Raw genomic sequence first — 121,061 nt, 5'->3', positions numbered from 1 at the left:
TGAGTCAGCATTCGATCACATGAGTTATTGCCCTTGTCGTACTGGTTCCGATTACACATGTATATAATATTGTGTGTTGTCGGTTTTTTGTTTTTTGGTGTTTTTAGGGTCTTCCGTTTCCAACGGAAGACCCTCTTGTTTTTCTTCGGTTTCTTTTTATTATTATTTTATTTTTTATTTTTTTTCTGACTCCTTCTTGGCTTTATATCTCAAAAAGTTTTCATCCGATTTCAATGAAATTTTCAGAGCTTTTGTAAAGTTACCGTGCCTCAAAGATGGTAAAGTTTCAGCATTTACGTCACTTCCGTTCAAATTTGGCGGCCATATTTAAATTTAAAAAAAGTGATTTTGTCCGGAAGAAATCTCTGTTAACTTTAAAGATATCGCTTTGAAATTTTTACTGATGATAGATGTATCAATTCTATAATGTACTGAGGGGTTTAAAAATTTCTTTATTAATTTTGCTCAAAACTGGAAGCAGTTCCAATTTTTGGAAATTTTCATTTTTTTGAACAAAATAAGACAATACTACAGTCTTATAGAACTTGCCATGGTGAATTCAAATCTGAAATCCGTCTGAAAATCGAACGACGCATTACAGAGATATCGGGGTTTAAAAATTGATTTTTCCGGAAATTTTGATTCCGCGTCCTTGGTTTAAAAAATAATGTAATGTTCAAAGTAAAATTAACTCCTACCAAAAATAATTGTTAAGTCGTACTTGAACACATTCGGATTTTTTTTAATTAAGTCGTTCTTGAAATCGGAAAGGTTTTGTTAATTCGTACTCAAAATCATTCGGATTTTGTTAAGTCGTACCAGGAATAATTCGATTTTTTCATCTTTTTATTTTAGTTACTCTTGTTATTGGTTTTAGAGCTCTGCTTCTTACAGGAACTTCCAGCTTTAATTCCGACATTAACGGAAGACCCACTCGTTGCTTTGCAACGAGCTTTGCTCTAGTTTTATTATTATTATTTTTACAGTGGTATTTGACTTATTTGTGCCCTGTTTATTACGGGCCGCCGGAAGGCGGTCCGTTATTTGATACACATTTAAATATTGTTACTGCGTTTCTGCGGGATAGTTCATTTTTAGTAGAATTAATACTATGCTTTTTTTTTATGAATTAAAAGTAAATTTGTATGTAGAAAAATGTTTTATGCCTTTTAGAAAATATCACATATTTTTTGTCTTACTCGTAAATGAAAAGTAGGTCATACTTAGTAGATTGTCGTATTTGGCGCGTTTTTATCGAGACTATAATCTATTCGGAAAATTTCGGAGTTCTTCATTCTTTTCAAAACGGTATGCGGGACATACTTAAGACCTGAAATACTACAGACCTGAATGTCATTAAATTTTATATAAATGATATATTTTAATTTCTATGTGTCGTGTCAAATAAAATGACTTTTGTATTTATTATATTTCCATGTAAAATGTGGTAGAAAATATCATGAAATGACATCATATTAATTATTAACGCAAGAATAAGACAGAAATGAAAATTTGAATTCACTGGAAAATTTGAACTAATCCATTTTTATTTTATTATGAGGTCCCTTGAAATCATATATTAAGCTAATGCATTAAGTTTTCATTCAATACAATGCAACAACAAAAAACCCAAAATGGTTTGAAATACATAATCTCCAAGAGAAATTTTAAATGATGAGTTGAACTTTGTATTAGAGTAATGTACAAATCATTGTGTTCTCCACTACTTCATACTATGGCAATGATCATACAATTTCCGTTAGAAATGCTTACAGTAACGAAATCGATTCTTTGTGATAATAGTAAAATGTTAAACTTCAAAACAAGTTGCTGAAAGTATATTAAAATTTACCATAAAAATTAGTACAACCAATTCTTATTTTCCTCTATGTGGTGTGTTTTTCTGTAAACAACCAATGATTCATACAACAATTATATATTTTGCGGCCCATTTGACGCTTGCGTCAATATGATTTCTTGTATAATATGTTTTACATTTCTTATTTTTCCGGATTTCAATTCCGGAAGACTTTAATTTTAATAGGCAAAAATTGTTTCCTACTTGCGTACATCAGTGAAACGAAAACGTAAATTCATAGTATTAGTAAGTTAACTGGTAGTAGTAAACTATTTCAGAGCTTAATTAACCCTTTTTGGTACAGGGTCCTGTACCCTTTCAATTGGGAATTTTTTGTCGAAATATTGCTCTTTTGGGAAAAAAGTTTAACATATATGGCTCAATGCAATTTAGCAAAAAACAAAAATCCTATACAGTTTTCTTGATTTTCATTTGCATATTACGCGTTTACTAATTAAATTAATGCTTTAATCATAGTAAACCATAAGTAACCGAACACTTGATATTTTAATTGACATATATAAGGATGTGTCACTCAGTTTAGCATCAAAAACAGCATCCTTTCTTTTATAAAACAATACTAAACATATTTTGGGAATTTTTAAATTAGATTTTGGAATAAAAACAGTCAATTTTCAATTGGTAGTGGGTTCTTTTACAGGACACGCATGCAAGGGATATTATGCCCTGTATTCTCTCTATAATTTATGATATCAAATATTTTAATGCATCACTGTTTAGGAAAGTGTAACTGCAAAATTCCTTACCACATGTTAATATACTATTTTTAGAGAAAAATATTACCCAACTCTAACTCATTTACCCCCTTTGATCTTATACCAATCAATGGGAAAAAATTAAAATATATCTATTAATTTGCTCTTCTCTATGACATTATTCGTGGATCAGGAATTTTTCACAGGGGGTCCAATGGATATTTTTTGTTTGAGCAGAGACATAAATATTAACAGAGATTGGCAACTCCGCCATTAGCGTGTTTTGTTGTTAAAATTATGGTACGGGACCAACCTTACTTTGAGAACTACATTTTAATAAACTGAGATAATGCATGATCTTATTAATAAACCAAAAGTAAATTGTTTTTAATGAAAAATGTGCATAGGTTTTAGACATTTTTGAAACAAAAAATTGATATTAATATCAATATTGTTTATATGACATAAAATCATGAAAATATAATATTTTGAATGTTTTGGTAATAGGTTTTAGCTGTTTATATTTCGATATAATTGTTTCTTAGAAAGATTTACTGATTTAAACTGGGAACACTTTACAATAGGGACCGCGGGATTTCATGAGATTTTGATCAATTGCCAATCTCTGTTATTTCTGTCTCTGATTTGAGGCATCTTTTGTTAACTTTACTTCATGAATCAAAGGGGCGTTTGTCAAGACCATACGTCAACAATTAGAAGTAAAATTCATAACTCTTTTATCTACAGGGGCCCTAGTGGTGCATATTTAGAAAGATCTTGAATTTAAGCTCAAAATTTTAGACTTCATAGTCCTCATTGCCAGATCTAAGACAAGGTAGTAGGGAGATCCCTATCAAATTATATAAATGTATAGTTTTGGCCTTTGAGTTTTGACTTCAGAATGAAGCTTTAAAAATGCATTTACGAGATTCCCTGATAACTGTACAGCCTGTGGGACTCTTGAGCAGATTTCATTTTGTTCCAGGTTACTTACCTGTGTCTGTTAACTTAATGGATTTCTTACAGACTCAGATTAAAAAAATCTTTAATAGTTTTACTTTTGAGATTTACTATCTTACTTTGAGACTGCCCCCCATAACATGCACAACCTTGTCTTACTCTCACAATCAGATTTAATGTAAACATGTTGATGTTTACACAATTGAACACACTCAGTGTTATCTGAATTCTTCTATTCTCAATGTTGAAGAAATTGAGAGGTTTTAAAAATTAATAAGAGTTTTCAATATTTAATTTCTTATTTATGAATTACTTATCATGCATGCAAAATTATTTTTATTAGATATACCTGTAAGCCTTTTACACACATTATGGGAAGGTACAGTTCCAGTCCAGATGACAGTAGAAGAAGAAGAAAACCTTCAAATTCCTCCGACTCATCAGATGATTCAGACAGTAGCTCTCCTGACAGAAAAAAGACAAGGCGGTCAAGATCTGACGAAAGACAACAGAAAAGCAAATCAAAAAGTCAGAAAAATACCTCCGCCAGATCAAGATCAAGGTCGTATGATAGAGGCAGGCATAATCACTCACGGTCGTCTGATTCCCGCTCAGGGTCGAGTTCAGATAGCCGAAGCAGGTCAAGATCGTTTGACAAACGACGCTCGAGATCAAGATCTCCCTTCAGAGACAGAAAATCTAATGGCAGGATGCACTCGGACAGGAAGTCAGCTAATTTACCCAAACGATACAGATCACGGTCTCCCCTGCCTGATTCGTCGTCCTACAGGCGTGATAGAGGAGGCGACACCTATGGCCATGATGACAGAGTCACATCGATGAGGTTTGGTGACAGGGATGATGGTAACAGTGGCAGGGGTGGTGGCAGGTCTGGTCACTTCCAGGGTCATGGAGGAGGGGGGCGCTACAACAGGGGGAACAACGGCATGCTCCCAGACTTCTTTGACAGGTGGGTTACAGTGATAACACTTCGTAATATAATGGAATAATCTTATTATGCTTATCACTTGTCCTTTGAAATTTGGGGAGATAATGCATGAATGAATTCTGCAGATAGAAAAATACTTTGATAGCTTTCCAAAGGCAAGTAAAAGTGCAAAAAATAAAAACAGCTTGAGGTAAGCTGTCAGACTATTGTTTTCAAACTTTGATCAGGTAACCCGAGTTGATTGCTAATTCCCTTCACCTTTTAAACTATTCTTTTTAACGTATTTGATTTTATTTGAATAAGTTTTAATGATTTTGATGTGCATGTACACTATTCCATGAAAGACATAGATTATTTAATTCACTAGTTCTAAGATTTTATATACATTTTGATATTAAAGAATATGTACATGTAATAAAAATAAGATCTTGCATATTGCATCTATTAGATTTGCATACATCATACATGATGTATATTTTAAAGTGAAATAATATTGTCATAGATGAATGAATATATATATATAATCATTAAAGTGTTCTGACAATGAAACTTGTATTTCTGTTTAGACGTAGAGAGGAGAGGGAGAGGATAGGGGAGATGGGTATACCAGAGTGCTGGGGACACTCCCCCTCACACGCCACCCTCACAGAGTAAGTCAACACCAAAAACTGCTGTGACACTAAGTTCCCTAGCTAGCTGGTATTTTACCCGTTTGCATATATTATTACAGGTGGATTCTCCTTACCACCAAGTTTCATGGCAATCACGTAAAATTCTGGGTGAAAGCTTACTCCCAGATCATAATTATGAGAAAATTTTCTAATTATTTGTATGTTGGTTTCAATAGATGAGTCAATTACCGTGTATAATAGATAATATCTTTAATTTGTTTATATCAAACATTCAAATACACTTATATAGGACAATTTCTTATATATATGGGAAGTGATTTATGTGTTGTTTTCTCTCTAAAAAAATTATTAAGTGCTCATGCTATAAATACAATGTACATGTATACCTATGTTTGTGTTATCTATGTCCGCCTTACCTATGCTTTGTTTGTTTCTCCTTACAGTTCAGAGTCAGACAGTGGGAACTCAGCAGAGAATAGCGACTCCTCTTCTGGTATAAACTTTTAAGTTCTTTTACTAGGACTTCAAAACTATGCATGCATTATTAACGGATAGTTTTTGTTTTGAACTGTAAAATTATTCATTTAGTGTAACATTGTTTCACATTTTGTTGGTTGGTTAGTAAATAATATACTAATATTTCTTTCTATTTTGTGAAGATAAAAAATCAACATTAATTGGTTTCTATATTGACAGGGGCAAAAAGAAAAAGAAGCAAGAAGAAAAAGAAAAAGGAGAGAAAGCACAAGAAGAAAAGCTCTAAAAGGTGGGACAATTTTGTTGTTGGGTTTCTACTTTTATTGTTAATGTGTGATGTGAAAGATTGACTTTTGTTTACCAAATATATTGTACATTTTTCAACTATTTACAGCAAAAAGAACAAGAAAAAGAAATCCAAGAAAAAGAAGAAGAAGGAGACAGAGTCCAGTGCGAGCGAATCGGAGAAGGAGGAGGAGCCAATGTGGTTAGAGAAGACAGGTAAGGAGAGAGAGATAAACAGAGGGGAGAGGGAGGAGGAGGAGAAGGAGCCAATGTGGCTAGAGAAGACAGGTAAGGAGAGAGAGATAAACAGAGGGGAAGGGGAGCCAATGTGGCTAGAGAAGACAGGTAAGGAGAGAGATAAACAGAGGAAAAGGAGGAGGAGCCAATGTGGCTAGAGAAGATAGGTAAGGAGGAGCCAATGTGGCTAGAGACAGGTAAGGAGAGAGAGAGATAAAAAGAGAAGGAGGAGCCAATGTGGCTAGAGAAGACAGGTAAGGAGGAGCCAATGTGGCTAGAGAAAACAGGTAAGGAGAGAGAGATAAACAGAGGGGAAGGGGAGCCAATGTGGCTAGAGAAGACAGGTAAGGAGAGAGATAAACAGAGGAAAAGGAGGAGGAGCCAATGTGGCTAGAGAAAACAGGTAAAGAGAGAGAGATAAAAAAAGAAGGAGGAGCCAATGTGGCTAGAGAAAACAGGTAAGGAGAGAGAGATAAACAGAGGGGAAGGGGAGCCAATGTGGCTAGAGAAGACAGGTAAGGAGAGAGATAAACAGAGGAAAAGGAGGAGGAGCTAATGTGGCTAGAGAAAACAGGTAAAGAGAGAGAGATAAAAAAAGAAGGAGGAGCCAATGTGGCTAGAGAAAACAGGTAAGGAGAGAGAGATAAACAGAGGGGAAGGGGAGCCAATGTGGCTAGAGAAGACAGGTAAGGAGAGAGATAAACAGAGGAAAAGGAGGAGGAGCTAATGTGGCTAGAGAAAACAGGTAAGGAGAGAGAGATAAACAGAAGGGAAGGGGAGCCAATGTGGCTAGAGAAGACAGGTAAAGAGAGAGATAAACAGAGGAAAAGGAGGAGGAGCCAATGTGGCTAGAGAAAACAGGTAAGGAGAGAGAGATAAACAGAGGGGAAGGGGAGAGGGAGAGAAAATGTGACCTGGGATTTAAGAGAGAGAGAGGGAGAGCGAAAGAGAAAATGTGACATGGGATTTAAGAGAGAGAGAGGATAGAAAAAATGTGACTTGGGATTTCAGAGAGAGAGGGGGGGAGAGAGAAAATGTGACTTGGGATTTCAGAGAGAGAGAGAGAGTCACGAGATTTTGTTATGGGTTGTGAAGAACTGTTACATTGTAGAGATATTTAATGTAATGAGATGCCCTGTATTTCCTGTAGTTCACAGATCAGAGGATGAGGATGAAGAAGTTGGTCCTCAGCCATATCAACCCGAGAACACGGTCAACAGGATGGAGTGAGTACTGCATATATACATGCATTAACAACGATCATTCTCTTCAAATTGTATTGTTTACAGAGATAAAAGCTATTTATTCTTTTGAATTTCTCTCACACACAAACATTATGTAAAACATGAGAATCTAATTTTAAAAAACTTCTAAGAAAGTTTTGTTTTATTTTACGTGTACATTTCTCACGCACATATGTGTATATTAAGTCATTTAATGTCTACTTTCTCTTTACAAATATGTCCAGTATTTTCATTCTGTTGACAACAGTACTGTGTTAAATATTTACTTTCTCTTTACAGCTATGGTAAAGCATTGTTGCCTGGTGAAGGTGCAGCTATGGCTGCCTACATCGCAGAGGGTAAGAGAATCCCACGAAGAGGAGAAATCGGTCTGACCAGTGAGGAAATCGATGGATTTGAGCAATCGGGCTACGTCATGAGTGGAAGCAGGTATGTTGATAAACATTTCTGTCTCTCTCTCTCTCTCTTAAAACATGTACATGTATACTGTATTACAATGAAATGGATTTTATAAACTAATAAACATATGCTTCTCTCACCACACATTGTTAATATACCAGATATTTTGTTTGACTCAAAGACACAAAAAAAACACAATTGACCCCACAAATTAAGAATAGGCCAAATTATGTTTGGCTATTTTCAGTTCAGTTTCTCAAGATTTCCATTTTGTAATAATTTCATGAATTAACACACTTGCTTTCATTGACTTATTTCAGACATCGTCGAATGGAAGCCGTTCGTTTGAGAAAAGAGAACCAAATTTATAGTGCTGATGAAAAGCGAGCCCTGGCTAACTTCAACCATGAGGAGAGGTCCAAGAGAGAGAAGAAGATCCTCACACAGATGAAGGAGATGATTCGGAAGAAGACCGAAAATAAACACTAGATATCAGCAGATATCCACAGATATCAAGAGAGAGAAGAAGATCCTTATGCAGAATATCCTTATGCAGAAGAAGACGATTCAGAAGAAGACAGAAAATAAACAGTCTAGATAAATATCATAAAATGTCTGTAGATATCACCAGATATCCCAAGATAACAATGCTGAGTGTGGTTCATGAAATAGGTGCATTTAAATCTGATCTTTATTTTTTTTAAATTGGAAGTTTTAGCGAAAAATTTCACCAAACTCTGTTCCACGTTGTTAACTTGAAAGGAAAATTACACAAATAATTTTGAATCTGCCAATAGACCTTAGAACTACAATGTAAGCACTGTATTAAAGAAAAAATATACTTCTTGGAAAACATCATTTGTATGTAAATATGAAAATAAAGATATTAAAATAATATTATTACAAGAACACTGTTGATAATTCTTTTATTTGGGACTCACAAAAATTAGTGTCTTTGTAATCATTCTATTAAAATACAGCAGCTTGAGATTCATGTATCACGTGTGTTGTGTGGATCCATGATCAAAGAAACCATATACACCAGTAGTAAAAAACCATTGGATTTTGAGGATGTTATTTTATTTGTAACGTTTTTTGGTTGTTAGAAGAATCTCTTCTTTGTATAGACACTTGTTGGTTAGTGCTAATGGTTTATTTACAATCTATGAACAAACAGTGAACATGATTCAAGTTATGTACATGAAATGAATTTAAAAATCTATTGCAGTAGCTTCACAAATAATTATGTATAGCACTTCGTGCGTTCAATCCCATTTCCTTTTCAGAATTGTGTTTCCGCTATGCTTCATTCGCTTGCGTAACTAACCTTCTTGCAAGAGAATGGTTCCAATGTATCCATTGTTCATAAATTTTCCGAGTTATTTCCCTTTGAGAATTTACCTCACGGACAAACCTTACCTAATTTAAACGCAGATAAAGAGCGTTTCAGTAAATATCAAATGATGCTCTAACAAGAGCTTGTAAAATAGCCCAGTGTGCCTGAAGGTAACTATTAGTACATCTATAAAACATTTTACTAAATGTATTCTCATCAAAATAATTCCTATCAAGAAATTTGAAATGCTTGCACTTGTTTGTTGTCGTACCCTATAGACACTAGTCCTCTTGCCAAGACGATTTAGAAAGGACATTCTTATAGAACATGCCTTCACACCATAATGGAATTGTAAAAGACTTGTACATGTCTAGAAAACGTCGTTTTCATTATTGGATATCAAAATATTCACACATGTTGTATAATTATGATAATTGTGCATGACAAAGTCTTGCACTACACAAGAAAGAACAGGTACTGCTTGTTAAATGTTAGTCTTCTAGCCAATCATTGGTAGTCCTTCGGAGAAATTGTAACTGGGGGTTTTTCATTAGCGTGTAGACCAGATGCCAGCGGTGTCTAGCTAAGGCCTTCTTTGACATTTGGTTGTCCTTCCAGAATGCATTTCCTGAAAAAAAAGATCTTTGAATTTTTTGATGGGGATCAATAATTTATTTTTCCAGGGTAAATGATCTTGGAGATAATTTGAATAACATTCTCTGATTCAGCAAATTAGGGTTGTTGCAGTATACTCTGTAAACATTGTAAAATGCATTTGTAATATATGAGCCTTTCTCACCAAGTTCTGCAATATGAACTTCTCCCTGAGCAACGGATGCTTTTAAGCTCAATTTCATTTTTCTCCATTTTGGTTCGAATCCACTGGGTCTGGCAAGGAGCAGACGCACAAAAGTTAACAGAACCGGATGTGACGTCACATTTTCAAAATGAAGAAATCCCACATAAGCTCGAAAACCTTTTTAAAGCAAAAAAAATAAAACAAAAACAAAAGAAAACCTACTAGTTATTAACAGATTATCAAATAACTATGTATTTAATGACCTTTGAGCTTCAAGAAGTTTGCTGGCATTGATAACAGGGGACGTTCATTCAAAGTTAAGATATATTGTATACTTTGGTTGAAGAGTAAAAATGGATCAACAACTTGATATAATTCCTGCTATTTGTTATCAATGTTTCTTTTTGCATGTCAACTGATTTTAAAAAAGTTAAAGAAGAAATTATGTCAAAATGTTTAAAAACAAGGCTGCATGTTAATTGATTTCTCTGTCGAAGTGTATTTATTGTTGGTTCTGTTGTTTATACCTGTATCCAGAGTCTCGAACTCCCGGGACAGAGAGCTGTGGTCCAGTCTGGCCAGGGTCAGTGCCCCCAGGGTGACGGCCTTCAGGAGGCGGTAGGGACATCGCATGGACCCGATAATGATGTCCAGGATAAACGTAAAGTACAGGAACAAATGGTAGCCTTGTCTGTTATAATGAAGAGTCAACTTAGAAATAGATGGTAAGCTCGCTCTACATAGTAAACTACATAGAAATAGGTGATAACTAGCCTTTTCTGATAAAATGCACATTAAGGAGTAGATTGTAGTCTTGTTTGAATTGAAAAAAAAAAATATAAAAAAAACAAAATAGACTAGGGAACATTAATTTATTATGAATGTCGCATAAAAAAGAACTGACTTGTTTTGTATGGCCATAACTCTGCCCCTATTCTGCAGGAAGACGAATCTGGCTGTCAGGATCTGTAGAATCCAGACCAGGAACGAGAATACGATCATAGGCCTGAAAACCGAAAGTGTTCCGTTAACATACTGTATACGTGGAAATATTCGCTCCGTTTTATTTTCGCCCCATTTGCCCTCACAGTCGTCGGGCGAATTTAAGACTGATCGAATTCCTTGGTTTCAATTTAATTATTTCTTTTATAACAAAATTGTGTCTGGGCGATTTCAAGGCAGGAAGAAACTGTGTAAGGGTATAAAAGGGCGAAAATTATACTGTGCACAAATTACCCTGTATACAGTAACAAAATTACTATGTAACAGCAGGGTGTTATTTATTCAGAGAGTACTATTAGGATTGACGGCCAAAGTTTTGATACAATTTATATAATTTTTTTTTATTAACTAGTGTTTAACTTAATACGAGTAAGTCATGATACATATGTACTTGTAATGTACTAACGTACATGTATGACCTTTGACAAAATAAAGCTTTGTTTATAGTTAAATATGAACATAAACCAATCCCTGGTTTTGTAGTTACTCCGTAACCTCTAACATAATCCTAGTCGGACTGATTGGACTGTTACCTTGTCCCGAAATATAAAAGAAATATCCTTGAATTATAGTAACGTGACCTTGACCTACACATACGAACTTTATCCTTTGCCCTTGATGACCTCTCCTTTAGGTTTTTAAACATTACAAATAAAATATCAACCTTTAAATATGCATACAAGAAAAAATAGAAAATTCAATCTTTTTAATCAAATTCTTATTCGTTTTCAACAGAGATGGATTTAAGAAATGAAAGTCGATGAGACATCCATCAAAAAAACTGTCAGCGGGTTTGAGCATACTTACCATATCTTTTTGAAGATGGCTATAAATGGGCCCTCACGTTTGTACTTTATTATGATGAACACCAAGGATATTCCGAAGGAAGAGAGAAACAAAAGCGTAATCTGCATCATGTACGCTGAAATTTTCAAAGTTCAGTATTACAGAGCATCAAATTTGATATATAGATGTTTCTTATTTTTTTGACCGTTTCGTCTAGGATTTGTTTAATTAAGCTTTGAGAATAATACTAAATTACCAAAAATTATGAATCCTATCTGGTACCCTGCAAACCGCATGCTACCAACCTAAAAATATATACAGTTTTATAAGATATCAATGAAATGCCGTTATGCATTATGATAAACCGATCCATGTATATCTAAGATAATAATTATTATGAACTCAATAGAAGTAAAACTCCTTTAATATTTTTGTTTTTACCAAAATGTCTGTGTTGTTTTGATCTTTGCGTTTGGGAATGTGCGAATTGTCACCCCGGTATAGCTCCATCAAATACTGTCTGTAATCAAGATATGTATCATAAGTAATATATTGCTACAAAGAATAACCTACTTGTATCAACGCATCGATGGAGTACTATCCGCATGTGAAGATATGTGTTACATCGAACAAAAAGAGAATAGATTTAAACATGAAAACAGTCAAAAACCTTCACTTGAAATGTCGAAAATTCAAATACAATTCAATATCAGAACGAAATTTTAAACCTCTATAGACAGTTTTTGCTAAACTGAAGTCGGACAACGAATTGTAATAATGAACAAAACCGTACCACGAAATCACACTGATTTAGAAGGAATTTTTTTTTCTTTTGTACTACCTGTATGAGGTCAAAGTGTGGATGATGTTCATAAGTCCTATACAAAAGCCTAGAGAGACGGACAGGATGGAACAGACTGAGAAAAGAATAGAACAAAATGTTTATACAATCGCAAACTTTCCTATGTTTCCGGTAGAGTTTCGATAAAAAAAGAAGTTATTACTAGTGGTCAAGATATATATTATATCATTTAATTGCATGGTATCATTGATTTCATTAATTGAATACACAGTAAGTAATGGTTAATTTTGGTACAAGATATCGCAGTTATACCAGTCTATGATAATTTTGGTACAAGATATCGCAGTTATACCAGTATATAGTAATTTTGGTACCGGATATCACAGTTGTATCACTATGTGATAATTTTGGTACCAGATATCACAGTTAATCAGTATATGATAATTTTGGTACCAGATATATATTACAGTTATATCACTATATGATAAATTTGGTACCAGATATCACAGTTATATCAGTATATGATAATTTTGGTACCAGATATCACAGTTATATCAGTACATGATAATTTTGGTACCAGATATCACAGTTATATCAGTATATGATATTAACCCGCATGGTGGTAAGCTACTTTTCAGTATAACAAAAGTAGATTTATACCTGCAGTACACAGGCATTGATATTAAAATATACAGCCACCTAATGCTTTTTATCATTGAATTTGAAACCAAACAATACGGACTTTACAACATATATAACAACTGATTTGATATCACAGATATCGTTTGATATCTACCCTGAATGGCTGTCGCGACGTCCCAGGTTACAAACAGAACGGCGACGGTGAAGTTTGTGCTGATGCTCTCAGCTTCCTTGATTTCGTCAATTAGTGCGATCGTCTTCCAGATCTGGGATAATATGTTAGAGAGGAGTGGAACCAGTACTAAAAGAACTTCGGCCGATATCTGAAAATAAAATCACGGTATATAGTTCCGTTTACAATAGCTTACACTGCAAAACATAAAAAAAAAAACAACTAGGAAAATTACGGCTTCATACTGTTTAAAATTGAAAACAATTAAAACAAAATGAGCTGTGTTTTTTAGAATGTTATTTTGCTGAAAAAACCTGCTAGTATGATAAGTATGCATATAACTTAAACTCTTATGATAAATAAAATTTAAAAGAATCATTAATTTCGTCAGAATTTCGATATTTTTGTCAATTTAGTAGGAAATAACATTTTCGTAAAAAAAAATTCAGCATGAAAATTGCAGCTTATATTGCTTTAACTAAAAGTTACATAATGTATTCAAAATAATATATTACAATTCTTTATAAAACAAAATCAAAAATACGCCTCTAAATTTAATTCATAATTCGTTTATTTATAAAATGTTTAAATCGAGTTAAAAAAAAATAGTTGTCCCCGGCGGTTTGAATCTCTATTCACAGTACAACTTTGAAATGAACAGAACAACTTTGATATGAACGGTACAACTTTGAAATGAACAGTACGACTTTGATATGAACAGTACGACTTTGATATGAACAGAACAACTTTGATATGAACAGTAAAGCTTTAATATGAACAGTACAACTTTGATATGAACAGTACAACTTTGAACAGTACGACTTTGATATGAACGGTAAAACTTTGATATGAACAGTACGACTTTGATATGAACAGTACAACTTTGATATGAACAGAACAACTTTGATATGAACAGAACAACTTTGATATGAACAGTACAACTCTAGGAACATTACAACTTTGATATGAACAGAACAACTATGATATGAACAGAACGACTTTGATATGAACAGTAAAGCTTTGATATGAACAGTAAAACTTTGATATGAACAGTACAACTTTGATATGAACAGTACAACTTTGATATGAACAGTACAACTTTGATATGAACAGTACAACTTTGATATGACAAAATATTATAGAACTAGTATTCGCTCGTTTCCGCATTTCCAGAAAGGCTAGCTTACTTTGATAAAGCTTTGGTTAGCTACTAACCAAGTGGACGGCCTTACTATCTATATAGATCGGTAAAGCATAATTATACTCCGTCCCAAAATATTTATGCAACACATTTTTTAATCATTTAATCTTCATTAATACAATTAATCTCGGAGTTCAAAAGAATGAAAAAATTCCAACATGTATTCTTTGAAATGCTTCCTCTAGCTTGTCATGATCAGGATTCAATAAACGGTAAAAATTAAAAGTCTATACGGGGATTCTGCTTATTGCAAGCGGCAAGAAAGTACACGAATGATAACGTTGAAAAACTATGCGAGGTGTTTCTACTGACCTCCGTATGAAATATATGTCAGGTTTCCCACTATAAATCTCCGTATAGAAAAGGACTGTATACGTTTGTTAGAAAATGGTTAAAAACTTAAGAAAATCAGAACTTGAGACAGACTATATACAAATTAATTTAAAAATATATACTAGTATCTATTGATGACCTTGTGGGCGACCTTACCATGTAGATGAGAAGAATCCCGACGACCACCACGCACATCATTCGGAGAGAGTACCGGAAGTCTTGCAGTAGGATAATAAGATAGTTCATTAGCATGTATATAATTGTATATGTATAGTATACTGTGAAAACTTCAAATAGTTATGTTGATGGATCAAGAGTAAGACAATTCTTAACTATAACTAGTTTACGAACCTCAACTTGAAGATATTTACTCTGATATATATTGATCACATTGACATACTTTAATAATTATTATTTATCATCCAGCGGTATCAGTCTATGGTATGACGTAACCAAAACTGGTTGAATTTGACTAGTCAAGGGGTTAACCGCAGCTTTTTTTTTTTCAAGTGAGCATAAAGTCAATTTATATATTTGATCATTGGTGAAAGTAGTTTTAATATTGTAGCGAAAAGGGGTCAAATTCAGTGTCCTAGCTAGATGCTCATTTTCCATACCTGGAAGTTTTTTGTAAGTGAGTTGAACCTTAACTTTCTGAAGATATTCTTTCAGGAATTCCTGAAAAACGTTGTCAGGCTCGCTCTTGCTGCAAAATGAAGCATACGATTGTTGTAATCTAATTTTAAAAGACTACTGGTATTTTGTCAAATTTAAATCAATTTTGAAATATACAACTGTAGATAGAAGTATAGAAAAGGTATTCTTGATAATTTTAGCTGTCTTAATATTTTTGCGCAAGTAATTTTAACATTGTCGCAGTTTGAATAACTTACTGAGAAAAATTGTGAATGAATAACTTAAATATTTTGGAATGTTTTTCCCAAAAGACATTTTATAGAAATTAATAGTTATTCTACTTCTTTGATAGATATTTAAAGTAAAAAAAAAATTCAAATTTTAATTTAAATTTAACATACAATTTTTATCAAACAGACTTGATTTTTTTTTCCAGATTAACTCTCATTCTTAAATGAGAGTTTTTAAACCTAAAAAATCACGACACACGTCTTTAACAGATTTGATCTGAAAACTATATAAGTTGAGTACATGAAATTTTAAAATGTTGGGGCCTTTTTTGGCTAGTGTTAGTTTTAAATATCCTTTTTTATTACGATTGGTTCCTTGAGGACAATTTCTTCCTAAGCAGACCCTGTACGTATCGACCCTGGGGCGTCTCTTTGATTCTGTCGATCTCCTGGGCCGAGAATTCCACAAATGACCCGACAACTCGCGCCATCAGCTTACGAACTGACCGGATCAGCCTGGCGGGAAAACTCACGCACAAAAACACCATACACATGAAGATGGGGATATTTTGTATGAATAACCCCATCCGCTTTCCCTGATGAAAATTAAAACAAAAAATATTTTAAAAAAACGTCTGCATGTAAAATTTCTATTTTTAGATTGTGAACAAACTGCTCTAGTTTAAAACGATCAATTATATACATCCATGACCTTCAACTCCACAAGTCGTTATCGTTGACCTTGACATTAAGGGTTACTAAGTACAACAACCTTACAATCAGGGTCACTAAACCTTGCAATCAACTCAACAGCAGTCAATGTTTTCGTATTATTGGCAAAGATCAAGTTTATTAATCATTCGATTTTTTTTAATAAGAGTTTTTATCTTCCTTGTTTTTAATCCTGTCGTACAAGGTTTTGCTGGCATAAATATGTCTATTTATAGCTCGAGAGAACATTAAAAAACGACCCCTTCTCATCTTTAGACCCCTTACTCCTTGAAGTTTAAAAAATGAATACATGGTACAAACACTCAACATTAACATTTGACGAAACGAATCAGTAAAAAGAGGGTTTACCTCATCACCGTAACACCCAAGTCTTTGAATGATGTACAGTGACGTCATTGTCCAAATGTAAAGTGTCCCTAATAAATCCCCCACCGATGTTTTGTCCGCCAGAGCGACCAGTAAAGGGAAATAATCCATGGAGTAAACGATGATAGAAACAACGGCTCCCAGTACTGTAAAAATAAACCTAGAAATTATGTATCTCTCTCTCTCTCTCTCTCTCTCTCTCTCTCTCTCTCTCTCTCTCCCTCTTTCTCTCTCTCTCTTTCTTTCTCTCTCTCTCTCTCTCCCTCTTCGGTCCTACATTTTCTCACTCGTTCTATGTTAAAATAATCAACTTATTTAACAGGGGTACATAACGTGTGCATATATATATATATATATATATATATATATATATATATATATATATATATATATATATATATATATATATATATATATGGCCAGACTTTTATAAAATAGAAGTTCAATGTTTACTTAAATAATTACAAGTTTTAGATAAAACCAATGATTTTACTTTGAACGCTGAATGGGCCGTTGTTAGCGGTACGTATAACATAGCGCCTTTTGACGGCTATCTCAAAACACAGAAAAGTCAGTGCACCGAATGTAGCGGCAAACGAAAAGCGGTCCGAACCGAACGCTTCCTTAGGTCTGTAAGTAACAAAACGTGAACCATCAATAAAATCCGCATACTCTTAAACACATCTCTATTGATATTTTCTTTGCCAAACAATTTTGATTTATTATATAAATTGCATGTATATGTTATAATTTCTATACAGGTTGATAGATAGAGTGGTGAATGGATAGACAGATAGTTAGACATGCTAATTGAATGTAACCCCTCCTAATCTCGTATATTATAGTCCTATTTGGATATTTGAATTGCTGTACACGTAGTCTAAAAAGTTGGGAAAACTGTTTTGAAAATTTTTTTCCCGTCCTGCATGATATGAAAATATGAAAAAAGCAAGTGTATATTTTATGATATGAAAAAAGCAAGTGCATATTTTAAATCAGAGATATGGAGATGTACTATTTTGTTGTACTGGTTCTGACAAAAACATATCTTCAGACAGAGAGACACTCAGACGCACAGACAGACGGACGGACGGGCACGGTGATTACAATTTACCACCCCCAACAAAACAGAAAGAAAACAAGTCGTTTGAGGAGTATAAGGCAAATATCTTTAACCTACTTCCTCGTTACATTTTTTCCGTGTAATATCCTTTGAATGATTTCTAGTTTTGATAGGAATAAAACAGCGACCACCAAAACCTGTAAGAAGAGAGGACAGTGGGTTAATTTCGTATTTGTAAGCTTGTACATAGTGTTTAGCTACATTTGCTATCGCATATTATCTGTTTCGTCTCTATAGAAATAACATTTTTATGTCTTGCTTATCGAGTTTATGTTTCTTTTGATATCATAATGAAGGACAATGACGTCACGAGGACTTACAGCAGGAACCAGCAGAAAGACGTACATATTCTGTCGATCGATGGGCTCCTCGCAGTCTTTTCTGAAGTTATATACAAATGCAGATAAGTGAAATAATCTTAGTTGATTACATGTAATATATCGAATCCATACATATTTGTAGCTTCATGCATGTAGAAAGGTAAAATAGTCTTAGTTGATTGACATCGATAACATCCATGATATTTATTTACTATTAGCATCATAAACATAGATACAAATGCAGGTAGAATGACCCCTGGCTGCTTAATATTGAATCCATACATTATATCATTATGCATATTTAAGCATTTAGATTTAGTGAAGAAACATTTTCTGACACTTAGTTTAGCCAATGGCATGCAACTTCGATTAATATATATATAATTATATTGAATTTCGAATATTAACCATAATAAAAGGTGTATATGAATTTAAAAAAACCATATATATATATATATATACACATAAAAAATACAACAAAATTACGCTAACTTTTTGGTAAATTCATCTTTCCACGCTTTCAGGAAAGCCTTGCGAAGGTTCCTGGCCACTTCTGAGGCGTAGTAATACCTGGTGTCCACACTGCTGTTTGTGATACTTGTATTCATTTCCAGAAAAGACTGTTTTCAAACTCGGTCTGAAACTATTTAATTTTGTTATTCACACTGGACTTTGCAGACGAAATTACTTACATGTACTTACTTACTTACATGTACTTGCTCACCCTGTGTCTGTTTGTCTGTCTCTCTCCCTCTAGTTCTCTCTCTCTCTCTCTTTAGTTTTTCTTTCATAAATATTAATTATAGATGCATTAGAATATAACTATAATATGTATATGTTAACTACAAAAATTGCATATATTTTCAGGTTCCATTATCAGATTAATATATGAAGTGATAAACAATTTATGTATAATAAAACACCACTTACATGTATCGGACAGTATATATTGATGGGCATTGCTAAGTTGTAAACAATAAATTTACTCCTGGGCCGGTTTTCCGACTAAGATACGGTGACGAATTCTGATCACTTCAAAAGATCATCCGCTCTCATCACAATAGGAAACCGTGGGTGCTTTAATTCACTGGAGGTACTTGTACTTTGATAAGTATGAACCAGTGCATGGGGGCTCTTTATTAATACCTCTTAAGAGGTTGATTTTTGTTATACATGTACATTCAAAAAGAAGTCATCTAAGTACACGCTGTGATCTATATGAAAACGGATAGAGAGATGGAAAAGGGATCGAACAATTAAATGAATCAAAATCGCGACACCATATATGACTCGAGCCCTTACACTGCCCTTGATAATGAGGGGCATACATATAAATATCCATTGCTTTTCCTCTCCTGGATATATACAAATCCTGGATCCACGCATTACGATATAAGTTTCTTTATCATATACTCGTTTTAATTTTAGATTGAACAAAATTATTTTGTTAATTGTCAATTTTCTTGAAAAAAAAACCCCAAGCAAACGTAGATACGATTCTTCGTGGACATATTGATATGTTGTCAATTACCACTACAGTCAGTAATGATTAAGGTTGCTGTGCATGAAAGTATAGCTAGATTCGATCAGTAGCTTACATATTTTTCAACGTACCTATATATATATATATATATATATATATATATATATATATATATATATATATATATATATATATATATATACAGTCCCTCAAAATTATCAAATGTGACAGTCAACGATCTTTCAATAACTCAAATTTTGAAGAAAAGAATTTCTCGACCACTTGAAATTTTATAATAAGAAAATACGATTAGTGCATAGATACTGTTTATGCTTTTCTTTGGTTTTTTTTTTTCAATTTCAGAACCTGGGGCCAAATAACCAGGGAACGAGATAATTTAGTACCGTTTTTTCCGAAACGCGAGATTTCATCTTATCGCGAGATCTCGTTCGAGATTGCATTCTGTATTTGTTTACCATGTTAACAAGGTGCTAGGACTTGCTCACACCAAAATAACTGCTGTTTTGGTCCAGATTAAGTAAGAATTATTTTTTAAAAATGTTTAAGTTATGAATTAGACTTTTATGTTCAACAGGAATAATGAAATAAGTAGCAGAAAACACCCGGGAAAGCAGAATTCCTTCAGCTCGAATTTACTTAAATGCCGACTTAACTATATTTCAGTGAAAAATTTAATTAAGGTGTGATATGTTCATATGTAACGTCGACTTATTTAGTTAAGTTAACCTGAAGTCAGGTGATGATAATCATAAATTTCTCTGGATATTCATTTTACTTTATTTTTTATTTTTTGCCTATTACAGCAGAACTTCCATTCCATCATGTCATTCGGATTTAACACTAACACCCGATCTAAAGAAGATATTTCTTTCCGACTTAAACAACAGTAAGTAAAATATGATGCTTCAAACTAAATCAGATAATAAGTTCACCTTAATTTATTTTTGTAAATGAATTTCTTTTGTTATAGAATGAACATTCCAATTTTGTAAAATCAATGATTTACGGATCATATTTAAATACAATTTAATAAAGGAATTCTTAGTTTTATTATACTTTAAAGAATAATCAATGTAAATTAATAAAATGATTATAATCAAATCATACTGAGACCTTTCCTTTGACTGCCATTCTATTCTCTTATACCTTAATAAGTTTTGTTACCTGATGCCAGTAGCTTTAGAAAAATTCCTTCATATTTGATTGAAAAAAAAATAATTTTTATGGTCAATAATTGTATATATAGGTCACGGTTTCAGTAAGTATCTGGAGAAAATGTGTATTATGTGTCCTAGTGGTAATAAAGAAATTATTCAAGAAAATCTTCTGTTTAGCAAAACACTCATTGCTATTCAAAAACATTTGCATGGACAAGTCTTCATATTCCACAGCTATGTGTAGCATATGCAAAGTTCAAGAAGTAGTGTTATAGTTAGGGTTGGATACCGTTAAGGATGAAACGGTACGATACCATACCGGTATTTTTGAAACGATACGGTATTTTTAACGATACGGTACTAGACCTTAACAAATGAGAATGATGATTTTTTCTTCTTCAATAAATGTGTTTTTGATCTTTCAGTGTTATAATTTGTAAAGATAGTATCATATATCTACAATAACATACGAGTTTACAAATTATGTTTATGCTTCAATCTTTTAATAAAAGATTAACAAACAAATAAATTGAATCTGATTCTCAAATGTTTAGTAAAGTTACTGGTGTTTCCCCCTTTTCCCAGGCAAAATAACTGACAATGGTTGCAAACACCACCATCTGATTTCCTACTGAAATGAGACTAGACAGCCGAGAGCTTTACCCGGTTGCCAGCCATTGTTTGGTCGCACTAATTGACGAAACATTAGAAAATAGAACGAAAATAAATAAAAAAAAACGTTTGCTCTATATTGTCTTTAATTTACATTTATTGTCAGAATAAAATTAAACACTATTATTGTAAATGTATTTTACTTTTTTTTTAAAATTATGTATTGATTTATTAAAGTATTGGCAGTCGAATCAAGTATTGTACTAAGAATGATAAAGCACATATTTCGTTAATTAGCCTATCTGTTAAATACGCGGAGAATTCGATTTTAGCGAGTCTTAAATCGTTTTTTAAAATCATTTTAAATGTATAAAAAGGTTTCAAAGATACAGAAATACCGTTATTAGTACCGGTATTAAATGAAACGGTATTTTACCGGTATTTTTAAAGCAACTATTCGGTACGGTATTGGTACCGTGTACCGGTATCCAACCCTAGTTATAGTACATGTACTCTTTGTACTTTGAAGTTTGTGTTGGTATAACATCACTACAAGCATGGCTTCAGGAAGTTTGTGCTGCTGGTGTATAGTTCATACAGAGCATGCTGTGTTGTATAAAAAGTAATTCACGACTTGTAGATTATCATAATTTAATTCAGTTATTGATTTCATTTAATTGAAATCCTACGTACATGCAGATGGTCATGCATTCTTCACTATATGGACTTTTATAGTGTATGCTATAGAATCTTAAATCTGCAATTGCACAATATACATGTATATACGCGGTATATGTACAGTACCAATCAGACCCAACTTAACAGAAAGTAGACCCCAACTAAACCATGGATTTACTTTCGGGGTCTGCTTGGGGTTTACTAGTGCAGACCCAGAGTAAACCCAAAGTAAACCTAGAGTGGACACATAGAGTACCGGGTAAACCCCGATCAGAAGTACATGTAGACCCCTGAAAGCAGACGCTACATGTGTTTTTGGAATACTGTAGAATCATTTTTGTTCGTGGGGGTCAGTGTTCAAGGGTATAATAGCCAAAAGATTTTCTGGTTTCTAGGGATGTAATTTCTTTGGTAGCAAGTTCTATTTCATAAATAAATATTAAACAAATGCTTGTATCATATATATATATATACATTCATGGGGATGAATTCGTGGGCAAGGGTTACCGAGGAAAGCCATGAACATTTGGTAACCCACAATCAATGATGATTCCACAGTATACAAGGGGCAGGAATTACAGACGGTATAAGACGGTGATATGAAAAACTTGTCTGCTTTAGTCACTTTCATGCATAAGGTGAACCCCAAAGGCAAACCTTAAGTAAACCCAGAGTAAACCCCAAGTGGACACAAATTTTCAAAAAGCAGACCCAGAGTAAACCCTGAGTAAAACCTGAAAGTAAACCAAGGGCAGCGCCGGTTTATTTGGGGTCTGCTCTGGTGTTAGATTTGGTCTGGTCAGTACTGTATATCTAAACTATTTTTAAACTGTTCTCTTCTACATTTCTGAGTCAATGTTAAATTAGTACCTTTCTGTAACAGTCTTATAGTTATTATAATTGTATCAGTCAAACTTTATATTCCTAGATTCCTTTTGAAAAATAAGCAAAAGACATTATTATGGCAAATGCGTGTTGTTTTTATTTGAGGCAATGATAAGAATTTTAAATCTATAAATGAGGCTATTTTTAAAACAATCTATATAAATCCTTATAACATGTTGAATTACTGTCAGAGTAATATTCAAAGAAAATTCACGATACTATACTTTCAATATTTTATTAGCTAGTGGAAGTAAACTCAAGATAATCTCTATTATGTACATGTATATAGTTACATGTACTATGGAGATAATCCCTTATTACATATGAGCTATCATGTACATATGTTTGAATTTTTCTATAGAATAAAAGTCATATATAGGCTTTGCCTAGTAGCTTGATTTATCTATTATAATAGTACAGTAAAACACGGTTATAGCGAACACGCTTATAATAAATTGACGCCTACAGCGAAGTGAATTTCATTCCCCAAGACTCTATTTCATGTTGTAAACTTGACGGATATAACAAATTACGCTTATAACAAAGCTAAATTGCCCGTCCTTGGGACTTCGTTATAAGCGTGTTTTACTGTATATGCTCTTAATATACAAAAACAAATAAATATCAAAGTACAGAAAGAAATGAGATTCATTGATTTACACCACTTTAGAATTTCAGAATTTTTAAAATTATATTAACAGCAATGTCAAACGAGCTCGAGATGAGACTCGTAAGCTTGAGACTGAGAGCAGAAAGATGGAGGAGAGACTGGCTGAGCTTAGACTGGCGATGAACAAAGAAAAGGAAGAAAGAGAGTAAGACTTACTTGAATCAGTCTTAACAGTAAAATCATTATTTTATTACAGTATATACATTGTCAATAATTATAAACATTCAAACTACACATATAAATGTTAAAATGATATAACATCACTCTTACATATTTATACTGAATGCTTATGTTGCACACAGTATTTAATCATCAAGTTTTTTATGGTAAAGATCCAGCCAAATTAAGAAGAACTCATTTTAAATGTTCTAACATATTTTATCTAACAAGTGTGATATTTGGCAGAAAATGAATTTTGAAGAAGTTAGCATGGATTTGAATTAGCATATTTCTGATTGTTCCTATTCTAACACATATATTAATGGCATATACATAACAACCTGCTTGATTTAGCATATTAAGTGGTTTTCCACCAAAAACCCTAAAATGATTTATACACAGCCAAATGAAAAACATATATAGTGCATTATACCCTTTGAGATCTTCTGTGTTGGAGATCGATCTGGTTGCATTGTGACAGCCAAACAATGTAGATAACTTGAGTAAAATATGAGTTGTTTTATTGTGTCTCCAGGAGACAGGGAGGAGGGTACTGGTCTCGGGGTCAGACAGGGAACCTGAACTCGTACGCGACCGACGTATTAAACAAGCCTTCATCCTCGTCATCATCAAAGGTAAACATGGCACGTACTTAATAAGGCTGTCACACAGTGGAAAGTTCAACTTGAATATCTTTTATATATAGTATATATAGTGTGTTTTCAAGCTTGTTTTTACAGATTTTTATTTTCTTTTTATTTCAGAGTTCTGGCAAAAAGAAAGTGAAAATTCTAAAAGACACACCTCTTGGTATCAATTTTATAATTCTTTTTATGTTAAAAACTTACTTATATCAAATTTCACCTTCTTCTGACTTTTATGACAATTAAAACACAATATTACAACCTCCTGTTTGTTATTTAGATATTCCAGAGAGACCAAGTCAGCCAGGAACAATGGCCTACATTGCCAAACAGGAAGTGTCCTTGACCCCTAGACAAAAGGTCAAGGGTCCCAAATGTGGTCAATGCGAGGAGAAAAAGGCAGCAGTGGTAAGATCTCAATAAAACAATTGATGTATTATTCTCAAATTGAAGTATTTTATACAGTGAAATAAACATTTGAAATTACACTAGATATATTCCAAACTGGTTGAGGGAAACAGTGACTTAGAATTTTTAAGTTAGAACAATCAATCTTTAGTAAAGAAGTCAAACAATATTTATTTTACTCAATAAATTGAGATATTGATAAAATATATCAAATTGATTTCTTTACAGTCGTGTGTTCAGTGCTCAGAGCTGTATTGTCCTGGATGTTTCACCGCGTTCCATCTGAAAGGTGCCCTGAAGAAACACCGGTCCCTCCCTGTATCTGTGAGTAAATTGAAATTCATGGGATCGGTAACAATGGTACACCATGTTTGTAAGCCGTTTGTCTAAAATCACTATATCAATAACATAAATTATTTAAACTCTTTCAAACCTTAAATTTTGCTTAAAACTCAATGGGTTCAAGAAAAAAACTTTGATTAATGCAAAATTAAAATGACTCTACAAATTATATATATATTTATCACATTATTCTGAGCCTAATTGCTCTATATTGATTTTAACCTTGTTTAATTGTCACTTAATTACATGGAGTTTTAGGGAAGTAGTGGTATCCGATATTCTTAGTTACATGCGTTAACACAATTTTTAACAATATTAATTATTCTTAGTCTAACTGACTGATTTCAACCTTGTCTAAGTTTTCATGAACATGTACTGGGTGTAGTTCCAATTGCGATGGTTTAATACTGTAGATTCCTAATTAAATGTAAAGAATTAATATCTGTGTAGATCAAATTGTAAGAAGCACCCCTAGTGGGTTTTGAAATATTGCTTTTATTTTTCTGACAGTTGTGGACTACATTAAATAATAGCAAAGCTTGGTGCTCGATTGATCACAATTTTATATTCCTGCAATTAGATATTAAATGGCAGATTTGTGTGAAAGGAATTTATAGTTACATGCAAAGTTTTCTTTTCTTATCACAAAATTCTCTTTCTCCAGGCGACCGGCCCCAGACAGTGTATGTCGCCCCGCCCTGCTCCTCCTGTCTCTAATGGCAATGGGTAATTACTGTAATTCCAGATATATATATATTTTTATGTCTATTTCAATCAGACCGGTTATGAAATTTTAATATTTTGAATTGTTCAATTTTTTCAAAATAAATTCAATTGCATGTACTAGTAATGGTACAAAATAACCAAAGGATTTTTTTTTAACCCTCAAAAATTTAAACAGTGGAATATTTCTCAATTTTTCAGGGACTTTGACACTCATTCCTCAGAAAACTTTGATAGTTACCCCTCTGAAGGTGCGATCCACCCCACAAACTCTGCAATCAACAGAGTCCGTGTAAGTATTTCAAATGAATGAATTTTTTTAAATCAAAATATTTGTTCTTTTTTAACCACTGGCAATTTTTTTTTTTGGCTGTAAAACTATGCTCATTTTTCAAATGTTTGTAGCATTGATCTCTGCAATTCTTCCCTGTCCCCATCTTTTATATAGAAAGAAAACTCAATTTGAGATTATCCAGTTTTAATACAATGTAATGGATTCTTTTTTAGTTTGATGATCACGGCAGAAACAGTCCTGAGGGTGCCAGCGGTTCGTTTGATGGACCGTCCTTGTTCACAGGGAATTATAACGAGGCGGAGAGTGCTGCCTCATTTCAGCAGGCCTTGGCCGCCTGGAGAACTGGGAAATCGGAGGGAGGGGAACCAGCCAGCGAGACCCCGCGACAACCACAGGTCCTCAAAGTAGAAACACCTCGTAAGTTTATTTGTTTGTCCAAAGTAACCATACACACACCAGAATTATCTGTTGCGTTTGCTGGTAAAGGTTTCAATAACTGGTTGGTGGAGAGTCTGGCTTGATGAATTATTACCAGTTATCTTTTCAATGACACATTCAGTGAGATTTAGTGGTTATAATACTTCCACTTTCTTAATGTTGTAGGTCAGACAGCTCCTGTAGGCATTGACAGTGGAACAGAAACCAAGAAACCTCCCCCTGTGGAGATCAAGTTCTCCTCCAACCTCAGTTACGCTGAGCGCCTCCTCATCAAGAAGCACCGGAGGACCGACGTGGACAAGTCTGACACCCCCAGACTGAGCCTGCCCCCTACCCCAAGGCTTAACTTCCAGTCCATGCCTGAGGACAGCCACAGTGAGGTAGAGATGCCCTTTACACCTCGAAGTCAGCAAACTCCTCGTATTGAGGCTTATCCTCAGGGAGACAATGAGGAGCAAGATGAGGAAATGGAAGGTGAGAATTTATTAACTGGTCTGTCTTCCTCAAAGTTACTTGTTTTTGACATTATGAGATAACATAATCAATAGGAAACTTGGATAGTAGATACATGATGATTTATTTGTCAGAAAAATATCCTCAGTGGATAGGGGAGGGGGATACATGTTGATTAACATTTTAGAAAATTTCCTAAAATTGATAAAAGATTAGCATTTGCAATATAAGATCAAGTCCTTGAAACTCTCTCTGTTTCAAGACAGATTGAACACATTGAGATTTTGTTTTTCTGATCTTGACCATAAAAATATGCATGCCTTTCAAATTTTGGAATGCACACTACAGAAACTTGAAATTGAAAAAAAGTAGACTAAAACCATATAAATTTGATATCATTTTCCAATGTTTTTTTTTAAGATGAAGAGAGAGTAAATTTCAATGCCCTTTATGAACTGTCAAAGATGGCTGCCAACACAAATGGGGGAAAACCTCGCCACGACGAGGATAATATTTCCATCATTGAACTTGACTCTGTGACAGTAAGTTTAAAACATGGTTTTCTGAAGAAGAAAAAAATCAGTCAATCATTTAGAAAAATATTACTTTAAACACTAGTTCTGGTGCAATTCTGCATTATATATGTATATTATGTTACCATATTATAAGAAATATTCAAATGAGTTATTTCTTCTAAATACAGTTCTGCTGGTACTTGGGTTAAGTGTTGAATTTGACCCCTTAGGGATGTGGTGGATATGTTGGCCAGAAATCTAGCTTTAAACCTTTTTAATGACAATATAAATCTCTGATAGATAAATGACCATTATCCATTGTTTTTCAGACAAATCCGACCATTGAAGAGACCACTCAGTTTATGGTCCAAGAATCCAGTGATCTCGAGGCATGGACTGCAAAAGAAAGGTCAGAAACAGATATTAAAAATAAAAGAGCTTAGTATGAAACATATTAATTTCAGTAAAGTCACACATGTGCTGAGTATTATTTAATTGGACTCAATTTTACCAAATGATGGAGGGAATTTTTTTTTACAGTGTAAAATATTTTTCATTTACAGTGCAAGAGATACTGCCAGAAATAGTGCTAGGGAGAGATTTATAGAGAGTGATAGAGATGACATGAGAGAGAAAACTAGAGACAGCATTAGAGAAATGAGTAGAGAAAAAACTAGAGAAAGCATTACCAATAGAGAGAGTGAGAGAGAAAACCAAAGAAACAGTAAACCACCAAAGTCTTCAACTCGCCGCACGGCACCCAACATGGAGGACAACATCAATACCTCTCCAGAAAACAGGTCAAGCAAACCACCAACCAGGATGGAGGATAGACTGGGGTCAGGAAAGGTCAAGGACAGGAGTCAGGACCAAACAGAGGCAAGGGTCAAGTCAGGCAAGGTTCGACCCGTCTCTGGGAAATCCCGACCGCCGTCAAGCAGAGCCAAGAGTCGCCAAGAGTCTCAGAGACCTGGATCAGGGACAAGGAGTCGCGCAGGAAGTCGGGCCGGTAGTAGGGCCGGCTCATGGATGGAAGGGTATGATATATTTGTTAATATGTTGTTTGATAAATCTTATATGGAAAGCCCCTGGTCTGTAAATGATTATAGGTACTGAGTGAATTGATTTATGTTTTGTTGTCAAATCTTATGTTTGAAATGTATAAGCTTTGTAGATGCTTATTCGTGAGGATGTAATTTTGTGGATGTGTCAGTTTTCAGTTTAAGTAAAAAATATTTTTTTCAAAATTTGTTTTTGTCAAGGAGGTACCATATAACAGGTAATTTTTACTGCTGTGATTTTTACAAATTTTACTTAAAATAGGGCGATTCGAATTTTTACGCGTTATTTTTTTTACGAATTGGACATGTCCGTAAAATTTGAAATCATCTGTGGTAAAAAGGGGGGGGGGGGGGGGATATAACACACATACAAATCAGGAAATCGTTTTTCTGTTAGCTTTGTATCCCCGTCATAGTTATTGACTGAGTGATTAAATTCTAGCTACTAAAGTGGCATTATACGTAGTTTAATAAAATACTAAAGACTGAATAGAAAGATCTAAACTGTTATCACCATGTGACCAAAAACGCTCAAATATACCTACATGTACAGCTGTCAGGGACTGAGCTGAAGGTCATGAACATTACTCTCATACGTACGATGTAGAAAATTTACGTACAGTGTTTCTTTTAATTCTGTGAAAATTTACGCGTTTAATTTTTACGGATTTATAAAACTTGTAAAAATCAGTAAAAATTAGCAGCATGTAAAAAATACCCGTTATACGGTAAATTTGTGGAGGAGGGCTACCCACAAATACCACAAATATTAAGCCACCACAAATTCTAATGATTCCATAGTTTCTAAAAATGATTTAAAGCACTTGGATTCAGCCTGCCAAATGCTAGTCAATTAATATGTAAAAAGAAGGAAGTACATGTATTAATAAAGAGATGTCTTGATATCTGTACAGGGAAGGTGTTCTGACTAAGGCTCCCAGTGAAGCTCTCAGTATGGTGGCCCAGATGTCAGCCGACGTTCAAGTTCAACGAAGTGTTCCCTTGGAAGAGCTGTTCATGATCGGAGTGACCCCTGTTCAACAAGACAGGGTCATGACCCCGTCCAGAGCAAAAAGTGCCAAGGGAGACAAGCTAAAAGTCAGCAATCAGTGTAAGTTATCTGAGGCTTGCTTAGTGTGGGTGTTTATGACAGAGGGGGTAGGTTGAGTGTTTCCCTATTTTATGCTAGAACTTTTAAAATTGTGCAATTATGCCGTTATATGTATCAAATTGCGAGAGTAAATTACCAATTTTTTGGTAAAATTCAAATTCATTTTGTGTGCAAACTGTCAGAAAAATAGTAAGAAAATTTAAAATATTTATGAGGGATGTTTCTTTATATATTTATGGGTTTTAATTCCCCGTGTTTAATTGGGAATATACATGTTACCGGTATATGCCAAGCAATTAGATGATATTTAAAAGTATAAAAAAAAAGGCTCTGGTTATTTTTGGCATGTGTATCAATAGTTAATATTGCTTATTTGCTAAACAGGCATGTATTTCCTGCTTCATGAAGAGGAAATTCAGATCAGAGTTTTATTTTGGCATGGATGGGGGAACAAAGGCATTTAAGTTTTAGGAAGTTTTGTTAGGCCAGCTGAATGAATTTACATGTTTTACAGAATCAGAAGTCGCTAGAGGATTGTGTTTTATGTATTTGCAGTGTATCAGATGGCCCCGCGCTCCTGGAGACCAGACAGTAGTCTAGCAGACAATGTTCCAGAGGAACTAGTGCAGATTGAACCCATAGAGGACCCCCTAGCTGTTCCCATGGAAACAGATGCTATAGACATGGTCATGGATGCCAATGTTTTCCCTGGCAGCACAGATAGAAGTGATCTGGAAACACCTACACCAAGGTCTCTGTTTTGTCTAGTTAAAGTCATGGGAAAGTTTCTTTCTCATTGTCAACATTTCTAAAACTTATTTCTTTAAGTCAAATAAGTTTATAATCCAGAGATCTTTTACCATTCTTCCGTATGGATGCACAGAAACATATAAGCCAAAAAGTATTTTGTCAATTAGAATTTTTAAAAGAGCCAATCCATGAATTATTGTAATATAATAACTAGTTGCAGCTCATTATCTCTGAAATGCCTAGAAATAAATTTTAATTTAATTTTAGAGCCCCAAGTCGCAGTGACTCCTTGCTACGAGACTCCACACTGCCAGAGTTTACCAGAAATACTAGTCACCTGTCAACCAATCAGAGGTCACCAGAACCCCCCAAGGAGGAGAAGAGCTTCCGGCAACCTAGCAGGCACTCCAAGAGCCGGTCTTCCCACCACACCCTCACTCCCAGACTAGAGACACCCAGGAGGGATCGATCAGATGATGTAGAACCCTCTGATGTTCAGTCCTCTGCAACTTTCGATGGACGTCCCAGCAGTAGAGGGCTAGTTCCACAGGGGGTAAGGGCGGTCAGTCGATCGGGAACAGGAACTACTCCGAGGTCCCAGAGAGCCTCCTCCCGTGTTGGGGGAGCAACTCCAAGAGGAGAGGATTCAGAGAGACCACTTTCCAGGGCTATTGGTATATTTTTGAAAATACATTTTTATGTGTTGATGACTAATTCTGCAAGGAAACTATCAAATGTTTTTTATTAAAGTTAGTATCTCTTTCTATAAGTTTTGCTACAGCCAGAAGTTACTGTATTTATTTTGCTTTAAAAATATCCATTCCCTTCTTATACAAGTACATGTGTGTTAGTATAGCTGTCAATCACATTCACTTTCATTATCACCTGCTTGTAATACCTGTAATTAACAGTTGTGGATGGGGAGGATCTCTCATCCTACGACACTGTGGGCGACCAGGAGAGCCGGAACATTGATGACCAGGAGAGTCTGAGTAAACTGGAGTGGGAGCTGGCCTCGGAGTCAGGGAGGCTAACAGGTAAAGTGTGTGGGTGTGTGTGTGTGTGTGTGTGAGGGGGGGGGGGGGTCTCAGAATCATAGAATCACAGGGTAAGGGTGTGGGTGGGGGAGGGGTCGGTAACCTGGGAGTCAGAGTCACACAGGTAAATTGTGTGTGGGGAAGGTAGGTAGGGGATAGGTGGGGGAGGAGTAGCCAGCCATGGAATCAGGCAGGGTCTCAGGTGAAGTGTGTGATGTGGGGGGGGGGGGGGGGGTTAGCTAGAGTCAAGGTCACAGTTAAATATATAAATGTTGGGGGAAGGAAGGGAGGTTTACAAGTAAAGTGCATTGTGTATTTGAGGGATGGGGGAGGTAGCTTTTATTATACGAAGACAAAGACAGGGGTTATTAAATAATGAAGGTTTAGGCCATATCTTGAAAGAAATATCACCATTCTTGTGTTTGGAAATATTTATGATTGCATAGTCTTTTACTAATTTTGTCTTTATAAAGTCATTAATTTTTTCCCCACTGTTTCTAGCTGATGGTCAAATTTCTCGAATGAGTGTCTTACCGGACACAGACGATGAGGGCAGCACAGGAAGTAGCCGCTCCTTCAGCAGAATGAGTCAGCAGGACCAGGGCTATGACATCAACTCAAGGCTCAGGTTAGTGTTATAACTTAAAACTCGGGTCATTGTAATTACTCCAGGCTCAGGTCATTGTAATAACTCCAGGCTCAGGTCATTGTAATAATTCCAGGCTCATTGTAATAACTGATCAGGGCTCAGGTCAGTGTTATAACCCAAAGCTCGAGTCATTGTAATAACTTCAGGCTCATTGTATTAACTCAGGCTCAGTATAATAACTCAGGCTCAGTGTTATTACTCAGGGCTCAGGTCAGTGTAATAACTACGGCTCAGTGTTATTACTTAAGGCTCAGGTGAGTGTAATAACTCCAGGCTTGGGTAATTGCAATAACTCAGGCTCAGTGTTAGTACTCAAGGCTCTGGTCAGTGTAATAACTTAGGCTCAGGCCATTGTATTAACTCTAGGCTTAGTGTTATTATTTAAGGCTCAGGCCAGTTCAATTAACTCCAGTTAGTAGCTGGGTAATGTCACAGCAGTGGACATGTACATATGGTAGATTGAGTTGCCAATCCTCATGTTCTATGTTTATGTAAGATACCATATCTGTTTAGAGGTGCATTATAGGGAATCAATTCTCTAATGAGATACCGTTGGAGGGTGATTTCCTTTCTCTCAGATAAGCGTGTACTTTACAGATTTACCTGTAATCTCTAAATATTAAATGATTGACACATTTTAAAAAGTAAGAGCATATGCAATGTTCTATCAGCATCCACACTTCTTATTTTAACAGAGAAGATGAACTGATGGATGATGATGATGATGAAGATAGAGAAAGTGAAGAGGAAAATGAGGTCAAAGCGCTTCACTGAACAAACTTTGCAAAGATGGTTCTGATTGGATGAAAACTGACTTCTGGTGTTTAAAGACATGGCTAGATAGATTTTTAAATTTTATTTGCATGTTTTCCAATTCTTGCAGTTGTGTTTTTTAAAAAGCAGGTGTACAATTTTGCAGTTTCACTTCTAACAGTATATGGTGAAGCATTTTGATAAATTTTACAGTGACTGTTACATTTTACACAAATTGAAACGATAATTATAGTTTTGAAAAAATGAGTTGATATATGATTTCCCTTGTTTGAATAAATATTTGAATTCTTGTTACTCAGGTTATTTTTACACAATTCAACAGCATTTTCGAAACATATAAATCTGAAGCTTCTCATTGATTCCGTCTTTTTCAGACCAGAATCTGGAGATTATTGCGGAATTATTCATTTAAAATAGCATATGTTACCTATTATAACTGCACACTTAATATAAACTTAATATTCCAATGCTTTAAATTTCTCCCTGGATTTGTTACAGTTTCATTGACGTGTGTGTTTCATTGATCGTTGTGGCATGAGTTGTTCAAAAGCATTAAAAACTTAGTTCACCGTCCATTATTATTTATTTACATTCTGTATCTTAATATACATATATGTACACCTTCTGTTTGTTGTTGATATACAAGTATTTAAAAATAAGAAATTAAAAGAATAGAAAAAAATATTGGTCTTTCGTTTTTACTTGATTCACTTAATTTTGACATGTGGGCACAAATCATTTTCAAGGTTTTTTAATGGCAATTTATCTCGAACCAATTTTCTACCTGCATCAACACACATTTATCAATTGAATGTGATTTTTTAAAAATACACCATAATGCCCATAGTTTACCATAATACTCTTCTGCGACATGGAATAATCACAGGTGTTTGAGGGCAGTACCGACCACCCCCCCCCCCCTTTTCATCCTCCACCCCAAGTATCCCCCTGGACTTTAATTGACATTATTATTCTTATATCAGTATTTAGCTCACAAATACTTATTTTTGTTGAAATTCTGATTATTATGGCAATCAAAATGTTTATCAAAGTTATTAGTTTCGTGGTTTGCTAGTTTTGTTAAAATTTTGAAATTAAACTTATCTTTGAAGTATCTCGTATTCATAAAGTATGAAGGCTAATCAATACACTATATATATACTTGACAATGATTTGCCATAAAATCAAATTCTAATATTAATCAAATGGTTTAAACAATAATATTTAAATGATTATCTTTATCCTGTGAATGTTGAAATCATCATGGTATTGACAAGAATAAATAACTTCATTTAAGTACATACGTAAAAACAAACAAATAGTGAAGCTAGTTTTTTAAACAATGCTGTCATTTTGTCTCGAAAATTAAAGTATCAAAATGTTTGATAACAAATCAAAACTTATTTTCCTTAAATCTTTAGCCAATATAATCTCCTTTGAAGCTCTGCATAAACAAAAATACACAGGAGTACCCAAATCAATATTAAAAGCTAGTGATAAAATATTACGCACATTTTTTATTAGAGCGTTGGCCCATTTACAGCACACTACGGTTTGACTGAATTGTCGTTCGTTTCACCGTTGAGCAGATTTTTTAACAAGCTTAGGTTTCGGTGTGAGAGAAGATCCACTATCTACGCATAGTTTTTCTAGTCATTTCATAACGAACACAAAGAATGTGCATGATTGCACATATATAACGATTTTAAATGTCCAAATTTGCACCATTATCTGATAGAGTACGTAGCATTGAAATAGTTCATTCTTCTTTAACAAGCCTTTAGACAGTATTGCATGCATTTCTCCAATGAATCAACCATTCCCATTCCTCATTCAAGGGGTGTCATTTAATGTGCCATATATTTGCAGAATTCGGGTGATTTATATGAAGATATGAAATAACCTGTATTAATTAGAATAGGTAAATGATAATTATGGAAGATCAAAAATACCACCTTAGGTCTTTTAAATGAAAATCAATACGACCACTGCCATGGTCGTAGCGCAATGGAGGCAAATAAGGCAAATGCCACACATTTAAAATTCTTATCAATTTTTTTTAAATGTCAGAGTCAAGAGGACCAGACCCCGGTGCCATTTTAAAAAAAGAGCTCACATATCTACATTATATTCCTTTTGTAAAAGCTTTAGAGTTTCTCCTTAAACATTAACGATAAAAAAACTGACGAGTCTATTCTCTGAATATAGAAATTCCATCCGTGTGTTCGAGGCTGCAAATGCCAAATAGTACCAAATTAAAGACATTTATGAGTTAACCACAAAAGACAAGGAAACCCTTTTTGCAATACAAAGAAAAAAGAAAATAATATCATGTTCCTAAGTAATAATTTTATCTTTCCCTTCTTTATACCGAGGAAAGACTGTGCAAGTACAGCATTGACACGAACAGATTTACAAGTTCCATTATGGGTCGCACCGCGCAAACAATTGCATTTATCTCATCAGCTGTACGGTTTGCTCAAAACAATACGTTGGAGAAACAAGTGACTGTGTGCTTGGGATGGTGTATATACAGGCTATCTTATTAGGTATTTTTGCAAAATTTCTATTCTAGATTTCTATGCAATGAAAATTATAGTCTTGTACGTCTAATTTTAATTAGATTGCATTTGTATTAGGTTATTTTTAATTTGTACGGTATATATTTTTAAAAAAAACTGTGTTGTATAATTTCCATTTTTTTTGTATTGAATTATTTCCATTTACATTGAATTTTTTATTTGTATTGTTGTATAACTTACATTTCTATAGTATAAAATTAATTTGTCAGTGGTTTCACATTTTTGTAGTAATATTGCATGTTTTTCATTTCTTGTGTATATTTTTTTTTAATAAATGTACTACGGACCGTTTATATTTTTTATTTATTACAAAAAAATTCATTTGCTCCCCCTATGTCGCGACTCGTGAGTCATGCTACATGTACACAGGGTACCGAGACTCCTCCACTAGTTTTGGAAAGTTCAAGGAATGCGTATATTTTTACGATGACGAAGTAAAGACTTACAGCGAATTACAGAATACCGGTAGAGTTTTCAATAGCTTGCTGGATTGCTCAATAGGGTATTCAATTTGGTCAGCAAGGTATCACATCAGGTTTAAATCTAGGTCCTGTGGTTACCCAAGTGTAGATTGTTATTTTGCACTCAACCAATTCATTTGGCACAAAGAAAACCTCTAGAACACTCTCTTCTATTGTTAGCTATTCTATTCATAGATCTTTAAAAAAAATGTTCACTTGGACAGCACTGGATTCTATAGATCATCAATTCTGCTTGGAGTAATTTGAATTTTGTTTTTCAAACAATGTAAATCAAAAGACATTTCTGAAGAAACAAACAAAAGAGAAAAGCATAACTTTAAGAATTACGGAGATATTTTTTTCCTGCAAAAAATCATTAGACATTTTGGTTCCCCAATTCCTGGTGCAACATACAGCACTAAGAGTATTTTTGTGCTGTGACTGCTTCATTAGTTCAGACTTTTATAGCAGTAATGTAGGACAACAGGGAGAAACAAAAAAGGCCCAAATGTGCAAATGTTTACTAGATTAACTCACTTTATCGCTGTCATACCTGAGTAATCACATGACCTAGATTTAAACCAGAGGCGTGTTCAGCAGAGAGAGCGCTTGCCAAAATTTGTGTTGCGGGTAGAGGGAATTTTGGCGAGCGCTCGCGAGCACCCGCTCTGTTGAACAGGCCTCTAATGTGATACCTTGCTGACCAAATTGAATACCCTATTGAGCAATCCAACAAGCTATTGAAAACTCTACCGGTATTCTGTAATTCGCTGGTAAGATCGTGAAATGGTGTGTTGTAGGAACAAAAAATTTCTAGCAAAACCAAAATAACATGTGTTGTACGGTTTGTCGGATGAGGCAAATGTCCGAAATATTTCTATCGTATTCTAGATTTTATTTACCTGAGATCTTATTAAAAACATTGTAGAGATCATTTTCCGGATGATTTTGTTTAAATGAAAGACATTGTTTGATGGAGTGATTTAATTTTAAATTTGTGTTAACCAATATCAAAAGATATGTAATTAAAAAGACTACTGGCATCCAATTAACAGGTGTTTATTTAGCAATCCGATTTATCATTTCACTTGCATTTGCATGTAGTTAAATAAACACACCAACAACATTAAAACCGCTGCATTGGGTCTTCCATCGCCCGATGTGTGGGAAAGAGATACTAAATAACACCTACAGGCCTCTTCATAGAATTCAGCTTCATGATAACAATGGCCTAAAATGTTGAAATGTCTGTAATTATGTTTCGTGCCTTCGCATTCCTTCACTGCTTCATGAAGTCGCCCAATATTTTCCACCTTCTCTTCCTTGTCACAGCATAAAACTCTAAGGTAAGAGGCGTACACAACCGGGTGAACCAAAAAACTTCTTTCAGCCAAACACTCAAATTTCAACGCCTTGGCCACTAGTGAAATATCCTCTTTTGCAAAAATCATATCATGGGCAACAGGAAAATCTATAATTTTCTGTGGATTCTGACATTTTGGGATACCTTTTGTCTGCGTAATAGTTTGTTGCGATATTTCTATTGTTTTGCAAGTCGAGGAAAGACCAACGTATATATATTTTGCAGAACTCTCACTGCGAAAGAAAACATTTTTGATTCTCTTATATGCTTCCTCTTTCTTGCCAAAAGCGAAAAGTACTGTTATAGCATACAGTTTACCCGACATTGCATCTATGTCTGATTTTTCATCCATAAAATTTACAAGTCTTTGAAACTTCTCACTGGTATTTGCTTCCTCTGACCTCAGCATAAGAACTGCTTGGATTATAGCAGAGCGCAGAAGTACAAACATTCCAACAGATCGCTTGAAACCTTCATCGAAATCTGAAGCTATATTTTTGTCTTCAAGTGCCACGTGATATTCAGCAAGAGTTTTGAAATCGGACAGTGCAGTCCCAACGTTGATTCCCCATGTAACTTGTTCACTGTGATATAATTCTAGCGAATGTCTGGATGCCTCAAAATCAGAGGTAATGTTGCTAGGGTGATCCACTGTGCAATTATACAAGAATTCGTCTACATTGCCATGACTGTTCTGCCACGTTGTTGCCAAATCAATATCATCGACGCATTTCATAGATATGACTAGAATGTTTTGAAGAATGTCTTCTAGGATATCTAGAATCCTTTCTTTGATTTCTGGGTCATCCAATCTTCCAAAGAAAAGGTTTTTACTTCGATCAATGAAATGCATTAGAGTTTGTTTTTCAACGCAATCTTTCAAACGTAGTAAACAATTTTTCAGAAATGTTAAAAGGAATTCTCTTCTCCAGCAGTTGTCATCTATAGTTTCGGATTCCCAAAACACCACCGTTTTCATATGATAAGAACTCAGTTTCTCGCTGACAATGGGATCGATGAATTTTATCAACAGTGACTTCAGCAAAACAAAACATTGCAGTTGTGTGTCGTTAAAACTCCATACAAGCTCTCTTTCCCATAGCAAATACGAGATCCTCCACTCTAACGAGGAATGTTGCGATATTTTATCGCCAACAGCAACAACATGACAATCCAGCGTTCTTATTTTCTCTAAAGTTTTCATTGATGGCCAATTAAAATGGCGTCTACTCCTTAACCATTGCTCGCCTTCGACAGGAACTCGACAAAATGGGAGACCGTGTGCAAAATCTTGCTCAATTAATTCCCCGACTTCCTTTTTGATATATCCTTGTGGATCTTTGTTGACAGCTGTTGCACAAGGGCCATGTTGAAATGTTTCTGGGGGTCCAGTTGCAGTCTGTCTCTTTCCCAAAAAATTAATCCAGAACTGTACGACTTTTTCGCTTGGAAGTACAAGCTTTCCTTTTTTGTTTTGTTCAAGCATGTCTTTAATTGGACAACCATTGTCATCAAATATCGTAGGAATACCTGAGTCTGATTTCAAAAGGACAAGCTTTGCATAACCTTGAGAAGAATCCTGGCTGTCTACCAAAAACACGTGACCCCTGACGTTTTTCGCGTCAGCTGGGTCAGAACACACGTAAATGCAACGAGCAACAATCATCTTGTCAATATCACTAGTACTCAGGTTTGTCCCTTCTGCCGCACTTCCTCCGAAGTATCTTCGTAATAGTTGTTTGTGTCTCACAAAATACAGGAATTCTTCCATCAGTATTGCATTCCTTTGAGCATTCGTTTTACAGGCACTCGCCATGGTGAAGAATACACAGTTTGACAATATCACCGATACCTGCGCGATTTCCTCAACAGAAAACTGAAATTTAAAAAAAAATCTTAGAAATGAAATTGTTCCAGGTGATAAAAATTGAGAGAGGGCAATCAGGATTAACAAATTCAATTTATCCTGTGTCGATTGGTTTGTAATCTAAAAATTAATGAGTCAAAAATTGACTTCTCTGTTGCAAGAACTTTAAAGGGGCATGGGCTTTTTTCCCGATTTTAATATTTACAATTCTTCAGTGAGGCATTTTTAATATGCAACCAAAATTTGAGTGACATTTGTTAAGTTATAAGCGATTTACAGAGCTTACAATTCTTCGCTATGTAAACAAATTTCTTATAGTTGTTTAAATGACCAAGCATTGCTAGCTCTGTAGCTTGTTTAAGCTTATAACTCAACGACTGACTCTTAAATTCCATTGATCGTTTGAAATGTATTTTTAAAGCATTGTAAATAATGAAAACAGAAAAATAGAATTTGTCCAAAATCGTGACTATGCACTTTAAGGTTTAGCCATGATTTATCGAATGCATATTGAGCTATATTTACCTCTTTTGAATGATTTACTTCTTCCATTTTTGGGTTTTTTTCACTAAAAAGCTTGTCTAAGAAATTTTAGTTTCGGTTTGATTCCAGAATGGAAAACAACTGGAAAACGATCATTTCGTACATGGCATGCGCATAGCCACAATCTGGTAAAATGAAACTTGATTAAAATTATAAAAGTAAGAGGGCATAGCGTTACCTGTCCATGAGACCAGAATATAATGAAACATAATAAATGTCCCTTTAAATTAGTGTATGCAATTACAACCGCGACGAAAATATTGATCTAAAATTTCATTTTGAATTGCTCAAGGACAAAACTTTAGAAATTGGAAACAAATCATGCAATTGAATCTTTTAACATATAGACAGAATAGACATCATGTCACAAATTAACCACTTTAAAGGTAGGCAGGGCAGACCAAATCTCCCCCAAATATCCTGGGTTCTTCCGAATTTATTAAAAGAACATAATAGCTTTTTATGCATGTGTACTTGAATATTTCGATTATAAAAATTAAAACGCTTTGACGGTGCACGCGAGTCAAAAAGGCAGCTGGATATGCGTCAATTTAAATTGAACTGCAAGAATTTGAAATAGTCTATTCGTTTCACAACTATTGCAGCTGCATTAAAATCAACTGTTACAATAATTTAACACTTTTCTGAAGAAAATGAATACTGTGGAATCGATAAAATGCGTGGGGCCAATTTTCGTGGATTGCTGAAATTTTATATGTAGGTTCGTGGGGATGTAATTTCGTGTATTTTCTCATACCTACAAAAGGAAATATGACTTTATAACCCTTATTTTTTGATTCGTGGAAGATGTTTATTCGTAGTTGAGAGGTACCGACGAATTCCACGAAAATTTATCCACCACGAAATGTTATAACTCCACATTATTTTTTTCTTTCATTTTTTTACTAAGTTTAGAGCATCGACACTTCTAGGTATGTGAATATGGTTGAATTGCGAACTATATAGGTAGCATTAAAGATAACGTTTACTCAGAATGAAAAAAAAAATTCCACTAATGATAATGAAAAACCATCTATTGTATGGTATAAACCGTTGATTCAATGTAGTGTTATTTTTTACTTTTAAATAAATAGGTTAACGACCTACTTTTTGAGTTAATGGCTATTGAATACTTTTTTTGTAAAATTAAGAAAAATCTCTTTTAATTTTACACTATGATTGAGATTTTCCTAATTAGGAACCATTAATCAATATAATTAAACTTTAAAAGAATTGAAATATAGTTTACGAATGGCAGTTGCACTAAATACAATACATAGCATTAAGTTAAAAATATTCCAATCCGAATTCCCTCTATGAATTTTATGGATTTTTGAGATGGTTGACGGTTTGTTTATAATTGTCATTTTTTCACTCTATCAGTCTTCAAATCCCTACCCATTTTTATTCAATTTTACCAAAAATGAGTGATAAATCTAATGAATACTAAAACATTTATAGTATTGAACTATTATATTGACCTTAATCTGCTGTCATAAAATTTATATTTAATAAATGATCAAATTTTTGAGATATTGTGAATTTAACATTTTCAAGCATAAATTTTTCAATATATTTATATCGCGTGCCAGAGTATTTTCTTCATGAATAAGTCAGATTTATTCAACAGAAAATATATTAAATTAAATTGACAAACAAATAAAATATTAACTTTTAACTTAAGAATACTGTCAAAAATGTTTTTAGCGGAAAACAAAAACAAACAAAAAAATCGAATGTAATGTCACTAATAATTCATTTCATAAATACCTCGTGTGTTGAGAACAAATTCTATTCATGACATTGAACTTTAACACAATCCGAATTTCAGACTCAAACCCCGAGTAAACAACATCCTGAAGAAAAAAACACAGTGCTGGATAATTATGCCACTGCCATTTCTGCCACACTGTGGCATTTTCGCACCCGCTTATGATGCAGTTTCGTAAAAATCCATAAACCGGTACAATAAATGAGTGACCATGGTTTTGAGAGTATCCATTTTAAGTGTAGCCCACCTGACAGATGGTATATTTACCATCAATAATTTATACACCATAGGAAAATAATGATTTCCATAGGAGAAATAAATCATACATGAAATATTGAAAATCATAAAGGATTTTCTAAAAAGCCTTTAGGAATTATATTTCCGATAGGAGAAGAGTATTTTCTACAGGAATTTGATTCAGACAGGTAGTTTTATTGTAGGAAATTAAGATATTTTATGCACTTTAAAATACTATAGGAGTTTTGTTCAAATCCTATTGGAATTTAGATTGCTATAGGGAGTACTTTTATTCCGGTAGGAAATGCCAGAAATCCTACAGGAAAATTGTTTTCCTTTAGGAAAAATTATTTTCCTGTAGGACTTTATTTTTTATAGATATATATCTCACCTGGCAGGTATTTATAAACTCTCTAAGGAATGGTCTATCATATGGCATATTTGATTTTTTTCGATACATGCAGCTTAGACGGTGCGAAAAATGCCATCTTGACACTTAATTATCCGTCACAGTGTTAAAACTGTTAAAATTGGTACGCACTGCTTTTCGATGTTGACTCATGTCTACATTGTGACATCATTAGGGCAATTTTCTTTCACATACTTCTTTTTACGTGATTTGAAGGAGTCTGGTAGTCAACAAACTATAGCCATAAGATCTACCTAATGTTTTATGAATTGCTTATCTTATAACTGTTATTCACAAAAGAAGTAATACTTATATTTTGTCTTTTAAATCCGCGTTTTTCTTATAATGTTATACAGATCATCGACCCCTCTTCTAAAGAAGATTAATATAGTGTGAAAATAGCCACAGCCATTAATCCCTCTCAGCTATCTTTAACCGGGGCACTGTTTTAAACTTTAAATTTACAGGCGAAAATTGCATAATACTACATAGAGGCGATTATGTTTGAATATTATGTGTTTTCATCTATATTTTGTGTTTTTAATGCAATTTTGAATATACCGTCAGTCTTTTGATAATACATGTAAACCAAGGATGTTACAAAAATCAGTTAAAGCAGTGACGTTCGTTTGAATTTTTATTCCATACCATGGAGTGTATTAGTACCAAACATTCTGAACCATAACATCGAATAATAAAGCCCATAACATTGAACAGTTAACACCAATTTCGCCAGCTTTGAAAGTTGAAAATTCACAAAACCAATTACATTGTCCCCAAATGCCCCAATCGCAGCCTGTTTCACACATGATAAGGAATGTCAATGTGAACACATGTCTGATTGGCCCACTGTATCACATGATGAGGTCACATGACGTGCAGCCTGCTGTGTACTAGCTCATCATGTCCAGGAACTGTGTACAGTGGGTGGGACTCTGTCCGTTGGTCGCCTTCAGCGAGTCGTTCACGTCTCTCCTGAACAGTGACAGGCTCTTAATTTGATATAACAAATGCATAAAAAGAATCAACAGGGTATGTTCAATATCTTTACTTAGACTATATTGATTTTAAGTAAGACGTTCTTTACAGAGATTAAATTTCTTCTTGATAATAAAACCTATGAATTACATGGTTTTTATCTCCATATTTCAGTTTGTGAAAGTAACGTCAACCATTCTCTCTCTCTCTCTCTCTCTCTCTCTCTCTCTCTCTCTCTCTCTCTCTCTTTAAAATAATGAAATTCAGATTCATCAACACATATGATAGACTAACGATCCATACCTGTGGGTTTTCTAGAATGCTGCAAACATCAGTCACTAGCTCGTTGAGAAATTTGGCACGCTCTATGTCGTTAATCAATGATCGTCTCACTGGCGCAATTTGTACCAGACAGGATAGTGCCTGAAATCACAAATCAGCTACAGGCAGTAAATCCAAAAATGTATTTGATTGTATAAATATTGTATCTTAATATACATAAACTTGTAAATGTAGGGATTAATCTTTGCTTTGTTGACAAAATTTCCTATTAAAGAATTTAGGAAATTTGCTTGAAGCATATAATATCCAACTGGGTATGTTTCTTTAAATACTACATATCTACATGTACTTTCATAGTACAATTTTTTTTTTTGTAAAACTGTTTTTAAGAAATAATATATCTAAACAATCTAAATACATATATTTACCTACAAAGTATGAAACAAATGGATAAGGGATGCTTAAAACAATTCTATAAATAAAATAATTTGATCCACAGAAGTGTTTGTTTCCATGATAACAGAAGTGTTAGTAAACATGACAACAGAATCTTTGTTTGCACGACAACAGAGAAGTCTTTGTTAACATGACAACAGAAGTGATTCAAGTGTGTTTTTATTGCAACAGCGACAGTGTTTGTTTGTTTGTTTGTTTGTTTGTTTGTTTGTTTGTTTACCTGAATACCAGCCTTTGGCTGTGTACACAGGTCATCAGCTGTTTCATCAGTCTGATGCTGATATAGTCAAAGGTCAGACAGGTGTCGGTCAGTTGCAGGAGATGGAAGATCAAGACGTGCTGCAGCAAACAAGCAAGATACACGTTCAAGTTATTTGATTATCAAAACTGAGAAAACTAAATTACTGGGCGTAATTACTTATGATAACCTAAAATGGGATGCACATATGTAAAATACATTGTAGAATAAGCCTCCAAATAACTTTTTTCTTTCATTCAAACAACTTTTTACCTTCATTTAATAATGCAGGTCTAAGTGAAAAATAACGGAGATGAGTTAACAAAGTACTAATGAGACCAGTCTTTGAGTACTGTCGGATACATGCCCGGTGTGGTCAACTCAACTGCCCCAAATCTAATATACCAAAGTACAAAGCTTACTGCTGTGAAAATTGGTTTATCCAATAGCGTACCAAAGAACAGGCATAACGAGTTAGTGTGCAATAACTCTATTTAGATGTAAATGAAATACATGTATATGTTGAATAATGTTTATAACGCAATATAAAATCTAAGTACGAATAATTTTAAAAACTTTAAAACATTGCAAATTATTTTATGAGTTATTTATAAATTCTGTATGTGAACTATGATTATGTACTGTCAACTGTCTAGTTGTAAATGAACTATTATCGTTATAATTATATATATTAATATATTTGTTGATCCAAAAGTAATGTCACAGAAGCGATAAAATCGTGAAAAATCGACGTAAAGTGACAAAAACCCGTGCTGTGAGATATCCACCTAATTCAATTCAGATCTGTAAATTCTAACGCATTATGATAAATTTTCCTGAAGATAATATATTTGTAGAGCGTGAGGTAAGAATAGTCGCCGCACGTTAGCGACGTCATTTCTAGATCTTTGGCGTTCTGATAGAATTTCGTAGTTTATTACTCTATTAACATTGGCTTCGATGCCCTATTTTACATTTTTTTTATAAAGTAACCAATTACTCCTTTTGTGATCAATCGATAAGTATATTGGATTAGTAAATGTGCGATCAGTTTGTCAAGCTAGGTCTCTTTAAGAAGTCTTGAACGTAGCTTTATGATATAGCTCATTACCTAAGAACCTACAGTAGCTTTAACTTTTCCTCAGAGTGTACGTCTTCTGTCTATCTAGTTTATTTATAAACATGTCATAAGCTTTTACTTGTTCACCCGCTCTCAATATATTCATGACGCAGCGATGTCACTGTGTTTTATATATCAAAAAACGAATGCTATTTCCGTTCATGACTCCTATCAATGTGTGACCTAGATTCTATAGTATTCAGATATCTGAATTATCTGTCCTTGTCATATTACAGGTGTATACTTGCCATTTACGTCTGAATCACGTGATCCTGTACAGGTAGGAAGACTAGGAACAAAAAACTCCTACGGCCCGCAATGTTAGATTTTTGAAGTTTTTCATTGTGGAAGTTGTTCTTTAAAAATGATAACTTTGGGCAGCCTTTGTACATGCAGGTATGATTTTTTAGATCAGCCTTTTTCTTTAATAAATCTATAATTGCAATTAATAAATGTTATTCATGTTTTTGATAATTATAACAAATTTTAAATGAAAATCAAAGAGGGGACGGGGAGCTAGTGGAGGCATTACACAAGAAATATAATATTTTTTAAATTACTAAGTAAATAACAAAATTCAATAGTTGAGAATGAACTACCGGTATATTGTTTTGACAAAGAACACCAATGTGTTACTCATATGTAGATTGTGGACAGAGAATGAAACTGCCTTAAAATCCTACTGGTAGCTAGGAGACCAGGAACAAAGTTGAAAACTCAGAACCCACCATGTTGGATTGAGACGTTCGGCAGTTTACCAGTGGATTTTAATTAAGTTCTTCATCTGACTAACAATGATTTAAAAGTTTCATAGTCTTTCTTTAAAGTTGAAATGGTTCTAGACAAATACCTCTAAGTTCCACACTAAAATAGAATTAGCATGTTTTTTGAAAATTTGAATATCAAATATCAGATATGCATTAATATACTTATAAATTAAAGCATTTTGCAAAAAAACCCCTACAAAATGCCTGCACAAGAGTGCTTCCCTACACCTTTGGTATTTCATCACGGGGCATGTGATGTCCGTTAGCTATACTTGAATTTTATTTGATAAGTAGTTACTGTAAAAATAATTAAAAACCTACTTTCATTTTCGATAAACCAGCCCAAACCGTTTTGGAATGAGCGATTTTAGTTTTGATAGAAAGAAGTTTCAAGAACGAGGTAACTAAGAACGCGGGTTGACTAATTGACGCAATGGCGAAAAAAGTAGGACGAGTTTAACATGCATCGGACAGACTCCTTTGATAATGAACTTTGGTTTAGAATGTGCATGCATTCGCGCTTTAAGATTACATTGCATTTTCATACCACTCAAAAATAGCTTAATACAGATAGTCAATATTTTTTATATTCTTTTAAAAATTGTGTTAATACCTCTACGTCTATATGAATAAATTATGTAAGCATAAAACGGAGACGTTGTATCGAGATGTGGGGGTGAATTTTAGTTTTGGTTTTAATACGATCAGCTTCTTTTTATCCAACCATTTGATTTTCAATTCCAATTTTGAAAAAAATAGGTTGAGAAAATAAAATCTGTTGCGACATAAAAATTCAATTAATATGTAAACCGTTATTATCTAGTTCTATGTAATTTTGTAATTACATGTATTTACATGTTTCATATTACATGAATCTACATGTTCTATATTATTCTCTTCAGATCAATGTCCCCCTAGATTGTAAAGAAAAAGTCCCCTGACCATGGACCACTGGAACAGTGCCCAGGATGTTGTACGCTGCACCCTGTGTAAAACATCTATTGCCCCCATGTACTGTGAAGTTTGTCACATACATCTGTGTGGAAACTGTGTAGAGACACATTTCTCTGATTCCTCTAAAGTTCATAATGTGGTGTCACTTAAACAATATTTAACCACCAAACAGGGAGCCGACTCCTCTCCCCCAGACCGGTCACTGATGGATGAACCCAAGGTCATCACAGAAATAGACACAAAGTACGGATTTCTATGGGGTGTGGCGTGTCTAAATGAGACAAAGATTTGGACGCGTGGTAATAACAAAATGATAAACCTATACAACCTGCATGGGGAACTAGTGGAGTCCATCCAAACCAAGTCAGGGATCTATCCACAGGACATAGCAGTTACAAGGAGTGGGGATCTAGTTTATACTGATGGCAAAGATAGAACAGTGAACATAGTGAAGAATACACAGATACAGACAGTGATCAGACTACAGGGGTGGACACCTTTCGGTGTCTATAGTACCTCCTCTGGCGATCTCCTGGTTGTCATGGACAGTGATGATGATAAACAAACAAAAGTTGTGTGTTACTCTGGCTCCACAGAGAAACAAACTATTCAGTTTCATGACAAAGGACAACCTCTCTATTCATCTGGTAACACTAAATACATCACTGAGAACAGGAACCAGGATATCTGTGTGTCAGACTGTGATGCCCGTGCAGTAGTGGTGGTCAATCAGGCCGGGAAACTCCGGTTGACCTACACTGGTTCTCCCTCTACTATCAAGAGATCATTTGGTCCACACGGCATCACAAAAGACAGCCAGGGTCGGATCCTGATAGCTGACCGTAACAACTACCATATCCACATCCTGGATCAGGACGGACAGTTCCTCCGCTACATTGACAACTGTCATTTAGAGCGTCCATATGGTTTATGTGTGGACACCAGAGACAACCTCTTTGTGGCTGAGAGGGGCACAAGTAAAGTGAAGAAAATACAATATTACATCTAAATCACCTGTCTTTATAAATTAGATGTAAAAAAAAATTAAACAAGTATAAATTACATACTGAGTGTGTAAAACCATATTTAGAGCAAATGTTTACATTACAACTAACTATATTTGGTGTATATTAGATGGGACTACTGTGAGTGTTTATAATGTACATACAGTGAGCATTGCAGATAAAATGTATAATGTAAATTTTTTGCAATGATCACTATCTTCATATCTCATTTAAAAATTTATCGCATGTGAACAACCTGACCAATATCTATTGGATGTAACTACACTGTTTGACATTTTGCATATTACGATAACATGTAGGCTTCCATGTGTATAATCATTGCATGTCATCAAATTATGTGAATGTAAACATCAAAGTTTTATATCTTGAATGTTAACAAAATGTTTGGTTTTTATTAAATTACAAGTGAACTGGCTATTTTTGTACATGTTAACAAATTGGTTGTTTTCAAACATGTAGGTATGTAATTGTTACTGAAACGCTTGTTTATTATTAGACGTACATTCATATTAGATGACTGTTTATCAATAACCGGTCAACAAACTTTTATTGGTGTATTTCCCCATTAAGTTCTATATATATATATATATATATATATATATATATATATATATATATATATATATATATATATATATAAAATATATATATATATATATATATATATATATGTGTGTGTGTGTGTGTGTGTGTGTGTGTGTGTGTGTGTGTATATATATTTTCACCTTTTTGATCATTGGGTATAGAACCGTATTGTGGTAAAGTAAAAAAAAAAAGGTATAGGTAAAGGTATAGCTCGCAAAGTACATTGCCGCTTACTTGTTGTATGGGAACTATGATATTTTCTCAAAATTCTTTATGCTTACACATTTCAGAAAATCATGCTAAATTAAAATACATGCACAATGCCGTACCAGCTCTAAATACTTTCAATGAAAATTCAACATTGAGGTATTCAAACAAAAGAAGAAGAACAGCTATCAATATCTGTACACAGTAGTTCACGATAGTTCAGTGCTAGATTCAGTTATCAGATTTCTAATTAAAATTGATCCATATGTGAACTTTTTAAACGGCATATTAGTTGGAAAGGTTGGAAATATTAGTGTCCCTATTACACTCACGTGTAAATCGAAAGCAGAACTCAGAACATCCTAGTTTTCGAGCAGTAAAGACGTGCAAACATATCAATCTCTTTTTTGAAAAGATTTTAAGAATATACTATGAAATTGTTTGACTGAAATATCGCTAAACACCATACACAGTTTATTTTAATGTAAAATTTAGTAGTGCGGGTAATAACAGGATACATGTAAATCGTTCTTTATTTTTTTGAATAGACCAGTTGAACAGCATCGAGTCCCACCTAGGATGAGTAATACATGTATTTATTACGAATCAAAACAAAAATAACGTGTTTCAAAGTGAGCTCCGCTTGTAGAGCGCAAGATTTTTTGGTTTTCGGCGAAAGAGGAAGGCAATGATGAAAAGATTTCATGTCGAATACATAAAAAATCAACAAAAGTGGGAAGCGTTGTCCAAGATCTACTTGAGTACACACTGTGTACCTAATTTCCCCTTTTTTGCTTTGCGCTTCATAGCATAGTATAATTGCATGTATAGGTTCAATCTGTATGCATTGTTTTGTTGTTAAAGCACGTGGATAGTGCACGGGTAGTTAAAGCACATCCCCGGGAAGCTTAAGCACAACTAAACCCCTCCCTCGCTTTTTAAATGGGCTAAAAAAAAGTTACAATTTTAAAAAATATATACAAATTCATTTATGGTTGTGTCAGGAAGTGCACCACTGGAAAGAAGACGCTGTTTTTTTTACCGGTTTGATAGATTAGCCGGTAATGCTATGTTGATAACATATTTTGAGGTTATGAATGAAACATTTTAATCATTGTCTTATATAAAGTCTTTCTTATTTCAGTCACATTTTTTTAAATTTTAAATCTGATATTGATTATCAATTACAAACAATTAAACAAGATGTGCTTGCAAAAATGGGATGGGGTTAGATATAAAAGCAACTCGTTACTATAGTCTGTCCCAGATTACAGTTTTCTTAGCTTTTTGACGAATTCTAACGAGAATACACATATTCGTCAAAGAGGCACATTTAACGTAAGAATCAATTATTTTGAAAAAATAAAAATTATATACAAGAATAGATATGGGTTAACCCATATCCAAGATATTTGACTTTTAAATATTTCTTTAACATGGTAAAGAAAAATAAAGTATAGTAGAAAAGTTAAGTATAGTACAGTAAAAATTAAAGAAATATTTGAAACTGTAGGCATGTTCACGAAGCTATCTTAGGACTGTGGTATGTCCTAAGTATATCTTAGGATACGTCTTACTCTTAAGTGTGTTTCTCAAAGCTCTCCTAAAATTTAGGAACCGCCATAACTTTGTCCTAACTTTAGGACATCACATACCCTGTCCTAAGACCATCCTAAGGCTGTAAAATCACGTGCACGTTTTTGGGGATATTGGGAATGCTGTGAAGGATTTTCTTAAGACCGGTAGAACAAAGCAATATGTTTTACAGTTCCAGCATTTCTGACGAAATCCAGGGTAGGGGGGGGGGGGCATAGTCATTTATTCTATCATATATTTTCATATTGAAAAAATTATTAAATTGAACTCCCACCACCTTCTCCGTTAATACAAACCTGCCTGGAAGTTGACAAATTAAGCATTCTTTTTTTCATTTGAAACTTGAAAATTACAGCAAACCTTTTTTTTTTCATTCAGTAACTGAAACAAGTTATTAAGATGGATAGTACATATTCGAGGGTTGTTCGCGGACAAGTTTGATTGTGATCGGGCTTTTTGCATAATACTAGCAAAACTCTTCCGATTTAAAATTGACATATTTTCTAATTAAGATGTAACGATTTCTTTTAAAACGCACCATAAAAAATATACAGATTAATTATTATGATTAGCTATGCTTCACGGAGCTATCTGTTTTTTTAATTATTTTATATTTGTACACATTTATCCTTCTTAAGTAAATGTACCTTTTAAGCGCATAAAAATGCAAGATATTTCATATCACATTACAATAACTTATAAACGTCAATAATTCAATTGAAGCATTTCTGACCGCTTTATCGCCAAATATGGACGATCAACGCTAGGAAATAGTGTCAAAAACTTTAACATCAATGTACGTCTTGGAGCACCGGGTCGTCATTAAATTTTGATTGCACGCAGGAAAATCTCTGATGGAGACCAGAAGGTTCTTAGAGGCTGCTGGAGATGGGCCACATGTGTCGATGGCAATGGATTACAAATGACATCAGAGGTTGCAGATGGAAGGACTTATTTTTTTCATGACGAAGGGACTTCCTATACATCCCGGATCTTGCAACTATCACCGGGGAAAATAAGGTGTTTCTATATAATTGAAAAACAGGCACATTAAATAATATCAATTTAATTTTAAGCAGGCAATTGAAAAATGGAATAAACATTTTTTTTAAGAAGATAAGACCTTGGTCTAATAAATACATCCAAAATTGTCTTTGTTATATTCACTAGCTTTCACATACAACTATTTGAAGTTATCGCTTTTCCACAAAATCAAACTTAAAGTTACTTCCCTTAGTGACACTTCTGTATTAAGGTACAAAAAAGACGTCACAACAACATGGCAAAAGCGGACGTTGGAAAAACAGATCAAATGGGGTGGAGAAAGCATGTGATTTAAGTTTCAGTGTATTTAGAGTAAGTCTCTAATTAATAAACGATTATGAAATGAACCATGCTCTATTGGGATCTAGCTTAATTACCGATCTGTGCTGTATTCAAGCCTTTTGTAAACACGTGACTGTTTTGTACAATTTAACAGGTTGGACACACTTATCGCATTGAGGAATGATTACGCTAAACGGGAAATATTCCCCTTTTCAGTTATAAAAAAAACTCCCGCAAATGCGGGATTTTCTCGATGCATGCCAAATAAATGAAAAATCCTACTTAAGTAAAAATAAGCGCATGATAAATGCAATGTGGTGCCAAGGTACTTTATACAACTGACCTTGGTGGCCTAAAACTTAAGTCCGCCACAGCTGCAAACGAATATAAGACGATTTTGAACTAGTGAAAATCATGAGTATTCTTGCATTGGTCGTACATCATCCATTGATTGTTTGCTTTAACTGCCTAAAATCCCCCAAATTTCAGAGTTTTGTGTTCAATGAGTGCCGCTGAACTAACCTGCAGTAATAACTTTACCGTAACACGAGCAATATGTGTATAGATTTTCAAGTATGTAATTAAAACCCGTCTCATAACTTATTTCTCCTCTTTTATTAACTTGACGTGGAGAGTCTCCAATTAGTTATCACACCTTGATTAGAAAACTGAGTAAGACCCTTAATTGTGATTGCTAAATAAATATAATTATACCTGCACGTGGGTAATTATTTTCTACGTTTAATTAATGAGTTATCAGTGAATTTGCAACAATAAGCATGATATTTTTTTAAAGAACTATTTAAATAAACTCAAATATATATATATATATATATATATATATATATATATATATATATATATATATATATATATATATATATATATATATATATATATATATATATATATAAGTTTATCTTAAAACATTGCAATATATATATTTACATGTATAAAAAATATTAACGAAAAACGTCTCGGTGTGAAAGGTCTTCAGGACCGAATGGTATCGACGCGAATCGTCAATAGGAGCGAAACGTCCCGTTACCGTTATGGAGGCGTACATGGAGACGGTAAGAACAGCACAAAGAGGTTTAACATAAAATAAACAGCTTAAATTGATGGTAAATTACCATTTTATAAATATTTTTCTATCAACAGATTATAATCAAAACAGTTTTTGCAATTAAACGCTCTAACAAAGATTAAATTAGTTTTGACTGTTTAAATATTATATTACGATAAACAAACACATGAACAGTAGAACTGTAGGGTAACAGGTGAACTCGGCATATGGTGAACTCGGCACCAGCATAAATAGTAAACTCGGCACCTGGTGAATTTAGCATTATGAATCTGATGAATTTGACACCTTGATACATGTATTTTCTATCATTACCAAAGATAATAAAATATATAAAGAACAATCATTTTGTGCATATGACCAGGGACTTATATTACTTCAAAAGAACAGTAGTGAGAATTTTATTTCATTATGATAGCCCGTGCTGCACCTGAAAAAAGAATGTAAAAATCCTGTCGTGGTGTATAATTTAATGAAGTACCCCTAGATTGTAAAGAATTTTCTAGGAAAAAAGTTCGTAACGGTATTATATTCGGATACGGTACTTTCATTTTCAGTATACATATGCAAAATTTTAAAAAGTCACTTGCCCACGGCTCGAGTCCCTTATGATTTTTACATGTACTTGCCCGATCGGAAAAATCACTTGCCCCAGCTGTTTGGCAATCGGATTTTTTCAGCCCATGACATGTAAGATATGATATAGAGAAATTTGAGCCTTCAAAGGACTTTTTTACCTTTTTCAATTAAAAATAGCAAGTCTTAAAGTAATATACATGTAGTTGGTATGAGTTTACAAAGCAGTTGTGAGACCAGTCTGTGAGTATGCATGCCCGTTATGGTCCCCCTCACCTACCCAAACATCAATATAATTGACAACATTATATTAATTGAATCCATCCAAAAGAGGGCCATGCATAAAGATAATAAAACCTTTGCATCCATATGAAGCATCGTTGGAACCCACAGGTTTTTTATCCGTTACACTGCTTTGAAAGCAGTGTAACGGATAGAAGACCTGTGGGTTCGGACGATGGTACATATGTCACATGTATAGATTTATCTGTCCTTGTCATATATTCAGGGATGGGGTAATGGTAATTTTTGATGGTAATTGAATGTAATTAATTACAAATATTGATGTAATTAAAAGTAATGTGTAATTAGCCAAATTTTCAATTACATGAAATGGTAATTTAACTAATTACTTTCAAAAAGGCATGTAATTACTTTCAATTACTTTCAATTACACACTATGTACATATAAATATGAAGCTGTCCACTACCCATTGTTCCCGGTACAAGGTCAAATTCGAAGAGTAGTTAAAAAGCATTGAACTATTATTATATATATCATACTAAATATTTTTCAAAATGGATTTTTTTTCAGTGATTCAATATTTGATAAGTTTCCCAAATTTAATTAAGTACATGTATTTGATAATTGGTTTGATTCCTTTTTGCTTAAAAAAAACTTATTTTCCTTCTTATTAGAATAATTTGTGTGATAATTGTCATTGAGTTAGTTTAAAACATCACTGTTTAATTTACAAACAAAATCAGTGTTATCAAAATTATATAAAATATCAAGTCATGTTTTGTAATTGATAGCTTTAAATACACAGAGCTTACATGCATGGCTTCAAAAGGGTGTTAAGTTTTTGGTGCCTAAATTGTGTGTAAAAATGCAAAGGAGAAAGTTTTCATATAATAGTTTTGCATGCAGGAAATATTTTAGTTGACATGATAGGTGTAGGTTACCGTTAGGGTATAAGACTTTTAAACGTTTATTGAATATCAAGGTGGTATGGGACACCTCCATATTGTGACTACCAGTACCTGCGTATTGAAATAAACAATTAAACCAAATTTATATTTTTTTCTTTCCATACATTGCATCTTATCAGAGTAGTTAGCAATTTCTCAAACAGTGAAATTTTTTTGATTATGAGGAAATTTTATTCATATTATAGACATACCTCGTGAAATGTTTTATGTTGTAGATAAATCATGGTTTTAGTAAATTTTGATGAAAATGTTATTTGTAATTTAATTAATTACTTCTGCAAAGTAATTGTAATTTAATTTATTACATTTGAAAACTCTTGTAATGGTAATGTAATTGAAGAATTTAAGCAAGTAATTGTAATTTAATTAATTACTTTCCATTGTAATTGACCCCATCCCTGCATATATTACAGGTGTGTACCTGACATTTAAGTCTGAATCTTTTGATCCTGTACAGGTAGGAGGACCAGGAACAATAGACACCCGCAACCCGTCATGTTGGATTTTTTCAAGGTTTTCATAAGTTTTTAACATTGTGGAAGTTGGTCTATAATATCTTTTGGCAGCTTTTATACATGCAGGTATGATTTTTTACATCGGCTGTTTTTTCTTTTCAATAAATTTATAATTACAAGTATATCATATTTCAAATGAAAATCAATATGATACAGAAAAAGGAACAAAGACAATCAGACATGATGCATTCAATGTATCCCACTACCTACAGCTTTATTTTTCCATAGGGGTGGGGGGTGGGGTAGGGCAAGCTAGTGTATATAAACCAAAGAGGCATTTCACATATAAATTCTTCTTTTCTACAAAATAATTCATGGTTTAGCACCGCAGTACTTGTTAGACTTAATTCAACCATACTTTCCAACTGAACATGCATATAATCTTAGGTCTAATGGCAATTTTTACTCTCTGCCACTATGTCGGACTACTTTTTATTACAATAGCTTTATTCCGTCTACAATTAAATTATGGAATAATCTTGATGCAGAAATAAAACATTCATCATCTTTGTCTATTTTTAAGTCAAAACTCACAAACCAAAATATACCCAAAACTTGCAAACACTACAGCTTTGGCAATAGGAAAGAAAATATTATTTTATGTCAATTACGGAATAAAGCTAGCAATTTAAATGCTCATTTATTTAAAGATTTTTTAATTGCTGATAGTCGATGTACAAACTGTGGGTCTGAATCTGAAAGTAATATACATTTAAATCTTGAGTGTCCAAGATACACTCAACAAAGAATTAAACTTTTTAATCAATTTAATGACATTAGTGTACCTTTTCATATTAACTATATTCTTTATGGTAGTTCTGAATTTTCATACAACTTAAATTGTAAAATTGTTTCTTATGTTCATCGTTATGTTATAGCTTCTAAGCGTTTTTGATTTTTTTTTCTTCAAATGGGCTGGATCATGACACCAATATTCTATGTCTGTCTGTCGGTATGAAAGAATGAGGTGATGGGTTTATAAATGTAGGAATGAATGTGTTCATCTATATGTTAAACAACAAATTAATTTATCATCATATGACAAAAGTCAGGCTTATTATTTATTATCCAATTATCCTTTGTCTTGTATACAAATAAACCAATAATATATCACTCTGTAAACTGGTAAATAATACTACATTCTATATACTATATTTTATGATTATTTTATAACACCACTTCTTGACTTTGTATTTTGGAGAGGGTTTATATAGGCTTTGCCTGTTGCCTAATCTATTTGATTACTCAATAAAATATGTTTAAATTAAATTATTACACATATAAATACTTTAAAATAACTTGGCTTTATCAAAAAATCAATTGCTGGGAATGTTTCTTGACTTGTTGACAAAGAACATTAATTTATCATCTATATGTAGATTGTGGACAGAGAATGTTGCAACCTATAAATCCCACGGGTAGCTGGGAGACCAGAAACAAAGTAAAACACCCAGACCCCACCATGTTAGGTTGTGAAAATTGGTAGTTTACCTGTGGATTTGAATAGAGTAAGTTCTTCAACTTACCGGTACTAAGAATAATTTGAAATTTCCATTGTTTTTCATCAAAGTTAAAATGGTATTTGACAAAAACTACTAAGTTCCACATTGAAATAGAAATAGCATGTTATAGTAAATGATTCGATATTTCAACATACATGTAAGTACTGCATAAAATTGTTTTAATTCATTATCATTATACATGTAATTCTATGTAATTTTGTCATTACACATGTACATATAATCATATTTTTCATTTTGCACGTATTTCCATGTTTCATATTACTCGTACTTACATGCTCCATATTACATGGAATAATTAACATGATTCACATTATTCTCTTCAGATAAATGTTCCCATAGAAAGTAAAGAAAAAATCCCCTGACCATGGATCCCCGGTACAGTGCCCAGGATGTTGTACGCTGCACTCTGTGTCGGGACTCTGTGGCCCCCATGTACTGTGCAGTTTGTCACATACATCTGTGTAATGAATGTGTAGACAAACATTTCTCTGATTCCTCTAAAGTCCATAATGTGGTGCCACTTAAACAGTATTTAAACACTCTGAACTATCCCAAGTGTAGGCAACACCCCACCAAACAATGTGAACTCCACTGTGAACAATGTGACATTCCTATTTGTGCACAATGTATTTCTACTCAAAAACATTTAGGACATATACAAGTTGACATTCTTAAAACCTTTGAAAGCAAATCGGAAATGTTGCAAAAAGATTTGCAAGAATTAGAGAAATCCATTTATCCTAAATACAAAGAGATTGAATCCAACATTCCAGTGCAAAAAGCTGATCTGAGTAAAAACTCACAGAAATTGACAACAGCAATTGACAAACAAGGAGAAGTCTGGCACAGAGAAATAGACACCATTATCACAGACATGAAATCTAATGTAGAGGAAATGGAATCCAAACACCTGGTCATCCTGAATAAACAGGAAGATGAAATCACACACACCATTTCTGAAATCACACAGACCATTGCTGAACTGAAGAAGTTACTGAACTCCAAAGATGTGTGCCTTGTCTCTGAGTACAAATCCAGGATTGCTGAATTCAGAAGATTGCCTCCTAAACTCAAGGTGTCCTTCTCAAACTTTAGGCCTCAGAAAATCCACACAAATCAGCTGATAAAACAGTTTGGTTCTCTGTCTGCATTATCTTTTACCACAGAGGAACAAAACTACAGCATGCCACCCCAGGGGGGCGAGTCCTCTCTCGTAGACCAGTCATTGATGAATGTACCCCGCGTCATCACAGCTATAAACATAGGGTATAGATTTCTATACGGTGTGGCATGTCTGAATGAGACAGAGATCTGGACGTGTGGTAATGACAGCATGATGAAACTCTACAACCTGCGTAGGGGGGAACGAGTGAAGTCCATCCAAACCAAGTCAGGGAACGATCCATGGGACATAGCAGTGACAAGGAGTGGGGATCTAGTTTATACTGATTACAATGATAGAACTGTGAACATAGTGAAGAATACACAGATACAGACAGTGATCAGACTACAGAGGTGGAGACCTCGCAGTGTCTGTAGTACCTTCTCTGGTGACCTCCTGGTTGTCATGGACAGTGATGATAAACAAACAAAAGTTGTGCGTTACTCTGGCTCCACAGAGAAGCAAAGTATTCAGTATGATGACAAAGGACAACTTCTCTATTTATCTGGTGGATATAAATACATCAGTGAGAACAGAAACCTAGATATCTGTGTGTCAGACCGTGATGCCCGTGCAGTAGTGGTGGTCGATCATGCCGGAAAACTCCGGTTTACCTACACTGGTCCTCCCTCTACTACCAAGGGATCATTTGATCCACATGGCATCACAACAGACAGCCAGGGTCGGATCCTGACAGCAGACCGTAGCTATAACAAGCACTGTATCCACATCCTGGATCAGGACGGACAGTTCCTCCGCTACATTGACAACTGTGGTTTAGACCTTCCACGGGGTTTATGTGTTGACACCAGAGACAACCTCTTTGTGGCTGAGTTTGACACAGGTAAAGTGAAGAAAGTTCAATATCGCAAGTAAATCAATTAACTAAATGAATTAGATGTAAGCAAACAAACCAAGTATATATTACATACTGTAGGTAAATATTATACGTAAAGTAAACTGTTTACAGCTAACTGAATATATACGGTGTATATTAGATGGGATTACTATATGTGTTTATATTGTACATACAGCGAGCACTGAGTCAGTATTGCAGATCAAATATGTAAATGTAAATTTTCTGCAATGATCACTACCTTCATATCTCGTATGAAATATGTGTGACATGTAAGCAATTTAACCAGATCTATTAGACGTTAACACATTACATGTAGGTTTCCATGTGTATAATCATTGCATGTCATCTAACTATGTGCGTTTTTAACGCCAAGTTTTTATATCTTTAATGTCAATAAAATGGGGTTTTTTTTCAAATTACATGTAGACTGTTTATTATTGTAAAGTACGATTAAACAGATTGGCTGTGTCTATAAGGTAAATAATTAACCACAACCTCTATTTTTATGAGATGTACATAAGATGACAGTTTATTTATAATGTCAACAAACTTTGGTGGGTTTTTTTTACATGAAAAATGTTAAGGTTAATATCTATGTGTCACATGTGGTTATCAACAAACTTTTTGATACATGTATTTAAAAATACATGTAACGAAGGTTAATGGACCTGTAGTACTCAATTCTTTACCAGCAATGAAGCGAGGCCATAAAGGGACTGAGGCCCATTACTTATAAAGAGGAGTAGTACAGGTATACTAAACTAAGTAGAATTCCAATTGTCTCAGCTAATTATCATAACTCACCTTTAAGTCTTAAGATTTAGAATAGTCATGTGTCATTTTCTAACAGCCATGTTTTCTTTAATGAATGTTCAAATTTCAGCGAATCTAGATCCCAAAGATTCAGGGCCTTATTGTTTTTTCTCTGAGTTTTTCTTTTCTTTTTTTTTTTTGCTGAACTCATCGGCTGCTCCTGAAAAATTTAATTTAACAAGTAGTATATTTACATGATGATGTTTTGAATGAATTTTTTGAGTTTTTATAATAAAATTTTTGCTAGAAAAATTGTGTTTTAAGTCATATCAACAGTTACACTTTTACTATGGCATTTAATCCATTTGATCAAAAATGCCGTTAATGGTATTTAAGAAGATAGGAACTTTCTCTCTGCACAGGCCCATAAATGCCATTAAATGTAAGGTACATGTATATACCGGTATACCCTCTCAATATAAATACACACCAGGTATGCATGCAACATTACCTTTGTAACTGACAAAAGGCACTGGCGGGAATTTTAAAACAATGAAAATATTAAAGTACTGCTGCCTTACTGTGTCTATATTTTGGCAAATTTGAAACCTTTGAAGCATAAAATACCAGATAAATTAATTTTGGACATAGCTCAATCTACCAATCTAATATAACTGTATAAACAACTGCAAATCTTAGCTAGCAAAGGGTGATGATCCATGGTGTTTTTCTACAATCAAATCACCTCACAATTTTCTGTCGCGCGCTAAAAAAAAAAGCGTGCAATTGAAAAGGGCAAGGTGATACACTTGCGTTTCTCAACCCACTTGATATCATCACTCTTGGCTAGCAAAGGTGTAATTGTAATAAAACTAAAGTTTAACATAGCAATTGTGATCAAAATGAAACCATAACTATGTTATAAATGTTTGATATAACAGTAGCTATTGTAGAATCAACTCAATTTTAACTGCTATATTGCAAATATTGATGAAAATTTGAAAATATGAAATGCAATATAGCACACCTATATGCAGTGTTTTCGTTCACTCTCTGTAAAATTGTTGTTGTAACTTACGACAACTTATTATTTATGTCTCTGACTTTAGAGGCCTGTGCTTTACAAGTCCGGTACAATCACTGAATTTAGCTACGTAGCTTGATTTACCTACATAGCTTTATTTACCTACCTGAAGTAGGTTTAATTAGTTACCTTTATGCAGAAAATTAACCATTGTAAGGTAGTCAACAAAAAGAGGAACTGAAAAAAGAATATAGGGAAGCCAACTCACAAGTCAAAAGGAATGCTAGAAAAGACAAGAGACAGTTTGTCCACGATATGACTGAAGAAGCAGAGACAGCAGCCAGACAGAAAAACATGAAAAAGCTGTATAAAATAAGCAGAACTCTGTCCGGAAAGAATGTGAACACTAACACCCCAGTAAGAGACAAGCAGGGAAGGATTATCAGTAGTGATATCGGACAAAGAGCTAGATGGGTAGAGCACTTCAAGGAAGTCCTAAATCGGCCACCACCACCCAGTACTGCAAACATACCAACAATATTGAATGAATCATAACTGGACCCCCATCTAGAGTAGAAATTACTAAGGCAATTAAAACACTGAAAAACGGAAAAGCAGCTGGTAAAGATGGCATTCCCCCAGAGGCTCTTAAAGCTACCCCAACAGTCTGCAGAGATGTCACAACCTCTACTACAAAAGATATGGGAAGAAGAAAAAGTTCCAGATGCTTGGAAAACAGGATACCTAGTAAAACTACCAAAGAAAGGTGACCTGTCGTAATGTGGAAATTGGCGAGGTATCATGCTTTTATCCATTGCCAGCAAAGTTCTAACAAGAGTAATCTTGGAAAGAATGAAAGAAGCATTGGACAAGGAACTTAGACCAGAGCAAGCAGGGTTTCGCCAGAACAGATCATGCACAGACCAAATCGCCACCCTTCGAATCATCATAGAGCAGTCTATTGAGTGGCAGTCTCCACTATATTCAACATTTGTGGACTTTGAAAAAGCTTTTGACAGTAAGGATAGGTCAACCATCTGGACGCTAATGGAACATTATGGAATACCATCATTAGAAACCTGTACGACGACGCCACATGTCACATAATCCACAATGAAAAACTAACACATCCATTTAAAGTAGAAACAGGAGTAAGGCAGGGCTGCATTCTTTCACCAACAATATTTTTAATTGTTATTGATTGGATCATGAAGGAAACAACCCAAGGCAACAAGACTGGAATCCAATGGACCTTCACCAAACACCTCGAGGACCTGGATTTTGCAGATGACATTGACCTGCTATCCCACAAACAACATGCACAAGAGAAATTGTCACGCCTCGCAGCAGAAGCAGAAAAGACTGGCCTAAAAATAAACATTAAAAAGACAGAGGTGATGAGAATGAACAACAAACAGATTACACCACTCCAGTTAAATGGAGAGAACATCAGAGAAACCGACAAATTCACCTATCTTGGGAGCATTGTCAGCAAGGATGGGGGCGCTGACAACGACGTTAAAAGTCGTACCAACAAAGCAAGACATGCATTCAACACCCTACGTCAAATTTGGAATTCAAAAGCACTCTCCATCAACACCAAAACAAGAATCTTTAAAACAAACGTAAAATCAGTCCTGTTGTATGGCTCGGAGACCTGGAAGGTAACAAAAACGATCAATAACAAACTCCAGTGTTTTGTCAACAAATGTCTCCGCCATATTCTTAACATCCGGAGGCCCGACACCATATCAAACACAAGCCTATGGGAAAAGACCAAACAAGATCCAATCCACATTGAAATAAAGAGGAGGAAATGGGGATGGATAGGCCACACTCTACGTAAATCCCCAGAAAACATCACGAGACAGGCACTGGATTAGGAACCCACAGGGAAAGAGGAAGGTGGGGAGACCTAGGCAAACCTGGAGAAGATCAGTAGAGTCAGAGGCAAAAGAGGCAGGCCTCACCTGGGCCCAGTTAAAGAAACTCGCCCAAAACAGAGTCCGCTGGCGAGGAGTGGTTGAGGCCCTATGCTCCCCAAGGAGCGAACAGGAATAAGTAAAGTGATGCAGTTTTGCATTTTATGTAAAACAGACAAAATGTCACAAGGAACTGTCAACCTATATTTGTACAATGTAGTATTATAAAAGGAACTCAGAGCAGAAACACATGTAGTTAAAACATCACTGCTTTTCGGCAGTTTTAAGGGAAACATGCATTTTTTTGTTTGAATAACTGTATGACATCTTGTGTGCTATGAGGCATGGGTAACTGTGATTACTTCACATGGTGCTGAATTACTGTAGAAGTACTTTTGTCCGCGTGGTATTTATTTACGCTATGAAAGCGGGCACAAATTTTCCGCGGAATTTTTTCCCAGTGTACTTAAAGTGCATTTTGGAATTGCATTACATGAATAAGTATACTAGTAATCGGAAGTTACTACATTATAGAACACTTGCACATACGTGTACCCAATGTATATCGTTTTGTCAAACAAATTTGTATTGAGAATTCACATAATAAATAATTTAATCTCCTAAAGATTTGAATTTTTTGTAAATTTACTTACATGAAATTTAAACTTCTCCAAGCTTGAGATAACGGCACGTGTCAGACGACAAATAGCCTTTCAATGACCCAATTAACTACACGCTATGACCCGTGTTTTTACTGCAATTTTTAGATCCCTTTGTGCTCTGATTTTAATTGATTAAACTAATCAACTCATAATTTAAACGACACGAGAACCCGTAAATGGCAGTTAATAAAGATTGAATGGTGTCTCAGACGATTTTAGCCAGCGTCGTAACATTTTGACGGCTAACTAATGACTACCGACCAGTGCACAACCGATAATTACTGTTCACTGTGAACAGTTCTTACAATTTAAGTCCAAAGTTGGACAAATTCTATGTAAAGAAAATTCGCTCAGAACTATATTTAATAATAGTTATTCAAATGATTTTTTTTTCGTTCAAAGAATCCGCGTAAATTTTTACCCGCGGATTAAATTGATACTGTGATTCCGCGGAATTATGACCCCGTGGAAAAAAATACGTCTACAGTATTACCAATCAATCATCATGTCAACTAACCAGAACTGTTCTTCTTTGTAATTCCATTTAAGAAATAGCTGTTTGGTAACACATTAACAGTTATACATAGCCCCAAAACTTTTAGAACTTTGACTGCATTTGCGCAAAAAGAGCAACATGTTTAAGAGGGATTTAAATGAATTGTTTTCAGATCAGTTCAAAGTTCAAAATCATTGCTGCACCTGAGTGCCACTTTTAGTGCAAATGCCCATTTAATACAAAATTATGATTGAGTAGCTAAATAAACCTACTTCAGGTAGGTAAATAAAGCTATGTAGGTAAATCAAGCTACGTAGCTAAATCTAGTGATTGTACTGGACCTGCTTTAAAAGTAAGAGTTTGACAACACACTCTTTTTTTTTTAAAGTAACACTGCACAATGTTGAATCATAAAATAAACCATATAAATTATAAAAAATAAAAAGTACGTGTTTTCGTTACGTGTAAAAAATGTCCCTATGCTGAAGTCTGCATCCTCCAGACGACAAGTCATTGTATTTCGAACCCGACCTTGAAATGTCATGCATAAGCCCCCCCCCCCCCCCACCCCCCATACACATTTAAAGCATAACATTGACCTCCTCGGGAATTTTTAGTTCCCTTTTTTTCAATATTACCTACAAACAAACATTTATAGACGGTTTCAAAGTTGATGTAGTTTATATATTGCCCTTATAGGCAATGTTAGTTAACTTGCATTGGGAGGGTGGACGGTGTCCTTGCAGCAGAAAAGGGTCTCAAAAGAGGGTTCAAAATTTGTCGTGGGAAAACATACAGAGATTTTTTAATTTTAATTTTTCCATTGATCGAATATTAAGGGGACCTTTGGCAAACGTTTTCCATTACATTAAATCAATGTTCTTTGAAGAGCCCTGTTCAGAATTTTGAAGAAGACGAAGAAGAATGTAAGCTTTGAAATAGTCGAAATAAAGAACGAGGGCAACAATACTGTGGTTTCATTAATAATCAAGGGTATCAATTTTCGTCGATAAAGTAAAAATCACAGTTTCAACGATACGTAAATTCGTGGCCAATGACCCTATCAATACAAAATATTAGCAGAAATTGCAGTTCAATGGATATTTAATTTCAAGGATAAACTTAACGAAATCAACGAAAATTGGTATTCAACAAATATTGATGAAACCACAGTATTTTAGATTTTGGAAAAGAATAAAGTATATGCGCTGATCGAAGAATTTTACTAGCGTGTTGGGGGTGGGGTTGGGAGAGCATGGTCCGGGATCTTTTTCTGTCAATTGAGAATATAAATATTGTTAAAGTTTTCATGGGGTAGGAGGGGATCCAACCCCCTCCAAAAGAAAGAAGAAAACACGGGCATGGATTGGGTTCATTTGCCAAGTGCAACAAAAATATATTCAAGAATTAAAACATTCATTAAAACTTAAATCTGGCCCTTTAGTTTTCTTATATAAATAGTTCAATCTTATCAAGAAAAAATAATTATTCAGATATATAAAACATATCAATACTTAATAATAATGAGATAATTTGAAGCAGTATTTGTATATATCATAGATTCACAATTAACTGATTGAATGCACTATATGCAATATGCCCCTGTGGATTATCAATCTCAATATCAATGCAAAAATTCCACATACGACTGCCAACTGCTTTCTACACTATATAGCTGCTTATTGCCGAAATGCATGTGCTAAACATGTTTTATAAACACTGGTATCGATATCGAATATTTAGTCATCCGACGCGCAACATTCCTTGCTTTTAAAATCAAGAGGATATTATTTGAGCATTTTATTTGATATATTTTGCATTTTATAAGCGCTTCCGAGTGTAATCATGGTACTATTGAGGATCATTTGAAAGGGGAGTTCAAGTTTTTTAGTGTAGGACTCGATCGCAGTTTGAAATTTGTTGGTGTTTTTGTTTTTGTTTTGTTGTCTTTTTTTTGAGTGGTTGACGTTTTGTTGAAAGTGACATACAGGTAAAATTGCAACATATGTTCAACATATGTTTCGAGTAACATATGTTGAACATATGTTAAACATATGTTCAACACATGAATTTTTCACAGTATGTTAAACATATGTTTGAAAAATATGTTGAACATATGTTTGAAAACTATGTTAATCATATGGCAGACTCAAAACATATGTTTAACATATGTTTGTAGTAACATATGTTCAACATATTTTTAACATATGTTTAACATATGTTTGTATCAAACATATGTTAAACATATGTTTTAAATATGACACTTTAATATGCAATGTGGTTTTTTTTTTACAATTAGACATTGATGTCAAAACAGTTGTTAGTGTCTGTGTTCATATATTAATGTAATAGGTTACAGCCTACTTTACTCTCTTCACTATGAAAATGCACGGTTTGAAATAAGAAATTGACCAAATTTGTAAAAACGTATCTCAGAATCCATCACTTGCTTATAATGTTATAAACTGTTTTACAAATCATCAAAAGCTGAATGAATAAGGTTTCATGAACTTTATACCGAGTCTTGACACATGCTAATCGATCTAATGAAATTCTTTATTTCACTCGAGACCAGTTTGCTAGAATATGAGGTTCCATATACAAATAACTACAAAACAGGCAAGGGTCACAAGTCTATTTATTTGTAATAATGATGTTTTTTTTAAAAAATGAGTAGTATACAATACAGTATGTTGCATTTTTTTTCATGAAACCTCACACAAATTTTCAATGTTATCATTCGGTTCTCTTACAATACAAAATTCTTGTAGATATCATAATTTTTAGTCATATAAACAAACCTGATAAGCTGGATGAAGCATTTTAAAGGAGAAATCTTGGAAATTTTTATACTTTTGAATGAACATCGTTTGAACCCTGAGGTATTTATACATAATCAGTACCGTATATTACACAGTACAGTACAGTATATTAAGCAAAGTGTGAATCAATGATATCTTAAAACAGAGTGTAATAAAGAATTACAAATGAAATTTGTTTAACATATAAATCTTATGGTGTACATTGTGAAGGATGATTAGTTTTCTCTTTGACACATTCTGCTGCTCCACTCTTTGTTTGGTAAGTGAGAAGGAGACTCTGCACTTCCCTTTGAAACAATCATGTATAAAAGGACAGGGTGTTTTAATATTTTTGGCCGGTATATATTCGTATGCAGTGGTCAAAAGATGCAATGCACAGCCAAGGGAACTGTCTTCCTCTCTCAAGTCTTGAGATTTCTGAACCCTTGCAAATGTGAACACTCCATCAATTTCTACTGCACCCTTGAATACACCATAGCATGACTCCTAAAAAGAAAATAAACACAATTTATTGTAGAAATAGATATGTTCACAAGAGATTGCATCCTCGATATGTCATTTATGCCCATCATTAGCATAACATCGATGGCAAATACTGCATATCCAGTTTTCACTTTTTCCGCAGTCTTTTTTAGATCGCAAAATATGCAACACACAGAAATATTACCCGTATTGATTGCTACAGGAAGATTTTAAATAGCAAACAATGATTGATGCAAATTTTAAATAGTTACACACTTTTCCAATTTTAGCAAATTTTGTGACTTTTGTGACACACAGAAAAAAAACACCCTGGATTTACGGTAATATACCTGAAGATATACAAAGGAAATCACATTACGCACTTTCTTGTACCAGATGAATAATTTTTTTTTTTTATTGTGCTTGGTTGGTGAATTTTATTAAATGTGCATTTTATGACATATGACCTCAGTACTTACACCACTGCTGTTTGTGTATTCTACCCAATCTCCACTGTTGATAAGGTCCAATGATTGACTGGTGACACATTGACCCTTGGAAAAGCTGGTACATGTATTTTCACTAAGCCCTACAGACATCATTAGCAAAGAATCATCAGTTACTGGATTTTTCTTCACATGACCATTTGGATGTCTTTCAATCTTCGAAATTTCCCCTGGTGTTTTCTGGGATCCATGTTTGATGCCAAGAAAAGACATCACAGCGGGATTACATCCAGCTTGGCAAATGTTATCTGAAGCTTGCGTCCTGCAACATATCAATTTTTCGCATTGAATCATCATTTAAATGATTTTAGGCAATCAAAGGCTCTTTACAAACAGAATTAAATTATTTTGTCTTAAAACTGCTGTGGTGTGTGCATACATCTGGAGTAATGCATGTTAGCACATTGTGAAAATTGGTTTGCTTGTAATACATGTATTTAAATTTACATTTTTTCCCTTCTTGCTTTGTCTGCAATACTGAAATTACTGTATTACCTAATGGTTATCTCAAATTGCGACCCTAAGGTCCCCAAGGAGCAAACAAGAATAAGTCAAGTTCAAATTAAAAGAAGAGTCTTTCAAAAGCTACATGCGTGAATTTTAATTTACTCTTGTGATTTTTATTAGCATTCAGAGATTGTCACGCCATAATAAAACTCATTTAACCTTGGAGTACCCCTTCTATGTTCCACACACTTTATGTGCAAAATATGCGGAATGTAAATATCAGTTAGTATACCAGATAGTATGATTGTGTTTAAAGCTTTCAAAATGGTATTTCTAATGCATCTATTTCAAATTTGCATCAGCAATGACTAATGTAATGATGAATATGGCAGCTGAAAGAGTAATTACTAATATATACCAGATTTCACTGTCTTTGAAGAATCCACCAGTAACAATATGAGAGCAGAGAATATGTTGAGCGTATCTTTCTGCTGTGTCTCTGCTTCTTGCTTTCTGGTTCTGAATAAAAATTTGATCACGAATTCTTCCGTGATTCTTCTCAAATGAATCCTCATCATATGAGGTTGGAGGACCATGTCGCTTAATATCATCCATCTGTTGTATGAACATTACAAATTCAAATTATTAGGGAACATGCTTAAAAATGATATTGTATTATCAGAGGCAAAAATGCACATGTCAACTTAAATCTTAAATTTGCATCAGTCAACATTGCAGGGGCTGCAAAAACTGTTTCCATATTCAACACTTACTAATATTAAAATTATCTTTTTGAGAAATATAATATGGCTCAAAACTTACAACATGAAGCAAGAGATGTGTCTTGGCTTTTTTGGCAAAGTTCGGTAAATATTCTGTGATCAGCTGATGATATTCTGTTATGTTTCCCTGTAGCTCATTCATGAGCTTCTCATCAATATTTTCCTGATTTAGCTGTTTCTGTATCTAGTAATAAAATCAAGTCAATGACATTTAAATAAATTATTTTTTTATTTTCAGTTCAAAATGAGGGTTAAGTATTTACATGTGTTTATTTTTTTTTTTTTGAAATTCCATGAAACTGTTCATTGTTTTCCTCAGATTAACTTTTTACAAGTCTCACTACTTATTAACTCTTTATTTTGCATATTGATTACTTGGATTTAAAAAATAAACAGCAATTTAAAAAAATCACCTGTGTATGAACTTGGTTGGTCACATGATTAAATTATGTAAAGCCTGAAGGCTTCTCGAAAGATTTGATCACGTATTAACCAAGTTCATATCCCGGTGAATTTTTTAACATTGCTGTTTATTACTTAATATGTTTATGTTTAAGGTATGTTCAGAATCAATAATATAACAATGTTTTTACGTTTACAAAATTGCAACTGTCAAACGATAGGCGTGTGTGATATTCAGTGTGACTTCAGAAAAAAGTTCATACATATTTGAATGTTTTTGCTATTCTATAGGTTCATATAAGGGATCATATTATTTTGCAAATGTATTAAATATAACAGTTTTAAATCATTTTTAATAATAATTGAACATATATTTACCTGGGCCAAGCAACATGTAAGCCTTATAAAGACTTTATCAGCTCCCACAAACAAAAGGTTGAATGGGGCTACCTGCAACTGAAAAAATCAAAAATATGTTATATATGCTTGCAGGAATGAGTATTGTAAAAAATTTTGGGAGCACAATGTTAATTATATATGTATAGTGGTGTGTCACAAACTACTATACTTGTAATTGTATTTTTGCTCCAAAAAAATTTGTGCATAAATAGAAGTGCTTCAATAACGTGTAAAGTTACTAAATTATCCTCATTTTTTTGTTGTGCATGTTCCTTAAATAAGATATTTTCTTCATTTGTTTCTCTTCTGTGGTCATAATGCTTTATTTCATTAGGACTTACATAACTTTTGAAGTCTTTCCCTTGTCTGCTTTCTATGTACTGGAAAAACTCTAGTCCTTTGGACGGCAAAAGTGTTTCCAAATGGCAACCCATTCTCTTTAATGTCTCATTATCCATCTGGCTAATGATAAAGACAATCAGATGCTTTGCCAATCCAAGGGGAATAAGATGTAGCAATCCCACTGGTATGTCTCTAAAATGAAGCATATTATATGATCGTTGCAACAAAGCAAAAACTAAGAGATGTTTGAGCAAGTAACAGTTGATTGGATAAAAGAACTACATTATGTTGGTTATATAATTGTGTATAGCCTTTGTTGCCTACTGTATACAGGCTTATTTTCGCTCCGTGTTATTTTCGCCCTTTAACAATTGCAAATGGTTTTGCTCCATCTTGATTTCGCCCAGATGCAGTTGTGTTAACATAAATATTATTTGCAATATGGAATTTGTCCAGTCTTAAATTAGCCCTATTGACAACGAGGATGAAAGGGGCGAAAATAAAACGGGGGCGAATATTTCACAGTATACAGTATTAATTTTATTTCTTGTGTTCTTATGAATTGTTCATATTCTTTTTTAACTAGTAATAAAATTGCATCTTGTAAAAAATATGTTTTTTTGTATATATTTTGACCAATACATTATGTTTATATACCTATGTGGATCAATCACATCCCACAAACAGTTAAAATGTTCCTTGACACCAGTTTGTTTACGAAGCTTAATTTTGTCCACCTCTTTTGACCTCAGGTCAATTCTGTTGACGGTTCTTTTGGTTTCCTCCGGTAATCTTTGCTGAAGAATCTGCTGAAATGTTTCAGACGATGCCTAAAATATCAATGCAAGAGATTAACATGTATTGTACTCACATTGCACAGTAAATAAATGTTTTTAGTTTAAATGTACAAATGATGCATTATTTTGAAACTTTCCTGGTTGTCAGGCTAAGTAAAATGTTATTTATATTCATTGAAAAGTGCAGTCTTCATGCAATATGGTATGACAAAAGCACTTACAGCCACACGAGTGCAAAATTCATGGTGTCAATTTTTGAAAAAAGCACTAACATCTTCTACATAATTATCTTGTATGTGGATTTGTATTTCAAATGATGGTATTTAACCTTACATGACATCGCGGACAGTATTTGATTGCAGATGCACCAAGGTGATTACAGCAAAATGACAGCACGTTATAATCTGCTACGATGACATCTAGAAGACATTTTATAAGACATTCTTTCTGATGAACTGCATCAAATGTAATAAATCCGTCCCTGAAAGAATCAAGTTTGATGCATTGGTGATTTAGGACATTTAATTTTGTTAAAGTTGTAAGATTTTGCCATAATCCCATAAAAAATGTACCTTTGACATTGCCTGATGTCAGATATTGCCATCTCTACCAGTTTCATCATGTCTACTTTCTCTGAAGCACCAATGAAGTGTATATTCTTCTCCTTATGTCGTTCATCCATTGGAATCCCTGTTTCATTCAAAATTTATATAAGATAGAAAATTATCAGAATACTATTCTTTAAATCTTCAATGATACATGATAACTTAAGTGAAATAAATCATACGCATTACATATCAAGTATATATTTTAGAAATATGTTAAGTCTATCATTATAATGCAGTGATTCTATTACTGCTTAAACGTACATGTATACATTAACAATTTGCAACAATGAATATATGTTACCTGCCAACTGCATCTGTACACAGTGTAAAGCAAGCCATCTCTTTGATCTGTGAGTTGATGTATCATCAAAGAAAAGATTTACTGGCACTGTTACAATTGGCTTCCTAATATTGGAATTCATAGTGAAGTCCTGGGTAATTAAAAATCAATTGCAAATTAATTACATTATTTAACATAGGTAATCAGAGATTACTAAGCTCACCGAGACGAGGCATCACCTTTATGAGGATCACCTTTATGAGACCACCTTTATAATATTAAACGAAAATCATACTTTACGATCTTGGATATGTATGGATACTGTTTTGACACAATATCGTATATTATCTGTTAAAAAATTGTATGATAAGCCTGTCTGGAGCATCAGTTTCATAAGACGCGGCCATCCATGCAAGTTTGGTAAAGTTAGGACCAGTAGTAACTAAGATATAATCATCAGAGGGCAACTGCAACAAATACTGTAACCATGCAGCTCCAAAAACCGTAACCTCTTCCAGTATCCAAAACCCATAGCTCAGATTCAGCATTCAAGCCTGTCTAGTGCATCAGTATCATAAGACACACCATCCATGCAAATTTGGTGAAGTTAGGTCCAGCAGTAAATTATATATTGCTATCAAAGGGCACCTGCAACAAAAACTTTAACCTGCTCCAAAAACCTTAACCTCCTGCAGCATCTGAAATTTAGGACGCCGATGCCGGGGGTATAGCATAAGCTCCCGTTGACTAATTCGTCTCGGTGAGCTAAAAATGATTACCGGTAATTATTATATATGATTCGACGAGGGAAAAAAAACCCATAAATACCATCGCAAGTCACAAGAAATCCTATTCATAATTTATATGTACATTTATTCACACAATATGACCATTTTGGCCCCACCCTAAAATCAAAAACCTTTCCCCTGGGAAATTTTTATATTTACAATTTTGGTAGAGGGCTTCCTGTTTTACATAATTATGGATCCATTTTTTTCTACAGATGTGTGGGAGTAGAGAAGAACCTTTTTAAAAATGTATCCATTAACATTATTAACAATGAGTGACATGGGTGACCTAATAACACTGTATCAAACCTCATGATTGATGGGCCCAATGAGAGAGTTGGCATTCTCTTTTTTGTAGAAGCTTTCATCTTCATTAATACTTCTGTGTTTCATATTTTCCAGACTTACATTCTTCTTGACATCAGTGATCAGGAATGCCCTACCATAAGAGTAATTTTTTTTTCAGAATAAAATTTATGCATAATCAATAAATTGTAAAGCAGATATTCATAAGCTTATTAATGCATCAAGAGATGAAAATATTTTAAAAAAATTAATTTTGTGATTTGGCAGATTTTATTACTTTTTACTTGAAGCCAGACTGTTTGGTGGATTCTGTAATAAAGGTAGAACTGTTGAAACAACTGCCTCTGTAACTTGTTCCTGTAGGAAAAATCATAAAAAATAATCCATTTAAAGCCAGATTATTGGAAAATCATATGAAAGCAATTAAGATAAATCGCATACATATAGAAGATGAACAGACTGACATTTGACCAAAACTTAGGTTATCATACAAGCTAGTCCACTCGAGCTTTCAGCTTAGAATAGCTAAGATGTCTTTACTTGTTAATTAATATGGGAATTAACTTTGCATACTATATAATTTTTCACATAAAGAGACTTAATTAATTCCTTAATTCAGCAGTCCAAATACATATTATTACATGCAGGAAAAATGTAACAATTTTACAATTGAATACTTTAACATCAATCATTCATAAAAGGAAAAATACACAGTAAATGATACCTTCATGTTCTCAACGAATGTTACTATTCTTCCTGTCTGCTGACAACCATTGAGAGCGAAGGTACAATTTAAAGTTGGTCCTTGTAATAGGTGTTGTTGTCTTTCGTAGCAGAAAAGAATTCTATGTCATTCAACCACTTTTCTGCAAATGCTGGGTGACTGCATTCACCTTGTGAACCTACTCTAGGATGCCTAAAAAATCATATTACAATGAAAAGCTAATGCAAATCTTTGATCTGATATGACCGGAATATAGTGAAAATAATTTATTTCAGTAAAGTGTACATTCTGTTTTTAGAAAAAAGGGTTTTATTCATTTAGATTTGAGTAAACCCAAGATTACAAATTTTGAGATTTGAGTAAAACCAAGATTACAAAGCAATTAAGTCTAATATAATTTTTTATTTAGAATTAATAACGTTAAGTTGACATTTATTTTGGAAAATACATTTTGTATGTATACATGCCTTATCAATGATCTTGAAACATCAGGGTGGGCAACAGATAGCTTTGCTACTGCAGATGGCCGAACAGCCCACATGGGTGTGCCATCATTATCGTTACCCTATTAAAAGTATTATAATGCATCAAAATTCAAAGAAAATCGCCTTTTCATCATATAAAATGTAAAAATAAATACTTCTAATGCTATTTATTCATAATGGACGGACATTAAAATTTGTGGCTTAAATTTGCTTATAGAGACTTGTTCATCATAAACGTTAATTATAATTTTTAGGTATAAACAATTTAAACATTTTGATTTAACATATACCTGATAGTTAAGACAGTCATACTCTTACCTGCATAAGAAAATCATTCCAGTCAAATGAGCCAAAACTTTTTCTTTTGATTGAAGCAAATGAAGGAATTCCATCTACTCCACACTGCTTCAGAATGAATATCACAAATTTTACCACTGCATCACTCTTTAAGGAAAAAAAAACCATTCATAAATATTATTTTCCTAAACTATATAACTAAAGTATTTTATCCAACTAAATACCCCGTTACAGCCAGAATTAAATTATATTGCTATGGTTTTGTAAAATTTAATTTCTTTATTTTTCAATCATAAAAGAAAAGAAATAAATTGAATTCTTAAAATTTCTTAAATGTGTTGGTATATAGTGAGGTTGTCGAAGAAAGGAAAATATAAAATATCCCTGGACCCCCTCCACCCCCATATGGAAAACTTTTCTAGATCCGCATGAAATTGTTTTGAGACCCCCCCCCCCCCCCTCCCCACCAGGCATTGCATGTAATTTAATATTGACTGCTTTTTCCCCCAACATTTCATGAAAAAAAATCCCAAAATAGCCATGCCGTACTGTGTTAGAAAAGATAGAAAGCTGATTTGTAACTAGATGTATGCTGAGTGAGACATCTTTAGATATGTCAATCTCTGTTCTGTTAAGTGTTGTTTATTATGATGAAAAATGAAAACTGTATAAAAATTTTGATTTGTGATAACCTGCATTGAGCCATATTTCTCAAAAGAGCAATATTTCGAGTAGAATTTTGCTTATTAAGATTTATACAGCTTATTTTATTTTCTTACGACTGGATGCGTTGTGGAATTCACCAGCACGTAGAGGTAAAAGTCAGCTCTTGAGGAAAACGGAAACCAGTCTCCTTGCTGTCGCTGATGTTGATGATTCTCGTTTTGGTCAGAATCGTTATGGTGTAACGGTGGCTGCGTGAATTCTACATCGACAGGGGTATCGCTAAATCCTGCCTGCGCCTGCCTAGTATCGGTGTCGTCTTCCTCTGTCTCCTCTAGCTCACCGCTACAGCAATCCAGAGGTGCCTGTAAATCTTCATTTGCATGAAAATGCACAAGGTTGAGATGTGCATCCGACTGTGTATGCCTGATGTAATTACCGAGGCGATTAGTAGAATAATTACACATGTCGCATCGCCTGGTATACGCACTTGCCGAATTTGCCGCCATTTTGTCGTCAATATAAACATTGAGAACCGAACGGATATTCGAAAATGGCACAGGGAAAACTCGTTCAGACGGTCAATTTAGATGCTCGCTATCTGTTTAGAATTTCAATTGAGTAGTTATGTTGTATATTTTCTAAGGGCTTTTTTATCACAACATTTTAAATGTATAAATCACTTAAATTAAGTCTCGGTTAATCCGCATAGCCGCTTCCGATGTACTTTCGGTTCCCATAGTCTGCAGACGAATGAATTGCGGTGTCCATACGATTTAACCCAGGATCTCAAATGGATATTATCGAAGTAAGTTTTATATATTTTTTTAACATTTATAAAATGGTTGTGGGTATTTGAGTAATTTTACTAGGAAATGTTTTTTAAAATGCACAATCTATTTTAGTGAATGAAATATTGCAAACTTAATACTATATATTTTATACAATTTTTCCTCACTTTGTTTGTATAACATTAGTCACACAATTTTTCTCATTAATTAATCTTTATTTTAATATCAATGTAAATTATTGTCTTATACTCATATTTTTCACATGCAGATCTATGCTGTAGTTTGTAAAAACAAATCAATGTGATATATGTAGCATATAGGATTCTTTTTTTTTTTTAAAGACAAATGGGGGGGGGGGGTAAAAAACGACATTTATGTAAAAAAAAAAAAGAAAAGAAGAAGAAGCAAAACAAAAAACACACACACAAACTAACAAAAAAATGTCTAAATTTATAAATAACATATTCGTTTGTCGTTTGTTTTATAATTTTATAAGATATGTGTTATTCAAGCTATAGCTTATAATTAATGTTTTACATTCTGTTACATGGCGTAATTATCTTTTTATTCATAATATATAGAGCAAAACTCACTTCAAAATGAATCTAATTATAGGAGTCTAGTCAAGATACCATACTGGACAGTCAGGTTTCCCAAGACCTGTTTGCAGATGTGGTGCCAAATTATGACAACCCTGCCCAGGTTAACCCTTCAGATATCAAGGAAATTTGTAAGTTTCTGTATTAGCAGAATTTTTGGAACCAGTTGGACAAAAAATGTTAATCTATTGTCTGTTTATGAAGTTTAAATTTTGAAGTTATTATCCAGCACTTCAGCATTATTTTCTTCAAAAATTGAAGTCGGGGGGGGGGGTGTTTCTTATTTGAATTATAAATTATTCCTTTCATTTTCTTTAACAACTGAGAACTCAGATATACATTTTAAACTTTCCTTATCAGCTATTTACATATTTTACCATTTTGTTAAATAACATGATATTTTTTTGGTAACTTTTACAGTGAAAGAGTTAAGAAACCTGCGCGCAGAGGTTGCGGAGCTGAAATCGTTGATGAAGCAACCAAACCAGACTTTCCAGATGTCTGCCTGCTCATTCAAAGTAAGTTCGTACGACACACAAAAGAAAATAATATATTAAATGAATTTGGTAAGTGTTTTTCTGTGTAAATTAAACCATTATAAATTTAATTAAATTTAATTCTGTTTCAATCAGAATTAATTTTAAAGTGATGAGAATTAGTTTAATATCTTTTATTTTATTTATTTTAAAATTTTAAAATGGTACCATAATGGTGAAAATAGTAATATGACTGCATGTGTGTGCAACTAAAAACAATCCTTCAAAATAAAGGGGGAGGGGGGTGTAGCATGAATAATACTGTGGAATCAGTATAATATTGTTAAATACATGTATTAATTTATCAATATAGAATATAGAATCGTATGTATGGTGTTTTCAGGACACACTTCATCACTTCCTCAGAAACCTCTTTACCAAAACTTTGTGGCTAACATGTTTAAAAAATTCATTTTGTTGTGTTAATTTAATAATATATTATAATAATATGTTACTCTGATAAGTTTACATTTTTTGTTGCAGTCAAGAAGAGGATAATTTTATGCTTGTTCCAGTTTCTTTGTTTGAGGAGCACGTTGTATACATGGAGGCCAGTGGAAGAAAAATCATTGCCCGTTTCCCAAATTTCATAGAGAGGGACTAATCAGATTACATAGTAACAGTTCTTTCATAATTGTGTTGATGAATTTAAGTCTATTTAAATCAAGGATTTAAAACTGAATGGTGTTGTTTCATCAAGGTGTTCTGTTATTATGACAAGATTCACATACAGGATGTTTATCATTACACTGTGCAGGTACATGTGAAGAACGAATGCAATTTGGACATTTTACGTACTCATTGATGGATGATAAATTGTGCTCAATACAGCAATATTTAGAGAAGTGTCATACATATTTTATTTTGAATTATAAACATGATATGTTACAATGGGTATTGAGGGACATTAATACAGAACAATCCACAGCATAATATTATTGAAAAAATACCTCTGTTGTGCCTTGATTGTTTTATGTTGTGACTTGAATGAAAATGTTACACTTTCCTATTTGTTCTGTTGTTGTTTGAGGAATCCTAATGACTGAAAAAACTTTAACTTTTTGATTTTTAAAAGTTTTCATGTAATATGCCAAGGTGTTATTTATAGGATACTCATTGGGGTGTTATTTATAGAATTCTAATCAATTACATGTACCGTAGAGACTGAAAAGTATTTGCATAATGATGTTCCTATATCACTGAAAGTTTAAGTCCAACTAATGAAAATTTTCTAAGTCTGACTTTAAAACTTCCAAATAGTTCCGAATGAGTTCCAAATGGTTTTACGAATGACATGGAAAGTTTTCCAAGTAAAATCCCTCCGAATGATTTGGAACTATTTGGAATCCGAATGATTCCGAATGATTCCAAGTCATTCCAAGTCATTTCCGAATTACTTTTGGTGCTGACTTGGAGATTCTACACACGGGTTAATCGTCTGTATTTCGTGATTTTTACGTATCAAATCAAACAGAGACTTCGGTAAATCAAACAGTTACGTTAACTGTTTACCTGCGCAAATTAAGCAAAATCTGATGTAGGGGTACTGAAATACAATTCATTCTATCGGTAATTCGGCATTATCTTTTGCGTAGTGGTAGATTAATGCAATAGGTTTTGTTGAGATGCTCGGCATTTTCTCTAGTTTATTCAGTTTAAATAGAGTTTGATATCGCTTACGGAAATATGTAGGTATATACATGCATATATATGATTCATTTCGAAAAAATAAATTCTAATTGTTTAATGGTTTACAATTTCTATTTACTAACCATTTTTGAGTGTTAAGCATCGAATTATAAGCAAGATACAGAGATTTGCTCAAAATTCTATGTTTGTACACAGATCTTAAAAGCTAAAGATTAAAAAAGTAAAAAAATTGTCAATATTTATTACGAAAATTTTCAAAATCTGTTCTTCCAGAAACCAACTTATTCAATTGTAAACTTAACCGTTTTAGCTCACCTGAGGATGGGGCCACAATGGGGGGTCAAAGTTTAATAAATGAATATATAGAGTAAATCTTTAGAAAACTTCTTCTCAGAAACTAATCGGCCAGGAAAGCTGAAACTTGTGTGGAAGCATCCTCAGGTAGTGTAGATTCAAAGATGTGAAAATCATGACCCCTGGGGGTAAGGTGGGGCCATAATGGAGGGTCGAAGTTTAACATATGAATATAAAAAGTAAATCTTTAAAAATCTTCTTCTCAGAACCTAATCGGCCAGGAAAGCTGACACTTGTGTGGATGCATTCTCAGGTAGTGTAGATTCAAATTTGTGAAAATCATGACCCCCGGTGGTAGCTTGGGCCCACAATGGGGGATCGACGTTTTACATAGGAATATATACAGTAAATCTTTAAAAATCTTCTTCTCAGAAACTAATCAGCCAGGAAAGCTGAAACTTGTGTGGATGCATCCTCAGGTAGTGTAGATTCAAAATTGTGAAAAATCATGAACCCCGGGTGTAGGTTTGGGCCACAATGGGGGTCGAAGTTTAACATAGGAATATGTAGGGTAAATCTTTAAAAATCTTCTTCTCAGAAACTAATTCGCCGGCAAAGCTGGAACTTGTGTGGAAGCATCCTCAGGTAGTGTAGATTCAAGTGAAAATCATGACCCCTGGGGATAGGTTAGAGCCATAATGGGGGATCGAAGTTTAACATATGCTTATATACAGTAATCCTTTAAAAATCTTCTTCTCAGAGACTAATTAGCCAGGAAAGCTAAAACTTGTGTGGAAGCATCCTCAGGTAGTGTAGATTCAAATTTGTGAAAATCATGACCCCTGGGGGTAGGTTTGGGCCACAATGGGGGGGGGGGTCAAAGTTTAACAAAGGAATATATAGGGTAAATCTTTAAAAATCTTCTCAGAAACTAATCAGTCAGATGATTCTTTATAATTGTTAAGACTTTGGCCCCAGGACAATTCTTTGGCCTCACGAGAAGGTTCAGAGTTTGATGTACGTTTATATCCCATATATAAACTATTGTTAGGGATCTTTTTTAGAACTGCAATACTCAACATATGATATGACTATAAAATCATCCTGTTAGAAAAGGGACTAATGATTATAAACATAAGAATATCCAGGGGAAAATGGATTTTATTTATACAGGATTTACATGAATTATTGTACATTGTCCAGATCGTTTGTATTATGACTCAATCGAGCTGATTTTATCATACCTATTGTTCCTCAGGTGAGCGATGTGGCCCATGGGCCTCTTATTTAGTTTTCTTATTAATAATGTGTTTTAAAAACAAGACTATGCATATTGGACACATACAGTGCGCATGAATTTCCATGATCTTTGCTGCGCGTTGAAGAAATGGGGATTGAATATAAAACGCTTGTTGCAAAATTCAAAGCAGCAACTGTTGAACTTTTTTCTACTAGACAGACATATTTTTGTTTATAGCCGCTTACAAAATTTAGTCGCTCTTTGACGCTTTGCCGACATTAACAGCATGAGAGAGAGAGAGAGAGAAAGCGACAAAGAGAGAGAGAGAGAGATTTTCAGTCTTTACAACACAATATGCACAAAGACACACCAAAAGAGCCCGGCTTTCAGTACTTCAGTACTTTGATAGAATTAGGTTTTTTCTCTCAATATTTCTGAGGATCAGTCTAGCCCCCCCCCCCCACTTTCAATTTGCTTCCGACGCCAGTGCAGGCCCAGTGTTATTACCCAGGACTCAGGTCAGTGTAATTACTCCAGGCTCGGGTCATTATAATAACTCCAGACTCAGCTCAGTGTAAAAACGCAGGGTCAGTGTAATACTTCAGGCTCAGTGTTAGTATACAGGGCTCAGGTCAGTGTAAAAAACTCAGGCTCAGTGTTATTACCCAGGGCTCAGGTCAGTGTAATAACTCAGGCTCAGTGTTATTACACAGGGCTCGGGTCATTGTAATAACTCCAGGCTCAGTGTTATTACATAGGGCTCGGGTCAGTGTAATAACTCCAGGCTCAGTGTTATTACCCAGGGCTCAGGTCAGTGTAATAACTCAGGCTCAGTGTTATTACACCGGGCTCAGGTCAGTGTAAAAAACTCAGGCTCAGTGTTATTACTTAAGATTCAGGTCAGTGTAATAACTCCAGGCTTGGGTAATTGTAATAACTCAGGCTCAGTGTTATTACTCAAGGCTCAGGCCATTGTATTAACTCTAGGCTCAGTATTATTATTTAAAGCTCAGGCTAGTTCAATAACTCCAGTCAGTAGCTGGGTAACGTCACAGCAGTGGACATGTACATATGGTAGATTAAATTACCAATCCTCATGTTTTTATGTTTATGTAAGATACCATATCTGTTTAGAGGGGCATTATAGGGAATCAATTCTCTAATTAGACACCGTTGGAGGGTGATTTCCTTTCTCTCAGATAAGCGTGTACTTTATAGATTTACCTGTAATCTCTAAATATAAAATGATTGACACATTTTAAAAAGTAATTAAGAGCATACACAATACATGTTCTATCAGCATCCACTCTTCTTTTTTTTTACAGAGAAGATGAACTGATGGATGATGATGATGAAGATAGAGAGAGTGAAGAGGAAGATGAGGTCAAAGCGCTTAACTAAACAAACTTTGTAAAGATGGTTCTGATTGGATGAAAACTGACTTCTGGTGTTTAAAGACATGGCTAGATAGATTTTAAAATTTTATTTGCATGTTAAAAGCAGGTGTACAATTTTGCAGTTTCACTTCTTACAGTGTATGGTTAAGTAATGATGATGAATTTGATAGTTGTTACTTTTAACACAAATTGAAATAATAATTATAGTTTTGAAAAAAATTAGTTGAACTATGATTTCCCTTTTTTGAATAAATATTTGAGTTCTTGTGACTCAGTTTTTTTAAAAACAATTCAACAGCATTTTCGAAACAAATAACAGAGAAACTTCTCATTGATTCTGTCAATTTAAGATCAGAATCTGGAGATTACTGCAGAATTATTCATTTAAAATAGCAAAAGTATGTTACCTAATGTAACTGTACACTTAATATAAACAAAATATTGTAATGCTTAAAATTTCTCCATGGATTTGCTACAAAGTATCAATGATGTGTATGTAAGAATTTGTTGTTGTGGCATGAGTTGTTATAAAGCATTGAAAAATTAATTCACCGTCAATTATTATTTATTTACATTCTATATCTTAATATACATATGTACACATACTGTTTGTTGTTGATATACAAGTATTTAAAAATTAAGAAATTAAAAGAAGAGAAAAAAATTGGTCTGTCATTTTTACTTTTATCTTAATTTTGCAATGTGAAACAAATTATTTTTAAGGTTTTTTTAATCGTGATTTATCTCGAATAATTATCTATTGGCATCAACACATATTACGTTTTTTTAATCAGATGTGATTATTTAAACATAAATCAAAATGCTCTAAAGTTTACCATGATGCTTTAATGCAACATGGAATAAGAGAGCTTTTAGAAGGAATAGAAAATTTATGAATGTATACTGTATAACACATACACATACTTTCTATGCTTTTATATCGTAGTTTGAATATTCCGATTTATATCATCTTTTCAACAATATATGTTTAGATTAATTTCATTCAAAAATACAGTAATTAGAAACAATTTTTTTAACGACAAAGTTGGAAAATACATGTAGCAAAATCTTGCACACTTCGTCATTGGCAGCAAAATATTTTTCTCAATCCGACCTGAGGAAGTAAATAAAAGGCTTTTTAGAAGAAAGATTATATAGTCTCAAATCTGTTTGCAAATTTGAAAATAACAACGATCCACGACTTCCGCTTCCTTTCCGCCCTTAATTTCATTCTCAGCTTCTTCTTTTTTTATAAATTACAAAGTAGTTTACATCCCTCAACTGGTGCTTTTTATATAGTCATTAACGACCAACAGTTCAATTCAAATAACTAACATAAACACATAAAATTCACCAATTTGTCAACAATACATCTTAATTCACATTATATTTTCTCTGACAGTAAATAACAGAGTCAGCAACATGAGAATTGCCGCATTGGGTCTGCCGTCTTGTGCCGTTTGAGAGATAGATGCTGAATAACATTCGTAAGCCAAATCAAAGTATCTCACTTCATAATAGCAATAACCCAGTATGTTGAAATGTCTGTAGTTGTGGTTTGTACCTTCACACTCGATCACTGCTCTTTTCAGATGATCTATATTTTTCATTTTTTCATCAAGTTTGCTACAAAGAACCCTAAGATAGAGGGCATACACTGCCGGGTGAACCAAGAAAGCCCTGTCAACCAAACACTCGAATTTCAATGCTGCAGGCAAAAGAGATATATCTTCTTTAGCAAAGATCATATCATGTGCGACTAACAAATTTTCTGTTTTAGGAAATCCCTTTACTTGCACCATTGTTTGTCTTGCTACTTCAATTGTTTTGCAAGTCGAACATAAACCCGTGTAAACATATTTTCTGCAACTCTCGCTTGACGAGAAAATACCCTTGATTCTGCTAGATGCTTCATCGCGTTTGTCAAAAACTAGAAGAGCTGTAACAACATACAATTTCCCCGAGATTGCGTCGATGTCCGAGTTTTCATTCATGGTGATAACGAGTTTCTTAAAATGTTCATCGGTCACCGCGTCGTTCTTTAATTGCAACATCTCTTTTACTTGGATAAGAGCAGATCGCATGTTAACATACATTGCTACAGACTGCAAGAAATCTTCGTCGAAATCTTTAGTTCTGGTTTTGTCCTCAAACGCCTTCTGATACTTATTAAGCATACCTGGATTTGCAAGAACGTTGTCCACGTTAATAAGCCAAGACGCCTGTCCATTGTAGTATAATTCTACTGAATGTCTGGATTCCTCAACATCTGTAGTAATGTTGCGTTTATGATCATTTCTGCATTTTTGCAAGAATTCTTCTACATTGCCATGACTGTTCTGCCACGTTGTTGCCAAATCAATATCATCGATGCATTGCATAGATTTAACAAGAATATTTTTGATGATGTCCTCTATGATTTCTATTAATTCATCTTTGATTCCCGGGTCCACCATTCTGCCGAGAAACAGATTTCTACTTCTATCAATGAAATGCTTCAGATCGAGATACTTGATACTTTTTTGTAGACGCAGTAAACAATTTCTTAGTAATGTTATGAGATTTTCTCTTCTCCAAAAGCTTTCTGTAGTGTTTTCAAATTCCCAAAAGACCACAGTTTTCATATGATATGAGCTTAGTTCCTCGGGGACAATCGGATGAATAAATTTTTTCAACAGCGACTTCAGCAAAACAAAACAGTGTAGTTGTACGTCGTTGAAACTCCAAACAAGCTCTCTCTCCCATAGTAGATAGGAGATCCTCCATTCTATCGAGGAATGCTGGGACGTTTTATCGCCAACAGCAACAACATGGCAATCCAGCATTTTAATTCGTTCTAAGGTATTCATTGACGGCCAAATGAAATTTTCTCTCTCTCTCAACCATTCCTCACCCTCGAACGGCATGCGGCAAAATGGGAGACCATGTGCAAAATCCTGTTCGAGAACTCCTCCGACCTCTTTTTTTATGTACCCACTTGGATCTTTTGTGACAGCAGTTGCGCACGGTCCATGCTGATGTGTTTTGGGGGGTCCAGTTGCGGTTTGTCTCTTTTCCAGAAATTTTCTCCAAAATTCTACGACTTTTTCACTTGGAAGCAGCTTCTCTCCTTCTTCGTTTTCCTCAATCATGTCTTTCATTGGACATCCATTTTTATCAAATATTGTAAGAATACTGGAATCTGATGTAAGAAGGACAAGTTTCCCATAACCTTGGGAGGAATCCCTCGTGTCCACTAGAAACGTGTGTCCTGTTACGTTTTCTCCATCCTTCGGGTTGAAGCAAACGTGAATATAAGGACCTACGATCATTTTGTCAGTGTCACTGGTACTCAACTCTGTTCCTTCTGCAGCACTCCCTCCAAAGTATCTTCTTAATAATTGTTTTTGTCGTAGAAAGTACAGGAATTCTTGCATCAGTATTTCATTTTTCTTGGCTTTTGTCTTACAGGCACTTGCCATGGTTAAAAACATGGAGTTTGACAGTATCTCTGAGACTTTCTTGACCTCCTCATCTGATACTTGTAATTCCGGCCTTGGGTATATGCGAAAACTTTCCTGCATAAGATAAAGGAAAAGAGAGATTACTACAGGAAATTAGCATTATAGAACAATGTTTTTCATGTTTTATCTAATAACTCTTAATACATGTATACTTGCAGATGTACTACCCGACACATCAAACAAAATTTATTCAAAATATAAACTGAACTTTAAAGAATAAGAATGCATTTTTTTTAAATTATCCTTATCTGGTATTCCATTGTATGAAAAGTGTTTATCGAAAATGTTCTGGATCTGTCTCACTAGCTATGTTTTTGAGAGCTATATCGAATTTTCTGTTTGCAAATTTATAACCAAAATGTTTTTCTTCTAAACTTTGATTAAAAATACATCAACTTACTTGAGCAATGCTACTGTAATTGTTGCTCATGTAATGTGTTGTTGACACATTCTTCACAGTAAAGAATTTATTGCATGCACAACTAATTGGGGTAAATTTTTTAAATGATTTAAATTCATAAATAACAGCACTCTTAAAATTGTTATTAAATTGTTATAGCTAGTTATAATGACAATTTGAAAAATGGATTTTTAATTTTTTAAATTATAACCAAATATTCTTATCTCAAAAATTATATCTGCCTTCTTTAAAACAATTTCTAATTAAATAAAATTTTAGTTATTCATTTCATCACAATTTTAAAAATGAACATGCATAAAAAAACATAGTAATGCAAAGTAATGCCAGGATTACACTAGATTTTGGAAAGTAATGCATTACATTTCCATTACTTGTAGTGCTATATTTTTGGCATTACACATTACAAGCATTACTTTGAAAACATGTGATGCATTGCAATGCATGCATTACCATTACATTTAACATTTCCCAAGCATGTTCAACAATAATAATTTTTAACGTACTTTTACCAATTAGTAGCATCGCAGAAAGAAATTACATTTCTTTGGCAATGCTAGCTACAAACATACCCGTAGAGAGCATAAATGAAAGCCTATAAGCAATAGGTACATTTGAAAATATCTTCTAGTATACCTTTTTCCAATTAATTTGTAAAATATCAAACTAACCAAAATGTATTTTAAGTAAACATAACATTTCTGTACTAACCTGACTAATTATACCATACAAAAAAGCAAATAAAGCATGAATTCGAACAATCATTTGCCGTAAATCATGTTCTAAAATAAGGCAAATTGTTTTTTCAACAAAATTTCTATCAAATAAATTGATTATCAAAACTCATCTTTTTACGTAAAAACAGAAATTATATTATCAAAAAGAAATAAACTTCATTCATGATTGTTTTGACGAAGAGACTCAAAAAAGTATGACAATCGAATAACATCATTGCAAAAACTACCACAGCATTAACTCAAACAAAGCTCTTTTTCTTTAAACAACGCTGGCAATTGTAGTGTGGTATGCTCTTTATCAAGATGTTTCATAATTACTAAAAACTGCTTTTTTCAATAGTTTTAGATCGGAGTTCTGCACTTCCATAAGTACACAAGAGTACCCAAAACAATATAGCTAGTGATCAAAAAGCAAGAATGTTTCCAATTAGCACTTTCTATAAAGTGAGACCCATCTGAAACACACTACGGTTTGAAATTCAATGAATTGAATCTTAATGATTTTTGAATATTAAAAAGGAATAAATATTTACAGGTTTAAGGTCTTTTGCTTCCTCCATCTTTGTAGTTCGTTTCACCCTTGAGCAGATTTTGAACAAGTTTTGGTTTCGGTTTGAGCGGAATTCCACTTTTGTGTTTAGATTGACTAGACATATCGATCCAAAAGGATGTGCATGATTGCACATAATCATTTAGATTTTAAATGCCTTAATGTACATCATTATCTGATAGAGTGTAGTATTAAAGTAGTACTTGGTTGATTTATGTGAATATCAGGTTAACTTGTGATTTGAATACGTAAATTATAATAATGGAAAATTAAAAATATACCCCCTTAGGCCTTCCAAATTAAAATCAATACAGCGACTGCGTTGGACAGGTCAAACGCAGCAATTTTTTATCTTTTCCATTTAAATTGTATCATTTTTCATTTGTATTCTATTTATCATTTATATTAGATCATTTTCAATTTGTTAAGTACAAATATAAAAAAAATTGTGATGTATAATTTCCATTAGTTTTGTAATGAAAGTTTCCATTTGCATTCAATAATTTTTTATCTGTATTGTTGTATAACTTAAAATGTCAGTTTGTATTGTTATATTTTCAGTGGTATCAAATATATTTTTTTATTAATAAAGAATGTTACTCATTTGTTTGGATAAATTTTCTTTTGAATAAATATATTGCATATTTTTTTATTTCTATTGTATCATAGGAACTCTTTGGTTTTTCTTTTGTTTATTACAAATAATTTCATTGGTTTAATCTACTTTTATGTTGTGAGTCATGTGACTCAGGGTCTCGAGAATCCTCTACTAGGTTTGGAAAGTTCAAGGAATGCATATGTTCTTACAATGACGAATTGATTTAAACTGTTTAGATCGGGAAACGGTTTGGTAAGTATCTGTATGAACATAACGTTTTAGCAAAACCCAAACAACATGTGTTGTACGTTATGTCGAATGAGGCAAGTGGTCGAACTATTTATATCATACTCTCGAGTTATTAACATTAAATCGAACTAAAACATTGTAAAGGTCATATTTGGAATGACTGTTCTAAAATGAAAGATCATTTAAAGTGTTTGATAGAGTGCTTTTTTAATTTGTATTAACCAATATCAAAAGACAGAGTGTAATGAAAAATATTCCTAGGATAAAATAAACATTCCTTCATTTATCATTTCCACATTCGCTGCGTATGCATATAGTTGAATAAACACACCAACAACATTAAAACCGCTGCATTGGGTCTTCCATCGCCTGATGTCTGGGAAAGAGATACTAAATAACACGTACACGCCTCTTCATATAGTTTAGCTTCGTAATAACAATGGCCTAAAATGTTGAAATGTCTGTAATTATGTTTTGTGCCATCGCACTCCTTCACTGCTTCATGAAGTCGCCCAATATTTTCCATCTTCTCTTCCTTGTCACAGCATAAAACTCTAAGATAAGAGGCGTACACAATCGGGTGAACCAAAAAACTTCTTTCGGCCATACACTCAAATTTCAACGCCTTGGCCACTAGTGAAACGTCCTCTTTTGCAAAAATCATATCATAGGCAACAGAAAAATCTATAATTTTCTGTGGATTCTCACATTTTGGGATACCTTTTGTCTGAGTAATAGTTTGTTGTGATATTTCTATTGTTTTGCAAGTCGAGGAAAGACCAACGTATATATATTTTGCAGAACTCTCACTGCGAAAGAAAACATTTTTGATTCTCTTATATGCTTCCTCTTTTTTGCCAAAAGCGAAAAGTACTGTTATAACATACAGTTTACCCGACATTGCATCTATGTCTGATTTTTCATCCATAAAATTTACAAGTCTTTGAAACTTCTCACTGGTATTTGCTTCCTTTGACCTCAACATCAGTACTGCTTGGATTATAGCAGAGCGCAGAAGTACAAACATTCCAACAGATCGCTTGAAACCTTCATCGAAATCTGAAGCTATATTTTTGTCTTCAAGCGCCGCGTGATATTCAGCAAGAGTTTTGAAATCAGACAGTGCAGTCCCAACGTTGATTCCCCATGTAACTTGTTCATTGTGATATAATTCTAGCGAATGTCTGGATGCCTCAAAATCAGAGGTAATGTTGCTAGGGTGATCCACTGTGCAATTATACAAGAATTCGTCTACATGGCCATGACTGTTCTGCCACGTTGTCACCAAATCAATATCATCGACGCATTTCATAGATATGACTAGAATGTTTTGAAGAATGTCTTTTAGGATTTCTAGAATCTTTTCTTTGATTTCCAGGTCATCCAATCGTCCAAAGAAAAGGTTTTTACTTCGATCAATGAAATGCATCAGAGTTTGTTTTTCAACGCAATCTTTCAAACGCAGTAAACATTTTTTCAGAAATGTTAAAAGGAATTCTCTTCTCCAACAGTTGTCATCTATAGTTTCGGATTCCCAAAACACCACCGTTTTCATATGATAAGAACTCAGTTTCTCGTTGACAATGGGATCAATGAATTTTATCAACAGTGACTTCAGCAAAACAAAACATTGCAGTTGTGTGTCGTTAAAACTCCATACAAGCTCTCTTTCCCATAGCAAATACGAGATCCTCCACTCTAACAAGGAATGTTGGGATATTTTATCGCCAACAGCAACAACATGACAATCCAGCGTTCTTATTTTCTCTAAAGTTTTCATTGATGGCCAATTAAAATGGCCTCTACTCCTTAACCATTGCTCGCCTTCGAAAGGAACGCGACAAAATGGGAGACCGTGTGCAAAATCTTGCTCAATTAATTCCCCGACTTCCTTTTTGATATATCCTTGTGGATCTTTGTTGACAGCTGTTGCACAAGGGCCATGTTGAAATGTTTCTGGGGGTCCAGTTGCAGTCTGTCTCTTTCCCAAAAATTTAATCCAGAACTGTACAACTTTTTCGCTTGGAAGTACAAGCTTTCCTTCTTCGTTTTGTTCAAGCATGTCTTTAATTGGACAACCATTGTCATCAAATATCGTAGGAATACCTGAGTCTGATTTCAAAAGGACAAGCTTTGCATAACCTTGAGAAGAATCCTGGCTGTCTACCAAAAACACGTGACCCCTGACGTTTTTCGCGTCAGCTGGGTCAGAACACACGTAAATGCAACGAGCAACAATCATCTTGTCAATATCACTAGTACTCAGGTTTGTCCCTTCTGCCGCACTTCCTCCGAAGTATCTTCGTAATAGTTGTTTGTGTCTCACAAAATACAGGAATTCTTCCATCAGTGTTGCATTCTTTTGAGCATTCGTTTTACAGGCACTCGCCATGGTGAAGAATACACAGTTTGACAATATCACCGATACCTGCGCGATTTCCTCAACAGAAAACTGAAATAAAAAAAAATTCTTAGAAACGAAATTGTTCCAGGTGATAAAAATTGAGAGAGGGCATTCAGGATTAACAAATTCAATTTATCCTGTGTCGATTGGTTTGTAATCTAAATATTAATAAGTCAAAAATTGACTTCTCTGTTGCAAGAACTTTAAAGGGGCATGGGTTTTTTTCCGATTTTAATATTTACAATTCTTCAGTAAGGCATTTTTAATATGCAACCAAAATTTGACATTTGTTAAGTTATAAGCGATTTACAGAGCTTACAATTCTTCGCTATGTAAACAAATTTCTTATAGTTGTTTAAATGACCAAGCATTGCTAGCCCTGTAGCTTGCTTAAGCTTATAACTCTTCGACTGACTCTTAAATTGATCGTTTGAAATGTATTTTTAAAGCATTGTAAATAATGAAAACAGAAAAATAGAATTTGTCCAAAATCGTGACTATGCACTTTAAGGTATAGCCATGATTTATCGAATGCATATTGTCCCATATTTACCTCTTTTGAATGATTTACTTCTTCCATTCTTGGGTTTTTTTAATTGAGAAGCATGCCTAAGAAATTTTTGTTTCGGTTTGATTCCAGAATGGAAAACAACTGGAAAACGATCATTACGTATATGGCATGCGCATAGCCACAATGTGCTAAAATGAAACTTGATTCAAATTATAATAGTAAGAGGGCATAGCGTTACCTGTCTATGAGACCAGAACATAATGAAACATAATACATGTCCCTTTAAATTAATGTATGCAATTACAACCGCGACGAAAATTTTGAACTAAAATTTCATTTTGAATTGCTCAAGGACAAAACTTTAAAAATTGGAAACAAATAATGCAATTGAATCTTTTAAGATATAGACAGAATAGACATCATTTCACAAATCACAACTATTAACCACTTTAAAGGTAGGCGGGGCAGGACCGAATCACCCCAAAAGATCCTGAGTTCTTCCGAACTGATTTAAAGAACATAATAGCTTTTTATGCATGTGTACTTGAATACTTCGATTATAAAAATTAAAACGCCCTCTTTGACGGTGCACGCGAGTCATAAAGGCAGCTGGATATGCGTCAATTTAAATTGAATTGCAAGAATTTGAAATAGTCTATTCTTTTCACAACTATTGCAGCTGCATTAAAATCAACTGTTACAATAATTTAACACTTTTCTGAAGAAAATGAATACTGTGGAATCGATAAAATGCGTGGGGGTCAATTTTCGTGGATTGCTGAAATTTTATATATAGGTTCGTGGGGATGTAAATTCGTGTATTTTCTCATACCTACATAAGGAAATATGACTTTATAACCCTAAATTTTTTATTCGTGGAAGATGTTTATTCGTAGTTGAGAGGTACCGACGAATTCCACGAAAATTTATCCACCACGAAATGTTATAATTCCACAGTATTCTTTTCTTTCATTTTTTTTAACTTAGTTTAGATCATCGACATTTCTAGGTATGTGAATATGGTTGAATTACGAACTATATAGGTAGCATTAGGGATAACGTTTACTCAGAATGAAAAAAAAATCCCATTGATGATGATGAATAACTATCTATTGTATGGTATAAACCGTTAATTCAATGTAGTGTTATTTTTTACTTTTAAATAAATAGGCTAACGACCTACTTTTTGAGTTAATGGTTATTGAATACTTTTTTGTAAAATTAAGAAAAATCTCTTATAATTTTACACTATGATTGAGATTTTCCTAATTGGGAAACATTAATTAATAAAATTAAACTTTAAAAGAATTGAAATATATTTTGCGAATGGCAGTTGCACTAAATACAATACATTGCATTACTAGTCTGAACTCCCTCTTTGAATTTTATGGATTTTTGAGATAGTTGACGGTTTGTTTATAATTGTCATTTTTTCACTCTATCAGTTTTCGGATCCCTACCCATTTTAATTCAATTTTACTAAAAATGAGTGGTAATAAATACTAAAACATTTATAGTATTAAACTATTATATTGACCTTAATCTGCTGCCATAAAATTTATATTAAATGAATGATCAAATATTTGAGATATTGTGAATTTTATCATTTTGAAGCATAAATTTTTCAATATATTTATATCGCGTGCCAGAGTATATTCTTCATGAATAAGCGAGATTTAATCAACAGAAAATATATTAAATTAAATTGACAAACAAATAAAATATTAACTTTTAACTTAAGAATACTGTCAAAAATGTTTTTAGCGGAAAACAAAAACAAACAAAAAAACGAATGTAATGTCACTAATAATTCATTTCGTAAATACCTCGTGTGTTGAGAACAAATTCTATTCATGACATTGAACTTTAACACAATCCGAATTTCAGACTAAAACCCTGAGTAAACAACATCCTGAAGAAAAAAAAACACAGTGCTTGATAATTATGCCAGTGCCAATGTGGCATTTTCGCACCCGCTTATGATGCAGTTTCGTAAAAATCCATAAACCGGTACGCAAAATGAGTGACCATGGTTTTGAGAGTATCCATTTTAAGTGTAGCCCACCTGACAGATGGTATATTTACCATCAATAATTTATACACCATAGGAAAATAATGATCTCCATAGGAGAAATAAATCATACAGGAAATATTGAAAATCATAAAGGATTTTCTAAAAAGCCTCTAGGAATTATATTTCCGATAGGAGAAGAGTATTTTCTACAGGAATTTGATTCAACAGGTAGTTTTTCTGTAGGAAATTAAGTTATTTTATGCATTTTAAAATACTATAGGAGTTTTATTCAAATCCTGATGGAATTTAAATTGCTATAGGGGGTACTTTTATTCCGGTAGGAAATGCCAGAAATTCTACAGGAAAATTGTTTTTCCTATGGGAAAATCATTTTCCAGTACGAATTTAATTTTTATAGATACATATCTCACCTGGCAGGTATTTATAAACTCTCTAAGCAATGGTCTATCATATGGCATGTTTGGTTTTTTTTCGATACATGCAGCTTAGACGGGTGCAAAAATGCCATTTTGACACTTCATGATCAGTCAGAGTGTTAAAACTGTAAAAACTGGTCCGCACTGCTTTTCGATGTTGACTCAAATCTACATTGTGACATCATTAGGGTAATTTTTCTTTCCCATACTTCTTTTTTACGTGATTTTAAGGAGTCTGGTAGTCAACAAACTATAGCCATAAGATCTACCTAATGTTTTATGAATTGCCTATCTTATAACTGTTATTCACAAAAGAAAATAAAATACTTATATTTTGTCTTTTAAATCCGCGTTTTTCTTATAATGTTGTAGAGATCATCGACCCCTCTTCTAAAAAGATTAGTGTAAAAATAGCCACTGTGACAGCCATTGATCCCTCTTAGCTATCTTTAACCAGGGCACTGTTTAAAACTTTAAATTTACAGGCGAAAATTGCATAATACTACATAGAGGCGATTATGTTTGAATATAGTGTGTTTTCATCTATATTTATGTGTTTTTAATGCAACCTTGAATAATCCATCAGTCTTTTGATAATACATGTAAACCAAGGATGTTACAAAAATCAGTAAGAGCAGTGACTTTCGTTTGAATTTTTATTCCATACCATGGCGTGTATTAGTATCAAACATTAATCAAACCAATCACATTGTCCCCAAATGCCCCAATCGCAGCCTGTTTCACACATGAAAACAAATATCAATGTGAACACATGTCTGATTGGCTCACTGTATCACATGATTAGATAACATGACGTGCAGCCTGCTGTGTACTAGCTCATCATGTCCAGGAACTGAGTACAGTGGGTTGGACTCTGTCCGTTGGCCGCCTTCAGCGAGAAGTTCACGTCTCTCCTGAACAGCGACAGGTTCTTAATTTGATAAAACAAATGCATAAAAAGAATTAACACGGTATGGTCAATATTTTTACTTAGACTATATTGATTTGAAGTAAGACATTCTTTACAGAGAATAAATTTCTACTTGATAATAAAACCTATAAATTACATGATATTTATCTCCATATTTCAGTTTGTGAAAGTAACGTCTCTCTCTCTCTCTCTCTCTCTCTCTCTCTCTCTCTCTCTCTCTCTCCACCCTTTACTTGTTTCTATTCTTTGTGTGTAGGGATCTCTCAATTCCAGTTATCAGTTTTCAAAGCACCGGACCATGGCCTGCTGTTTGTCTGGGGGCTTAATGCTTATGATGTCCTGCAACTTGTTAAAATACTGAAATTCAGATTTATCAGAACACATGATAGACTAACGATCCATACCTTTCGATTTTCTAGAATGTTGCAAACACCAGTCACTAGCTCGTTGAGAAATTTGGCAGGCTGCATGTCGTTAAACAATGATCGTCTCACTGACGCAAGGACTACGAACGATAGCATTGTCTAGCCACCTAACTAAAAGTCATTTTTTGAAAGTTGTATAATTAAAGTTAATTTTTTATAATAATGTAAACATTTATGTATATTTTCATTAAATATGAATTATAAAAATTATAAAAATATAAAATTTTGGTCAAACAAAGAGAGATAACTTTGTATTTTGGGTTAAAATAGCTCATTTCATAATAGAAAATAACGGAAAACGGAAATGTTTTTTAAAACGTCTTTCCCCCCCTGTGAAACAAAAATTCCTTTTGAGGGGTTTTAATTATTGCTATTTAGCATATATTTATCAAAGGGTTTGTTGTTTCACGAGGGGGGGGGGACATATGTCTACAGACCGAAATACATTCCAAAAAAAGAATTTTGCTTTGTAAAGTTTTGAAAACTAATTAACAGATATGAATTAAAATGAAATTTTAGTTTAATATATATCGTAAATATGTTATTATTAAGTTTTTATGCACATATTGGCCGCTAAATAATATTTTCCTCACTCATAGAGACCGACTTCAATGACATTTTTTTTAGACCCCGCGTTAGCAAAACTTTTGTTTAAAAATAAATAATTTGATTACAAATTTTATTTTGATATAAATTGATTAGGATTTGATTATACTTTTTAGTAGGAAATTTAGTTTTTGAATATCTGACAGAATTTCCGAAATATTTAGATGTAAAATGTAGGCGGGAAACGGGCGTTAGCGTTCGCAGTTCTTTGTACCAGGCAGGATAGTGCCTGAAATCACAAATCAGCTACAGGCAGTAAATCCAAAAATGTATTTGATTGTATAAATATTGTATCTTCATATACATAAACTTGTAAATGTAGGGATTAATCTTTGCTTTGTTGACAAAATTAAAGAATTTAGGAAATTTGCTTGAAGCATATAATATCCAACTGGGTATGTTTCTTCAAATACTACATATCTACATGTACTTTCATAGTACAAAAATGTTATTTTTTGTAAAACTGTTTTTAAAAAATAATATATCTAAACAATCTAGATACATATATTTACCTACAAAATATGAAACAAATGGATAAGGAATGCTTAAAACAATTCTGTAAATAGAATAATTTGATCGACAGAAATCTTTGTTTGCATGACAACATAGGTCTTTGTTTACATGACAACAGAATGATTGCTTACCTGACAACAAAAGTGTCTGTTTACATGACAACAGAAGTGTGTTTTTATTGCAACAGCGACAGTGTTTGTTTGTTTGTTTGTTTACATAAATGCCAGCCTTTGGCTGTGTATACAGGTCATCAGCTGTTTCATCAGTATGATGCTGATAAAAGGTCAGACAGCTGTGGGTCAGTTGCAGGAGATGGGAGATCAAGACGTACTGCAGCAAACAAGCAAGATATACGTTCAAGTTATTTGATTATCAAAACTGAGAAAACTAAATTACTGGGCGTAATTACTAATGATAACCTAAAATGGGATGTACATATGTAAAATATATTGTAGAATAAGCTCCAAATAACTTTTTACTTTCATTCAAACAATTTTTTACCATCATTCAATCAGGTCTAAGTGAAAAATAACGGAGATGAGTTAACAAAGATATAATGAGACCAGTTTTTGGGTACTGTCGGGTACATGCCCGGTGTGGTCAACTCACCTGCCCCAAATCTAATATACCAAAGTACAAAGCTTACTGCTGCGAAAATAGGTTTATCCAATAGCGTACCAAAGAACAGGCATACCGAGTTAGTGTGCAATAACTCTATTTAGATGTAGATGAATTATTTGTTGAATATTGTTTATAACGCAATTAAAAATCTAAGTACTAATAATTTTAAAAACTTTAAAACATTGCAAATTATTTTATGAGTTATTTATAAATTCTGTTTGTGAACTATGATTATGTACTGTCAACCGTCTAGTTGTAAATGAACTATTATCGTTATAATTATATATATTAATATATTTGTTGATCCAAAAGTAATGTCACAGAAGCGATAAAATCGTGAAAAATCGACGTAAAGTGACAAAAACCCGTGCTGTGAGATATCCACCTAATTCAATTCAGATCTGAAACTTCTAACGCATTATGATAAATTTTCCTGAAGATAGTATATTTGTAGAGCGTGAGGTAAGAATAGTCGCCACACGTTAGCGATGTCATTTCTAGATCTTTGGCATTCTGATAGAATTTCGTAATTTAGTACTCTATTAACATTGGCTACGATGCCCTATTTTACATTTTTTTTTTTCATTTTTTTTTTTATAAAGTAACCAATTACTCCTTTTGTGATCAATCGATTAGTATATTGGATTATTAAATGTGCGATCGGTTTGTCAAGCTAGGTCTCTTTAAGAAGTCATGAACGTAGCTTTATGATAATGAGCTCATTACCTAAGAACCTACAGTAGCTTTAACTTTTCCTCAGAGTGTACGTCTTCTGTCTATCAAGTTTATTTATAAACATGTCATAAGCTTTTACTTGTTCACCCGCTCTCAATATATTCATGACGCAGCGATGTCACTGTGTTTTATATATCAAAAAAAGAATGCTATTTCCGTTCATGACTCCTATCAATGTGTGACCTAGATTATAGAGTATTCAGATATCTGAATTATCTGTCCTTGTCATATTACAGGTTTGTACCTGACATTTACGTCTGAATCACGTGATCCTGTACAGTTAGGAGGACTAGGAACAATAAACTCCTACGGCCCACAATGTTAGATTTTTGAAGTTTTTCATTGTGGAAGTTGTTCTTTAAAAATAATAACTTTTGGCAGCCTTTGTACTTGCAGGTATGATTTTTTTAGATCAGCTGTTTTCTTTTATAAATCTATAATTGCAAATAATAAATGTTATTCATGTCTATGATGATTATAACAAATTTTAAATGAAAATCAAAGAGGGGACGGGGAGCTAGTAGAGGCATTACACAAGAAATATAATATTTTTTTAAGTTACTAAGTAAATAACAAAATTCAATAGTTGAGAATGAACTACCGGTAAATTGTTTTGACAAAGAACAACAATGTCTTATTCATATGTAGAGTGTGGACAGAGAATGAAACTGCCTTAAAATCCTACTGGTAGCTAGGAGACCAGGAAGAAATTGAACACCCAGAACCCGCCACGTTGGATTGAGACGTTCGGCAGTCTACCAGTAGATTTTGATTAAGTTGTTCTTCATCTTATTAAAAATGATTTAAAATTTCCATAGTCTGTCATTAAAGTTGAAATGGCACTAGACAAACACCTCTAAGTTCCACACTTAAACAAGAATAAGCATTTTTTTTTGAAAATTTGAATATCAAATATCAGATATGCATTAATATATTATAAATTAAAGCATTTTGCAAAAAACTACAAAATGCCTGCACAAGAGTGCTTCCTTACACCTTTGGTATTTCATCACGGGGCATACGATGTCCGTAAGCTATACTTGAATTTTATCTAATAAGTAGTTACTGTAAAAATAATTAAAAACCTAGTACTTTCATTTTCGATAAACCAGCCCAAATTAGCAAAAATGAGAGTAAGGTGGTGGACACGCTTTGGCGGATCCAAGTCAGTGGTAATTTGTATCAAAATATATTTTTGCATTGAAATGATATTGAATAAATATGTAAGCGTGAATATATAAACCGGAAACTTATTTATTGTATGACAAATCAAGATTTGACAAATGTTGATTAAATAAAAAGAACCAATTCGTTTTGGAATGAGCGATTTTAGTTTTGATAGAAAGAAGTTTCAAGAACGAGGTAACTATAAGAACGCAGGTTGACTTATTGATGCAATGGCGGAAAAAATAGGACGAGTTTAACTTGCATCGGACAGTCTCCTTTGATAATGAACTTTGGTTTAGAATGTGCATGCATTCGCGCTTTAAGATTACATTGCATTTTCATACCACTCAAAGATTGCTTAATATAGATAGTCAGTATTTTTTATATTCTTTTAAAAATTGTGTTAATACCTCTACGCCTATATGAATAAATTATGTAAGCATAAAACGGAGACGTTGTATCGAGATGTAGGGGTGAATTTCAGTTTTGGTTTTATTCCGATCAGCTTCTTTTAATATCCAACCATTTGATTTTAAGTTCCAATTTTGAAAAATAGGTTGATAAAATAAAATCTGTTGCGACATAAAAATTCAATTAATATGTGAACCGTTATTATCTAGTTCTATGTAATTTTGTAATTACAGGTATTTACATGTTTCATATTACATGTATCTACATGTTCTATGTTATTCTCTTCAGATCAATGTCCCCCTAGATTGTAAAGAAAAAGTCCCCTGACCATGGACCCCTGGAACAGTGCCCAGGATGTTGTACGCTGCACCCTGTGTCAAACATCTATTGCCCCCATGTACTGTGAAGTTTGTCACATACATCTGTGTGGAAACTGTGTAGAAAAACATTTCTCTGATTCCTCAAACGTTCATAAAGTGGTGCCACTTAAACAATATTTAACCACCAAACAGGGAGCCGACTCCTCTCCACCAGACCGGTCACTGATGGATGAACCCAAGGTCATCACAGAAATAGACACAAAGTACGGATTTCTATGGGGTGTGGCGTGTCTAAATGAGACAAAGATCTGGACGCGTGGTAATAACAAAATGATGAACCTATACAACCTGCATGGGGAACTAGTGGAGTCCATCCAAACCAAGTCAGGGATATATCCACAGGACATAGCAGTTACAAGGAGTGGGGATCTAGTTTATACTGATGGCAAAGATAGAACTGTGAACATAGTGAAGAATACACAGATACAGACAGTGATCAGACTACAGGGGTGGAGACCTTTCGGAGTCTTTAGTACCTCCTCTGGCGATCTCCTGGTTGTCATGGACAGTGATGATGATGAACAAACAAAAGTTGTGTGTTACTCTGGCTCCACAGAGAAACAAACTATTCAGTTTAATGACAAAGGACAACCTCTCTATTCATCTGGTAACACTAAATACATCACTGAGAACAGGAACCAGGATATCTGTGTGTCAGACTGTGATGCCCGTGCAGTAGTGGCGGTCAATCAAGCCGGGAAACTCCGGTTTACCTACACTGGTTCTCCCTCTACTATCAAGAGATCATTTGGTCCACACGGCATCACAACAGACAGCCAGGGTCGGATCCTGATAGCTGACCGTAACAACTACCATATCCACATCCTGGATCAGGACGGACAGTTCTTCCGCTACATTGACAACTGTCATTTAGAGCGTCCATATGGTTTATGTGTGGACACCAGAGACAACCTCTTTGTGGCTGAGAGGGGAACAAGTAAAGTGAAGAAAATACAATATTACATCTAAATCACCCGTCTTTATAAATTAGATGTAAAAAAAAAATGAAACAAGTATAAATTACATACTGAGTGTGTAAAACCTTATTTAGAGCAAATGTTTACATTACAACTTACTATATTTGGTGTATATTAGATGGGACTACTGTGAGTGTTTATAATGTACATACAGTGAGCATTGCAGATAAAATGTATAATGTAATTTTTTGCAATGATCACTATCTTGATATCTCATTTAAAAATTTATCGCATGTGAACAACCTGATCAATATCTATTGGATGTAACTACACTGTTTGACATTTTGCATATTACGATAACATGTAGGCTTCCATGTGTATAATCATTGCATGTCATCAAATTATGTGAATGTATACATTTTTATATCTTGAATGTTAACAAAATGTTTGGGTTTTTTTAAATTACAAGTGAACTGGCTATTTTTGTACATGTAAACAAATTGGTTGTTTTCAAACATGTAGGTATGTAATTGTTACTAAAACGCTTGTTTATTATTAGACGTACATTTATATTAGATGACTGTTGATCAATAACCGGACAACACAGTTTTATTGGTTTATTTCCCCATTAAGGTCTATATATATATGTGTGTGTGTGTGTGTGTGTGTGTGTGTGTGTGTGTGTGTGTGTGTGTGTGTGTGTGTGTGTGTGTGTGTGTGTGTGTGTGTGTGTGTGTGTGTGTGTGTGTGTGTATATTTTCACCTTTTTGATCATTGGGTATAGAACCGTATTGTGGTAAAGTAAAAAAAAAAGGTATAGGTAATGGTGGGGGTATATAGTCTTGCTCGCAAAGTACATTGCCACTTACTTGTTTTACGGGATTTATGATATTTTCTCAAAATTCTTTATGCTTACACATTTCAGAAAATCATGCTAAATTGAAAAACATGCACAATGCCGTACCAGCTCTAAATACTTTCAATGAAAATTCAACATTGATGTATTCAAACAAAAGAAAAAGAACAGCTATCAATATCTGTACACAGTAGTTCACGATAGTTCAGTGCTAGATTCAGTTATCAGATTTCTAATTAAAATTGATCCATATGTGAACTTTTTTAAACAGCATATTAGTTGGAAAGGTTGGAAAAATTAGTGTCCCTATTACACTTACGTGTAAATCGAAAGCAGAACTCAGAACATCCTAGTTTTCGAGCAGTAAAGACGTACAACCATAGATATCAATCTCTTTTTTGAAAAGATTTTAAGAATATACTATGAAATTGTTTGACTGAAATACCCCTAAACACCATACACAGTTTATTTTAATGTAAAATTTAGTAGTGCGGGTAATAACAGGATACATGTATATCGTTCTTTATTTTTGGGAATAGACCAGTTGAACAGCATCGAGTCCCACCTAGGATGAGTAATAAATGTATTTATTACGAATCAAAACGAAAATAACGTATTTCAATGTGAGCTCCGCTTATACTGGCATTGTACCAGTTATCGGCTATAATTTTACGTTTTCTTTTCGTGTTTCCTTATTTCTTGATATATTGGAATTAAACTTTTCATACTCCTTATTTATCCATCGGTTAGATTATATCATCATTTTGAACCCAAAACTATGGTGGCATATCTCTGCCCCTTGTGTGCAAGTTATTTTTCCATCAAATATGTCGACATGCAAGATAAATATGTTGACATGCAAGATAATTATGTCAACATGCAACATAACTTCGTTGACATGAAAGAAAATTGCAATTAGATAAGAATTATACAAAATCTAAAAAAATCTCAAATATCGCCCACTTGTGACATTCAAGATGCTAGATGCTACCTTTTTTTGTCGACATGCAACTTATTTATGTTAACATGCAAGATAAATATGCTGACATGCAACTTATTTATGTCAACATGCAACTTATTTATGTCAACATGCAACTTATTTATGTCAACATGCAACTTATTAATGTCAACATGCAACTTACTTATGTTGACATGCGAGATGAATATGTTGACATGCAACTTAGTTATGTTAACATGCGAGATAAATATGTTGACATGCAACTTATAGGTTGTATGTCAATATAACTTAGTCGCATGTCGACATAAATATGTTGCATGTCAACATATTTATCTTGCATGTTAACATAACTAAGTTGCATGTCGACATATATAAGTTGCATGTTAACATAAAGAAGTTGCATGTTAACATAAATAAGTTGCATGTCGACATAAAGAAGTTGCATGTCGACATAAAGAAGTTGCATGTTAACATAAATAAGTTGCATGTTGACATCAATAGGTAGCGTATCTAGCATCTTGAATGTCACATGTCGGCGATATTTGAGATTGTTATAACTCTTAATTGATTGCAGTTTTCTTGCATGTCAACATAGTTATGTTGCATGTTGACATAACTATCTTGCATGTCAACATATTTATCTTGCATGTCCACATAATTAATAGAAAAATAAATTGCACACAAGGGGCAGAGATATGCCACCATACAAAACATATTGTTTCTGTACTTTTTAGCAAGCCCCGAATTTGCCTAGGTTTTATGATTTACTGTACCAGTTATCGGCTTCGTGATAATAACATAGTAAAATCCATGTACATGTTGATTTTATATTCTGCAAAGTGTTGATTGAATTATGTCCCTTGCGGGGTCAGCCTATAGGTCGTAGGGGTTATTATACATAATTAAACTCATAAAATTATTCTTTTATCATCATACGGTAATACACACAATCGTACGCTAATCAATGCATAATTATTTAATCAGGCGTTCAACTGCGCCATGAATCCCTCGGAATTTAGTGAGTTCCTTTTCTTTATAAATGTTATATGTATTGATATTAAAAGTCAAATCACAGAAGGGATATAATTACGTATCACAAAGAGGTCATATTCTAATTTTAACTTATTGCGTCACTTCCCCCACAGCTGAAAGTGCAAAGATGTAAATCAGCGGTAAACAATGATCGTTAAAGCTCATGTTTAAAACATATTGAAGAAAGTTTTCAAGCAAACTTACTTTTCTTTATTAGAAACAGATGACTGAATTAAAAAATCTCGGATATTCGCGTGCTATAGACCCGAACCCTCAGTTTAGCCGATAACTGGTCTTAGCCGATAACTGGTACAGTACCAGTAGAGTGCAAGATTTTTTGGTTTTCGGCGAAAGAGGAAGGCAATGATGAAAAGATTTGACGTCGAATACAAAAAATCAACAAAAGTGGGAAGCGTTGTCCAAGATCTACTTGAGTACGCACTGTGTACCTAATTTCCCCTTTTTTGCTTTGCGCTTCATAGCATAGTATAATTGCATGTATAGGTTCAATCTGTATGCACTGTTTTGTTGTTAAAGCACGTGGATAGTGCACGGGTAGTGAAAGCACATCCCCGGGAAGCTAAAGCACAACTAAACCCCTCCCTCACTTTTTAAATGGGCTAAAAAAAAGTTACAATTTTAAAAAACATATACAAATTCATTTATGGTTGTGTCAGGAAGTGCACCACTGGAAAGAAGACGCTATATTTTACCGGTTTGATAGATTAGCCGGTAATGCTATGTTGATAACATATTTTTAGGTTATGAATGAAACATTTTGATCATTGTCTTATATAAAGTCTTTCTTATTTCAGTCACATTTTTTAAAATTTTAAATCTGATATTGATTATCAATTACAAACAATTAAACAAGATGTGCTTGCAAAAATGGGATGGGGTTAGATATAAAAGCAACTCGTTACTATAGTCTGTCCCAGATTACAGTTTTCTTAGCTTTTTGACGAATTCTAACGAGAATACACATATTCGTCAATGAGGCACATTTAACGTAAGAATCAATTGTTTTGAAAAAATAAAAATTATATACAAGAATAGATATGGGTTGACCCATATCCAAGATATTTGACTTTTAAATATTTCTTTAACATGGTAAAGAAAAATAAAGTATAGTAGAAAAGTTAAGTATAGCACAGTAAAAATTAAAGAAATATTTGAAACTGTAGGCATGTTCACGAAGCTATCTTAGGACTGTGGTATGTCCTAAGTATATCTTAGGATACGTCTTAGTCTTAAGTCTGTTTCTCGAAGCTCTCCTAAAATTTAGGAACCGCCATAACTTTGTCCTAACTTTAGGACATCACATACCCTGTCCTAAGACCATGCTAAGGCTGTAAAATCACGTTTTTGGGGATATTGGGAATGCTGTGAAGGATTTTCTTAAGACCGGTAGAACAAAGCAATATGTTTTACAGTTCCAGCATTTCCGACGAAATCCAGGGTAGGGGGGGGCATAGTCATTTATTCTATTATATATTTTCATATTGATAAAATTATTAAATTGAACTCCCACCACCTTCTCCGTTAATACAAACCTGCCTGGAAGTTGACAAATTAAGCATTCTTTTTTTCATTTGAAACTTGAAAATTACAGCAAACCTTTTTTTTTCATTCAGTAACTGAAACAAGTTATTAAGATGGATAGTACATATTCGAGGGTTGTTCGCGGACAAGTTTGATTGTGATCGGGCTTTTTGCATGATACCAGCAAAACTCTTCCGATTTAAAATTGACATATTTTCTAATTAAGATGTAACGATTTCTTTTAAAACGCACCATAAAAAATATACAGATTAATTATTATGATTAGCTATGCTTCACGGAGCTATCTGTTTTTTTAATTATTTTATATTTGTACACATTTATCCTTCTTAAGTAAATGTACCTTTTAAGCGCATAAAAATGCAAGATATTTCATATCACATTACAATAACTTATAAACGTCAATAATTCAATTGAAGCATTTCTGACCGCTTTATCGCCAAATATGGACGATCAACGCTAGGAAATAGTGCCAAAAACTTTAACATCAATGTACGTCTTGGAGCACCGGGTCGTCATCAAATTTTGAGTGAACGCAGGAAAATCTCTGATGGAGACCAGAAGGTTCTTAGAGGCTGCTGGAGATGGGCCACATGTGTCGATGGCAATGGATTACAAATGACATCAGAGGTTGCAGATGGAAGGACTTAATTTTTGTATGACGAAGGGGCTTCCTATACATCCCGGATCTTGCAACTATCACCGGGGAAAATAAGGTGTTTCTATATATCCGGCGACAATAAAACTAAAATGCTTTAGATGGTAAAAAGCACTTTATTTGAACTTTAAGTCGGAATGGGTGATTTCTGGGTATCCAAAAACTACACCCGAACAATCCGAAACCTAATTCCTCGTTCCCGACAATGGTGTATAACACAATATAAATAAGAATTGAAAACAATAGAAATAAGCACTTAAGCACGAGTGACATATGTCATAGAGTAAAACTTCAATGTAAGTGAGTCAATTAAATCAAAGGTGAGGTGTAAGAGTCAATTAAATAATTAAGCAATTATAACTGAAGTGAATTATTGTCTTGTACAAAGGAAAATGTATATTTATGAATAGATAACAGTTACTCAAATTTCACTCTATGATAATTCCCTCGCGCTTCGAAAAATGAGACGTCTTCGTCTAGAAGATCACCGGAATGATTTTTAGGGAATGTGCAGTCTGTATCTCAGCGTCGTTTGCTTAGGTCTTGGCCGGAATATGCAAAATGTATTCTACATTGCGGAGATCCACAACTGCAACACCGCATTCTGGGCTGAACCATATTTAAAACGAACCTTTGTCGTTGGACGCCACACCAGGAAAATTCTTCTAGGATTCGAATGCAATAGATCGGTCGCTTAGACGAACATTTTAGCATAATGACAAAGAAATCCACACACGAAACATACAGAACGAGAACAAGAGTTCGCAGGGTGACGTCTTCCCGCTCTTGTTACATGCTGGATGGAATCCAGGCGTAGAGTATGTCCGTGCAAGTCCTGGGATGTCCAAAACTCGAAAAGCAGCGACGTTGGTATATGGTCGTAACAAGCGGTTATATCTGCTCTTGGGTTGCAACATCGAAGTGTGTTGATGCTCTTGGAAAACTCGTTCGGTAGCTGGTACGCAGGATCTAACTGCTACAAAGTATATGTAGCAGCCCCGGGTAAAATACCTTTAGGATATCTCCACCAAACTATCACCGGGGAAAATAAGGTGTTTCTATATATCCAGCGACAATAAAACTAAAATACGACATTGAAACATTTTGCTTCTGGCCAAAATGACATATAGAGTACCATTATATAAATAATTCGTATGCTCCCTAAATGCATGAATGTTTGATCATGACATTGGTTTAATTCTATAAGCAAGTAATCAATGTACTTGTCCACATAAATTGATTTCAGGGAAATGTGCTGATAACAATAGCATCGGTTTGTGTTTCATAGATTTAGCTTATAAAATATTGAAAAACAGGCACATTAAATAATATCAATTTAATTTTAAGCAGGCAATTGAAAAATGGAATAAACATTTTTTTTAAGAAGATAAGACCTTGGTCTAATAAATACAACCAAAATTGGCTTTGGTATATTCACTAGCTTTCACATACAACTATTTGAAGTTATCGCTTTTCCACAAAATCAAACTTAAAGTTACTTCCCTTAGTGACACTTCTGTATTAAGGTACAAAAAAGACGTCACAACAACATGGCAAAAGCAGACGTTGGAAAAACAGATCAAATGGGGTGGAGAAAGCATATGATTTAAACTTCAGTGTATTTAGAGTAAGTCTCTAATTAATAAACGATTATGAAATGAACCATGCTCTATTGGGATCTAGCTTAATTACCGATCTGTGCTGTATTCAAGCCTTTTGTAAACACGTGACTGTTTTGTACAATTTAACAGGTTGGACACACTTATCGCATTGAGGAATGATTACGCTAAACGGGAAATATTCCCCTTTTCAGTTATAAAAAACTCCCGCAAATGCGGGATTTTCTCGATGCATGCCAAATAAATGAAAAATCCTACTTAAGTAAAAATAAGCGCATGATAAATGCAATGTGGTGCCAAGGTACTTTATACAACTGACCTTGGTGGCCTAAAACTTAACTCCGCCACAGCTGCAAACGAATATAAGACGGTTTTGAACTAGTGAAAATCGTGAGTATTCTTGCATTGGTCGTACATCATCCATTGATTGTTTGCTTTAACTGCCTAAAATCCCCCAAATTTCAGAGTTTTGTGTTCAATGAGTGCCGCTGAACTAACCTGCAGTAATAACTTTACCGTAACACGAGCAATATGTGTATAGATGGATTTTCAAGTATGTAATTAAAACCCGTCTCATAACTTATTTCTCCTCTTTTATTAACTTGACGTGGAGAGTCTCCAATTAGTTATCACACCTTGATTAGAAAACTGAGTAAGACCCTTAATTGTGATTGCTAAATAAATATAATTATACCTGCACGTGGGTAATTATTTTCTACGTTTAATTAATGAGTTATCAGTGAATTTGCAACAATAAGCATGATATTTTTTTTAAAGAACTATTTAAATAAACTCAAATATATATATATATATATATATATATATATATATATATATATATATATATATATATATATATATATATATATATATATATATATATATATATATATATATATAGGTTTATCTTAAAACATTGCAATATATATATTTACATGTATAAAAAATATTAACGAAAAACGTCTCGGTGTGAAAGGTCTTCAGGACCGAATGGTATCGACGCGAATCGTCAATAGGAGCGAAATGTCCCGTTACCGTTATGGCGGCGTACATGGAGACGGTAAGAACAGCACAAAGAGGTTTAACATAAAATAAACAGCTTAAATTGATGTTAAATTACCATTTTATAAGTATTTATCTATCAACAGATTATAATGAAAACAGTTTTTGCAATTAAACGCTCTAACAAAGATTAAATTAGTTTTGACTGTTTAAATATTACGATAAACAAACACATGAACAGTAGAACTGTAGGGTAACAGGTGAACTCGGCATATGGTGAACTCGGCACCAGCATAAATAGTAAACTCGGCACCTGGTGAATTTAGCATTAAGAATCTGATGAATTTGACACCTTGATACATGTATTTTTTATCATTACCAAAGATAATAAAATATATAAAGAACACAGAATCATTTTGTGCATATGACCAGGGACTTATATTACTACAAAAGAACAGTAGTGAGAATTTTATTTCATTAAGATAGCCCGTGCTGCACCTGAACAAAGAATGTAAAAATCCTTACGTGGTGTATAATTTAATGAAGTACCCCTAGATTGTAAAGAATTTTCTAGAAAAAAAGTTCGTAACGGTATTATATTCGGATACGGTACTTTCATTTTCAGTATACATATGCAAAATTTTAAAAAGTCACTTGCCCACGGCTCGAGTCCCTTATGATTTTTACATGTACTTGCCCGATTGGAAAAATCACTTGGCCCAGCTGTTTGGCAATCGGATTTTTTCAGCCCATGACATGTAAGATATGATATAGAGAAATTTGAGCCTTCAAAGGACTTTTTACCTTTTTCAATTAAAAATAGCAAATCTTAAAGTAATATACATGTAGTTGGTATGAGTTTACAAAGCAGTTGTGAAACCAGTCTGTGAGTATGCATGCCCGTTATGGTCCCCCTCACCTACCCAAACATCAATATAATTGACAACATTATATTAATTGAATCCATCCAAAAGAGGGCCATGCATAAAGATAATAAAACCTTTGCATCCATATGAAGCATCGTTGGAACCCACAGGTTTTTTTATCCGTTACACTGCTTTGAAAGCAGTGTAACGGATAGAAGACCTGTGGGTTCGGACGATGGTACATATGTCACATGTATAAATTTATCTGTCCTTGTCATATATTCAGGGATGGGGTAATGGTAATTTTTGATGGTAATTGAATGTAATTAATTACAAATATTGATGTAATTAAAAGTAATGTGTAATTAGCCAAATTTTCAATTACATGTAATGGTAATTTAATTAATTACTTTCAAAAAGGCTTGTAATTACTTTCAATTACTTTCAATTACACACTATGTACATATAAATATGAAGCTGTCCACTACCCATTGTTCCCGGTACAAGGTCAAATTCGAGGAGTAGTTAAAAAGCATTGAACTATTATTATATATATCATACTAAATATTTTTCAAAATGGATTTTTTTTCAGTGATTCAATATTTGATATTAAGTTTCCCAAATTTAATTAAGTACATGTATTTGATAATTGGTTTGATTCCTTTTTGCTTAAAAAAACTTATTTTCCTTCTTATTAGAATAATTTGTGTGATAATTGTCATTGAGTTAGTTTAAAACATCACTGTTTAATTTACAAACAAAATCAGTGTTATCAAAATTATATAAACTATCAAGTCATGTTTTGTGATTGATAGCTTTAAATACACAGAGCTTACATGCATGGCTTCAAAAGGGTGTTAAGTTTTTGGTGCCTAAATTGTGTTTAAAAATGCAAAGGAGAAAGTTTTCATATAATAGTTTTGCATGCAGGAAATATTTTAGTTGGCATGATAGGTGTACGTTAGGGTATAAGACTTTTAAACGTTTATTGAATATCAAGGTGGTATGGGACACCTCCATATTGTGACTACCAGTACCTGCGTATTGAAATAAACAATTAAACCAAATTTATATTTTTTTCTTTCCATACATTGTATCTTATCAGAGTAGTTAGCAATTTCTCAAACAGTGAAATTTTTTTGTTTATGAGGAAATTTTATTCATATTATAGACATACCTCGTGAAATGTTTTATGTTGTAGATAAATCATGGTTTTAGTAAATTTTGATGAAAATGTTATTTGTAATTTAATTAATTACTTCTGCAAAGTAATTGTAATTTAATTTATTACATTTGAAAACTCTTGTAATGGTAATGTAATTGAAGAATTTAAGCAAGTAATTGTAATTTAATTAATTACTTTCCATTGTAATTGACCCCATCCCTGCATATATTACAGGTGTGTACCTGACATTTAAGTCTGAATCTTTTGATCCTGTACAGGTAGGAGGACCAGGAACAATAGACACCCGCAACCCGTCATGTTGGATTTTTTCAAGGTTTTCATAAGTTTTTAACATTGTGGAAGTTGGTCTATAATATCTTTTGGCAGCCTTTATACATGCAGGTATGATATTTTTTTTTTACATCAGCTGTTTTTTCTTTTCAATAAATTTATAATTACAAGTATATCATATTTCAAATGAAAATCAATATGATACAGAAAAAGGAACAAAGACAATCAGACATGATGCATTCAATGTATCCCACTACCTACAGCTTTATTTTTCCATAGGGGGGGGGAGTAGGGCAAGCTAGTGTATATAAACCAAAGAGGCATTTCACATATAAATTCTTCTTTTCTACAAAATAATTCATGGTTTAGCACCGCAGTACTTGTTAGACTTAATTCAACCATACTTTCCAACTGAACATGCATATAATCTTAGGTCTAATGGCAATTTTTACTCTCTGCCACTATGTCGGACTACTTTTTATTACAATAGCTTTATTCCGTCTACAATTAAATTATGGAATAATCTTGATGCAGAAATAAAACATTCATAATCTTTGTCTATTTTTAAGTCAAAACTCAAAAACCAAAATATACCCAAAACTTGCAAACACTACAGCTTTGGCAATAGGAAAGAAAATATTATTTTATGTCAATTACGGAATAAAGCTAGCAATTTAAATGCTCATTTATTTAAGGATTTTTTAATTGCTGATAGTCGATGTACAAACTGTGGGTCTGAATCTGAAGGTAATATACATTTTTTTCTTGAGTGTCCAAGATACACTCAACAAAGAGTTAAACTTTTTAATCAATTTAATGACATTAGTGTACCTTTTCATATTAACTATATTCTTTATGGTAGTTCTGAATTTTCATACAACTTAAATTGTAAAATTGTTTCTTATGTTCATAGTTATGTTATAGCTTCTAAGCGTTTTTGATTTTTTTTTCTTCAAATGGGCTGGATCATGACACCAATATTCTATGTCTGTCTGTCGGTATGAATGAATGAGGTGATAGGTTTATAAATGTAGGAATGAATGTGTTCATCTATATGTTAAACAACAAATTAATTTATCATCATATGACAAAAGTCAGGCTTATTATTTATTATCCAATTATCCTTTGTCTTGTATACAAATAAACCAATAATATATCACTCTGTAAACTGGTAAAATATACTACATTCTATATACTATATTTTATGATTATTTTATAACACCACTTCTTGACTTTGTATTTTGGAGAGGGTTTATATAGGCTTTGCCTGTTGCCTAATCTATTTGATTTCTCAATAAAATATGTTTAAATTAAATTATTACACATATAAATACTTTAAAATAACTTGGCTTTATCAAAAAATCAATAGCTGGGAATGTTTCTTGACTTGTTGACAAAGAACATTAATTTATCATCTATATGTAGATTGTGGACAGAGAATGTTGCAACCTATAAATCCCACGGGTAGCTTGGAGACCAGGAACAAAGTAAAACACCCAGACCCCGCCATGTTAGGTTGTGAAAATTGGTAGTTTACCTGTGGATTTGAATAGAGTAAGTTCTTCAACTTACCGGTACTAAGAATAATTTGAAATTTCCATTGTTTTTCATCGAAGTTAAAAAGGTATTTGAAAAAAACTACTAAGTTCCACATTGAAATAGAAATAGCATGTAATAGTAAATGATTCGATATTTCAACATACATGTAAGTACTGCATAAAATTGTTTTAATTCATTATCATTATACATGTAATTCCATGTAATTTTGTCATTACACATGTACATATAATCATATTTTTCATTTTGCACGTATTTCCATGTTTCATATTACTCGTACTTACATGTTCCATATTACATGGAATAATTAACATGATTCACATTATTCTCTTCAGATAAATGTTCCCATAGAAAGTAAAGAAAAAATCCCCTGACCATGGATCCCCGGTACAGTGCCCAGGATGTTGTACGCTGCACTCTGTGTCGGGACTCTGTGGCCCCCATGTACTGTGCAGTTTGTCACATACATCTGTGTAATGAATGTGTAGACAAACATTTCTCTGATTCCTCTAAAGTCCATAATGTGGTGCCACTTAAACAGTATTTAAACACTCTGAACTATCCCAAGTGTAGGCAACACCCCACCAAACAATGTGAACTCCACTGTGAACAATGTGACATTCCTATTTGTGCACAATGTATTCCTACTCAAAAACATTTAGGACATATACAAGTTGACATTCTTAAAACCTTTGAAAGCAAATCGGAAATGTTGCAAAAAGATTTGCAAGAATTAGAGAAATCCATTTATCCTAAATACAAAGAGATTGAATCCAACATCCCAGTGCAAAAAGCTGATCTGAGTAAAAACTCACAGAAATTGACAACAGCAATTGACAAACAAGGAGAAGTTTGGCACAGAGAAATAGACACCATTATCACAAACATGAAATCTAATGTAGAGGAAATGGAATCCAAACACCTGGTCATCCTGAATAAACGGGAAGATGAAATCACACACACCATTTCTGAAATCACACAGACCATTGCTGAACTGAAGAAGTTACTGAACTCCAAAGATGTGTGCCTTGTCTCTGAGTACAAATCCAGGATTGCTGAATTCAGAAGATTGCCTCCTAAACTCAAGGTGTCCTTCTCAAACTTTAGGCCTCAGAAAATCCACACAAATCAGCTGATAAAACAGTTTGGTTCTCTGTCTGCATTATCTTTTATCACAGAGGAACAAGACTACAGCATGCCACCCCAGGGGGGCGAGTCCTCTCTCCCAGACCAGTCATTGATTGATGTACCCCGAGTCATCACAACTATAAACACAGGGTATAGATTTCTATACGGTGTGGCATGTCTGAATGAGACAGAGATCTGGACGTGTGGTAATGACAGCATGATGAAACTCTACAACCTGCGTAGGGGGGAACGAGTGAAGTCCATCCAAACCAAGTCAGGGAACGATCCATGGGACATAGCAGTGACAAGGAGTGGGGATCTAGTTTATACTGATTACAATGATAGAACTGTGAACATAGTGAAGAATACACAGATACAGACAGTGATCAGACTACAGAGGTGGAGACCTCGCAGTGTCTGCAGTACCTTCTCTGGTGACCTCCTGGTAGTCATGGACAGTGATGATAAACAAACAAAAGTTGTGTGTTACTCTGGCTCCACAGAGAAGCAAAGTATTCAGTATGATGACAAAGGACAACCTCTCTATTTATCTGGTGGATATAAATACATCAGTGAGAACAGAAACCTAGATATCTGTGTGTCAGACCGTGATGCCTGTGCAGTAGTGGTGGTCGATCATGCCGGAAAACTCCGGTTTACCTACACTGGTCCTCCCTCTACTACCAAGGGATCATTTGATCCACATGGCATCACAACAGACAGCCAGGGTCGGATCCTGACAGCAGACCGTAGCTATAACAAGCACTGTATCCACATCCTGGATCAGGACGGACAGTTCCTCCGCTACATTGACAACTGTGGTTTAGACCTTCCACGGGGTTTATGTGTTGACACCAGAGACAACCTCTTTGTGGCTGAGTTTGACACAGGTAAAGTGAAGAAAGTTCAATATCGCAAGTAAATCAATTAACTGTATGAATTAGATGTAAACAAACAAACCAAGTATATATTACATACTGTAGGTAAATATTACACGTAAAGTAAACTGTTTACAGCTAACTGAATATATACGGTGTATATTAGATGGGATTACTATATGTGTTTATATTGTACATACAGCGAGCACTGAGTCAGTACTGCAGATCAAATATGTAAATGTAAATTTTCTGCAATGATCACTACCTTCATATCTCGTATGAAATATGTGTGACATGTAAGCAATTTAACCAGATCTATTAGATGTAAACACATTACATGTAGGTTTCCATGTGTATAATCATTGCTTGTCATCTAACTATGTGCGTTTTTAACGCCAAGTTTTTATATCTTTAATGTCAACAAAATGTTTTTTTTTTTCAAATTACATGTAGACTGTCTATTATTGTAAAGTACGATTAAACAGATTGGCTGTGTCTATAAGGTAAATAATTAACCACAACCTCTATTTTTATGAGATGTATATAAGATGACAGTTTATTTATAATGTCAACAAACTTTGGTGGGTTTTTTTACATGAAAAATGTTAAGGTCAATATCTATGTGTCACATGTGGTTATCAACAAACTTTTTGTTACATGTATTTAAAACTACATGTAACGAAGGTTAATGGACGTGTAGTACTCAATTCTTTACCAGCAATGAAGCGAGGCCACAAAGGGACTGAGGCCCATTACTTATAAAGAGGAGTAGTACAGGTATACTAAACTAAGTAGAATTCCAATTGTCTCAGCTAATTATCATAACTCACCTTTAAGTCTTAAGATTTAGAATAGTCATGTGTCATTTTCTAACAGCCATGTTTTCTTTAATGAATGTTCAAATTTCAGCGAATCTAGATCCCAAAGATTCAGGGCCTTATTGTTTTTTCTCTGAGTTTTTCTTTTTTTTTTTTTGCTGAACTCATCGGCTGCTCCTGAAAAATTTAATTTAACAAGTAGTATATTTACATGATGATGTTTTGAATGAATTTTTTGAGTTTTTATAATAAAATTTTTGCTCGAGAAATTGTGTTTTAAGTCATATCAACAGTTACACTTTTACTATGACATTTAATCCATTTGATCAAAAATGCCGTTAATGGTATTTAAGAAGATAGGAACTTTCTCTCTGCACTGGCCCATAAATGCCATTAAATGTAAGGTACATGTTTATACCGGTATACCCTCTCAATATAAATACACACTAGGTATGCATGCAACATTACCTTTGTAACTGACAAAAGGCACTGGCGGGAATTTTAAAACAATGAAAATATTAAAGTACTGCTGCCTTACTGTGTCTATATTTTGGCAAATTTGAAACCTTTGATGCATAAAATACCAGATAAATTAATTTTGGACATAGCTCAATGTACCAATCTAATATAACTGTATAAACAACTGCAAATCTTAGCTAGCAAAGGGTGATGATCCATGGTGTTTTTCTACAATCAAATCACCTCACAATTTTCTGTCGCGCGCTAAAAAAAAAGCGTGCAATTGAAAAGGGCAAGGTGATACACTTGCGTTTCTCAACCCACTTGATATCATCACTCTTGGCAAGCAAAGGTGTAATTGTAACAAAACTAAAGATTAACATAGCATTTGTGATCAAAATGAAACCATAACTATGTTATAAATGTGTGATATAACAGTAGCTATTGTAGAATCAACTCAATTTTAACTGCTATATTGCAAATATTGATGAAAATTTGAAAATATGAAATGCAATATAGCACACCTATATGCAGTGTTTTCGTTCATTCTCTGTAAAATTGTTGTTGTAACTTACGACAACTTATTATTTATGTCTCTGACTTTAGAGGCCTGTGCTTTACAAGTCCGGTACAATAACTGAATTTAGCTACGTAGCTTGATTTACCTACATAGCTTTATTTACCTACCTGAAGTAGGTTTAATTAGTTACCTTTATGCAGAAAATTAACCAGTGTAAGGATGCTCAACAAAAAGAGGAACTGAAAAAAGAATATAGGGAAGCCAACTCACAAGTCAAAAGGAATGCTAGAAAAGACAAGAGACAGTTTGTCCACGATATGTCTGAAGAGGCAGAGACAGCAGCCAGACAGAAAAACATGAAAAAGCTGTATAAAATAAGCAGAACTCTGTCCGGAAAGAATGTGAACACTAACACCCCAGTAAGAGACAAGCAGGGAAGGATTATCAGTAGTGATATCGGACAAAGAGCTAGATGGGTAGAGCACTTCAAGGAAGTCCTAAATCGGCCACCACCACCCAGTACTGCAAACATACCAACAATAATGAATGAACTTCAAATCATAACTGGACCCCCATCTAGAGTAGAAATTACTAAGGCAATTAAAACACTGAAAAACGAAAAAGCAGCTGGTAAAGATGGCATTCCCCCAGAGGCTCTTAAAGCTACCCCAACAAAGTCTGCAGAGATGTCACAAACTCTACTACAAAAGATATGGGAAGAAGAAAAAGTTCCAGATGCTTGGAAAACAGGATACCTAGTAAAATTACCAACGAAAGGTGACCTGTCGCAATGTGGAAATTGGCGAGGTATCATGCTTTTATCCATTGCCAGCAAAGTTCTAACAAGAGTAATCTTTGAAAGAATGAAAGAAGCATTGGACAAGGAACTAAGACCAGAGCAAGCAGGGTTTCGCCAGAACAGATCATGCACAGACCAAATTGCCACCCTTCGAATCATCATAGAGCAGTCTATTGAGTGGCAGTCTCCTCTATATTCAACATTTGTGGACTTTGAAAAAGCTTTTGACAGTAAGGATAGGTCAACCATCTGGACGCTAATGGAACATTATGGAATACCACCGAAGTTCATTAGCATCATTACAAACCTGTACGACGACGCCACATGTCACATAATCCACAATGAAAAACTAACACATCCATTTAAAGTAGAAACAGGAGTAAGGCAGGGCTGCATTCTTTCACCAACAATATTTTTAATTGTTATTGATTGGATCATGAAGGAAACAACCCAAAGCAACAAGACTGGAATCCAATGGACCCCCACCAAACACCTCGAGGACCTGGATTTTGCAGATGACATTGACCTGCTATCCCACAAACAACAACATGCGCAGGAGAAATTGTCACGCCTTGCAGCAGAAGCAGAAAAGACTGGCCTAAAAATAAACATTAAAAAGACAGAGGTGATGAGAATGAACAACAAACAGATTACACCACTCCAGTTAAGAGAAACCGACAAATTCACCTATCTTGGGAGCATTGTCAGCAAGGATGGGGGCGCTGACAACGACGTTAAAAGTGGTACCAACAAGGCAAGACATGCATTCAACACCCTACGTCAAATTTGGAATTCAAAAGCACTCTCCATCAACACCAAAACAAGAATCTTTAATACAAACGTAAAATCAGTCCTGTTGTATGGCTCGGAGACCTGGAAGGTAACAAAAACGATCAATAACAAACTCCAGTGTTTTGTCAACAAATGTCTCCGCCATATTCTTAACACCCGGAGGCCAGACACCATATCAAACACAAGCCTACGGGAAAAGACCAAACAAGATCCAATCCACATTGAAATAAAGAGGAGGAAATGGGGATGGATAGGCCACACTCTACGTAAATCCCCAGAAAACATCACGAGACAGGCACTGGATTAGGAACCCACAGGGATAGAGGAAGGTGGGGAGACCTAGGCAAACCTGGAGAAGATCAGTAGAGTCAGGGGCAAAAGAGGCAGGCCTCACCTGGGCCCAGTTAAAGAAAGTCGCCCAAAACAGAGTCCGCTGGCGAGGAGTGGTTTAGGCCCTATGCTCCCCAAGGAGCGAACAGGAATAAATAAAGTGATGCAGTTTTGCATTTTATGTAAAACAGACAAAATGTTGCAAGGAACTGTCAACCTATATTTGTACAATGTAGTATTATAAAAGGAACTCAGAGCAGAAACACATGTAGTTAAAACATCACTGCTTTTCGGCAGTTTTAAGGAAAACATGCATTTTTTTGTTTGAATAACTGTATGACATCTTGTGTGCTATGAGGCATGGGTAACTGTGATTACTTCACATTGTGCTGAATTATTACCAATCAATCATCATGTTAACTAACCAGAACTGTTCTTCTTTGTAATTCCATTTAAGAAATAGCTGTTTGGTAACACATTAACAGTTATACATAGCCCCAAAACTTTTAGAACTTTGACTGCATTTGCGCAAAAAGAGCAACATGTTTAAGAGGGATTTTTAATGAATTGTTTTCAGATCAGTTCAAAGTTGAAAATCATTGCTGCACCTGAGTGCCACTTTTAGTGCAAATGCCCATTTAATACAAAATTATGATTGAGTAGCTAAATAAGGTAGGTAAATAAAGCTATGTAGGTAAATCAAGCTACGTAGCTAAATCTAGTGATTGAACTGGACCTGCTTTAAAAGTAAGAGTTTGACAACACACTCTTTTTTTTAAAGTAACACTGCACAATGTTGAATTATAAAATAAACCATATAAATTATAAAAAATAAAAAGTACGTGTTTTCTTTACGTGTAAAAAATGTTCCTATGCTGAAGTCTGCATCCTCCAGACGACAAGTCATTGTATTTCGAACCCGACCTTGAAATGTCATGCATAAGCCCCCCACCCCCCACCCCCCCCACCCCCCCCCCCCCCCCCATACACATTTAAAGCATAACATTGACCTCCTCGGGAATTTTAAAATTCCCTTTTTTTCAATATTACCTACAAACAAACATTTATAGACGGTTTCAAAGTTGATGTAGTTTATATATTGCCCTTATAGGCAATGTTAGTTAACTTGCATTGGGAGGGGGGACGGTGTCCTTGCAGCAGAAAAGGGTCTCAAAAGAGGGTTCAAAATTTGTCGTGGAAAAAAATACAGAGATTTTTTAATTTTAATTTTTCCATTGATCGAATATTAAGGGGACCTTTGGCAAACGTTTTCCATTACATTAAATCAATGTTCTTTGAAGAGCCCTGTTCAGAATTTTGAAGAAGACGAAGAAGAATGTAAGCTCTGAAATAGTCGAAATAAAGAACGAGGGCAACAATACTGTGGTTTCATTAATATTCAAGGGTATCAATTTTCGTCGATAAAGTAAAAATCACAGTTTCAACGATACGTAAATTCGTGGCCAATGACCCTATCAATACAAAATATTAGTAGAAATTGCAGTTCAATGGATATTTAATTTCAAGGATAAACTTAACGAAATCAACGAAAATTGGTATTCAACAAATATTGATGAAACCACAGTATTTTAGATTTTGGAAAAGAATAAATTATATGCGCTGATCGAAGAATTTTACTAGCGTGTTGGGGGTGGGGTTGGGAGAGCATGGTCCGGGATCTTTTTCTGTCAATTGAGAATATAAATATTGTTAAAGTATTCATGGGGTAGGAGGGGGGTCCAACCCCCTCCAAAAGAAAGAAGAAAACACGGGCATGGATTGGGTTCATTTGCCAAGTGCAACAAAAATATATTCAAGAATTAAAACATTCATTATAACTTAAATCTGGCCCTTTAGTTTTCTTATATAAATAGTTCAATCTTATCAAGAAAAAATATTCAGATATATAAAACATATCAATACTTAATAATAATGAGATAATTTGAAGCAGTATTTGTATATATCGTAGATTCACAATTAACTGATTGAATGCACTATATGCAATATGCCCCTGTGGATTATCAATCTCAATATCAATGCAAAAATTCCACATACGACTGCCAACTGCTTTCTACACTATATAGCTGCTTATTGCCGAAATGCATGTGCTAAACATGTTTTATAAACACTGGTATCGATATCGAATATTTAGTCATCCGACGCGCAACATGCCTTGCTTTTAAAATCAAGAGGATATTATTTGAGCATTTTATTTGATATATTTTGCATTTTATGAGCGCCTCCGAGTGTAATCATGTTACTATTGAGGATCATTTGAAAGGGGAGTTCAAGTTTTTTAGTGTAGGACTCGAACGCAGTTTGAAATTTGTTGGTGTTTTTGTTTTTGTTTTGTTGTCTTTTTTTTTGAGTGGTTGACGTTTTGTTGAAAGTGACATACATAAGCAAATATAGAAGAATATAATCATCAAAGATGTTTTAAAATGTGTCCTTGGATATTTATCATTTATCTTCCTTTACTGCTGACACATGAACTTTTTCTTCCGTATATCTTACATGTATCATTTGAAATGCAATATATATAACTTTACGCTATCTGCTGATGAGGTCATAAACTAAAAACATCTATTTTGAAAAATTGAGATAACAGATTGATCTATTTTCTTGATCCTTCGTCACTAAATGAATATCTCGTTTTCTTTTTAATAAAACATTTTAATCGATCTTTTTTTACCTCATCTTAAAGTATTAAGTTTTCATTCTATACAGATCCGTAAAGGATTGCATCATGATCAGGTGACCGTTAAGGTCCTTGGGACTATTGTCTCCGCTGTATAAATGTACGCACAAGTTTGTTTGTTTTTTGTGGCTTTTTTTTAACTTGGCTTGTGACAGGTTGTTGTGCGACAGCCATACTTAATTAAGTGTAACCATCTTGTATATAAACAGTGTTGATGTTTTGGTTGATGTTGCTGGTTATTTCATACTGCAGATATATAGTCAGGTTCCTGACAACTGCCAATCATTGTTGTTATATTATAACACTCTGACATAGATATATCTAACAAGCCCACCCCATTTTCATTAAACACACACATACACTCACAAACATATCTTTCAAATCTTCTGGACTTGCATGAAGATAAGAGACAATAAGAAAACACAGTTTTGAAAAATCAACACATTAGTGAACTCGACAAATAAATTATAATGTATATTAATTACAATTTTAATCAAATCAATTATTACCTCAGGGCGTTTGTTTTTGTAATCATTACACTTTCATTATTGAATAGGGTCGGGACAATAACTTAGCATGGAACAAGGCACGTTTGAGTTGCCTTTGATAAAATGTGGCTCAGTTAAAAGTACGTATTACAATCTTGCATACTTATTTTCAATTGGTGATAAAACATACGTCATCCTACAAAGTACACAGTAATTTTGCCGTAAATCACTTTGTCCGCGAACTTTTCTAACAACCCTCGTACATTTGTAAGCGTGACAAGGAAAAAAATAAAAAGACATTTGCCAACGAATGTTAAGATTTTCAAATTTTTAGCTTTATTATAAATCAAATTCTTTTATTACTTATAATTTTTTAAAATAATTTTAATTTAAAAAGGATAAACAGATTCCCTAAAAATATAACGACGCGGAGAACTCCACTATCGCTGGACGAAAGCTTCCGATTGAGTGACTAGTCCTTCTGAGTTGAATTGACATTCCTAGTTAAAACAAAGACATGTTTAAGATCATTCGAGATGTCTTAAACGTTTATATATTGTGCATTGTTCTTTTTTTAATACTATCAGATGTTATTTTGAAATGTTATATTTTTTACAGAAGTCTTTGTTAATTTTTTTCTTCAAATAAAAACGATTTGTATAAATATTTTCTCTTTTAGTTCAATCATTATCCATTTCAAGGAAAGGAGGATAACTCTGTACTGCAACTCTGATTCCAGACAGGCAAAGTTTGGCTGTCCACGTTATTATTCTGAATACTTGATTAATTCAGATAAATTAGAAATGTTACTAGTATTTTATATCTGTATTCATAGTCATTCCACTTGCACATATACTTGTGGCTTCTAGCGGTGACGAAGCTAGCCAACTTTGGGTGGGTCCGCTAATTCAGCATCAGGTTCAGTGACAGCTGTAAGCCCAATCATCCAAAGCCACAGCAAAACCCGGGGGGGGGGGGGTGAAGCTCGCCAGAAAATTTTGGGTCTTTAAAATTAATTAATTTCTAATGTGTATTACATAAGTTCTGATAGCTTACTGGAGGGGGATATCCTGCCATCTTGTGCATTAAAACCAAAAGGCAAACATTTTTAAACTGCCCCAGAAAGATGTCAAAATATACTCTGAAAACCATCTTCGCTAGCCAGGGGTTTACGATGCATTGTGCT

The 121,061-nt window shown here is 33.9% G+C and overlaps 10 protein-coding genes, 1 long non-coding RNA gene and 1 pseudogene across 18 annotated transcripts; 6 read left to right on the top strand and 6 right to left on the bottom strand.

Annotated features, from left to right (window-relative positions):
- Window positions 1–2,086: 2,086 nt before the first annotated feature.
- Window positions 2,087–8,666, top strand: LOC128181313 (NKAP family protein CG6066-like). Its single transcript, XM_052849673.1, has 9 exons — window positions 2,087–2,104; window positions 3,878–4,504; window positions 5,050–5,133; window positions 5,559–5,608; window positions 5,812–5,881; window positions 5,987–6,093; window positions 7,265–7,340; window positions 7,638–7,787; window positions 8,078–8,666. The coding sequence occupies exons 2-9, from the start codon at window positions 3,906–3,908 to the stop codon at window positions 8,244–8,246; spliced, it is 1,305 nt and encodes a 434-aa protein (XP_052705633.1). The 5' UTR covers window positions 2,087–2,104; window positions 3,878–3,905; the 3' UTR covers window positions 8,247–8,666.
- Window positions 8,667–8,815: 149 nt separating this feature from the next.
- LOC128181312 (receptor for retinol uptake stra6-like) lies at window positions 8,816–19,537 on the bottom strand. Of its 2 annotated transcripts, XM_052849671.1 has the most exons (19): window positions 19,168–19,537; window positions 18,962–19,021; window positions 18,730–18,880; window positions 18,238–18,298; window positions 17,975–18,054; window positions 17,288–17,424; window positions 16,777–16,940; window positions 16,063–16,292; window positions 15,448–15,536; window positions 14,987–15,048; window positions 13,279–13,447; window positions 12,522–12,597; window positions 12,122–12,200; window positions 11,937–11,985; window positions 11,702–11,816; window positions 10,797–10,898; window positions 10,420–10,583; window positions 9,893–10,069; window positions 8,816–9,721 (listed from the first exon to the last, which is right to left on the bottom strand). In XM_052849671.1, the coding sequence occupies exons 3-19, from the start codon at window positions 18,843–18,845 to the stop codon at window positions 9,585–9,587; spliced, it is 2,007 nt and encodes a 668-aa protein (XP_052705631.1). In that variant the 5' UTR covers window positions 18,846–18,880; window positions 18,962–19,021; window positions 19,168–19,537; the 3' UTR covers window positions 8,816–9,584. The 2 variants fall into 2 exon arrangements, with proteins under 2 accessions (XP_052705631.1, XP_052705630.1); XM_052849670.1 differs by lacking the exon at window positions 18,962–19,021 and having other exon boundaries at window positions 19,168–19,536.
- A 584-nt stretch (window positions 19,538–20,121) lies between these two features.
- Window positions 20,122–81,327, top strand: LOC128179595 (protein piccolo-like). 2 transcript variants are annotated; one of them, XM_052847055.1, is made up of 20 exons: window positions 20,122–20,258; window positions 20,545–20,627; window positions 23,775–23,888; window positions 24,438–24,537; window positions 24,667–24,712; window positions 24,827–24,954; window positions 25,183–25,278; window positions 25,961–26,022; window positions 26,221–26,311; window positions 26,527–26,731; window positions 26,918–27,226; window positions 27,626–27,747; window positions 28,050–28,129; window positions 28,284–28,757; window positions 29,696–29,892; window positions 30,448–30,643; window positions 30,910–31,316; window positions 31,554–31,679; window positions 32,181–32,307; window positions 81,203–81,327. In XM_052847055.1, exons 2-20 carry the CDS (start codon window positions 20,563–20,565, stop codon window positions 81,276–81,278), a joined length of 3,021 nt encoding a protein of 1,006 aa, XP_052703015.1. In that variant the 5' UTR covers window positions 20,122–20,258; window positions 20,545–20,562; the 3' UTR covers window positions 81,279–81,327. The 2 variants fall into 2 exon arrangements, with proteins under 2 accessions (XP_052703015.1, XP_052703014.1); XM_052847054.1 differs by lacking the exon at window positions 81,203–81,327 and adding an exon at window positions 33,024–33,663.
- LOC128179596 (uncharacterized) lies at window positions 37,137–40,096 on the bottom strand. The gene is made up of 2 exons (XM_052847057.1): window positions 39,901–40,096; window positions 37,137–39,384 (listed from the first exon to the last, which is right to left on the bottom strand). Exons 1-2 carry the CDS (start codon window positions 39,925–39,927, stop codon window positions 37,225–37,227), a joined length of 2,187 nt encoding a protein of 728 aa, XP_052703017.1. The 5' UTR covers window positions 39,928–40,096; the 3' UTR covers window positions 37,137–37,224.
- LOC128179605 (uncharacterized) lies at window positions 43,192–44,393 on the bottom strand. Its single transcript, XR_008243107.1, has 3 exons — window positions 44,272–44,393; window positions 43,617–43,736; window positions 43,192–43,327 (listed from the first exon to the last, which is right to left on the bottom strand). It is a non-coding gene; the product is annotated as an uncharacterized LOC128179605 (long non-coding RNA).
- LOC128179600 (tripartite motif-containing protein 3-like) lies at window positions 45,648–48,702 on the top strand. Of its 3 annotated transcripts, none has more exons than XM_052847063.1 (2): window positions 45,648–45,805; window positions 47,079–48,594. In XM_052847063.1, exon 2 carries the CDS (start codon window positions 47,120–47,122, stop codon window positions 48,137–48,139), a length of 1,020 nt encoding a protein of 339 aa, XP_052703023.1. In that variant the 5' UTR covers window positions 45,648–45,805; window positions 47,079–47,119; the 3' UTR covers window positions 48,140–48,594. The 3 variants fall into 3 exon arrangements, with proteins under 3 accessions (XP_052703023.1, XP_052703024.1, XP_052703025.1); XM_052847064.1 differs by having other exon boundaries at window positions 45,672–45,805; window positions 46,056–48,595; XM_052847065.1 differs by having other exon boundaries at window positions 45,674–45,689; window positions 46,056–48,702.
- LOC128179598 (uncharacterized) lies at window positions 56,627–60,620 on the top strand. Its single transcript, XM_052847061.1, has 2 exons — window positions 56,627–56,764; window positions 57,103–60,620. The coding sequence occupies exon 2, from the start codon at window positions 57,144–57,146 to the stop codon at window positions 58,815–58,817; it is 1,674 nt and encodes a 557-aa protein (XP_052703021.1). The 5' UTR covers window positions 56,627–56,764; window positions 57,103–57,143; the 3' UTR covers window positions 58,818–60,620.
- Window positions 65,927–75,813, bottom strand: LOC128179604 (uncharacterized; annotated as a pseudogene).
- A 1,083-nt stretch (window positions 81,328–82,410) lies between the features above and the next one.
- On the bottom strand, window positions 82,411–84,837 carry LOC128180617 (uncharacterized). Its single transcript, XM_052848751.1, has one exon. It carries the CDS (start codon window positions 84,835–84,837, stop codon window positions 82,654–82,656), a length of 2,184 nt encoding a protein of 727 aa, XP_052704711.1. The 3' UTR covers window positions 82,411–82,653.
- A 2,778-nt stretch (window positions 84,838–87,615) lies between these two features.
- On the bottom strand, window positions 87,616–90,373 carry LOC128180615 (uncharacterized). The gene is made up of 2 exons (XM_052848746.1): window positions 90,287–90,373; window positions 87,616–89,781 (listed from the first exon to the last, which is right to left on the bottom strand). The coding sequence occupies exons 1-2, from the start codon at window positions 90,311–90,313 to the stop codon at window positions 87,616–87,618; spliced, it is 2,193 nt and encodes a 730-aa protein (XP_052704706.1). The 5' UTR covers window positions 90,314–90,373.
- A 6,380-nt stretch (window positions 90,374–96,753) lies between these two features.
- On the top strand, window positions 96,754–99,593 carry LOC128179602 (tripartite motif-containing protein 3-like). 2 transcript variants are annotated; one of them, XM_052847067.1, is made up of 3 exons: window positions 96,754–96,922; window positions 97,175–97,287; window positions 98,393–99,593. In XM_052847067.1, exon 3 carries the CDS (start codon window positions 98,434–98,436, stop codon window positions 99,451–99,453), a length of 1,020 nt encoding a protein of 339 aa, XP_052703027.1. In that variant the 5' UTR covers window positions 96,754–96,922; window positions 97,175–97,287; window positions 98,393–98,433; the 3' UTR covers window positions 99,454–99,593. The 2 variants fall into 2 exon arrangements, with proteins under 2 accessions (XP_052703027.1, XP_052703026.1); XM_052847066.1 differs by lacking the exon at window positions 97,175–97,287 and having other exon boundaries at window positions 98,393–99,592.
- Window positions 99,594–107,111: 7,518 nt separating this feature from the next.
- LOC128179597 (protein lin-41-like) lies at window positions 107,112–114,278 on the top strand. Of its 3 annotated transcripts, none has more exons than XM_052847059.1 (4): window positions 107,112–107,144; window positions 109,396–109,519; window positions 110,877–110,962; window positions 111,301–114,278. In XM_052847059.1, the coding sequence occupies exon 4, from the start codon at window positions 111,342–111,344 to the stop codon at window positions 113,013–113,015; it is 1,674 nt and encodes a 557-aa protein (XP_052703019.1). In that variant the 5' UTR covers window positions 107,112–107,144; window positions 109,396–109,519; window positions 110,877–110,962; window positions 111,301–111,341; the 3' UTR covers window positions 113,016–114,278. The 3 variants fall into 3 exon arrangements, with proteins under 3 accessions (XP_052703019.1, XP_052703018.1, XP_052703020.1); XM_052847058.1 differs by having other exon boundaries at window positions 110,834–110,962; XM_052847060.1 differs by lacking the exon at window positions 110,877–110,962.
- The last annotated feature ends 6,783 nt before the right edge of the window (window positions 114,279–121,061 follow it).

The sequence above is a fragment of the Crassostrea angulata genome, chromosome 4 (genome assembly GCF_025612915.1).
Source record: "Crassostrea angulata isolate pt1a10 chromosome 4, ASM2561291v2, whole genome shotgun sequence".
In the NCBI taxonomy this organism is placed as follows: domain Eukaryota; kingdom Metazoa; phylum Mollusca; class Bivalvia; order Ostreida; family Ostreidae; genus Magallana; species Magallana angulata.
This window is presented reverse-complemented; position numbering and strand designations above follow the sequence as displayed.

Excerpts from the sequence above, each read along its gene's own strand:
- LOC128179595 (XM_052847054.1), top strand. The coding sequence starts at position 20,563 with ATGTCATTCGGATTTAACACTAACACCCGATCTAAAGAAGATATTTCT. Across the intron at positions 25,279-25,960 it reads ACCGGTCCCTCCCTGTATCT|GCGACCGGCCCCAGACAGTG; the intron begins GTGAGTAAATTG and ends CTCTTTCTCCAG. Across the intron at positions 26,312-26,526 it reads CTGCAATCAACAGAGTCCGT|TTTGATGATCACGGCAGAAA; the intron begins GTAAGTATTTCA and ends ATTCTTTTTTAG.
- LOC128181312 (XM_052849671.1), bottom strand. The coding sequence starts at position 18,845 with ATGAATACAAGTATCACAAACAGCAGTGTGGACACCAGGTATTACTAC. Across the intron at positions 10,899-11,701 it reads GCCATCTTCAAAAAGATATG|GCCTATGATCGTATTCTCGT; the intron begins GTAAGTATGCTC and ends TTCGGTTTTCAG. Across the intron at positions 9,722-9,892 it reads AGTTCATATTGCAGAACTTG|GAAATGCATTCTGGAAGGAC; the intron begins GTGAGAAAGGCT and ends CTTTTTTTTCAG.
- LOC128179602 (XM_052847067.1), top strand. The coding sequence starts at position 98,434 with ATGGACCCCTGGAACAGTGCCCAGGATGTTGTACGCTGCACCCTGTGT.
- LOC128179598 (XM_052847061.1), top strand. The coding sequence starts at position 57,144 with ATGGATCCCCGGTACAGTGCCCAGGATGTTGTACGCTGCACTCTGTGT.
- LOC128180617 (XM_052848751.1), bottom strand. The coding sequence starts at position 84,837 with ATGCAGGAAAGTTTTCGCATATACCCAAGGCCGGAATTACAAGTATCA.
- LOC128179600 (XM_052847065.1), top strand. The coding sequence starts at position 47,120 with ATGGACCACTGGAACAGTGCCCAGGATGTTGTACGCTGCACCCTGTGT.
- LOC128181313 (XM_052849673.1), top strand. The coding sequence starts at position 3,906 with ATGGGAAGGTACAGTTCCAGTCCAGATGACAGTAGAAGAAGAAGAAAA. Across the intron at positions 4,505-5,049 it reads CTCCCAGACTTCTTTGACAG|ACGTAGAGAGGAGAGGGAGA; the intron begins GTGGGTTACAGT and ends ATTTCTGTTTAG. Across the intron at positions 5,609-5,811 it reads GAATAGCGACTCCTCTTCTG|GGGCAAAAAGAAAAAGAAGC; the intron begins GTATAAACTTTT and ends CTATATTGACAG.
- LOC128180615 (XM_052848746.1), bottom strand. The coding sequence starts at position 90,313 with ATGGAAGAAGTAAATCATTCAAAAGAG. Across the intron at positions 89,782-90,286 it reads AAGTAAATCATTCAAAAGAG|TTTTCTGTTGAGGAAATCGC; the intron begins GTAAATATGGGA and ends TTTTTATTTCAG.
- LOC128179596 (XM_052847057.1), bottom strand. The coding sequence starts at position 39,927 with ATGGAAGAAGTAAATCATTCAAAAGAG. Across the intron at positions 39,385-39,900 it reads AAGTAAATCATTCAAAAGAG|TTTTCTGTTGAGGAAATCGC; the intron begins GTAAATATAGCT and ends TTTAAATTTCAG.
- LOC128179597 (XM_052847060.1), top strand. The coding sequence starts at position 111,342 with ATGGATCCCCGGTACAGTGCCCAGGATGTTGTACGCTGCACTCTGTGT.